This window comes from Seriola aureovittata, chromosome 13 (assembly GCF_021018895.1).
Source record: "Seriola aureovittata isolate HTS-2021-v1 ecotype China chromosome 13, ASM2101889v1, whole genome shotgun sequence".
Classification (NCBI taxonomy): domain Eukaryota; kingdom Metazoa; phylum Chordata; class Actinopteri; order Carangiformes; family Carangidae; genus Seriola; species Seriola aureovittata.
The window spans coordinates 13,561,840-13,703,023 of record NC_079376.1 but is presented as its reverse complement, the minus strand read 5'-3'; the positions used below and the strand labels follow the sequence as shown (position 1 = coordinate 13,703,023).

Below are 141,184 nucleotides of genomic sequence, written 5' to 3'. Positions count from 1 at the left end.
GATGGTCCCCTTCCATTCAGAAGCTGTTGTGATTATTGTCCAGTACTCTTTGCATTTTAAATGATCAAAAGAAACTCAACTGAGGCATCCTGAGACCTATGAAAGAGAAGAAAAACAATACAAAATAGTTCTTTAAAAAATATGGTGTTATTGTCTGATGATACACACACACACACACACACACACACACACACACACACACACACACTTCTACAATAACCTTGCAGAGCATTTTGAGCTGAAGAAAACAATTCACAGACTTTGTCTTGCTATTGTATAATGGGTTTTTTTTTCAGTCAACTCACAAGCTCTTAAAAAAAATAACACCTCCTGTGGAGTCACAGCTTTACATAAAAGGGTGGACTGTGAGGGTTCATAAAAAACCCAGAATAATTAGTGAGAATTTTGATGAAGCATGAAAATCCTGAATGTTTGCTAAGTAACGACTTAATTGTTTCCTCCGCCTTCATGTGGAGAGGATTTTGCACAGACCAAAGGAACAGCAGGAGCAGCACAGAATCGCTCTAAATCAGGAAGTATTCAGTCTCAGCTCTTATGTAAATCTGAAGAAACAGAAGAGCATGCTGATATTTATATTTCTTACAACATGCAGAATATGTAGCACCATATGTGCTGTGTTAGGTTTAGCAAGAAAAAAAAAAAACTGCATCAAATCACCTCAATAAACTGAAACTTCCCAAAGAGTAAAGCCACCGTACCTGTGATTCAGTACATCACTATTGTGTTCAGCCGTTCAGAGCGCAGGAGATGTTGAGAAGAGACGACAGTGGTAATTGGAATGAGTCAGTCTGTGGAAAGCCTTGCAGGTGGTGTAATTTAAACACCTCAGGACCTCTACTGAAATACTCTGGCCCTCAGCACAAAATCATGTCTTACATGACATGAGAAAACCCCAATTTAAGGCCATTTCTTCACCTCTCCAGATACTTTCCTTCTGACGCATGGTAAAATCTTTTGTTGGAGAGGCTTTTGGGAAAAAGGCAACATATTGTACTTGTAGAAAACAGTAAATGGCTATTGACATTCATTTACAGCAGTTGGTCACAGCATCAACTGCTTCATCTGTGAAAGTATAAGTGAAAGCACCTAGTGGTTCCCAACTCTTTTTTGTCCGACGTACCTCCATATGAACTCAAGTATCTTTCGCCATGTTCCACATACGTTCATTTCAGTTGATATTTTTTTTTGTGTTTGTTATACTATGACTTCATTACTTTTAGCTAGTTAACAAATTAAATTGTTTATAAATCAAATTTGTGGTTGAAATTGTTAGCTGAAAGGAAATCATTCATTTTAGCTACATTTTAAAAAATCTAATACTTATAGCTATTTCAACTGTTTAACCAGTAAATTAGTTTACTTTTAGCTAACTATTTAACAGTTTTTGTCCTTTTAGCTATTTCAAGTGTTTATCCATTACTTTTACTTAAGTAAAAGTAAGGTGAAATGATGAACTATTTGAAATGTTTGTCCATTACTTAAAGGTAACTATTTTAACTGTTTAACCTTAACCATTTAAAGTTTAATCCTTACTTTTACTTAACAATTTCAGTTGTTATCCATTACTTTTAGCTACATATTTCAACTATTAATCATTTTAACTAACTATCTCAAGTGTTTCTATTACTTCTCCTTAACAATTTCTAATGTTTATCAGTTACTTTTATTGCAGAAGTAACCCCCGGTGTGCAATCAACCCCTGGTTGGGAATCACAGATCCTATACATGGCTGTCACTGCAGGAAACAAGTCATATTCATAGAAACACATTCCCTGCACAATGATGATTGAGAGCGCACACAGGTACACACTCCCACTACTAAATACTCTGTGAACTGAAGCAGCTGAACTCTTCGACTCAAATCCCACACATGCTCGCTGTTATAGATGCAAATGATTTACCTCCTCATGCCATTAAAAATCTCATAACCTCATGAGTTATGCCAGAGCCCTCATACATATTCATCAGTCCTGATTATTGATGTTAGATGATTTATGTCTCCTTGTGTCTGCTTTCAAGATGCTCACGCTCTTGTCCTTCCTGTCACGGTCTATGCGGCACATCAGATACATGGGATCGTAATCAGTTCAGGTGGGAAGAGTAGAAAAGTCGAGTGAAAGGCTTGAGGCAATGAAAAGAAAAGTGACTTTGATTCACATAGATAAATTATTATTTTTCTTTGTGTTTTCCTCTGTAGATTTAAATGCATATAGGCTGATGAATAATTCCCGAAATAAAGAAAACATTCAGATTGCCCTCACGCACCAGACATGAAACTCTAAGTTTTTCTTGCATGGATATATATATATATATATATATATATATATATATATATATATAATATAATAATTTAAATTAATAATTAAATTGTTTTTTTAATTTTTAAAAAAAAGTGTAAAAAGAAACAACAGACAGTCATCATTACACAGGAGCTTGACCAACCTTATTAAGTTTGTAATGTGGATACAGCTTGCTGCCTCAAGTATCCTGCAAACCTGTAGTCACTTAATATTGACTACATGTGTCAATGTTGTCTTTTAAATATTGTCTCTGCAGTTCTGCATGACCCTTTTCTGTAGAGCATTAACTTCTCTCATACAATATTTGTCACATCAGTATTAAGATAATGTGAAACACCCCTCAGTGCAGCGATCACCGTGATAACTGTGTTTGATTAAACCAGGTCAGACATAAAAACATTGGCAGAGTGAGCCACCGTGTGGGCAACAACCATTACTACAGCTGACGACCCGGCTAGAGTATCTGCCAAGTAAACTTGATGTAAGCCATAAATAAAAAAAAAAAAAAAAATTCAAACATGTTCAAACTCATATATTATTTATTACAATTAAATATTTTTCTTATATTACAGAGGTCCATTTGAAACCATACAAATAATCTGTGCTGTGATTAATATTTCCAAGATACCTCCGAAACGCCATGCAAAGAATATGAACATAAATTCAGATCAGAAGAACCAAAGTCTAGGTTTTTGTACACCTGGGAATGAAGTTAAATTCAGTTTAATACCATCCTCTCTCTCTCTCTCTCTATTTGGTGCAAACATTTCTTTGTGGTGATTCAAGATCAGACCAGCGTCATCTGACAAAAATGAAAGGCATTTGGAAGGTGAGTAAAAACAACAGCAACTGCTCGTCCTTCTCTTCATGGAAAACGCTTGGAATATATACGGGTTAATGGGAATAGGCACAGAGGACCAACTAAGACATAAGTATCACACATCTTGATTAAACATAATTAGTTGGCTGAGTGATTCCTAAGGGCATGATATGAACTGTGTGTGGTTTCTAACACTGATCCAGAACACCCGATTGGATTTGAAAATGAAATCAAACCAAATGTAGTTTACCCAGTTCTGCTTTGTAGTATTGTGCTGTTTGGGCTTTACTACATTCATCATGCATCAATATTCAAAAAAATGTTTCCTTCAGTGGAGAGATCTTTTTACCATTTTCATACGATCATTTTCAGACTGATTACCTTTGGTTTACTGAGAAAGGCAGGTTGATGACAAGGTCTATTCGCTTCATTTTAGTCTAGTGAACTGAATTAACCAAAATGAATATATTTATTCAGGTAGACAGGATGTGGGCAGTTTATAGTGATATTCCACCCAAAACCTTTCGACTATCAAAGACTCACCCCCTGTGCTTGCAAGGTAGCGACAGGTAGCTTGTACTTTCCTCCTTCACGTGGAACAGTGCTTGTGGATACTCAGTACAGTGACAAGTTTCAAAGCAGAGTAAAAAATGTTTCGTCTCAAATACTCCTGCATAATCCATTTCTTCACTGTCCATGGCAAAGTACACCACGTCTGTGTTGTGCTAGCACCATCCACAAAGCTCTGCCAAAAAGTTTCTTTAGCAATATTTTGGCAAAAAAAGTGGTTGTTCGGAACATAATGAGGATGCAGATGGACAGTAGATGAAAGTGGATTTTGCTGAAGAAGTTTCTACGGACTTCTTGGTACTGTTTGTACCAAACCTAGTAGTTCAGTAATTAATCGCAATTGTTACAAATCAAGCTAACCACAGCTTCTGTTATTTGAGAAGGATAAAACCACAAACTTGCAGGAAATGTTTGACATTTTGGGAAAAAATACGTTCTTGTAGAGAGTTAGATGAAAAGAGCAAGACCACTCCCGTGTCTGTATGTCAAATATGAGCTCTAGCTAACCGGTTAGCTTAGTAGCTAAACAAAGACTGGAGGTAGGTGGAAAATGCAGCACTCTTGCTTTCACAGTTTGATTGTTACAGATTAAACAACATATCATTTGTTAATTTGTGAACTTTAGAGGTACTGGTGCTGGTAGGTGGTTTTAGTCGCAGGCTAACTGTTTACCGCTGCTTCCAGTCTTTATGTGATTGAGTGGTATCAATCCTCCCACCTAACACTGCAAGAATGTGAATCAGTGTATTTTTCAAAATGTGAAACGGTTCTTTAACAGCCATCTCGTCTTCAGGTGTTCGATACTAAATCAAATGTGCAGACATTTGTCAAAATAAAAGTGTTGATCACTGGTTAGTTTTATGTTTAAGATCATATGAATGAGATGGACCTGAGATGCATTTCAAGCATCTAGGAATCAAGATCAGCACACTAAGAAGCTTCATAACCCCAGGCTGAGATTGGTACACATTTCTAAATGAAAGGCTGGGAATGTTCTATAAGGCAGCAAGATCAAGGGCACAGGCTAATGGTAAGGTACATTTAAATCATTGTAGCATTCGGCATTTAAAAGGTGAAGAGGCAAAGCTTTATCATCTGAGGACATGTGAAAGGAGAATGACAGGAAGCTGGGAGAGGCCAAGGTACGTTTTGGTCCTGCACGCTAAGCATCTCTGGTCACATGTTATCAGGTGTCCTTCAAACTGTAGCTGATATCCTTCCAAACACCTCCAGGTGCGTCCTCGAATCCGCCTCGAGGACTTCAACATCTCAAAACAACATTTAATAGGCTTGTATCGGGCAAGCGAGCTCAATCAATCACAGATACACTATTGCAAATGACTCACACACTTTTCATCTTAGACAGTGCAGCTAAGGAGAGACAATGTTGACCTTCCTTCTAATCAGGAGTGAAAGCCACTCATCTAAAACTCTATTCTTTAAAATTATCTTTTGAAAATAAATTATATTTTCTCAGTACAGAAATAAATACATATCTTCTCTCAAACATAGGAATGAATCATTATCACAGATCTAAATGCTACACTGAATACATTACTCACCATCTCATCGGTGAAGAAACAAGAATATAGGTGACTAACTGATGCCATCTGCCAGGATCAGACACTCATCCAGACATAAATGCAAATATACAGTTAGCTGACACCAGAGTTGAATCACACCTCTGGCAAACAGCTTTGAGAAAGTAAAATATCCCTCAGCATTGGCATAACAAAAATCCCCTCAACGCTTAGCTCGTTGGACATCTTCACACTGCGAAACCAAACAAACTCAACTGTGCCTTCTTTGTAGTGTGCACGGTCCGTCCTACAGTGCGAAAATCACCACAGAGGTGAATTTCAGAGTTACAGATAAGACATAAAACCTATAATTATCCTAGAAACTAAGAAGAGATGTAGCGGAAAAAACTTCCACATTCCATTGTTTGCTGTGCATGAAAGTGATCAGTGATAATAAAACTGCGTATATTTAATCAAATCTTTTGATCGAGACCTTTCTTCACAGCTGTGTTCAGAGTTTACTACATAGATCTACACGTCGATTACACTTACATGAAAATGGAAATGTTAAATTATAGAATATTTTTTAAATGTTGGAAATATGCTTATTTTCTTTCTCACTGATATTTATGTCTGTATAGTCTGTTAGCTTAGTTTAGCATGAAGACGGGAGGCTAGCTGTTTCCAGCTGCTAAATGTCTGTTGCTTTACCGTACAGACATGAGAGTGGTATCAATCTTCTCCTTTAGCTTTTGGGAAGAAATAGACGAATCAACCGCAAATTACAGAGAAATCTAATGATAAATGTAATTAAGTCTTCAGCAACTGAGAAATCTCTTTGTTTCGGCACAGTATGTCTCAGATTTTCTTTATCCATGGCGTATCATGGAGACTTTTTGTGCCTCATAATCTGCAGGCAGGTAGTAACATTATTCACATGTAACATCAACTTCTCCTCATATCTATCAAATGTCACATTTCTAAGAGCTACAGTAGCATTTTCTACAGCAGAGTATATTCCAGGTTCTTCACACAGCTGCTACAACACCAGAGAGCCATGTATGATAAAGACCATTTACACTGCCATAATAACAACTCATATACAATATGTCAGACCGTTACTCTTGCTAAATAAATGTGTGGCATGTTAAGTATGAACAAGTGATAATAAATCAAAAGAAGCTCATGTCTCCTTCATCCTAAACTTCCAGTTCCTCTCTCACAGAGGCAGCAGGTAGGTTTGTAGCTAATTAAAGTTGTGGAGGATGAAACCAGAGTAACATTAGCTCACGTCCCATAGCACAACGTGTCATGCCCGTCAGATGCTACTGGAGGTTCTTGAGGAGGCGTCCATAGCGGAAGTCATAGACGTGTCGGCTGAAAAACACCAGCTCTGGGTCGATGTCATCGGGCACACAGTGGTGGGTGGGCATGGCGTTGCCAACAATGGGTGGCACCACGAGGGAGGCGGCACTGTCATGTACGCCCTCCCTACGGCGTTTTACCAAGGCACAAAATCTGGTACACAGCACATAACACAGGACATCAAGCTCAATCAGAATCCAGAAACAATCAGAAAAACAATAAAACGTGTTTCCCTGCAGCTTCAAACTGTCGGAGAACTAAGAAAACCTGATTTAAAAGAGCTTTATAAACCATTACTGTAGAATCTCCACAGGACCGTGTAATCTTTCAAAAGCAATGTGTTTTATGCAAAAGAAATGGGATTGAAAGAAAAATGCTAAAGTCACCACAATATGTAAAAATGCTTTCTCTCTTACCGACAATACTGTGCCAATGTTAGGACATAGCATTTGTCTTCAATACAGGCCACACTGTTCACATCCTGGTGACGGGACGCAAAGATCTCATTCTGGGGAAAGAGAGTCGGGTTTTAATTCATGTGTTAGTTCAAAAAAATAAATAAATAAAGTGTTATTTAGCAACATTTGAACCCAATAAAGCTTCACAGTTGGTTCACATAATCCTTGATTGAGCTGGAGCTAAAAAGATAACATCTGTCTGCTGTGTTGTACACAAGCACTCCTGTCTAACGTTCTCTCCCAGATGTAAAGGCAGATTCACAGGAGAAAGGCGTTTCACTTCTTCCTCTGAGACTGAGCCTCGCTACTGTCCTCACACTGCTGCTGCCATGAAGTGTTTGTTGTCTGTTAGTGCAGCTGGGAAATGACGGTCTTTATGTGGTTTATTGTTTCTAGAGATTGAATTAAAGTGCAACTTGTTCCTTTTGGGAGATTACTGACAGGAAGCGAGCGCAACAGAAGCTATTCCTCAACATGCCTGTGTATGTGTGTGTGTGTGTGTGTGTTTATGTGCTAACTTCTCTTTGAAACACTTGTGCAGTTACTGGATCTACCTGAAAATCTGAGAAGTTTTTTTTATCTAAAAAGTCTTCTCTTGAAGCCTGATGTGTTTATTTTGATGCAAACTCACAGAATGGGCAGATGCTCAAGGGTTATGGATAAATTGATTGCAAAGTAAAGCAGATATTTTACTGTAGACACTTATGAATGAAAAAAAGAAGCTCTGCTTAAATTCTTGTATTTGATGATGATTTTCTTGTTGTCAGCAAAACTCAAGAAAAGTCCAAAAGCCCCATGGCAATTTTTCTTATTTAAAAATGCATCAAAACATATATATTTGATTCTGAATAAAGGGAAATTGATTTAGGAAGTTGGGCACTGTATTTTTTTTTTTTCTTTTCAAATATTACTTGTAAAGGAGTAAATGGTGCATTTGTTGGGGACTATTTTCAGCTGCGGATTTATACATATTTAGTGCTGTAGTGAGTTAAAAGCTAAGATGGTGTGTATGAATATTCTAGCCATACTTGCATGCAGTTTAATATAGTAAACTGATTTACAAACACTTTTCCCACTGTATCTGCTGACCACCTGCTGTCATACCAGGGGATTTGCTTCTCACCTCACAATGTATGCTGGGGTTGCGTCCCCCCTGTGTGTGTTCTGGACGGTAATACCAAAACAAGCTCATCATCAGCTCTCCTGAAGAAAAAGAAACACACAATTCACTTTTGAAGCTTAAGGTAGTTATGGCTGCATTACTTCAGCTTCTCTTGTGCTGTGAGTAAACACTCTGTACAGCGGCTGTCCTACCTGACTCCGGCTCTTCCCACAGAGCTGAGATCTTGGCCACATAAGGCAGAGACTTCTTCCGGGGTCCAGATTTCAGCAGAACAGTGTCTCTGACGCGAATCAGGTCCCCGTCCCTCTGGACTCCCTCAAAACACTTCCTCAGCACCAGAGTCTCCTCCCCCTGAGAACACAGGCGGCAGGAAATACTGACTCTTCCAGTAGCTACAAACTGATTAGCTGTGAGAGGCTGTGGAGTAAAATGCTGGAGGATTTAATTTGTATTGAACGACTTCTGTGTCTTGACAGGAATGTGGACAGTCAGGTGTTTGGATGAAATGCAGTGAACAGTGAATCAGCCCTGATGTGACAATGACACATGTATAATAAATCATCCCAAAGTCAAGTTAAATTACACCAGATTTAATTACAGGTGGCAACATCATGGCTGCATCAAAAACCACCAGTATGACTTTTTCTACATACCACAGAGAAAACCTCTTTCTGAAAGGGCAGGCCAACTGGCCGCCAGCCGTTGGTGGTTTTTTGGCGGCCGTTCTTCGGCTGCTTGGCAACCGATCGCTCTCTGACACTGGGAGAGTTGAGCTTCTGTTTCTTGTCCCTGTTGAGAGGGCAGACAGCCGAGCTGATGCTGCCGGTGCTGCGTGCGCCAGACTTTGACCCGCTGGGCGGCTTGGCACTCTGCGGGCACTCCTTCGCCACCTGCAGCGGAGGCTGTGGTTGGCTGGGGTCGGACAGCGGAGTCTGAACATGGGGCACTGATTGGCCGGCTGGAGGCACAGCGGGAATGGGGCAGCCAGTGAGGATTCTGGGGCTGGGAGAGATGGGGATGGAGGAAGAGCTGTGATGGTCATTGAGGGTTGATGGGTAGTCGTCTGAGGAAGGAACAGAAAAGGAAAGATAATGAAGTAGAGTGACAGACTGAAACATGTGCACACAGCCCTTTAAGCAGCAGCCACAGTGATCAACAACCTTTAACAAGGTTACATAATAGAGACATGAACTGCACTCAGCTGTTATTAGTTCTGCTGAAGCAGCACAAAAAACAAACAGAGCATCAATTAAGGTCAATTATAGCCTTTAACAGAGCAGCCACAAACACGTACACGCACACACGCACGCATGCACGCACGCACGCACGCACGCACACACAGACACACACACACACACTATAGTACCCACATAAAACCGACAGTGAAAAACACTAACATCCACCTGTGTGCAAGATAACAAGAACAGGGTGTACACTCTCCCATAATACAGCTGTGGTGATGACACCACAGGGCCTTATGTGTACACCTGGCGCAAAGCGAACCACAACTGTCTTTGCGCGTTTCGCACTGACGCAGTTGTCATTTTCCTGTCCAGTGACGAAACTGTTTAAACAGCAGATGTACTTGCGCCCATCTGAGCGCCAAGGGCGTGTTGATCTTAAAATGAGGTGTGGTCAGCCGCATTTTTGGCGCATTGTTATCTTTAGGCAGCAGAAAGCGATTGCATGACTCACCAACAAAAAAATCTGGTCTGAAATCAATGGCACAGTATTTCACTGTTATTTTATCATCAAGAGAGTAATATGTGCCTACATAAGTACATAAGCGGGTGCAGAATACACTCTGTTGCGCACAAGCAGAGTGTGCTGGAAAGTCAGGTGAAAGATTAAAATACAGCTGTTACATCTGTTAATATAGAGCCCATTAAGGTAAACTAATGGTCAATTTACTCCAGCGTGATCTCTCAGCTCTGTGGATCCAAACCTCAGGAGAAGCCTTCATTTGCTCCACATAGAATACATTAACATCAGACTACATTTGACATCAGGCCGCTTGGTTTGCAGTGAGCCTACTGAAGATGCATACATAGAGGCAGGGGTGAAACCCCACTAAATACATTTACTCAAGAACTATACTTGAGTACAGCTATACTTGATAACTTAACAGTTTTTAAATACAAATTTTCTGCCGCTTTATTATTCTGCATCACTATAGTTAAGAGGGAAACAATTAACATTTTCTCCACCACATCTATTTGACAGCTGAAGTAGTAACCAGCTACTCTGCAGATTAACATTTTATGTTAATCTGCAATTGCCTTTCACAAAGTTGTGAAATACACTGCACCAACAGTATATACTGTAAATGGCTCAAAGAAGCATTAACATTAAACTGCTACTTATGCAGTAGTGATAATGCAGTGACTACTTTTATTGTTTAAATGTGCAACAGCTGACTCTTTGAACAGCTGGGAGTAAAAGAAAAAAAGCTGTAAACTTAACACCAGCTGCAAAGCCAACAGTTGCCTATTTATACATCCAGCAGATACAGAACATTAGCTTTCATTCAGAGAGAGTTAGTGGCCGTCTAATGAATGGTTATGTGGACAGGTCAAATATTCACTCTGCTTATAACATTGTTTACGTCTTCACCACCTCCTGAGAGGCATTTCTGGCTGCTAAATGCAGACACTTATACTGGCTAATTAAACCTGTGCTCAGGTTGAAGTTGGGTGGAGTCTTGCTGGGAATAACACGAGGTCACCAAAGTGCATGTACTAATAAGGCTAAGTTCTGCCACCCCCGACAACAATGAGCAGGAGAGCGAGAGAGATGTTAAAGGCAGCACCTATGCAGGTGGACCTTAAGCCTTTTTCACAGCAGAGATTTTGACTTGTCACAGTCGGAAAAGCACAAGTGTTACTAATAACATTAACAATGTCTCTGTTGTGACATTGTTCTTTGGATAAGCAGCTAAATGGAATTCACACATCATCTGTTACTTACACTCGTGCTTTTCCTACAGTGACATGTCAAAATGTGCTCAGTGAAAAACGCCTATTTGTCAAGATTTCCACTGAGACGAAGGTTGACAGCGCGCTTGTAGACAAGAGTATCAACCCTCACAGCCTGACCTGGTTTTGGCTGCTGGAGACCAAGGAAAGGGGTGTGTGTGTGTGTGTGTGTGTGTGTGTGTGTGTGTCTGTGTGTGTGTGTTCATCTGTGATCGAGTGTGATCAAGGGTCATTTTAACCTCCTAAGACCCGAGCTCTATTCTTTGCTATATAGGCTGATTGGGACCTGAGAAAAATGATGTCCACATATGAGGACATTAGTTTTAAATTTCGATTACCGAGTCGCAGTATAATATCCTCATATGTGGTCACCAGGCCCTTGTTGAGAAAAAGTTAGTATTGTGGTCTAGAGAACCCAAAATGTGAGGTCGACATATGTGGACGCCAGGTCCTAGGAGGTTAAGGTCACATTCAGGTGTTTTTACCAATGCACCCACACATTCAGGCAGACACACATACCCACACCCACACCCACACACACACACACACACACACACACACACACACAACACACACACACACACACACACACACAGTTACACTGCAGAAATCAAAGAAAAAAACCTTTGCTTGTTCAGGGTCACATCTCCGGCTTGAACACAGTAACTTGCTGCTGACACTCGAGCTCATACAATCAGCTCATTAGGTTTCAGCTGCACAGGCCTCGTATTCACTGTCCGGCGGCCGGTATTCAAACTGAGACAAAAGAGGTCTTGCCCTTTTATCTGATATTTTTTTGTTACTTCCCACTCAAGTGACATTCCAAAATGGGAAATTAAAAATGCCTGACATAATAGCTATTCTCAGCACATTGTACTGCTCTGGCAGCCGGATGAAAGGGGACGCTGCATGCAAAATAACCTTATAACCACAGTGTGCTCATGAACATTTAATACTTAAACTTATTAGGAAGCCCTGCTGTGTTACTTAAAGCAGCCCCTGATTTTACACATGAAGTTCACCTTACTCGACCTGTGAAAACAGTTTAATTTCTTTTGTGGCTCTGAGGGGAGCTTTCTAAAGTCTGGAAAATAACCTGGATGTGTCGCAGTATATCTTGACTCAGGCTTGGAAACTACAAATTTATAACAAAAAAACTATATAAACTGCAGGCATGGAGTTTGAAAGTCATGGGCCATTATCAAGGAGGGGAAGTCTAACAAAAGATACCATTGAGTTGCATTACGAGATTCAGAGGATCCAGCATTTTTTAACTTGACCTACTAGGGACTGAACGTCATAATATCTCAGCCTCTGCTGCAGCGCTTTTGATCATTATTTTTTTCTAATCCGTCTCTTGTAAACCTCCCGACTTTGTAAAACACACAACGTTAAACTCGCTGGGGGTGACCCTTTCAATCAGTGATCTCTGGTCTTCACCATCTAACACGGCAGTTTGTACACCATTTGCATTTACCACCCAATCACATCTTTTTTTCAAGACCTGGCAAACAAACGTAACCCGGACCAATATTTACTTTGAGTTTTTCTTTTTTTTCTTTTCTTTTTTTTCAATTGGGCATTTTACTCTTATCTGACAATAAGTAGTGGAGATACATCGAGAAATGACACACTACAGCAGTTTTTGTCAAACTGATATTTCCAAGATCAGAAAAGAATTTTCAAACGGTTAAGTCGACGTCCTTCTCCATATCTACATATCTGAGGTACTGCAGGAAGATGTCAGTGTTGTTGCATTAGTGCCATCAGGACAAATAACTGTGCATTAACTTATCTTGATAATATCTGTCGAAACAATTCTGACACAGTGCTGGAAATACATAAAAAGTAAACCTCGTAATGGCAGTCTGCTGTCTACTCACCTCTTTTGATGCTGTGGTTGCAGTTGGTGCAGTCTGTGGGGCTGAAGGAGCACCCTCCTCTGGCGATGGCTGGAATCACACTGGTATAAGCGGAGTAGCCGTTGATCCTGCAGGGCTCTCCATAGCATGCCTCTACTGAGGTGCAGCAGTACACCGGATGGCTAATCCCTGAGGGCTGCGGACCTGTGCTGGGGAGTAGTTTGGGTCTCTTGCCGCTCCTTGGGCATAAAGAAAGAGGTGATACAGGAGAGGGGGAGGAGTCCGGGTGGCTGAAGTGGACGTAGTAGCCAGGGAAACAGGTGTACGTGTGCGGGCTGATGGTTATGGCTGCTGGGTGGGCTACAGAATGAGGAGACTGAAGGTGGTGGTGATGATGATGGTGATGGTGATGGTGGTGGTGGAACACGTCGGACAGCGAGCCGTCCTCTGGTTCCTTGAAGGTCTTGTCCTCCAGGAAGAGGGCCAGTCTGTGACAGTACTCGACACACCTCTCCTGGGAGCAGCAGTAGCAGGAAGACACCTCGGTCTCCACCTGCTCCTCTTTGATTGTTTTTAAGGAGAATCCCAGTCCAGAGCCACAATGGAGAGCGTGTTTGAGACACTCCTGCCCCCCCGTGGCGCCTTTCCACTCGTGATCCAAAGCCTCTGTCTTACATAAGCTACAGCATCCCTGGATGTTAGGGCCCAGCTGGGGATGGACCGGATCTTCTGTACCCTGTTGTCTGTGCTTTAGTTGCTCCTCATGTTTGGGATGCGTTGTTCTTTTGGTCTGCGTTGTTCCTTCACACAAGGGTTTACCACTAATCTCACCCTGAGTCGTAGCTGCTGCTTCGCTTCCACTCCCTGACTTGGACTCCGACTTCTTTTGCCGTTTGGTTCCATACGGGGCACTGGTGAGTTTCAGCAGCGTTGCAGCAGTGAGTCCCGCCTGACGCCGAGGGGTTGGCGCAAACAAACTGAGCCAGTCGATGTTAAGTGCTTCCACTGACGACCGTTTCTGTTTTTTAGGTTTCGCTTTCAGTGCTACTTTCCCTCCTGAAGAAACCTTTTTTGTTTTATGACCTCTATGTTCAGCTTCATTCAGACTATCTTTAGCTGCATCTTCATTGGAAGACGGCCGTTTCTTCACGAGATTGGAGGCGAGAGAATCGTCTTTGTAAAGCAGCAGGCTGTTGACGGCCTCAGCGTTCAGAGAGGCCATTCTCCGCCGGCGGGGCTCGAGGACAGGTGCCGGCAACATGAGTAAGGCGTCAGATTGGTTGATATTTGGTTCCAGTGCTTGATGATTGGCTGTGGAAGTTTTCTTTAGTCCAGATTTGGTCCTTCTTTGAATGGAGCTGGAGTGCAGCTTCTTTTTGACTTTAACGCTCTTTTGTTTCCCAGCTTTTGGTGCGTCCTTCACTTTACCCATGACTCCTTTCTCCTCCAGACGGGTGAGCAGGACGCAACAGTCCAGTGCGTCTCCATCACCCACCGCCAGCGTTTTCTTTCTACATCGGTGTGACTCTTTCTTATCATTCTTTTTCTTTCCTTTCAGCTCGTTCTTTCTCTCTTTCCCCTTTTTCACTCCACCTCCTCTTTCCTTGATTCCCTTCTCCTTCGGGGGCTTCCCACATTTCACTGGCAGGCTCCGCTGAGATTTCACCATGGTCTCAGCGTCCGGGAGCAGATACACCACCTCGTCTTCATCCAAGGGGTTTCACGATAGTGTGTTTCAGCTCAGAGAGGGACTTCAGTGAAGCATCATCATGGATTATCAGATGGGTCCATACACTCTCTGGGGAGACACAGATCAGACATTGAACAACACAGATTTCACTCTTGTAGAATCTGAGAGTGACTTAATGCAACAGACAGGATCTACTGATGCATTATTTAACAACCGGTTTTACTTAGTTTGCTGTCAATTTCCAGGTCCCCAGAGAATATGGCCACTTAGACAACCCTTCTCCTTAACATGCAAATACACTGCATACACAGGATGGAGGAGAAACTGAGATAAAGAGCACATTATAGTATTTTATGTTTAAGCATGAGGCTTTATGTACTCCAATTCATTTCCCACTTTTTTTACTCTTGTAGTTTAGAAATTTGCTTTGACTTAAGATTACAACTAAAATATATATATAAAAAATTGCCTTTTCATCCTTTGTATCAATAAAGACAATTCCCAGGTCCTTGAACCAATGTTGATTAAATGGCTCACAATCCACCACGAGCCCAACATAACAAGCTGAAATACAGAAGCAAAGAACAAGGCTAGATGAGACATTTATTTAATGCTTGATATGATGGATGCTTTAGGAAGTGATTTGAATCTTTAAATCACAATGCCACATCGATTTAATTTTAGGGCTTCAGTACAGATGATCTCCACAAGTGGAACTCGAGCTTCCCCAAAGAATAGGTTATTAGATTAGACTTGGAAAAAAACTGTGGAGACTGTTGTGCATTCTGTGGCTTCAGAAACTATTCAGACCACTTCACATTTTGCACACTTTACTGTCTTGTAGATTGAATTTTAAATCGATTTTTGCCTATTCAATAATCCATAATGACAAAGCGAAAAGAAATTTCAGAAAATGTATTTTTTTAAAAAAAAATCAAAAACAGAATACTTATTTTTACAAAAGTATTCAGGCCCTTTGCTGTGGCACTCTAAACTGTGGTTATGTGCATGTCAGGGCAAAAAAAAAAACTAAGCCATGAAGTCCAAGAAACTCCCTGTGGACATGTGTGATAAAACTGTGATGAAGCACAGAGCAGGGCAAGAGTTTAAGGAGAGGTACTTGAAAAAAACCTACTCCGAGCGCGCTCGACCTGAGACTGGGACAAGCTTTCAGCCAAGACAATGCTGGAGTGGCTTCAGGGTGAGTCTCTGACGCTCCATGAGTGGCCCCACTAAAGCCCAGACTTAAAGCCCATAGAACATCTGTGGAGAGACCTGAAGATGGTAGTTTACAGACACTTCCTATCCAATCTGACAGAGCTAGAGAGGATCTGCCAGGAAGAATGGGATAAACTGCCCAAATCCAGATGTGCAAAGCACGTAGAGATGCTTTCTGCCAAAAAAAACTTCTTCAAAGTACTGGATTAAGGGTCTAAATACTTTTGTAAATAAGACACTTAGTTTTAGATTTTTAATACATTTTTAAAAAAAAACATTTATTTCAATTTGTTATTATGGATTATTGATTTTAGACTGAAATGGGTAATTCTATCAATTTAAAATTAAATCTACAACACACTAAAGTATTTAAAAAGTGAAGGGGCCTGAGTACTTTTTGAAGCTACTGCGTTTCAGTTGTCTACAAGGTCAAAAGGGGCAGCAAACACTTCATCACTAAATCACTGTGAGGTATGAAATCAAGGAATAATTCTCCAGCATTTGGAGACACAAAGACAACCAGTGTGATCATATGACTCGTAACAGATGCGCATCTCACCAAAACTGGTGGCAGAAAGACACAACCACGTCAACAAGCTGGCACAGCGCGCAGCAGAGCATCTCCAGCAGCTTCATACAGTAAAAGATGCAGGATTAGATTTAAGATCAGAGGCGTCCACCCCTCTGCTCTGTCAGCACAGAGAAACACCTCACTTTGGGAAAACCTTTAAGGTCCCCGATGGTTCGACCGCCAGTGACCTTTATGCAATGACACTCCTGTGTGCAGCATAAAGAGATGGATCATCCCTCTTTGCTGCAGCCATGAAACACAATTATGCTACTTGACCTCCAAGAAATAAGTCAACAACCATTTTTATATTAAGTGACTCTCCAGCCAGGAAATCATTCAGCTTCCACAACCACACGCCTTCTCAAAAAGGTTTCAGTTGCCGTCAATAACTGATACACACTGCACATGATCAATTAGGCGACTGATTTGTTTTTAACAAGCTGCTACGTGTCATGGTGCATTTCTACACACTCAGGTTGGTATCGTTACTCTCTTTTTCTGTCCAGCATGCGATTCAGCTGCTCCATCTCGGATGCCGTATATTTGTCAAATCTTTCTACACCAGCAAAATTTTGTGCTCTGCTCAAAAGTTAGTCTATAAAATGATCCATTTGCTGGCTTCACGCTGTTGTATATAATGTTACGAGTTGAGTGTATATATATAAGGCTCCAACTCTGATCATTTTCAGTATTGATTAAGCTGCAGATTGTTGCCGGCCTTGGTCTAAAATTGTCAGAAAAGAGTGAAAATGCTCCTCACAATTTCTTAGAGCCTAAGATTACACATTTTAATGTCTTATATAAATAAGTGATAAATAACAGTATGATATTGGTAACAGTCATAAAAACTTAATTCTAAATATGTCAAAGAGACAGCGACGAGTGGTTATGAGTCAATAATGCATGCAAGACTGTTTTTGCACTGCATAATAATAATAATGATAATAATAATGACAGATTCACTTGACAGCTTATTTAGGCGGTGCAGTATTTACACGACGTCATGTCATCAAGTTTGCAGCAAATCTGCTATTCTTTCACCATGACAACTCGTTATCATGTGACACCTAATGAAGGGCTGTAAAAACCAAAAGCTGCTGTGGTTTTTGTTGAAGTGCTTTAATAACAAGGAACAGACAAGAGTGACTTCTATTTTATTACATTTTCTCCGTCTGTCAGTAACAATATACCAATCTGCCTATGATCGGCTGCAGTAAAATGACTGTAAAACTTGTAACGGATATTTCTAAAGCCTGAATATAACTTGTAAGCTATGATGTATTGTAGCATTTTATTCCCTCTTAAAACGACTGAGATCATACCCAGAGTCGAATTGAACTAAAAATACAAATGGAGTGGACGCAACTCTCTGGCTGGGCATTTTCAAACCATCTCATGGCTCGGTCTGCCCCTTATTGCCGAATGACTCGGTGAACCGTGAAATGCAATCCATGGGAGAGAAATTTAATTTCCAGATAACAAGAGGACAGAAGGAGCCTCACATTGAGTTTCTGTCTGTGGATATCAAATCAAGTTGCTTCATTTGACTAAGACAAGCGTGCACAATGGAAAGACAGGAGCTCGCTGAGGAGTCTCATCATTTCACCGGGCTAGACCTTCACCACACTGACCACAACAAATAACAGGACAGATTCTTTCAGGTTAAAATGAATCCTGTGGTCTTCTTTTTGCTTGTTTTTTTTCATGCTGTTAATGAAAAAAAACACGGTGCCGATTCAGAAGCACTTTGCACAGCACAGCACACACACATGCAAACAGGTTCTTGAAAAACATCTGTTTCAGGATATTCTGAGGGAATATTATAGACTCTTGTATTTCAGGAACTACCATGGATTATTGGTTAAATGGAGCCATTTTCTCATTATTTTTACATGGTAAAACTCAAAAAGCAGATGTGGCTACAACTTTTTCCCCTAAACTCAAACTCAAAGAGCACCTAGAGCAGAGGTGTGAGAAAGGAAATGATACAAAATGACATCTCCGTAAATTAATTCTGTGAAGCAGAGGGTGAAAGGTTCAAGAGATGAATCCGTGGTGTCGCAATATGATGTTTCTGATAAGATGGAATCAGAAAAGTGTTTTCTTCCCTTCAGACTTTCCTCCAATGACTAATTTTTTCTTGTGAAATACTAAATACCTAAATACTTCCTTTTCAGAATTCTGAAATTAGTCAAATGAAACAATGTGAGAGAGGAAAAAATAAAGAAAATCACTTCATTTTTAAATGCTCCTACTTACATTACACCTGTGATGATTGAGGAGTCACACAAAGACACTGCTTTGGTTTAAGGGGGTCACGAGCCAAAACAGTTGGACAATCTTAGCCTGCAAAGTAACTATAGCCACCAAACGAACGTGGGTAGTGAAGAATAAAAATATAAAACAGAAAATGGAAATACTCAAGTACTGAGTACAGTACCTGAGTAACTTTAGTCAAGACAGTTCAGGGTTAGCATAAGCAACAAAAAAGCAAAAATTAGAGAAATATATAGAATAATCTAATATTATTTTGATTAACTTGGATGTTCTATTTCTATTGTATCACTTTAATTATCTTGTGAGCTTTCATATTCATCCTTGAACCCTTTTTAGGGTCTCGACACCCAGGTTTGAAACAACTGCCTTAAAAGATCAAATGGAAAGACATATTTTTACTCCTGAAACTACAGGGAATTGTTTTTTAAGAGAATAAAAAACTCACTTACTTAAATATAATACAACTCACAGTAAATGGAGCATAACTGCCACATAAAAACCTACTCAGTAATAATTCTGTGCCATGGATTTCTTTCTCTCTCTCTCTCTCCTCTTGAAGGCATATTATCTGACTGTAGTTTCATCTGTATCAAGAGTCGGATAGAGGAGGAGGTGGCTGCGCTGCCTGGCTGTCACACAGACTCATCCAGAAGAAGGACATGGTGTGGAGCTGTCATCATGAGAGAAAAAAGCCCCCAGGCAGCTGGTGTGCTGTGTGTGCAGCTTCAGATAGTGCAATCACCAAGTCCACTTTCCTGGAGCAAATCAGCAGCAGTTCAACAGTCTTACACCACCAACACTAACCATCCTCCACCACCAACACCCCCACCACCACCTCCCTTCACCTCCATGCAGGTTCAGGCACCAGCAGTTAAAAACACACCCACATCCACTCGTGGATTATTTTAAGCAGAGAATGCAATTAAAGGGCAGCGCTATGCATGTCTTGTTAAAAAAGAAAAAAAAAAAAAAGCGAGACAGAGACTCGCCTACTGGAGCTTGTAGTTGGCCATGGTGGTGGACAGTGTTAATCTGACAGCATGCCGTAGCAGGAGTGCAGGCTGTGATATGAGAAGTGGAAAAAAAAGCTCCACAGCGGAGAAACGAGTCTAAAACATCCAACCATCCTCGATCAACCGCGGGTTTTTGGAGCGGGGCTGCTAGTTAATATCAATATCATTACAGGAACTCGCATTAGGCTACAGCCGAGTTGTTAGATGCAGGCTAAACCCAACGATCCTATATCATCTCCAACTGTGACGGGAAATACAGCCGCGATTCATCATTACCTTGTGTGTCCCGTCGGAAATGAAAATCATCTCCCATCAGAATAAAAAAATATATAAATATATCCCCGGTCCGTGCCGTTTCTTTCGGTCAGTTTCTACTCGCTCGGGCTGTCGACCTGGAGAGCGATCCGCGGACCGAGCAGCCCACAGTAGCTGGAGACATGGTGAACAAATCGGTGAGCGGTGACCTACTTCCGAAGTGGCATGCTGGAGATAATATCCATGCGCTGCCTGCATTCACATTCGCCGTTGCACCGGGACATCCCTCCGTACTAACGCCAAATCACGCTCATGTTGCTGTGATATTCCTGCAGGGACTAAACTCTTTCACCGGTGGCGATTTTTTCTCTCTCTCTCCCCCCCCCCCCCCCCCCCCCCCCCCCCCCCCCCCTCCTTATACGAAACGCGCACTGTAGTATGTCTTTAAATATAGGCTACATCTAAAATTAATTTGAGTAATATTTGGGTTTATTTCAGCCCAATGGTTTCCAGAGCCAAGACATCCCCGTGGAAATCACCAAACTTCCCCTAATAAGATCACTTCTTAAAAATAGGGACAGCGTCTAGCAATCATGTGGCAACGACAGTGATGGAAATGTATTTTATTCTTCTTATTTTCCCCTCAAATCAGCATTAAATCATTTTTTTAAAAATCAGGAAATAAGGAGAAATTGAAAAAAATAAGCATCAAACGATGGTGAACAACACACTATAAACGTCACTACAGCACCTACAGAAATGCTACACCAGGATACTAACTTTAAACTCACTATAGTGAATGTCTAACATCTCCAAATTGAAATTGAGAAGTGACATGAAACACTAAAAATCACTATAAACTCACTCTGCATAAAGGTTTGGCCTATCACTATAAATAGCAGCATAATCATCATTATGTGTAAAATAACTGCCAACCCACTAATGAGTATTACATTCATAATAAAAACAATCATGAATCCCTCTTAACGAGGCTAAATAACTCTGTATTTCTTTCTTAAGAAATAAATCTGATGAATATTACACTGATACCTGCTACAATTGTCACCTGAAAGAAAACTAACTGGTCCTTGAGGACAATGATTAAAGGCTACTGCAAGATCACTTAGTCCATTTCGGAAATATTGTAGAAAAAATATATAAGACTATTATAAACCGGCTGTGTATAAAACACGCTTAAGTTCCTATATTATGTGCGGTTAACAGTAACAAACATTATTAAATATAGAGCTGAATTGATAAGTCTACATACAGAAATGCGCTCTAAGAACTTTTTCCCTATTCGGTGACATTTTAAACAAAATAAAAGGTAGATTATTTAATAATGAAAATGATAGTTGTAGCCCTACAGTGACAGTGACAAAAATGTTTACGTATAAGATCATTGTCAAGTCACTATTAAGTAGCCTACTACATCCAAATATAAGGAATATTCCGCTGATTTTCTTTTTCCCTGTCAGATCAATGACAGCATATATCCCTCTTAATTAGTCTCATTTACTGTATCCTCTTGTCTTAATGATACATACAATCTAATAATATGGATGAGTGATCAGTCTCTGCTCGTCATTTATTACCCTGCTTCTTGAGGAAACACAGATAAGATTGGCCTGATATGACACACACACACACACACACACACACACAAAATACACTCGCAGTCAATGGAGACTGCTCAGCAGCTGGACTCGCTCTGTGGGTGCTCCGTTTACAGGAAAAATTCAATATCTGCTCCAAACAGCAGGTCCAGTCTTTTTGACAGCAACCTGATCGGAACGCCACCCCTTTATCAAGTTAGCATGTACCGTTAGTCAGAGTCAAGCTTAATTGGGGTAAATGCTGATTGTCCTCATCAATATCAGCTTTACATTGTGTAATTAAGAGCTGTAAACGAGCTGAGTGTGTTGAGTTAATGAGGCATGAGCACCGATGGAAGCTGAGGGAGTATAGACTGCTGAGAGCTGACCTGCACTGCAATAAACACACTGCAACACACTGCAGAGAGATGCATGAGTCCGACCAGGACGACTAAGTGCTTCCTACAAGCAGGAAGCACTCATTCACTCACTCACTCACTCACTCACTCACTCACTGCTAGTGATGATACAGACAGCAGATATGTACATCATTACTGGATAGTCCAAACACTTCCTTCATCCAGCATTGATACCACTTTAGGGCTGTGAACACAACACTCACATTTTATCACCTTTTTAGTTGATGTGGCAAACTTATTAGCAAACTGCCTCATTATACATCCACCACACACAGCAACATAAACATATGACGTTGTGTTTCTGGCGACCTGCTCAATATTCACTCTTCTGTTAGCTCTGTTTCTCGTCACTACCAACTCGACCAAAAGAATTGAGACTGAACCAAAACATTAAAGCTGACAGCCAGAAAACCAAAACAATGGGCTGAAAGACAGAAGCGAGGCCAACTGCAGAGTCAGGTGATAATTCTCTGTGTGTTCGTCACCATTAGCGACCTTTTCACGTCACACACGGTCATTTCATCCATTGTTATTATAAAAACACACTGATTATAGCTGCTTTTACAGACTTGTTTAAAGGCACATTTCCTTTTGTTTTAAAAGACAGTTATTGATACTTTGATCATGCTCTGCAGCTGAAGTGAAGCAAGCCAAACTGTGCATTTTTCTGTGTTTTGGAATCATTTTTAAAAAGAATTTAATTGTAGCAATTATCAATGAAGACAGGTCGGGCTGTTGGGGCTCAGGAGGTAGAGTGGGTTGTGCACTAATCAGAGGGTGGGTGGTTTGATCTCTAGGACGTGTCCCCCAAATTGCATCAGTGTATGAATGTGTTTGTGAATGTGGCATGTATTGTAAAGTGCTTTGAGTGGTCTCCAAGACTAGAAAAGCACTATATAAGTGCAGTCCATCCATTTCCAGGTGTGAATATCAACTAGAAGGACACTCAGAGAGTGCAGACCTCTGACAATGTCAATCAACATACACCAGACTTCAGAGAAAAAATAAATTCTAATTCGTAGTAAATTATCTGGATCTGCCCCAGAATGTAACGGGTTCTTCCCCGGCTCAAGCCCCACCCCTCCACTGAGTTCAGTGCAACTCTGTTCGGTACTTTTTGCGTAATCATGCTGACAAACGACCAAACCAACAGACACAAGTAAAAATAGAAACTCTTAGGTGGAGGTAATAACCATGAAAAATCAATACTGAGGGGCGCAAAATATTATTCAAAATATAATTATATAAAAAAAAGTAACACTTAAAAAAAACAGAACATCACACACATAACCCACAGGTTCCTTGACAAGTATCAAGTAGTTCAGGGAAATTAAAATTCCACTTCATCATCGTGTGCAGGGAGAAAGTCCCTCACGTGAGTAAGCATACACCTTGCAGTCCTGGGCCAAGACATGTAATATGATTATAAACTCAACAGTATTTTTTCAGAGTTGTGGTCCACTGTATCGTCTCAGTGTGCTCCAGACCATTTTCATCTCAGATATCTCCAAACTGATCTACATTTGGCCTTCTATCCCTATTCGACAAGATCTTGCCCCAGAAACCCTCATCTCGGGAGATATTTACTGAAGATGATGAATTTTTCATTCTGAAGGTGGAGAGATAGCATCGGGGGCGAGTGAAATAACACTGTAATACTTTATTGATCTCCCTCTCCTCTTGCCCCTGCCTGAAAAGTCAGAGCTCGGATTGTACCACAGACCAGCCGCCCTCGAGCTGCCGGAGCATCAGCGCACTGTAAACAAAAAGTTTACAAAAACAGCTACAGTATGTACTTGGACTGAAAGACTTTTTTTCATGAAAAAGAAAACAAGTTTACAAACTCTACCCTTCACATCTAAAAAGAATAGTAATAGCTACAATGTGAAGTCTGCTGTCATTTTAGAAGATGTTACATGTACGTCATAGTGTACCATTTCGAACTGCATTTAACTCACTCAGGGGTTTTTGCTGCTACAGCCTTACTTGGTCCGGTATGACCAGTAGCTTATGGTGGCTAATATAAGCTAACATTAGGAAACATAAGCTAGGTATAAAGGAGTAACTGAGTTCATCGACTTTATTCTTCTTCCATTCATGTGGAACTATTAGGCTTAACATACAGTTTTCCCCTTTTATTTATTTACTATTTATTTGTCCTAGTTAGCGTGTTGATCATTTTTCCAACAACCCACTGAAGCAGTGATCATCAGGATTTTTTATGACAATGTATCAAATGACAATGTGGAAACAATCTGACTGTGAAAACAGCTGATGCTAGTGATGAACCCGCAGAAAATTACCACCTGAATCTGTGGCTCCTCTTGCCTTTTTAGAGCTTCATAGCAAGTTTCAACTCCTTGTTTACCCATCAGGACCATGACTTTACTGTTTTGGTTCACTCTCTCTGCTTTCTTAGCATTGCTTTCAGCCAAATTAGGCAGCGATTTATAGTGAAAAAGCTTTAAAAAATCCATTGTACAGTACCTGCTCAGCACCAAACAGCAGAGAGACGCAGTTAGGGACCGGCTGGTGAACATAGTGGAGCATTCAGCAGCTAAAGAGCCAGATATTTCTCTCAGTAGTTGGCAGAGACCAAAAATGGAGCTAAAAGAGAGGGAATACTGGATTCGCCAGGTGCCCAGAAACAGCTTTGTTCTCCATGGCCTCAGCACCTACAAGGCCAGCCACAGCACTGCCACCACAGTAAAGGAGGCAGTATCCAGCAAAGAGGTTCACACTGGTAACGCTCAGAGCTAGTGTGGTTTCCTTCCTCATTGTCTCTGACATTATCTTCAGTGACGAAAGCGTCCAGAGAGTCATCACTGTCATGACAGGTACATAGGTCTGATGCCACTGTAATGGTGACTGTGTCCATCTATTCCTGACCCTTGTGAGCAATAACCCCTCCTTGGTGTTGTGACTGCGGTTACACACAGCAACAACATGTGAACGCACCAAAAATGTAATAAACATCTAATCCCCTAAAACCAATGTGGTTTATGTAGCCACATAGAGACAAGCAGCGAGTAGCTGGGCAACAAGTATTCACTTTCAATTTCGCAATGATCTATAAATACACGTTTCATTGTAAATATATTTTTAATGTGATTATTCCAACAGTATATGAGTAATCCAGTGAAGACATACAGGAGGCCTGAATACAGTGTTAACCAAAGCTTTTTTTCTTCTTTTTTTTAACAGTGTGTGACAGATTGAAATATTTGTGTCATGCATTGCTGATAGCAACAGTGTGATACATGACTGGTTTGTTTGTCTGACAACAACTTATTCATGCAAAAGAGTGTTTGTGTGAGTTAAAATCATTTAAAATGGAGATTATCAGAATTTGAAGAGTGGAAAAACAGAAGAGTCAAATATAATAGGGCATGAGAGGAAAAGTGGGGGATTTTCCAGGGACAAAGCATGAAAACAATCTGATAAACTAAATATGAGGAAGAGATGAAACAAACAGGGCACACAGTGATGTCTAAGCCTTGAAACAACTGAGACACTTATAGTGAAAAAGTAGCTGAAAGCCAATAAAATGTTTAAAATCAACACACAAGTTAAGAAATTGTCAAGGACACAAAAGCACATGACATTGAAAGCCCTACGTATGCTGGTTTAGTAAGCTGTTATTTCTCAGCTTCAGTGTGTAGCCTACAGATGTAGAGATGATAGTTCAGCACTTCAGAGCAGATACAGGACAGGAAGTGTAATTATCTGCTTCTACTGTTCCTCTTCAAAGAGATGAGGCATGATGCCAGACAGCCTGATTGGAAAAGATGGAGAGGTGGAAAAAAGAGGGTTAAAGAGAGAGAAGATAGTCAGATGGAAAAAAAAGTGATGAAGACTGAACTCAGACAGATCGAAGCAAAGCGCCAGAGAGGAGTTGGAAAGTGAAGAGGGAATCTCACACCTCACATCTCATTGAGCAGCAGAAAAGTCAGACTTAGTAGGAATCAGAGGGACAATTTTTCACATTCACCCTTCTGCTTTTCTTTGCTTGACAGCTCCTCAGAGATACATCCGTTTGACACAGACCGTCTCGAGCGAGCAGGTGAGAACAAGGCGAAAGAAAAATTAAGAGAATGTGTTAGAGACAGCAATGGTGGGGGGCGGAGGGGGAGGGTGGGGGAGGGTGAAAAGACAAGAGAGTGATGGATTGAGATAGTACGGAGAATGGAGACAGAGAGAGATTGTCATCATCATCATGAACAATGACTCTCTGATAGGAGGCCTCTCGCTGGATATTCAGCCCAGCTGAGGAAGGAGTGAGGAGGGGGGGGCCGCCCGCCTGCCCACCTGCCAGGGTCTCAGTCATGCTTTTAGCATCTGCCAAACTGAAGGACGCTTAGTGCCATGTGCTTTTCACTGAAGAAGCCTGACGTTTGTCAGTCACAGTGAGGGCTTCTGTTCTGTTCGGCCGCAGCCAAACAGGGTTTAACGCCCCCCCCCCCCCCCCCCCCCCCCCAACGCACACACACACACACGCACACATACACACCCCTACCCCATGTAAACAATCCCAGTGTGTGTGAGAAGTGAGCGAGACCCCGGCTCTGAAAGCTCCACATCCACTGCAGCTGTGGGCCGCCCGACAGCTGACGCCAGGCTGTGGGTCTCTGCTCTCTTTCTCCTTCCTTCCCCACCAGCCCTGCCTCCTTCTTCTTCTTCTTCTATGTTTCCATGAAACAGACCTGTAATTTTCACAGCTGTGTCTCGGGCATTGTGCCAGGGTGAGTCAGGGAAAGACAGAGAGAGAGAGAGAAAGCAAGAGAGAGAAGGGTGGGTGGGTTGGGTGGGGGGGTGGGTGGACTAATGGCTTTTAGAGGACTACAGGCTACAGCACAGCTTTGCTAATCCTGATCCACTCAAGATTCACTGCTCATTCAGACCAGAGGAATATTCAAACAACTGAACAAGATAAAGATCCAACTGCAAAACTCATTAACATTATAAAACATACTAGTAAAGTTCTGTGAACTGCGTGGTGGTCTGTGAGTATGATTACAGTTTATTATGACTTGGGTCATACTTTTGTGGTTTTGGCCATCATTTCTATTGGTCATTGTAACACTGTATTAAAGTAACCGCTGAAAGCTTAAAAACACACCAACATCGCTTCAACAAAGTCAGACAATCGGACAGGTGGTAATGAGGTCAACAATTTAGCCCGATTAAACCACGTTCAGAGGTAAAACCAAAAGCAAATGCACCCAAAATGACGGTAATAATCCCAAATTGCAGGAAAACTATTTGCATGCCAAACTAAGTAAGCACAGTAGGCCAAAGTCAAGCCAGGAAGTCAGTCTGTAAACTGTGATGCTTGTTTACGACGGACGGTTTGGGAGATAATTTTACCATTTGCCTTCATTTTCTCCTCCAAATAAGACTGACTAACATGGGGGTTTATATCGTCTGACCGCTAGTGTTTCCTGCTCTGTTGAACTTCTTTTTAGCAATGTCACCACATTCCTAGATCTCAGCCAAGGCTGGATTACCCACAGGGCCTAGCAGGCATCTGTCCTGAGGCTCCAGAACTCTTCAGGGTTAAGGGTTAGGGGTTAAAGCTCCAGAGTTTAGCTGGTGATCATTTTAATGAATATTTGCACAGAAATATGAATTATTAAAACATAATACAGTAAGTGACATGATAAGGGCCTTCTAGCTGTGTCCTGCTTCATTCATGATCTTGAAAAGGTCCTCGCTACGGCTAAATCTAGTTGGATGTGTTCAGGTGCAGTACTGGGTGTAGGTAAGTCAGTACACAGAGCCAACACAACCACCAGAGTTAGGCGCATAAAACAGAAGAAAACAGACTAGAAGCATAAAAATATGGTTCAGGCTGCATTTATGAGTGTATTGTGCGAGTAAAAGAAAGGCCTGTGTAGAAGCCAGATTGTTAAAAATATCCATAACAAAAATAACGTATCTGTTCCAACCTTGTGAGGCAGCTGCAAGCAAGAATCTATCTCGCTGGCTTCAAGCTATTCACTTGTGGCCGAACCATAATGGTTTGGACCAATAAGCATCCAGTGTGTCTTATGTACGACGACAGCAAGAAGCAACTTTGTTAACAACAATGTCGGGTTCCTAAAAAGGTTAGCATAGATGCTGCTATAGCATCAGTTATATCAGAACTGGAGGAGCACCTCTTCGGCAAGAGTTCATTTTACTGGTAGTGAAAAAAAAACAAACAAAAAAAAAACATGGGAAAGATAGAGAATCTGATTGGTTGTAAGCCCAGTTAGTAGACACTGATAGACAGATGGTTCATCCAAAAAGTATTTTTTGAAAGCACCTGCCCTTTTCCAAACAGTTTCCAATGAAGCCTTCACAGATGGTTCTGTCTAACAAACCATCTGGCGCATCAGGTTATATCTGTTCCGTCATACGACTGAAAAATGTGGCTGAAACACATCCTGAGAGGAAGTAAGCTGCCTCAAACCCCAGCAGCCCGGCAGAAGTCGGGCAGAAGAGGTCTTGTTGCTGCTCTCTAAGCTTTTGCTCGCAGTGCACAGTCATAACATCAACTCCGCTTTTGTCTCTGAAGCTGGACAGTTAAGGAGGACAACATTCAGCAGGTTTTCAGTAAGAAAATTAACTAATTGCAAAAGTGACAGGCACATACAGGTTCCCAAAGCCGTCCATATCTAGCCCAGATGAAGTCTGATTTACAGCAGAAGCTACTGAAAAATAGAGCAATTATCAACAACTGACTACAATGGTATAAAAAGTTATATAAAAAGGAGATCGCTTGTACTGAATGGCATCCAAACAAATCATGCCCAATGGGCCGTATGAGCTCCCGTTAGATAATATTTAACATCACTCTGTGGAGCACCACAGTGTGATGATGATGACAAGTGTTTTGGAAAAAGGGGATGTGTCAGTGTACTTTTCCTACGCTGCTTCGTGAACAATAAGTCATTCACACCGAGTGGAATGTTGTTTTCACTTTTAGAAAATGTCCCATACTAAAATATACGCATCATTTAGCAAGATTGGAACAATAAACCACATTGAGTGTGTTACATTTGTTAACACCTATTGTCTTCCCGTCCCTGCTGTCCTTTCGTCTGACCACATGTGGCCTGTATCCGAGCAGGAAGTATCCGTCTCCTTTGGGACAGCAGGGAGGACAGTGTGTTTGGGTGACATGAGGCACACACCCCACCCCCCCTCCTTCAAAAATAATGGGATTATGTCCAGGATTGATATCCAGCTTTATGGCTCACGTGTGGCCACTGCACCCTCTATTCAACATGCTGCTATGACAGGCCTGTCAAGGTAGGCTGCGGAGAACTGACTGGACACAAATCTACCACGTCCTCCAAAACTGAAGCTCCATTGTCAGGCTTTTCTGTTCACAAGAGGCTTTACAAACACCATTATGCCGAGGAACTCACCAGGCAACTTGTATTTCATGCATTATAACCCTGCTGTCATGTCAAAGCCTGTGCTTTCCGGCAGGAGACGATCAACTTCTCACAAAGTAGATGTTTTAGTTTTTCATCCAAATGGAACAACAACTAACAGTTATCATCATTAACCATTCATCTGATTATTTCCCTGACTAAAATTAATGATTGTCTAAAATGACACAAAAAAAAAAAAAGAGAAAAACTTCCTTAACAACTTTCCAAATCGCTTGTTTTGTTTGACTAAGTGGTGGAGGATGTATTCAGACCTTTAACTTGAGTAAAAGTACCAACACCACAGTGTGAAAAGACTCTGGCTTCAGTAAAATTACAGACAGTATCAATGAAGTTTACACCAAGTATGAAGTGCTCTTTATGCAGATGGCTCATGTCAGTGTTATATAACTGTGTTTTACATTATTAGTTGAATATGAACAGGTCGACATGCAGCTGATTTAAACTATTTCATATGCTTTCGGGGGTTAAACTTATTGTATATCAATGCAATGTAATTTATATGCTCTATATGGGTTTTAAACTGAATATCAAGAACAACATTTCCCTCTAAAAAGAATTGAAATTAAAGTCTAAAGTAGATTAAAATGGAAATACTCAAGTAAAATACAAGTATCTCCAAACTGTACTTAAGTAAGTGTAATTTTAAGTAAATGTACTTTTGCAAACAAAAAGTCCAACCCGCTCCCCCCGCCACACACAATCCAAAACAAAGACCCTAAGTCACTGTCTAATAGCAAACACACAAACTCAGCAGCGGAGTCGAGCCTCAAACTTGACTGGAACAGAAGCTGCTTGTGTGACATTTTCTGCGATCACGAGCTGGAGTCCCAGCCGAGGCTCTCACTCTCCGTGCAGGCGAAAAGAGACTACTGTGCCACCTGCACAAGTGCAAACAGACAAAACTGACATCTCCAAAAGTGGCCTCTGGAGGTTAACAGACCACCAGCAAAAGGAAGCATCCATCTATCGGTCTGTAGCTGACACATTATTTCAGCCCCAGCATGTCTCATCGCTCGATCTTGTCCTGCTGCTGACACTTTCAGTTTAGCCGGAGAGACGATAGGAGTTGAAGGTGTTTGTGTCTTACCGCTTTGAAGACTGGAAAATAACCCAGCAGAGACGATTCTTTACAGGGGGGGGGGGGGGAAGAAAGATTACTTCCACAGGGCAAGAGCGTGATGCGTCAGGTGTAGGCTTCCCGCAAGTGAAGGAGGAAAACAGAGTGGAAGGCGACTCATGTTGAGTTGATCGGGTGAAGCCGTTTTTTTTTTTTTTTTTTTTTTTTTTCCTACTCCAAACTGCACTGCTCCATGCGCTACGCGTAAAAATCCACACTCGGTACACTTTAAACTACAATCCAGGTTTCTAGGACGAAGTGAGGCGTGCCGAGCATTCCGCGGAGCTCCTGCAAACTACGGCTCACTTCAGCGTGTTTTTACATAACAGCATCATCCGCTTTTTATGTTGACGCATCATGTAGCGAAAACATGGAGTTTCTTAAAGGGCCACGGACGCGCCGTCCACATGTCACCGTCCACCCCCCGGCAGCCCCGCTGTGGCTGACAGATGGCTTTCACCTAGTTAATGTCTTTTAAGCCCCGTTCTTTTGACACTTGTATTAACCCTGGCAGCAGAGAGTGAAAGAGCTGGTCTCTCTGCTGCTCAGGACTGAATGAAGGATCTGTGGCTTGTCAGCTCTGGCTCATAACCAAAACCTGCTCCGACATGTGACTGCATAGTGCCTCCTGGAGCACTGATGGGCAGGAGTTTGTTGTCTATTTAATAAGACTTTAATTTTTCAGTGTTATTTTATGTGGTGGAACCTGAGATTTCTGTCATTATGGGTTTGTTTGGTTCAGTAGTCTATATGCAGAAAGAGTGGTCATCAGATTCCCCAAACTTAACTAAACTATAATGAACTAAGAGAAATTAAAATTAAAATAAATTAAAATAAATTACAGAAATCATGGAATATGAAAAACCAAAGGGAAAATGATCATGGCTTTTCTGTGTGTGAATTAGAGACCACTGCAACCTAAGTACTCATCTGACAGACACATTACATGATTGAAACCCACACTAATCTCAGACAGCTGCTGATATAACACATGTTTGCATACATTAACATTTAATCTGCAGACAGAGACTGAAAAAACATACTGCAAGTTCCACCCTCTCCTCACCTGTTATACAATGCAGACTTCAAAAGGGATATTAATCATCACAGCTCCACTTAATAATAAGACACCCTTTAACAGAGGTTATGAATTGAAAATAAATATTGAACATGTAATTCTTTACTAATGCTTCATAAATCAGTTATAACCCATCAAGAAGAACATCTTTGCTGTTGCCAGGTCGCGGACAATACCTTTGGTTGGTGTTCATCCTTTCCATTTTGTAAAAATGTTGACATAAATGTTGGTAATCCAAATTTGAAAAAAGCCTTATGGGTTTCTCACTTAATAACAAGACATCAGGTCTCTATTTACATATTTTAATTAGTCATTAATAAAGAGGTTTAATCCATCAAGGCTGTAGTTAAATGATGTTAAATCAGCTGTTGCTAAATGCATTAGTGAAAGAAGGTTACACAGCATCCAAGAAACATTTATCAACTTCAGACTTGATTCTTATTGTGAAGCGGGAAACCTTCACTTGACAATAAGGCATTCAGTTTGCACCTCTCCCCTAAAGGGAGGAGTCCTTCCTGCTTAATAAAGAGCCATACAGCCAGAGGTTACACAACAGTTTCCTTCACTGAGATGTGTACTCACGACCCAGAAGTTGGTTTAATTTTACATCATAATCACTTATTGCTGATAGGCACCACTTTAGAAAGTTGTTATCAATGACTTGGAAACCTTTTATTAGTATGCTTAAGTGTAGGGTTAGGGTCATTAGATCCATAATATGTATTTGACATTATATAACTTAAGTTATAAGACACACCAAAAAAGAAATGTGATGGCGTCTGTATAAACTGACTGCTGTGCCACAGGTGCAACATCATCACTAAACTATCTTCCTTCATCTTGTCGTTGTGTTTTTGATGGAAGAACGAGCCAGCTGCCAATTCAAAGGAGGTAATTGGCATAAATAGTTTGATCGACTGTTTCCCAGAGCATCTGAGGTCTTGTGAAATGTGAACAGATAAATTTGAGATTTTGCATTATGTCAAAGAACAGAAGCAGTAAAAAGAGGGACACTCCTCAAGTCTGTTCGATCGTTTTAAACTTGCTTCTTTTGCTTGGATATCGATTGGTTGATTGATTGGACTTCATTTAGGTCTTTAAGTTAAAATGAATAACAAAAGAAAACATTAATGTGCACAAGTGATCACACATACACACAAAATAATGTATCATTGTCAAAAAGAAAGTATAGCAATGACTGAAAAAGATAAGCCCACGCGTCCCATAATACAGATATTCAAACTATCTAACTCATACCATCTGTTTTCTTGTGTCACTACCTGGAGCTTTCAACTTGCATCTCATGGTCTTAGTCTGAAAATTGGTATATGAACACACGGTTGGGTCAACCATGCTGGTTCATAATTCTGGGTTGTTTGGCGTACTATGAATGTGTTGCTCATGCTGTGTGAAAGGGGTTTTAAGGTGTTCATTTGCAGCTGAACAGCTGGTTGGGTTACTTTGACCCAGCTGCTCGTTCAGTCATTCATTATCCTGCTTGGTCGTTGTTGAAATGTCTGGACCCATCTTGCATTCAGAGATTTGCAAGACACATGGTGGGCAGGATTTCATGGTAGGTTAATATTAAGTGAAAGTCCCATTAGATGCTAATTTTGGCCAGAAAAACATTTATGTTTTTATGAAATAAAGAGTGAAAGATACTTTACCTGTCAACGTTGCCTACTAAAACGTTAATAGTAAGGTGACATTAAAAAAACACACAAACTCAGCAGCGGAGTCGAGCCTCAAACTTGACTGGAACAGAAGCTGCTTGTGTGACATTTTCTGCGATCACGAGCTGGAGTCCCAGCCGAGGCTGGAGGTTAACAGACCACCAGCAAAAGGAAGCATCCATCTATCGGTCTGTAGCTGACACATTATTTCAGCCCCAGCATGTCTCATCGCTCGATCTTGTCCTGCTACTGACACTTTCAGTTTAGCTGGAGAGACGATAGGAGTTGAAGGTGTTTGTGACATTAAAAAAACGACAGCAATTTGAAAAAATGTCAGTAAAATCAGGGAAGTGTTTAACTGACCCCTCTAGAACTGCTGGAGTCCATGGAGAGGTTGGTGCTCAGGTTAAACCTTTATATACAGTCTATTTAACCAATGAGGTCTAGTAGAACTGTACTTATTTAACAAAAAAATAATGATGGTAACTGTTACAAAACACAATGTTAACCACAATCCTGTCATACAAAGTATTTGCTGTGCTTAAGATTAAGATGGAAATCTGGCTAAACAAAGCATGAGTGTAAGTAGCGTTAGCTGCGACCCTTCTGACCAATTACATAGATCGCTTAATCTCTTCCTAACATCTGAATATTACATAGGTAGCATAACTACTAAGCTTTGGACGTTATAAGACTAGCATTAAGCTTTACAGTAACATTAGCTGCTAACTGTTATCATTAAACTTATAGTAAACAAAGCTAGCATGAAGCTAAGCATTGCAGTCACTAACATAAATCACACATTATAAGGCTAGCATTAGCTGCTACTTTTGTAAATTTCAAGGGTAGCTTTAGCTAATATTTGGACATTAGGCTTTGTAAATATCATTAAAGGCACATTTACAGTGACCTCTTTTTGTATTGTGTGTATTTGCATAATTATGAGTGCATGAAATTATGATTAGGTATACAACAATATTAATTGTTATATAATATACGATAGATAGATAGATAGATTGATAGATTGATAGATAGATAGATAGATAGATAGATAGATAGATAGATAGATAGATAGATAGATAGATAGATAGATAGATATACATTCCTTCTCAGTCAACTTAAGCAGTTACATCAGTGTGATAAAGATATGAATGTTTAAACCAGACTTATTTCCTGTAAAGGGAAAATCCTCCCTGAAACAGACCCATGTATTATTCAAATGCAGTGGGATAGTTCAGTCATTGTCTGAACTACAGTCTCCCCTCTGGCTTTCCTAGAAACAATGAGCTCTATGTTCAGTGGATATATAGGGACAATAGAAAAGTGTATGTTTTGTTTTGTGTTTTTCTCTGTCTTTTTAATTCTTTCTTTATCATAAGATACTTCCGAAGTAAATCAGGACAAGCACAGTCACCTCTGATTACAGTCAAGAGAGCAGACACAGTGTCTTTTACATCTTTCTGCAGAGAGCTCATGAGTGTCTCCAGATCTGAAATGCCACTCTTTCATCTCCACTGGAGGATTAAGAAATGAAACAACAAACTCAGAATACTGTTAATCCCTCATCTTTCTTTCTTTCTTTTTTTTTTATCACACAGCGGAGCAGCATCAAAGTCCAACCAAACAATCTTCTGCACATCAATCAGACTGAGTCAGAGTGTGTGACAGAGATGAAACAACAGTAGATGGATTGGAGGCAATAAACTGAGGATCCATCATTTTAATAGGTGATGGAGATGTTTCAGCAGCAGGTTAGTGAGTGAGGGATGAGAGTGCGGGGATTATGATGCATATTCATGCAAGGAAGAAGAGTTTTAAAGAAGAGAATGTTTTAAAATGTCTCTAAATTGTATTTTATAATTTTCATAATTTTTTTTTGCTTTGTCTTTTTAACTCAGACCAGAAACAAGGGTATTCATGGAAAAAAAACCTTTGAAAAGAAGCTCTTTCCCTTAAATAAAAATAAACTTCTCAGAAAATTGGAAGAAATTGTATTATAATTATAAAGCACTTTAAAATAAGTATGCACATGGGACATAACTTGTGATCCTTTAGGAAGTACATAAAAACTGTCAAAAATTGCAGTCCAGAAATAAAAAAAGTTTAATTTTTATTTACTGCAAACGGATCAACTACATATTTCATACATTTTCATACTGTACAGCTACATACTGACACTTCAGAGAAGACAAGACAGAAGGTTTCTCCAGTGGGACTGATTTACACAGTATAAAACAGTGGAATATGTTTGCTCTAATAATGAAAAAACAGGGTTTCTAATGCTAATTCAACAGAGTACTCACAGACATCAGCTGTTCCTTCTTAATGATCAAACATTTCAAATTGTGAAAGGGAGTTTACGAAGATTTGATTCGCAGCCAGATTACATTGAAAAACTCCTCACATTTAGAGACTTTTTTTTCCTAATAGCTGTAGTGATCATGAGGTGAAATGGTTAGAGAAAGTTATTTCTGTGTGTTGTCAGGTTTTATAAACAGCAACAATGACCTGCTTGAGTGTCCTGGAGTGACACTGAGCCTCTGGCATCTATTTTCCTTACATAATGCATGATACAGTATTCACAATCCGCTTGTTCTTACAACCCTTGAGATCACAGCAGCAGCAGTTTTGGAGCTCTAGTAGGAGTGTTCAAGACAACACAAAATCAGCTTTCATCTAGTGGATGGGCCTCAAGAAACTGTTAAAATCAAATAATAATGATGATAATAAAAACTTCACTGATGCACAGCCATGTGTAAGATTTTCAAATTCAATTTCATCACATGAGCAGAAAATCTGTGATACTGCCTGTTTATAGGGATCAATAATTAAGTCATTGGTTTATTGGCATTTCAGTGGTTATTAAATAACTAACTGAAACTACAGTAACCTAGTATATTTATATAAAAAAAAATTAAATGACATGAAGGCCACTTCACACACTAAATCAACATTTAATTTGTTTTGTCAGGCAGCTTGTAACATCACTGTCAACACTCTGATTTCATTTGTATTGTGTATGAATTAGTACCAGGTGAGACTGATTCTGAAAACCCACAACAACCTAACAGCAGCAACAACTCATTCAGTATAAGGCCCCGGGAGTGAGTAACTGTGTTCATCCATGGCGAATCGTTCCCTCAGCGTTCGCCCAGTTCAGCTTATTTGTACATGGCGTTGAAAGCTCGTCCAATGATGAGCCGACGAACTTCACTTGTGCCCGCGCCGATTTCATACAGCTTTGCATCACGTAGAAATCGTCCCATAGGGTAGTCGTTGATGTAGCCGTTCCCGCCTGTTGACAAGTGACACATAGGTTAAAGTTAGTGTGCAGTCTCACAGCAGCCATGCCTGTATGAATAAAAGCTTTGTCAACATATCAAATCATTGATCTGCTTGCACAAGGTACAAAATGTTCCCTCAGTTTGCCTCAAAGTGTTTTAGAGATTACATTGTTTTCATTACCTTGTCAGATTCTACTCAAACTGTATGACAACAATATGTATATCCGTATGCATGGCTCGATAACCAGTGTGTATTTTATCCCTGAAGTATAATTTTATTAACAAATCATACATCGATACAAAATAGACTGATTTTGCACTACAATTATCTGTATTATGTGAATCTGTTTGAAAGTTTAAGAAAATTTCTAAATTAGGCAAAAAGCACAGCATTATAAAAAGCAAAAAACATCAAACAGAATCCTTATTGAAGGATCTTATCTTATCTTGACATGTTCATTTGTTTGCATAAATTCTTACATTCTGTTAACAAAACACCATAAAATGAAGGCATTTACTGGGCAAAACAAGATAATATGTCATGTACACTTGGTTCATCAAAGCCTGGGATGATGAGGCGCAAATGGCAACAGGGAATATAACATGAACGTAAAGAGGCAAATTCTTTGTAACTATGCAAAATTAGGGTATTTACAAAAACCTGTGATGTGTAGAAATCAGTGCACATCAGTCAAACATTCGCATTAAAATGAAGCTTATCAAAAGCTAAATCAGGAAGACATTCTTTCTACTTTACACCCTCATTCAATACATCCACTAAGCCACACCTCTTGGCTTCTATCCATCCGTATTATATACATTAAATTCCCACCACTCCATTATTGTAGAGGTTTAAGAGGCAGCTCCCTCCATGTTCACACCATGTAGTCCAGTAAACCTCCTCTCTTGTATCCACATTGCAGCCATTCGCTGCTCATTGTGCCATTTATTAACCAAATTAGCTGCACCTGTAGAGCCCTGCTCCCAGCTCCTGACAACGATGCTAACATCAAACCGCTACCAATTACAATGGCACCACGACTCCGTTCACAATTAAAGTACAGGGTTATCACACTGACCAATTTATAGGTTTATTCCAAAAACTGGGCATACGTCCCAGACTAAATTCAGGCCTCAATTTAAGTCCATAAATTAGACTTTTCTGACAGTAACTGACTGTAAGTTCATTACAACCTGAAATATGTTTCCTTTCCTAATCAATGCTAGTTTAAGGTTCATTTTTCATTTGAACCCCTCAGTTTCTTGGCACTTACCCAAACACTGAATACCATCCAAAGCAACCTGAGTGGCATTCTCAGCACAATACAGGATCACTCCAGCACAATCCTGCAACGAAAACACAAACAACAGTCACTGTGTGCAGGGTTGGGGAAAAATACCTCTGGACAAAGTAAAATAAGATGCTGACTCAGGGAATGACGGCCTTATGCAAAGAGCTTCACAAAAGAATAAATCGTTCATTCTTTCTTAGGTTTCAAGTGAAGTCTGAGGAAATTGTATGATAAATTAAACCGTATTTTATCACAATATGAAAAGTCAAACACATATCTAACCACAATCTGACATAACGTGAAATAAATATCCCACAAGTCCTCAAATCATTAGTTGAGATTACAATCTTCAGTGTTTTTGAACTTTTGACTGAATTTTACAGGTGGAAATCTTCCACATGATATGCAGTATTTTGACATTAAAACCACTAAAGACACATTTTCAAGCCTATGAAATACCTTTCAAGATATAAAGCATTTTAGAAACATTTACAGAGGTTGTAAAAGAAGAACAATCGCTCATCACACAAATGCATCGATATACAGTATATTCCAAATGTATTTTAACATTTTCTTGCCTGAGGTTAAACTTTTAAAGCGCATTTTAAATAATCTTTTTCTGAATATCAGTGTAGATGAGTGATTAGAAATCCTCTCACCATTGCACTGAAGTGTCCTTTGTCACAAGCCCGGGCAACATTATACACATACTGCCGACAAGAGCTCAGTCTGGTGTACATGTCGGCCATCTTGCCTTGCATCAGCTGTTGAACAGATGAGAATGACACATTAGGTCAGTTTCACTCAAGTTTTTCTACACTTTTAAATTCTTTGCTGCCAATTTCAAACTGACTTTGTCTTACGTGAAGGCTAAAGCTCAAACCTGAAAGTGCCCGATCTTCTGTCCGAAAGCTTCTCTCACATGTAGGTAGGGGACAGCAAAGTCCAGAACTGCCTGCATGATGCTGTAAAGTAATTACAGCAAGTCACATAAAGTAAATTACAAGATGCTAAAAACAAAAAAAATTGAATGATGTGACACGGTGTGTTCTCTGATTCAATGTGCTAAGCGGCTTTTTTTTTTTATATGGCAGAGGTGTGAGTTTGATCAGCAATGTTGTTGGTTGTTGTGAACATCTTTGAAATTGCCTTACTGTTTCTGATATCAAAACATTGTATTTCATAAGCCTTTCTGAGGACAAAGCAATCATGTTTTCTATTCTCTTTAAACAATGTCTTAACACTTCCAGTTATAAAGGCTTCAATGAAATGTAAGCACTGCTTTGCTCATGTAGGTAAATATAAACTACACAAATATGCAAACTACATTTTTTTTGCCCGCACTCAAACCCACAAGGTTTAACAAGCAGACAGTGTTTGCATTCAAATTATTTCCTCGGAAAAACCTGAGGCAGAGTTAACGAGGTATAAATATTCCAACACCAAACAGTCACATTAAAAAGTAATTACTTAGTTAAATAAATCCAAGTGAGAACACAGAAATTACCCCCAACATGTTATATTTTGTGTGTTCTGGTATAAACTTACCCAATAGGTCCAGATGCAAGCACCAGCCTCTCCAGATCTAAGCCGCTCATCATCACATAAACGCCTTTGTTCAATGGACCAAGGATGTTTTCCTCTACAACAAATAGGAAAAAAAGTTTGATCATCAATGGACAATAATAAGCAGCAACGTCACTCGAGGATCACACGGCACACGTGCAAAGAAATGAGCCGAAACAAAAACCGGTCTGTGGATTCTGCTGTTTTACAACTCAAGTCAACATATAGCGGAGAGAGCACTTCAACACACACCTGGGACTTTGCAGTCTTCAAAGATCAGCTCGCAGGTGTTTGATCCTCTCATGCCGAGTTTGTCGAGCTTCTGTGCTGTAGAGAATCCCGGCATTCCCTACAAAATACGCACACATACATCCACAAACAGAGACACCTTTTAAATTGCTATTAACATGAAAACCCATAACATCCCCTGAGCTACATGTGAAGCAAGACGCAGAGAAGAATACATCTGTACTTGACTGGATTTACCTTTTCTACAATGAAAGCTGTGATGCCTCTTTGATGGGCCTCAGGATCTGTCTTTGCATAAACAATAAGGACATCGGCATCTGGCCCATTTGTGATCCAGAACTTGTTGCCATTCAGAATATAGTAGTCACCTGTTAAAAAAAAAAAAAAACATACAAAGTGGAAAGTGAGTTAAACAGCAGAGTTATCCTTTACATCATCTTGAGTGCGAAAAAGTTAACAAATTTTCCTCATCGAGAAGGCCTGAGCACAGACCTGTGATTTTGGTTATTTAATTGGTACCTTCTCATAAAGAGTCTTAGGCCATCGCAGCTGCAGACGGCTCAACAATAAATTCTCTCGTCCTGGGATCATAACACACAGCACTACTCTATCATTTACCTTACAATCAACAATGGCTTCAAAATCAGTATTTACAAGACATGAAGTGAGGCGCAGCCACTAAGGATCACACCCTACAGCTGATTCCACGCTGACATGTCGCAATCATTTCCACCTCTCTCTGTGTCAGCTGGTAGGATCAAGGTGATACACTCTTTCATTGTGGAAGCACAAAACACTTGCAGCATATTTTCACCTCAGTGAATGTGTGCACCTTCTACGCATGACCTTAAAGTTTATTTTTTGATGATGTTCAAACATGAAAGGCTCCATACACTGATGTCATCTACAGCCTACCAGTGCTGTTTGTCTGCCTTCTCTGTTCACATCTTATTGCCTCAAATTAATTGACACTTTTCCTGTTCATAGGGAATTTGAAAGTCACATTTGTATATTTGCATTCATTGTGTTCATTGCCTTAAGGCCATGCAGGTGCTTTATGCCATTTTTGTACTTTGCTGGTATTTTGGTTCACACTCAGCCCACTCTCTCCACTGAGCGCAGCGATATGTGGGAATCACTGAGTCTGATTTTCTGGAGAAAATACAAATTGCTGATAACGTCTGATTAGAATCAGCCAAACCTGGAACTTATCTATGCATCACTGTGCCGTCCAAAAACTTGTTAAATGTCTTAAATACCCATCTCTAGAATGAAAATGTATCAAGGGGAGATGAGAGTTACACTGTATACAGCCTAAAAAGTTCTCTTATCAGGCCACTTAGCGTTAATGACGTTATGTGACATGAGGTGAAGGTTACCTTAAATACGTATCAGTCTGTGGCCTCACGGGACTAAATGCTAAACAGATTCTAACTTTTAGCTGGCCAGTCTGAGTCACTTGGCAAACGTAATATTCAGTGAGAAAAAGGCTTAATGCCAGCAGTGTGTTTGTCAAACCCTGACTCAGTAAAATTCTCAGGAAATGCAAAACTGATGATTTTAATCAGCATCATAGAAGCATCACAGCAGCACAGAAACCAGAGCATCGGATGGCGAGCTAATAAATCTCAGTGGACATACCTACACACATGCAGGGATACAGATATGTTCATATACTGTACGATTCAACAAAATGTTTTGTAACTTAAGCCTGCAGCACTAATGTAGAGGAGTGATTCAGTTTTTGGTGTCCTACCTTTCTTCTTGGCTTTGAGTTTCATGGATACGACATCAGAGCCGGCGTTGGGTTCACTCATGGCCAGAGCTCCGATGTGCTCTCCTGTCATTAACTGACAACAGGAAAGACAAAGAGGAGAATGAAAAATTAAAATCAATTTTCTTTTTTCATCATTTGCTTTTTTTTTTTTCCAACAGTGTGAGCAGTTTTGGCTCTGACCTTTGGCATGTACTTCTCCTTCTGCTTTTCATTTGCGTGGCGTACCATCTGGTTGACACATAGGTTAGAGTGGGCGCCGTAACTGAGAGCAATGGCTGCCGTCACTCGTGACATTTCTTCCATCACAATGACATGATCTAGGTAGCCCAATCCTGTGCCCCCATATTCCACTGGAAGAGATGTACAGAGTAAATTAATATTAAAACACCTATAAAAGAAAGAGAGAGCGCGGCTTCCAGTCAATGCTTTGTTCAAAAAAAAAAAAAAAACATGAAAAAGCGTCTTACTGGATAATTAACTCATAAAAAACTGTTTTGCTAATTTTCCAGTTCCCTGCAGGTAACTGTGACTGCATCTACATATGCTGTAGATCGACTGTTGATTGTTTTCCTCATACCTGGAGCAGTGATCCCGAGGAGCCCCATCTCCCCCATATCTTTCCAAAAATCCTGGAGGAGAGACAATCCAAAAGTTACCGATACAGACATCCTGCTCCATCTTTCATGGTAAATTTAACTGTGGCAACAGCACAGCCAGGGTGAGGACAATGTTTGGTAATGTAGTTTGTTTGATGGTATTTCCTGAACTGTGACACGCAGTCATGGGACAGCAGGTACACTTACAACTGAGTGTTTCAACTCACCCGCATCCCTGGGAATTCATTCGTCTTGTCGATCTCATCAGCATAAGGTCCAAGCTTTTCTGCGCAGAATTTACGAACCGTCTGTCTGAGCTGTGCAAAAGACCCAAGAAGAGCAACAGACTTTAGATTAACTTATCTAAGCACTGAAAAAAGAACAGACTCTGACATTAGTTCCTATTTTCCCCTTGCAAGGCAGACTGAGACACAGCTCAGCTATTCATCTGAGAGGAAGTGGAGACAAATTTGTTGTCTGGGTTGCAGGTGAATGAGCTAAGGTATTTCACAATCACACAAAAACCTGTCAAATGACATTAGAGATATGTCCAACTTCATAAATGAGCAGGACTGGAGGACTGACACTTTCAGCCAATCAAATCTTTTATATGAACTCCACCCCCTGCGCTCCTCCCACCCAGTCAGTGTCCACTCTCATGAACTTGGTGCCAGAATATGACTGACCCCTGTCACCTTGTTTTGAATGAATAAACATTGATGTAAAGTTTGTTTAGATGGACCTCTCACAGCCTTGCCAGTAATTCTAGCCGTTGTAGTAGTTATAGAGCAAATTCAAGCTGGTTAAGCTTTTGACGCCCGGCCCTGGGAAAAAATATTAGCCCCACCTTTTTCAACAGATCAATAAGAGGAAACAAAATTAATTTGGACTAACATTAGGAAGCTGTCGAGTACGAAAACTGTGTTTTCTAGGTGGTGAGCTAGGTCGGCTAATGCCAATGTGTTATCTGTTAGCTAACGTTATGTCATCACGCCATGAGCATTGCGCTCTTACATAACCGTCCGTCAAACTTATTAAACCGTCCTGTACTTATCTTTGTTTATGTGACTACTCTTGGACTGTTTCTACCGCAAGGGTATCTGCACAGATAAGTGAACCTTGAGTGGCTTGTTAGCTAGCCGACATGGCTAACCTGGATCTGGTCTTCGGTGAGTCCGTTCACCACATCGTCCACCGGGACGGAAGCCCCGGCGCATCCTCTCCTCGCCACTGCGGGGATGGATAACCGGGAGCCGAGGCGGAGAGCGTTTCTTACGGCAAACATTGTGGTTTTCTTGCAGAGCGAGAGGTGAAAGGGGGGAAATAAGCCAAACGCTTATACGGTGGATGGTTGTCAGATCCCAGGGCTAGCTGCCCGTTTAGCGGAGGCAAAGTAAGAGGTCTCACTCTGCCACTATTTCCCGGTACCACAAACGTCATGGACGCAGTCGTTCCCTTTTCTTGTTCTTTGGCGCTTGGCAGCTAATTTGCGCATTAACGCCACCAACTGGACTGGAGTTTACAACGGTAGATCAGTCAACAAGTGCAGTATACGTTAATGATATGAGGATGCAACACTTTAGCACAAAATAATGAAGGTTATAAAATAAGATGTTTTCAAATGGATTCTCTTCAAAGCAGGGCCTAAAGATTAAATAACAGATCCATGTTGAGGCACATGCACATACGTATGTGTTTAATGTGGAAAACAGAGAATGGGAGCTGAGAGAGGTCACAACACGAATGAATAGATGAGGAGTGATGAGGTTATAAACTCCTCTTTGCACCACATTGACAACTGAAAGCATCTTGGGATGCCTGCTTACGTTCATAATAGGGACATTTTCTGAAAGTCTACCTGCTTTCTCAAATTAGAATAATATAAATTATATATTTTTTTTTACATAATGCTGTGCATATCAATCTACATGTAAACAGTATAAAGACTCAGCTCTGTAACCGTGAACAACATAAAACAGACTTGAATCTTCACTTTGGTCTCTCAGCTTCTGCAGTGATTTGCAGTATCTTCTCAGTGTTACATGGCAGATGTCAAGCACCTTTGTGGCTGATCTGACTTACTTGCCTTTCTTTATGACCTCATCAGCTTTTTTCAAAAATGAATAAATAAATAAAAAACATTGGCAGGAACACCTCTGCCATGCTTTCTTTTCCACAGCCGTCTGTAAAATTAGATAGTGTTCTCAGTTGTATATAAAAAGGATGGTTGTAACATCTTCAAATATTTGTTACAACCCACCCACTCAACCATTGTTTAGTTTACTGTATTAGTGGTTTGAAATTAACAGGGGAAATGCATCACATTTGCCAGGGAACCTACCGTTTAATCCAATAGGCTTATAAATTATGAATTTGGTCTTAGTAAAAATAATTTACTTTCTTACCTCAAAATATCTTTTTTCTCTGTAGAATCTGCATGTGCCTGTTTCCAGCCTTGACAACACAACCACGTGATATCTATTGGGGGGAAAGTGTCCCTGTGTGGTGGAATTGTTGGTGTTACAACTCTCTCCATGTTACAACCGCACTAGTCAAATAGGGAGGCTACTTGAAATAACGCTGTTTTGTGTTTTGAAGGCTGAAGCTTTAAAGCGGTGGTGTGTGTGTTTTGGTGGAAATATTTTAGATTTTCTGGTGATTTAAGCACATTCTGATTCAAATACAGAAGAAGCCTGTACCCATTAAACAACTTAACCTGTCAGCTGCTTTAATTTTTCAGCCAGGAAGCGAGAAAGACAATGCGGAAGATAATAAACCTTGTACAGTCGTGTAAGGGACTGCGCCGGCGCGCGCGCGCGCCTGTAAACCGAGTTGAAGCGCGAGCCGCGCCACCAGCAGAGAGGGGTTCCCCTCACAGAGCAGAGAGGCTGACAGAGAATGTTTGAAAGCTCGGGCAACAACGAGGAAGTGCCACAGAGGACCGAGTGAACAGACTCAACGTGCGTCTGAACTTTCTGAAAGTGAAATGACCGGATTTAGAGGCTGAAGTGGAAGAAGCTTTGCGCTCTTTCTCGTCGTGCGCCCTCGCGACGGATTAAGGTCTCCAATGCCAAAAGAGTGCAGGAGAAAGACCTCCAAGGACTTCGGGCTCCCTGGGATAAACGAGGGATCTCGCTTAGAGCGAAGATCAGCCGGGAAGTCATCCCAGATTTGCGATGAGCTCCTTCAGAAAGCCGCTCAAATCGCCCCGTCGTCTGCAACCGCAGCGCCGACTGTGATGGATGCGCGCCGGGTACCGCAGGTTACCATCACCCCGGAGGGAGGCGGCTGCTCCCGGGAGATGCGACAGGAGGACTGGGATGATGCGGTGGACGGTACCCTGCGCAGGAAACTGTCCAATTCCTCCATCTCCTCCACGGGGTCCTCTGCTGTGGAGTCCGAAGATGACTTACTCAGTGACAACGAGAGCAGAAGCAAAGGCATCATAACTTTGGAGCATCTGGTGGACACTGGAGAGGTGAGTAACCTGCAAAGACATAATGATCTGGTTTGAGAAGGTTGAAGAGTTTTCCAGGGGTTTATAAGCCTATAGTTTCACTGTATTGTATGTATGGTATTTTCCAGCAGAATGTGGTAAATAATTCAAAACACTCTGTTGCTTCTCTGCATAAATTGCCTGCTGTTATGTACGGTGAATGCACGACTACTTTATCTACAGCAAAAATGTGTTTATTTGGAGCATCCGGGGATGAAAACATTTTAAATTGCCACACTTGACCTCCTGTTTATCTTTGCAAATTCGCATCCTTTATAATTACCCAGTTCCAGTGAACAGCTCATGTTATGAAAAGAAGAAACAGTGAAGCACATAAACAGCAGTCAGCAAATTACTTCCTCACAGAAGACCACTGGGATATGTTTGACTGCAGACAAGAGACAATTACAGAGTGATAACAGTGTTTGTTCACTGTTTGTTCAGTTTGACTTTCAAGTTCCATGTGTTAAAAGTGAGCGCTGTAGCAAAGATTTCCTTTGGGAAATTAGTCACTTATATAGGAGTTACCTAAGTTTCTGTTCTGTTCTTGTGTGTGTTGTTTTGAGATCTGTGAAATTTCAGTTGTCAAATGTACCAGTCACAGTCACGCTGTGTTTCCTTTGTTATTTGAGATCATATACAAAGGAAGATTAAACATCCTTGAGAACCCTGCCAGAGAGGAAAATCTTCAGGAAATGTAATTTTCCCCACTGAAATCACATTATCTCACTTTATGTTTAATGGGTTATCAAAGCCTTTCATATCACGTTAATGATGCCAGCCGCTGTATGAACTGAAACCAGCATGAAGAAGCTGCTGAAAGCCAGATAACCTTTGTTGTGTGGGGATCTCTGGACTGGTACTGTCAGAGCTGTGATTCTGTTACATATCATATTGTTTATTATTATTACATATTACCTTTGAGACCACATGTATGGTAGATGCTGGAGATAAGAACTAAGCTACTTGACATGATTTCATCTTTTAAAAAAGGTACAGCCTCTTTCTCTGCATCCTCAGTGGCATTTTTTATATCAATAATCTCTGTGTGTCAGGTTTTTTGCGGCTGGATCTCTCACTCAGAAGTCATACTCATTAATATGAATGATGCATGTGTTACATGTTAAATGTCAGATCATCAAGTCGGTGAATTTTATCTTATGCCACAGTAAACCCTGACCTTTAACACCGTGAGTCCCTCCTTCAGCACATACACTAGTGTTGAGGGATCGGCCTTTAGTTCAATAGATGCTGAGGGTGCAAATTTGTTTGCCGTTAACATTCTTGGCTGATACAGTTTTTTCTACAGTTTAACCATCGGCCGACAAGTCTCAATCCTACTAAACATGCTCGCATGTGCATCAAGATAGTGCTGTATTATACCTTCCAGAAGCATTCATTCTGATATTGTACATTCAGATTTGAACCGATCAGCATATATTTCTGCAGCTATAGATCTTTTACACAATCATGTGAGTAGTCGGGAAGTTGAGTGTGATCATAGTGAGTCACCTCGGTGTTACAGCCTCTAGTCAACAACATAATCTGCTTTTTGTCTGAACTGTCACCACGTTTAACTAAGGTTCAGCCTTTCAACAGGTGTGTGTGTGTGTTTGTGTGTATGTGCGTGTGTGTGTGTGTGTGTGTGTGTGTGTGTGTTTATGCTGCTACCACTTCTCGTCGCCTTATCCATACAAGGTCTGTAGCTGTCACTTTGTTTTAAACAGACTAAATACACATTGCCTGTTAAGCCTGAAAGCGAGAGTGTTGCCTAACATAAACATTGTCCAGTCAAGTGAGTCTCAATATGAAAGCTTCCCCAAACATGAGATCATTCAAACTCTTTTAGTGGCTCTTTTGGAGTTTGAAACTTAAAATACGTTTGTCGTATCACCTCTGAAAATGGTGACTTTTATGCTGCTGGCCCTTCAGCCCAGACACCCACACACAGCCACATAATACAGCACCGGCTAACACGCCTCTGTACTAATGTTTTTTGTGGTCAGTAGCTAATTTCAGCCTTGACTTTTGACATTTAGCGAAAAACCACTTCAGGAAGTAAAAGACTCCTGAGTATCAGTACTTAGCCTTTGCTAGTTCACATTTAAATGCATGTGCTGTATAATATGGATTCATTCAGAGTAGTGAGTGCACGGTAGAGAGTGTCTTAATGGAAATACAACAGTGGAAAAAAGAGACTGAGAACAGGCGGGCTCATCATTGCAGTGAGATTAATTCGAGAGTCTCACAATGGTTTATTTTCCAGTAACAGCTTCACGAGAAAGGCCAATATAATGACTGGTCTGGGTGAGTCACATTGTCTCCCCCGTTGTTCTGCTCAGTCTCTGGAAATCCATTGTTGGAAATTGTGTTTTGTGGGTTTAAAATTTTTTTTTTTTTTTTAAACTGTTTGGATCAGCATGGTGTGGAGTTAGCATGTCATATATTTACAAAACAGGCCTGGTTTTACAAAGCAAAGGTGATGTCTGACAGAGTAGGTGACAAGTGTTGAAGAAACCAACCATAAAGAAAGCGTCAGATCCCAGAATGAGCTTCTTGTTAACTTTATTGCCCCTGCATGGTTTCTGTCTTCTTCTAAAGCAGTGGTAGAAGTGGCGCTACTTGTACTTTAGTATTTCTGTTTTGTTCCACTTTTCACTTCTGTGCTAAATTTTCGACAGTTATAGTAACTTTTGAGACATTTGACAGCTATAGTAACTTTTTTTAGTAGTAATTATTTTTATGTTAAAAAACATGAAATGCTCATAGAATGTAACAAATTGTTAAATAAGTGTTTCACAGCCTTTTCACGTTCAAGTCCCAAAGAAGTCCAATGATCTAATATTTCACAAAAAGAGGAAAGATTCCACAAAAACAACTGTGTTTTTGTTTTCTTCTTTCCTGGTTCATTAATCATCTAAGATTTATTTTGTGACTCTGTGGAAGTCTGTTCTCGAAAAAAAAAACAACCTATCAGCAGGTAAAAGTACAGTAGCTCCACCTAAACCTGTGGAACCTACAACAGTAAAATCCGGTTGTCAAATAGATGTGTCAGTACCAACAAAGATGCCATAATAATATACGTATATCAGACACAGAAGCCGTTCAACCACTGAATGAGTACTTTAAGTGCATTTTACTGATAATTCCTAAATACTTTTACTTAAGTAAGATTTTGAATGCAGGACTTTTGTTTTTAACAGACTATTTTACATTGTTGTACAGGTGCTTTTACTTTGGTAAAGCATCTGAAAACCACAGGTAATAATGCAGCTTTTGACGTCGTTTGCTTTCTTGTACGTCAGTGTACTATAAGCAAACCTGAAAAAAATGTCAAGCTCTAACTTGACAGTTAAACCCGTATTATTCCAAGTATTATCAGTAGAACTACAAACAAACTTTTGTGGTTTCTGTCATCAAGGCCGACAGGGGCAGCGTGGTTTGAATAACAAGAAGTTTCCAAGTCAGACTTTGTGTGGAATATAAATATTGTCCAGAGAGCTGCAGGGTCCTTATGTTTACATCTAAAGGCAGGGTTCAGTTTCCGTTCCCTCTCAGTCTGTGGATAAGACATTACGCAACATGACTCCACTTTATCTCATTCAAAATGCAACCAATCAGTAACACGAACTGTAAATCAGCATATTATCTGCCTGCATTAATTGACCAGCCAGTAGAGTTAAGACTTGCAGCGATAAAGCAAATGTTTGTTTGTGAAAGTCTGACACCTTCAAAATGTGATATCGTCAGTAAACATTGGCGCTAAGTGAAGCGTATCACTTGACATTTAAGGGAGGCTTGGCTGGCTGCTGCGGAGTTCTGCTGTTCGTGAGGACTGTGAACACTCAAGCATGAGCAGAGTGTTTCACTGACATGAGAGACCTGTTTCATTTCCTCAATCAAAACACAGAATAAAAAGGACCTATCCAAGGTCTAAAGAGGGGATCTACAAACATGTTCTAGTTTTCCTTTCCATTGCCTGGGAGATAGTTTCTTTAGTTTTTTTTTTTGTTTGTTTTGATTATGTTGTATAGAAATATACAAATTAGAGAGTTAAAGTGTTGGGATTTGGTCAGTTTTCTTGGAGGGAATAAAACAGGCAGTCTCCCGTAAGTGTGAAGCATTACTGTGTTTCTGTGAAATCTGCAAGCTGTTACTGTGATTTTCTCTCCCCCTCTCTCTCTTTGTGCAGTGTGTGTGTGTGTGTGTGTGTGTGTGTGTGTGTGTGTGTGTGTGTGTGTGTGTGTGTGTGTGAGTGAGATGAGGGACAGAAAGAGAAAGAAGGTGAAACTGAAGGTGGTGGGAGAAGAGCTCTTAAACAAACAGCCATGAAAAAATAAAAAATAAAAATTTCTGCCAAGAAAATATATTTTTCTCTCCTCACACATTTTTTTGTTGTTCAGGATTCAATGCATGCAGTCATACTAAAAAAAAAATTAATAAAAAATAAACTGATAAACTGACAAGTGAGTGGGAGTTGAGAGGGAGGCAACATGGGTTATTTGGTGTTAAAACGTAAGATTTTCTGTTAAATATGACAATTTGACCAAAGATGACAAATGCTGCACGCCACATTTAGTGTGAAACTCAAAAGATATTAATGAAGATCTTTCCTATATAACCAGAAATTGTCTATTGCTGTGTATACGTGCTCCTGATGTTAAAAAGTCGGTTCTGGAGGACTTGTGAATCAAAGTTGTGAGACCATCACCACACCAAGCTTGAGATGCTCAATAGAGATGTTGAGTGCAGATATGAGTTTCCACAGAAATGGCATTCAACTGACCTAGATTGGAGGCTTCATGCAGCGGAAAACTGAAACCCTGGCATCAGATTTACTGGGTAGAATTGCTTACATGATCAGATTTCTATACAGACATTACAGGGTGGACCAAGGTCGGAGACTTGACAGCACTTCTTGTTATCAGATCATTTATGATAACAAGGACACAGACAGACGTACCTCAAAATACGACTCTGACAATGATTCTATTCTGCTCCATTAAATTCACCTCTAATTGTTTTCTCGCACCTTCTCCAGAGCAAGCCGTGGTGGAAGTTAAAGACGATTGTTCAGTGGCCCTTCAGGGCTACCCAGAGGAGAAAACTAAACTGGGTTCAACTCGCTGGGCATAAAGGTATGACCTGCTCAGATCATATCACTCACTGCTCACACCATCATATATGGTTTGTGACACTGTAGATCTCCGATCTCTGATAATCTGATGTCCTGTTTTTCTTGCTGCCTCCACTGTCAGTATTTAGTGTACAGTCTTTGACATGTTTCCTTTTGGTATCGTTGTAATTTTTGTTGAATTGTTCTTGGCACTTTATGAAATAAGAAAAAAGGAAGAGGTCACTGCACTGACAGGGATGAACAGCAGATGCCCAAATATGCCCTACAATTCCCACAGTACTGGTTTTTATCTGATCTCAGGTAACTTCAAAGCGGCAGATGAGGGCACCATTCTGAAGAAGTTCTCAGAAAACGAGATGCAGTGTTTTGAGAAGCTGAGGGACGACGCGCTGCTCCCATTTGTTCCCGGTTACCATGGCGTTGTGGAAAAAGACGGAGAATCTTTCCTCCATATGACTGACCTGCTGGCGAACTTTGACCTTCCCAATGTCATGGACTGCAAGATGGGAGTGAGGTAAGGAAGTAACATATTCATGTGTTTACTTGTAATAGATTTTTTTTTCATTTATATTTATTAGCAATCACATTTTTTTCTTTTTAGCTTATTTCTACGACCCTAAGTGTCAATTTAAATAAGATAATGCAGGATCTCTTTTGTTTATGTGTTTGTTCCTTCTGTTTATGTTAAATGCTCATTCTCTTTTGAAACGGATTAATGAGATTAGTGAAGACTGGTGACAGTACGTGCCGCCTAACGCGCTTTTGCTCTACAAGGGAACACCTGTTGTAACTGCAGGCTATATGCTTGGCTTCCTGCCACAGCGGGCGGGGTGCCTCACTATATCATGTGCACAGGCACAAATACACACACGTATACACAGACGCAGGCGCACACACATACACGCACACATGATTGCACACACGAATGTATATATGCACATGTCCATGCATGCACAGACATGCAGGTATGGACAACCCAACCATCTGAGAGCTTTATTTCCGGTTCGAACAAGCAAATGTGCGCGCACACTGAATCAAGCACAAACATACACACAGATATGCACTAAACCCACACACACACACACACACGCCGACATCCACACATGAATAAATGATTTTATTGTGTACACAGTGTCTGTATTTCTGAGGCTACATACAGTATACACACATACACATTTACAGTCTCAGGGTGTCCCTGGAGACTCCCTTTGTCAAAAACACTCTCAACCACAAAGTTGCTAAACCGCCAACTTGCACAAACACACACTCAGACTTTCACACAGTTGCACACTGGAGTCTCCTCTCAGCTTCCCTCTTCAGCACAGAGGAAGTGTGGCTCACAAACTGAAACTGAAATTCACATCTGTTTGCACATAATTGTCTAGTATGAAAACGACAAATGTGAATGTGCCGCTGTACAGTTCACCAGAAGAACTGAATACTCAGAGAAACTGCGCAGTAAAGTCATTTATGCCTTCGTCATCACTTCTGCTTGAGAGAATACTATTATAAAAGGTGTTGATCTCTCTGGCTTTAAGTGCAGCCAAAGAAAAAATATTCTGTGAGAGTAGTGTTTTGTTGAGAAAAGTCTTAATTGTTGAAAGTTTGTATTTTGTTAACAAAACAAATATATGCAGAAGTCATACTGGCTTCAGAAAAAGAACAGTATGTGTCTGTGAACACTGTGTATGAATCCAATACAAACCCTGAAAGTAAATAACCGTTACCATTTATTTACATGCAGAGAACACTTTAAAAAATGCCAGTGGTGTGTAAACACAAAGGTCCTGCACCTGAAGGATTTTGCTTTCCTGTTTCAGGACGTACTTGGAGGAGGAGCTCGTTCGAGCGCGAGAGCGGCCCAAGCCGAGGGAGGACCTGTACAGGAAAATGGTGGAGGTGGACAGCGAAGGGCCCACCCCCCAGGAGCACACCCAACGAGGCGTCACCAAGCCTCGCTACATGCAGTGGAGGGAGACCATGAGCTCCACCAACACCCTGGGCTTCAGGATAGAAGGGATCAAGGTAGAGGGAGCGATATGCCGTGTGGACGATATGAGCGTGTCATCAACAGGGTGACTGTAGTGTGATGCTAAAGAAAGCTGGCTCATGACAGGATGATCTTTGGGGTGAATTTCCAAACCACCTGGGAGGTCAATAAAAATACATTTACACACGTGTGTTCATTAACAAACCAGTACTTGGGTGAATTGAAGCTACTCTACAAGACATTTTTCTAATAGCAAGGGGTTAAAAGAGACTAGTGTTAAAAGGATTGCTCGTAGCGACGAACCTACTCTGCAGTTCCCCTGACCTCTAAGGAGTGTTTTAGTGTCTTTCAGCTCATTGTTTTGGTTGTACGTAAATTTACTGTTTTGATTCACTCTCATCTGTCACAGTTCATGCTTCGATTCACTCTCTGCTTCCTTTTGTCATGTTACTAACCGCTCAGTTCAGACGCTGCAGTAGATCGGCTTTCCTGCCTTTCAGCCATCGTACCTTTCCCCGCCCACCTACTCACCTGTTCCCTATTCCCCTCATCAGCTCTTATACTGTATTTATACTGGCCCAATTACACTCATTCCCTGCCACATTGCCTTTTGCTTTCCAGGCCGTAGCTTTCCTGCCTTTCTTACCTGTTTATGACTGACATTTTGCCTGTTTTTTTCTGCCTGTCTGTTACTGCCCACTGCCCAGGACCTTCACCTGCTGTTTGCCCTTGCCTGCTTCTGCCCGCTGAGCCTTAATAAACGCAAACTTTTATCGGTATTTGAACCTTGTTATTCAGTCCTCCTAAACGTGAGCCATGACAGTATGATGTGGACATTGTGGACTCAGCTGACTGCGTTCCAGTTCACAAAGAGCTCGCAGCTCAGGCTGATACTATTCATTCACATGAGCAGCAGCTCACCTCACTAGCTAGTGGACTGCAGGAGGTCTCAAACCACGCTGAGCGCATCCACAATGATTAAATTTCTCTCACTATCTGAACTGACCACTGTCTCCAAAAATGGCACAGAGAGAAAAGGCAGCCCAGCAGTTCCAAACCTCATTCATCTCCTTCCCCTGCTGCTCCATGGTGACTGTACTGCCTGCCCTGCTAGCTCTTCTTGACCCGCTAATGACTCCTCTGAAACTATCCAGACTCAACCCGGAGAAGCGATGTCATTAGCACCAAGGTAACCTCTGCCTGTACTGTGGTCAGTCCGGCCACTTCCTTGGGACCGGTCTAGTAAAAGCCAGGGCGTGCCAGTAACTGGAAGGGTTACTTCAACAGATGAGGCAGGCTCAAACATACCCAGCTCATCTTTGTACAGCAGGGGCAATAAATGTGGCTCCCCACTCAGGAATTCCCTCTCAAGAGTGGAGTCACGGAAGCTGGCTCCTCTCTTTGTTGGCCACTTTCCAATCTCCAGTCATCAACTCTGCAGCGGTTCGCCTCTGTCTCCCGAGGTCGATGAGGATCCATCCCACATTCTATGTTTTCCCGTGTCCAGCTTCTTAAGAAAACCTAGCTGCCTACACTGACATCCCCTCCTCCATCCTTGATCCTGTTTTGGTAGTGGACTTCCACCCGCGACCACCCTACCATCGAGAGCCGTCCTGCCACGCCCCTCGTGCCCTGCAATAACTTTTGCTTTCCTGCCCTTTTTTTTTTTCCTGCCTCTGCAAGATTATCTAGTGTGCTTTTCATGCAAAAACCTTCCAGCCTTTCTTGCCTGTTTTTGCCTGCCTGTTTTTGTATTTTGCCTCCTTTTGCCTGGTTTATCTGCCCCGCCTGTTTCCAACCACTGCCCACACCTTTACTTCACCTACTGCCTGCTCTTGCCTGCTCCCGCATGCCAAGCCTTAATTAAAGTTTTGGAGTCTCTGAGTTGTGTTAATGAGTCCTCCTAAACTCAAGCCATCACGCACATCAGTCCTATTCGTCAATAATTTCATTGTGTAACACTTTGTATTCAGGCTCTTTTCTCTCTTTAGAAATGTGACGGTACATGTCGAACTGACTTCAAGAAAACAAGATCGAAGCAGGATGTCATCCAGGTGTTCAACGACTTTGTTGGAGGGAACTTCAACCTTATAGTAAGTGGCGGTCAGTTACTGCACACACACGTATAGTACTGTTTATTCATACATTTAAGGACAAGACATGCTTTACTGTGCATATAGAGTACACAAAGCAGTCTCAACAACCAGCATTACCTCGAAGCCTACACCAACTACAAACATACAGGTTGAGCAAGCTCTCACATCCATTTTCAGTGTTTGGACAAATATAAATCAGTTTTTGAAAAAGGCTGAGGCTCGTCTAACGATAAAGGAAAACAGCCTGAAAGTGTTTGAACTTCAAGAGCAAGCCGGAGTAATTGCATACACACGGAACTAAGCAAATATTCACACTGTAATGCTGTTTGAGTTTTCTGCTCTGGGGGCATCCCAAATGTACATTGTGTCTACACCCATGTTAATATTTTATGATACGCCCTCAACTGTTCTTTTCTTAAAACACAGACATCTTACCTGAGCAGACTGACGGAGATCCGGCAGGCCCTGAAGACGTCAGAGTTCTTCAAGCGACACGAGGTGATGACTGATCTAAAGATGAATGACAGAGAAAAAACAAACATACCGCACCTAAGTAAAGTGTTGCACCTGGAACCTTATCTGAAACTCTGCTTGAGGGATTGAACACCATTGTTCACTTACTTGGTGTTTTGATGATGTGGTGGACAGCTTCCAACATGTTGATAAAAAATGTCTATGAAGACCATATAATTTTCATACGAATCCAGCCATTCGGTGACCCCTTGCGCCTTCCCAAAGTCCCTCACTTGACATACTGCACAGTCCTGTCAAGATAAACTCAAGTAGCAATTACTTTTAGCTAACTATTTAAATCCATTACTGTTAGCTAATTATTTCAGCTGTTTATCCTTTTAGCTGAACTGCTCAGACCTTCTCCACTCATTTGCAAACTAGTTTTTGCAAACTCTCAATCATATCATGTAGTGCAGTGCACTTCTCACTTAACTGGAGCCTACCACCTGCTCAGGTGAGTGTGGGGGTGAGCTAACCCCGCTCATGCCTGTCCAAGCAAACCAAACCCCCACATAACCACTACATGCTAACTTCTGTTACTGCTGACAATTCCCACTCTGATATTATTCATAAGTGCACAAGCCCCTCCAAATGTTACCTACCGCAGAACAGTTCAACCTATCTTCACATATTCCTGCCCAGTCCCTCAGTACTACTAAGAGGACCTAATGACACACACCTGTTTCCCCTTTCGCTAATTAAGCTGCGTCAAACAACTGAAAATATTAAGTGGGTAATATAAGTGAGCTGACCCTTCCAACATATCAAGCCTGCAAACAAAGATCAACCACATCTCACAACCAGTGTATGGAATAACTAAACCGGAAAAATGAATAGAAACATCCAACTAAAATACTGAGTAAATAACAATGATAATAAAGACATAATAATAATGTGGGGGATCAGGGCCTAAGGAAAAAGAAATCTTAATAGCTACTCTACAACCTTAAACACACCTCCTGGGAACTGCAGAATTACCCCCTGTGGTACAAGATCCTGGTTGTATACAAGAATTTGTATTTATGGATTGATGGATAATAACAAGCAGGAGAAAGAAAAGCAAAAGCTAATACGAAACCCTTCTTGTTTTTGTAGGTCATTGGAAGCTCTCTCCTCTTTATCCATGACCACACAGGCAATGCACAGGTCTGGATTATTGACTTTGGCAAGACCACAGCGTTACCGGAGGGCCAGATGTTAAACCACGACATTCCCTGGCAGGAGGGCAACCGGGAGGACGGTTATCTGTGGGGGCTGGAAAACCTCATCCACACATTGGAGTCTGTAAGCAACAACGGGACCAGCGAACAAAGCTGTTGTTCATTTGCCATACAAAATAGCCAGGCTCTAGAAGCAGGTGGCCAGTGACCTTTGACTTATTAATATAAAAGGAAATCAAACTATTTTACCCACAGAGAGGCCCTTAGGGAGGTTTCACATATGTTGATATGCTTTGGGAGCTCTATGAGCAATGTTAAAAAGAGTACATTTACCGTTTCAAGCAACAAGTGACCATATTTGGCACTGAACCGTTTGATACTTACACTGACAGCGAAGACAGGATGGACACTGAAACAGAGAGGAGCAGAGAATTTGTCACTAGTCTGAGTAAAAGAACTGACACTAATTCAACTTCCTTCAAAATGAGCAGAAGTGAAAGTGTGGGCTTTCTGCATTTCAGTTTTAGGGAGGGGATGTTGCATGTGAAGGAAATGCTCATAGAATCCTAATTAAATCAAGGAGAGTCAAGTCACAAACTCAGTCTCACTTCATACCACCAACTGTAACCATCAGCCATGATGTTACAAACCTGAGTGTAATATTAAAGCACAATTTCTTTTCAGTATGAAACTCTGACTGGGTCACAGACCTTATAGTCATATGACTACAACATTATAACACATTCTCAGTATAGTACTGCATAATTATTAGACTGTATTATCAGTGTCACTGTTTTGATAAACCGTCATGTATTGTGTAACAATTTATATTTTTTTCATTGATTATATCACTGTAATCAAACTTGTAAATATTTAAATTTCTTGTGCTGTTGCACAACAACAAAGCACATTTTCATTGGTGTTGGTCTTATTACTGCTCAGATTATGATGTGTGAGAAATGTTGTACAAATGAAATGAATGAAAATTTACAAGGAATTAAAAGGGACCAATACAGTTTTTTTAATGCTCAATAGTAAGACACTAATTTAGCGTACCTTTTATGTTAGTCAGGAGTGCGGTCATGCCCGTCATTGGGACAAAACTCTGTGTAACTGATCAAACTTACAAATGAGATAAATATATGTTGATTTATTTGGGGCACAGTTAGGATAGATGAAAGACAGTATATTGCATAGAATGCCTTTGCACTATTGGTTGAGGCATAACAACACCCTCAGCTACATAAAGAATACAGAAAAAAAACTTTTCAGTAGATGTAAAATAAAATGCACCAGGCCATAAAAAATATACAATGAGCAAGAGCAAGATGAGGGTGTTTTTTTTCTAATAATAAGTAATCGATATTTGTAAGTGGCACAAATCTCTTGCTAAAAAGGATTCTTTAGAAAACTATATGAGCCTTTTAGTAAGTTACCTTTTCTATAGATGTTATTTTCAACTGGACTGTTGAGCAACTTGGATAAACACTCACTAACATCAGCAAGCCTGAGCATAAAAAAATACAGTAAGCTAATAGAACCCTTATATTAATGTAACCTTTCATTCAACATATTAAAAAATAAACTATCAAAATGTTTAAGCTCAAAACAAAGAGTACAACTATTAAATCGATTAAATAAGAATAACCTGAAAATGTAAATACCAAGATTTTCACAATTGAATCTTTGATTAATTGTGTACGACAGATACCTGCAGCAGCATGTTTGGTATTTCAAAGCTGAATACCTCCCCCTGCTGAGTAAACATAGGTACTACCAGCGCTGCATCAGCAGATGCAGTGTAGTGTATCTAATGGCAGTGATCAACTACAAGTACAGATTCATCACAAACAATAAATGAATAAAAATGGGAAATAAATGGCAAAACAGCTACAAATGCAATGGGTTAGTCCAGTGTAAGGAAGTGAGTACAAAAATAGCAAATATTTTCACAGCTGCATGGTCATCATCAAGATCTATACGATTGCAGTCCAGGGAACATGGGGGACATGGGGTTAATAATACAAAATATGCAAAGTCAAATCAAGAGTTATGTGGTTTGGGGGAAAAAAACTTACAGAACATCCACCTGGAGATTTTTTCGAGTTAGATAAGAAGATTTATACCACTCTCATGCCTGCACACCAAATATGAAGGCACAGCCAGCAGTCAGTTAGCTTAGCTTAGCACAAAGACTGAAAACAAGGGGGAAAAGCTAGCCTGAATCTGCCCAGAGGTAAGGAAATTTGCCTACCATCACCTCTAAAGCTCACTAATGAACATGTAGTGTCTTGTTTGTTTTAATCTGTACAAGAATCAAAATAGAAAACCAGCAATTTGAGGTTTTACAGAGAGTGACTCCTATAAGTCACTGTGCCTGGCCATGAAATAGTCCCACCCATAACCCCCAGTGAAACCCCAAACTTGTCATTTTTAATTTTGTTTTTGTATAGACTATAATATATAGTGTTAATTAGTGCTGGTAGGTATTTTGTTACCTTTAGACAGACAGGCTAACTGTTTCCCCTTGTTTCCGGTTTTTATGCTAAGCTAAGCGGCTGTGGGTTGTAGCTTCATATTTACAGTACAGACACAACAGTGGTTTTGATCTTCTCATGAACACGACCCATGAGACTGAATGAACAATGGAAACATACGTCAGCTATCAATGAGTACAAAGCTAATGTTGTTCACAGTGGCATCAGCTAGGAAGGCGTCAAAGTGTTCGACCGGGCATCAGGCAGGGAGAGATAAAGGAGGCTATTTACATCCATTTTGAGTGGATGTTGTGTTGATAGCTTTTTGCCAAACTTGTTTCCAAAGTCAAGAATAAACCTTCAGGCACAAGATATACTGTATTTTCAGGAAACACATTATTGCAGTAGTTTGGGAGCGTGTGTTTTCACATTATTTGGGGTTAAAGCAAATCGGAATCACGTGACAAGCACTACAAGTTGCTGATATATGCATAAAATTATAAATGAAACAAACTCACTAATTCCATACCACCATACCAAAGAAACTTTAATTAGTCTACAAAAAGCTACTTCTGATTTCACACTGACATGAAAACTTCTAATAAAGCACATTCTCAAAGATTCTCTTCCCAGTGGCTCAATATTTTTGGCTTGTTGGGGTCGCACTGCACGCTGAATACTACGAAGTCCAACCAGTTGTTTACAATAATGCAACACATATTACTGCCAAGGCTGTTGTGAAAAAAATACACTTAAAAGACAAAGAAAAAGCTGGTAAAAAAATTGGAGTCCAACTACAGCAGTTATTTATGGCAGCCATCACCAACAGTGTTGACATTGGGAAAGTGCAGGGCTGCATGTCGTCCAGTGTTTCAGCTTCAGTGTTCAGCTACCAGTTTACCAGAAGCCAAGGAAAAGAGTCCAGCACTGGCTCCCTGTATCACAGTGCAGAGGAGTGTTTGTGTGCATGTGAGTGTTCGAGTGTGTTTTTTTTTCCAGCATTCCAGGAGCTCTAACGATTTGATGCGGTGGCTCTCAGACTGTGGTGGAGCCCTCGTGGTCATGCTTTTTGTTTCACAAATCCCGAGCTTGAATCTGTCTGTCTGAGTGTGTCAGACAAGGGGCTCATTGACAGTGACATTTTCAATTTTCAATATAAATCCAAATCCCTGTTACAGTAAGCCGTTTCTTAGATTGGGGTAACGCTGAGGTCTTCAGACAGAGAAAAGCCAGAGTCTCGGTCGCGTGTTGGTTTCTCGGCTTTGGTGTGCCTCCTCACGTCCTCGTGTCCATAGCTGGCGTGGCGCTTCAGCAGCAGCTTGGGCATACAAGATGAGGAGGAATGGAGGCCTAACGCCAAACCCAGGCTTGTCCCTGAGGAGACACTCGGGGCAGAGCTTGTATTTGTGATGGCTTCTGAGCCTTTGGGCATAACCAGGGGCAGGCTCTCTGCCTCGTAGCTTTGCTCATCGTAGGCATAGTTGACATTGCCACAGGGGAAGCTCTGCAGCTTAGCCAAGTCCATGCCAGCTTTTGTGGTCCCACTTGCTGGGGTCTTATGTGAGGACGTACTTGGGGCAGCTGGAGCCTGGCATGAAGGGGATGGAGTTGAGGGAGGAACGAGGTGGGTGCTATTGGCATTGTCGCCCCCAGCCTCGTTGCTCTCTGAGGTTGGGTTGCAGGTCTGTGTGTTGGTGGTGGAGGATGAGGAGCTTGACAGTGGCATGGACTGAGTGTGAGCCAGTGTTTTCTTCCCTCGGAAATTCTCCAAAACCCAGGAGCCGTACGTTGGGTTCCACAGGTTCTTAGTCTTGTTCTTCAGCCTCTGGCTCCCTGAGGAGGAGCTGTTTCTGGAGCAAGGTTGGTGGTGTGGAGGCTCAGGGTGGAGCCAGTGGCTTCCTGCAGCTGTTGACAAACCAGGGGCAGGAACAGGCTCAGCCCAGCACGGCTCCAGCGCCTCGCGGCACGATGTCACTTCATGGTGGACAGGTTGGGTTCTCTGGAGGAGCAGACGAGGTTTGGTGGGCTGTGGGGGAAGAGGAGTAGGACTTAGGCCCAGAGAGGAGAGCCCCAGCTGGGAGGAGGAATCCTGGGAAACAGGGTGGGACACCAGGAGTGGAGTGAGGCTGGTGGAGGTGTGGTCAGAGGGACGGATTACTGTGCCGCCATCGTCCTCTGTGTTAGGGCTATATTCCACTGGTAGAGGTGTGTTGATCACATCTGGGTCCTGATAAAGAGACGGACAGATATCAAAAATCAGTATTTGCATAAGAAGACAGGAAAATTAAGAGGAAATTATCAAGGAAGGAAAGAAGTGTACAAAAAACAAACATATTTGGACAATAATATTCATGCAATATTAATGTGATATAAATTATACCTGAGTGCAGTAGTTAATTCTTTCCAGGATAGTTGAGAAATTGGGCCGGTGCTCAGGACAGTGCTGCCAACACTGGGTCATGATCCGATAGCTGCTCAGTAACACACACAAATTCCAGGTACATTTTTTTAAGCTGAATGTTATAAAAACTATATTGTAAATCTAATACTGATGGACAAATGGTAACACGATAATAAATACCCCCCCCCCCCCCCCCCCCCCCCCCCCCCCCCCACTGCTGGTTCATCACTTCACAAAAGAAGCAGAGAAAACTCTCAGAAAGTTCAATAACTTCCACATCAAAGTGGGTGGACAAAACAGATTCTCTGTGGCAAGAAATAAACCTTGCACTGTGTATACTACATTAAATGTAGCTATGACCAATCAGAAAATGATACAGAAACGAACATTAATGTATTAAGGTGAAGCACAGGCACATGTTTGACTCATGGCCTGAATTTTGGTCTTTGCGATCTTCTGCGAGTTCAACCAAAAGCGCAAGAGGGGAATATTTCACCACACAAGTCTAGCAAAAACAATTTCCTTTTACATCCAGACTCTGATGTATTTCCTGTCAGTACTCACACAGGCCCGGGGCAGCCCTTGGGAGGATCCATTCTGCCTCCGCTGGTGACAAACTCCAGCACCTCCTGGTTGGTTTTACACGGATAGGGCATGTAGCCCAGAGAGAGGATCTCCCACAGCAGCACTCCAAATGACCTGCAGGGGGAGACACAGATCAACAACTGACCGGCCTGGATCATTTGAGGCGATAGAAGAGATGGGGGGGGGGGGGGACAAGTCAAACCTTTCCTGATCTCGTGTTCTTCAGACTGAGGAGGCCTGAATAAGTACTGTATACGACACAAACAACTACCAGAAACAACAGGAGATGTCCTTTGTCCTCAGCTAGAGGCAATTGTTAAATTAGAGTAAATCAGAATTCATCACATTTGTTTCTAACTACAAACCTCCCTGTTGGTCTTTAGTGTGGTTTTCCTCCTAACAAAATTACTGTTTGTTCCCTGCAGTATAATTACATCTGAATCCCACTTCTAAGTGATCAGCAGTTACAGCCTGCTTTATCATGCTGTGAGATCCAAAAATCACTGTTCGCTGACAGGAAACAGAAATCATTCATAGAAAACAAATTAAAGTTATATTGCTTGGACTTGGATGTTTCATTTAAAAGTAAAAAAAAAATAGGATATTGATATAATATAATAAGATATGATATTAACTTAAGTGTAAAGTTTGTGACATTTGTTTGTCTCATATCAGTTCTACTAGTATTTCATATTATGGTAGTGCTCTGTTCGAACCTCCCAGATGGTGAACAATGCATTTTGTGTTTTGCATTTTCCCACTGTTGTTCCCTGAGGTTGAATTCTCGTAAGTGGATGGAAAGCCAAACAATCTAGCGCTTGTTTTTGTCATTTGTTGCAGAAGAAGTTCTTGATGGAAAATGATTCTTCTTCCAAACAGCTTTAAGCAAGACGGAACAATGGCCCTCTGCAGAGCTTAGCTATCCTTTTTTTGTTGTTGTTGTTCACGTGCAGCTAATACTGTGCCTATTCCCCCCTACCATGTTTGACTTTGCCACCCACCGTCTGCGCATTAAAATTCTGTTTCAAGCTAAAAACATTCAGAGTTGTTTCAGACTTTATCTGTAATCAAACCTTTTTTTTTTGGCCCGTGCTAAATATTTGACCTGTTTCATCATTGGAGAAGTGGTTTGGACACTGCTCAGCTGGCTCCGTGTTTCGAATACAGACACTGTTGTTGCTGAAGATGCTCATTTGAAATACTGGTTTTTAGACCTTGAACTCATTGTAGGTCGTTCTGGTTTTGTTTAGGAGTAAAATTACTTGTTTTGTGAAAATCTCTTCAGCTGCAATTTGGGGTCTGCAATACTTTCCACCACCCAACTCTTTAACATCTTTGGAAATAAAAAATTGATTTTCAGCTGTTTACAGTCAATTATTATATTATATTATATTAATATATAATAATAATATACTGTATGTGGTGTGACAACAATTAGCATGAGCACATGATATTCAGCATTTATCAAAGACCCACAAATTTCTGAATAATATGATCTCAAACTGATCCACTTTTAAAATGAAGACAGTTCTTCTTTGTGAATTTATTTTGGAGCCTTCCTGTATATATTATGCGTTTATACCATGTATCAGTCTTGCAGGTGAAGATTCCCTCCATAAAGGCCTCCGGTGGCATCCATTTGACTGGCAGCATGGCACGGCCGCCTTTCCTGTAATAGCTGGCTCTGGGAAAACAAAAAGCAGTGCTATCAGATTTAGGAATGCCCATTTATCATCGCTTTCGAAGGGAAGGTAAATACCACAAGGCCATGAACTCTGTAAGTACGTTTTAGAGACTGGCCCCATGGTGGAAAATTAGATCTCTTTTCAACTGGCCCCACATTTACCACATCATCCCACTGCTGCCTGGACTTTGGGTGAGTCACATCATCGTAAACCATCTGCTGTGCTTTGCTATTTGGACTTCAAAAGGTGCAGCTCCTGTACACAAACCTGTAAATATCTCGTGCCATGCCAAAGTCTCCGATCTTAGCCACTCTGTCCGGTCCAGGGCAGGTGAGCAGGCAGTTTCTAGCAGCAATGTCTCTGAAAAACACAGTAGCTGTTACAAAAAGTAGCTTCATGACGGCACCACACTCTAACACTCGATAAGTATGAGTCAAGTTTGTAATCTCATGGTTTTTCATGAAATTTTGCTGTAAAATAAACGATTTTTTAAAAAAGGAGATTACATGGATTTACATTCACCTAAAGATGTTGTATTTGTGTGTGTTGACCACTGTAGCTCACAGTAAACAATATACACATGCAATGAGAACAGCTCATCTAGTCAATCCAAGTAAATGTAGTGTATTTATCTGTATGTGAATATGGTAACATTACAAACCATTTTTGTCTTATTGATTTTTTTTTTTAATCAGGTTTTCACATTTTATAATATTTGAAATAAAAAAATGATAATATAATCCTGAATTCCACAATAATATTCAACATATGATGATATAATACTCAAGTGTTTTTGTTGCAGTAGAAGAAAAACATCCTCTCAGCCGGTGCAACACACTGTTTGTTTACATGTAGCGCTCTCAATTACACACACAAATGAGTGTAACCCTGGTGCTTTTTATTTTTTGCCTTCTTTAAATTGAGCTCTTAGCAGTAACAACAGGGTGTGAAATCTGAACCTGTGTATGAAGTGGTTCTCCTCCAGGTAGCGGCAGCCACAGGCGATGTCTCTGGCCATCCGCAGCAGCTCCCGCATGGTGAGAGAAGAGGTCTGGCCCTGGATACAGTACAGCTCGTTTTAGTGTACCACGCAGACAGAAACACAAACACACACACACGCGCGCGCGCACAGAAAGGTGCAGTACAGACGTACAGCTCGTGGCCTGTTCTGTCTCAGGAAGCTCTTCATGTCTCCTCCGGTCATCAGCTCTAGCAGGATGAATCGTGGCAAGATGTTCAGGCTGACTCCGATGCAGCGCACAATGTTGTCGTGGCTGAACTTGCTGCGTGGACAAACAGTGAACAACACTTGGGTTAGTGCGACTGCAGTTGTGGGTAGTGGCTGACATGACAACGCAGATGAAAAAGAGAGAAGATATGGTCTCATGTTGGGCAAACATTATGTTTAAGAGTTTTGTTCTGCAATATGTTGACCTTCCAGCGCAGAAATAGACGCTGTTAATGGAATTATTTAATGAGCGTGTGTGTAGATTTGAAACTGCACAGGGACAGAATTGTCACCATCAAGCAAGTTTTGAGAAAAAAAAAAAAAAAATCCTGAATTGATGCATGCTCAGGTTAAAATATTCTCCTTAAATGCTTTAGCAGATTCTAAAATGGACTAATCGACATTTTTCCACTGACAGGTTTCATATATATATCTTGGCTGTCAGTTGAAACTTTTGGAAAAATGAAAAAGCTGATTAACTGAACAGATTACAGATTTGAGGGATAGCAAGGGAAGGATCTACTGCTCCCTTAAAAGCAGACACAGCTCGCCCTCTGTCCTCAAAACACTCATTTTGCTTGAGACTTTGAGAGACTGTCCTAACCACTCTGTCCTTGTGCACTCTCAAATCTTGAATAACAAATTTATTACAAATTGTTTCATGCTGGCTCTATATTTTTGTCATGAATTAACTTCCATACTATATGTGACCTAAGTGATTTGTGTTATCTGGTCGTTATTAGGAAAGCTTCTTTGACCTGGATTAACCCCTGTCTGCCTGGAAACTTTATCTCTAATAAAACAAAAATGGAGACTAATAACTGCTCCTTACCAGTTAGCATCACTCAGGTCATAAATTACAACTAAATTAAGTGCATTATCCAAATATATCCCTGCATATATTTTACCTGATTGGCCTCTCATGTCATTTGTCAAAACTACCAGTTCATTATTTGAGGTGTGTAATCTACCTCCTCTCACTCAGAAGAGCACGTTGAGCTATAAAACAAAGCCAGCACACAGGTCAGGTGTGCTTTAAGCAGGACGCACTGTCTGAATCATTGTGTGAACTAAATTATATGGTGACCGGTGCGGTGTGCTGCTGCAGTGTGGTGCACCTCATAATCAGCGCCTCCATCAGGAAATCCATTTCATCCTGTTCAGAGCAGATTTCTGGAAGAGTCTGTGGAGCAGAAAGTATCAGAGAAGCAGTTTTAGGTGTGTGCGTGCTATTGTTATGAGGAACGCCATCACTAGACCCAATCAGAGGACTATTGAGAAGCAGGCAAGCCCATGTGGAGATTACTCCGCTTTTTCTTTTTCACTCATCAAGTTTTTAACGTGTGCAATCAGACATTCAGCAATCATTTTGTGCAGTCATGATCATTTTGCAGTATTTGAATTCGTCGTTGCATGATGATGATCATTACACGACAAACCACTACATTTTCATATTAAGTAGTAAGAAAAACAAATAATCCTTCTTTAAATAAATGCGCTACAGAAACATGTCTTTTCAAATCGCACACACGTGTGTGACCTTTAGATGCAGCAGCACCCCTGTGGGATGTTGTTGAGTGGATTATATGTACTGAGCATCACTCCAGGTGAGGTGCTATCATCTGGCACTTAGGTGCAACTTCTCCCCATGTACCTCAGAGAGTGAGTTTACCTTTATGGCCACCTGCATGGGACTGTTATCACCGCTCATCCCCAGAACCTGTCCTTCATAGACTTCACCAAAAGCGCCGTGGCCAAGAGCTCTGAAAAGAAAAACAGTGAAAAATACAACAATTGAACACATAAAGGCGCTCTACGTACCGCAGTAGCACAAGGAGACATTGTGTCCCCTTGTGACCTACCTGAGAAGTGTGATGTTCTTGCGCGGTACTTCCTTCAGTTCGCTGAGTGAGGCCGCTTTCCCTGCGAAGCAGTAGTTGGGGTTGTAGTCCGTCATGATGGTGGAGGAGCGGATCTTGCTCAGCTTGTACTCTGGACTCTGCAGACGCCCCCTCACTGCGTGCAGGTCGTTCTTTCTGCGGCACCACACTAGATACAAAGACGAGACAGAGGGACAAAGGTTTAAGGAACTTTTTTCTAAAAATCGTAAACGCTGACTGTCACCAGGACCCCACACTTGCATGTAAGTTGTAGAAGCAACTTCCTGACTATCTGCTGAAGGTAGGAGCGGTAACACAAGGAGGGGTCAAGCTGCATCTCAGTGGTTGAGATGCTCTCTAACTGTTACGGTAGCAGTCAAAAATGATTCACAGACATGAATTTTGTTCTTAAAAAAAAGCACTCCACCGACTTAGCAGTGCACCCCTCAAACACTGTCACACAGACGATATCGTCTTTTTTACTCCATGTTTTCTGCTTACTTGTTTGAGACTGGTGCATACATTGTCCACAATGTAACTTGACAGCTGTCAGTTTGGTTTGGAGATTCAGGTGCATAGAGGTCTTTTAACCTCACTTTTTTCTAATTTCACAATTTTCAAACTTATAGTCCTCAGCCCCAACAAATGTTGACTCGAGTGACAACACTTCACTTCTCACACAGCTCCCTCTGGAGCCACAAAAGGCTTTACACAACTTTTTTTTCCACATATGCAGTAGTGCTCCCGAAGACCTGTGCACAGAGTTTGAGGCGTAAAATCGGAGGAGTTCCCTTTTAAGAGGATAAATCCTTCCGCGTACAAACACATCGTTTTTGTGGGATGTCCTCTCCTTGAGTTACTGCTCCTAGACTGTCTGTGCCAGTGAGTTTGGACTCACCCGCCGTGGAGGCAGCCCACGTCCCCGATGCAGGTTGGTAGTCTGCCAGGGAGGGGGGGCGTTGCGTGCAGGTAAGAGGTGCCGTCGAGCCATCGCCCGGTGCAGATGCTAGGGACTCAGGGGGGTTGGGATGAGGGGAAGGTTGAGACGAGGGGGGAGGAAGTGGAGGAGGAGGGGGTGGAGGAGATGGGGCGCCCGGGGAACAGACTACCTCCCTGCATGGGGGAGAGCTCAGGTGAAGAGACACCGTTAACCTGAAGGGTGTGTGTGTGTGTGTGTGTGTGTGCGCGCGTGTATATGTGTTTTGTGTCTTTCTTTTTAAAGCCCCTGATCAATACAACATCTTCCTTTTTTTTTCTTTTTTTTTTTTTATAAAGCAAAGTAAATGTAAGGTATTGCACACATGTCATCAGTCTTTGTTTTAGTACTTGATTTATTCACTTGCAAAGTCACACAATTACACACAATGCAGTTAGTACGCTAAATACTTCATCCATTTTTCATAAAGAAGACGGTTGCCCCAGTATGTTGTGCCCTGTTTGCTCTTTGTCTGGTAATTACAGGAGTACGATGTCATGCGGTTACACTCCACAGCTTATCTGCAATTAGTATCTGTCTGATTACACAGAGTGAATCTATGTTTAGTTTTGCCAAACCTCAAACTTTGTGCAATATTGTTTCACACACTAACATTTTGTTTTTCCTGTGTTTTCTCTGTTCAGAACTTGGTGTATTTTGTCAGAAAAGACATTTTTCTGATGACTAATATTTGCCAGTCTGTCTGACCTTAACCTTTGCTAACCTGTCCTTTCCACATTAATGCATTTCCCGTTCCCCATTCTTCTAATACATGACTGTCCTTTCAACATCGTTGCCCATTTCACCGAATCTCTCGTCTCCTGAAAGGACAGAGCGCCCCTATAGTTCTGTCTGCATCTGCAGGAAGAACCAATTTATTGCATTTTATCAACATATTCTGATACTTCTACTGTTGAAAATACCGTTTTCCCAATGTGCATTTTGTGTATGCAGTAGCAACCGTATCCAATATGAACATCCTGTCTTATAATACTCTTTCATGTCAAGGGAAATGGAAGTAGTGTAGTTGATTTTTCTGATTTATGCCATTTCAGTGCCCCAAGCTTGTTGAAATATTTCGCTTTAGGCCCGACTGTAAAACTTCTACTGCCTTGCTACTACCTCTCACGGCCAATGGGAAAAACAACTCCTATAATCCATCAGTAAAGCTGATGGATTATAGGAAACCACTTTCCTTACAGGAGGTTTATTTTATATAACGGCTTTTGCCATACCTGGTTTTCTTGTCAGTCTGTATTTGAGCCTAGAGAGATGAGTGAAACTGATATTTCAGCAGGAAGTCGGTGCTGTGCAGATTCCTCCAGAGGCCCTCACACAAAGTTTAGATTCACCAAAACTGACTGTGGGAAAGAAACAGGGAGCGAGTCTTCTATAGCTGAACTTCACTTAATATTCAGCTGGAACCTGCTGTATTCAAACACCTTAAAAGGCACTTGGTGGAGGATTAGTGTGTCGACCGGTATGCAAGGATTCCCTTCCCAGTTATCTGCAGCAGACGCAAAAAGGTGACAAAGGTGCAAAAAGAGCATAATTAGCTGTATAATCCCTCACTGTCCTATATTACTGCACATGTTGTTAAAACTGCAGACAAAAAGTATTTATATAAAGTGTCTGCAGTTCATAAAACAAGGTTTAGTATATAAGTCTTCTAACAGTATATGTTGCATAGCAGCTTTTTAGACCAAGTTAAATGCAACATTTAACTAACATTAGTTATTGTACAACATCAATGTTATAATTCATATTAAATATTATATTGTAGTTGTCTCTTTATCCCTCAGTTGCCTTACTTTCTTGTTCCTAGAGTGTTATTAAAACTGCACAAATCGGTTAATTGTTAATTCCCTAATTATTCCCATTATAAGCACTTTACTCATCGCCAGTAAAGCTTTTTACATCATGTCTGACTGTCCAGTTGTCTCACATTGACCGAAACCTGCAACCAGTGAGTTTTTTTTTTTTTTCCAGGAACAGATGCTCATTGCTCACCCTCTCCTCCGTTCTGTACATCACAGTGCTTCGTGTAAATTGCATTTAGCTGGATCACAGCTGCAGTCTTTCTGCTATATCTAAGACTCTTATCATAGAGAGTCAATGCCCGTGGGTTCAGATTAATTTATGATTGTCACTGCGTTTTTTTTTTTTTCTTTTTTGTTTTTAGCCACTGAATCATCAACGCCTGACATTTACTCATATCTAATCTCACTCACCAGTACACATCTCCAACTGCGACAAACTTCCTTGTTAAATGTCAAAGCTTTCTGCTTGTACTTTTCATAGTCAGTCATGTATTTTTATATTAGTCATACGTTGAGATGAGCTTACAGTACATCTCTACTGTTTCATGCTTCCAGGAGAGCAATCGTTCTACTGTAGGCACTAGATACAAAATATGAACAATATGGTATGGAACCACAATCACCTCCACTATCTAACTTCTCGTCTGCAGTATAATCTTGTTTCACACTCTTTGGGCTTATTTCTACCATATTTACAGCCAGAGAAAGAAGAGCATCACCTCAAACAAGTGCTTGTAGTAAAAGTGAACCCATATGTTTCCCACGGCTCCTTTAATCATCCAGCGCACAGCCAGTGGAGGACACTTAAACCAACACTTATCAAAGGTGCTCCTGTTTCTCTTGTCAGTAACATCTGAGTGCATCTGTATGTCCAGCTGCTGCTCACAGCCGGTGGAAGGTGGAGGGCACAGATTGCACACAGAACTGGAGGAGTCTCTTACTGAGGATGACGCCGGTGCAGATCAGCGCGATGCCGCTCGCAATAGTGGACACCACGACCGCCAGGATCAGCGATGTCGACATCGGGCCCTGCGGAGCCGGGCCTTGAGGAGCTGCTGCGAGAGAGAGAGAGAGAAGAAGAGGGTCCAATGACAGGCTTCAAAAAGTGATTTAGTTTAGATGCTTTATCTGTGGCATTGATTGTATCAAATTAAAATGATTTGATAACACATAACAACTATTATCCTAAAGACATAGCACTGCATGTTTGGGGGTAATTACATACCTACAGTACCAATACATGTAACATTGTCGCTGGCCAGGACTTCGTCTTCCTCGCAGAGACAGAGGATGAGGTGAGTGTCTTCATCGCGTTTGCAGCTCTGCGTCTGGCAGTGGCTGCAGTTCAGCTGCACCTTGATCTCACACTCCCCATGACTCTCCATCGCTGGAGGGAACAATGTACACACATAAACACACGCACGCAGCGAAACACAAACTGTTTGTTTGAGAGGGAGATCATTAGGTTTGCAGGACACTCCAACAAGGCGTGGTGATAGTCCATTATTTTCTGTTTGTCAGCCAATCCCACAAAGAGACCAAAACCAACAATGAATTGATGCGACTAACAAGTGTTGTTTGTGCTGCTGTAGTCTGACATAACTTCCTCTGAGCCGAAGAAATGAACCGCTGTCCAAAAACACATCAGTGAGCCACACGTTTTGCAGTGGCTGGACATGTTTGTTTCTTATGAAGAACATGGACACTGTAGTTTATTTGAATCAGTCTCACATACATCACCCTGCAGCTGAAAGCTGTCCCCTGACAAATGGGAACAATATTTACTCCTGTTTGAGTAATGTTTACTAAAAACCTCAGTGCCTCCCTGTTCATTATTTGAAAATTGAAAGCATATTCATGACTGTTCTGTTCTGACAGCTCTGGTTTTGAAGATTGATGTCTTCAGTAGGTATGAACTGGATAGAGACTGAGAGCTGAAGACAGGCTGGAGAAGTCGCACAGCATTGAGTGATGGACTTACACAGTGTTGGTTTTGGTCGTTTTTTATGAATATTACTGACAAAAAGAAAAATAGAGAATATTACCAGCCTTCTGCTTTAGTATGTGTGATCAGTTATGTGTGTATTTGTGAAAAATACAGTAATAAGTTAGCTCTATAATCCATTACTGGCTCAACATCTTGGGCCAGATTTTACATAAGGCTGTAATGTGATACTTCTTCCCATTATTAGGTTACTCTCCATTCTGGACTAAACAGTGATCCATTGTCTTATTAATACAAATTATGAATAGGAGGCTTGTGCCACGTGTGTCAAATACTAAACATCATTCTTCAGTTAAAAATGAGGAGATGTTTTAACTACATAAAAGAAAAACCTATTTGGCTTTCAAACTCAATCATGATAACATCTCTATTTCTCAGATCTCTCTTTGAATGTGTCTCATGTTGCGAGCGATGACTGGCAGCACACGCAGCAATAACAACAGCGTCTTTCACATGAGAATGGAAGTCTGTCTGTTGGCGCCGAAGGCAACAGGCTCCATGAGGCTGTGAATTAGTCAACTGCCTTCCTGTTCCTCCCGCTGAATAATTAGAATCAGATGGTAGTCTCACCAAAAACAAAAAGGGAGAAAGAAAAAAAACAAACACTTGATATACAGTCTATCCATGTGTGTCTATCTATATGTGTCTTAAATGTTCAGACTGATAGCTCAGCACAAACAGGTACACACACGCGCACACGCACGCACACACACGCACACACACGCACACACACACACACACACTGAGGCCCTGGCTGGATCAATAGCTCGGAGAACTGAATGAACAGAGGCCCACGAGCTCAGGATTTAATCTTCACACCGACAGTGTCTCTGTGCTTTGGGATCAGCCACGTTTAATGCTGTCTGTTAGGGACAGACTCCAAGCAGTGATGCAAATATATGTTACATAACTTTAAAGATGCTCTTGACTTTTCATATTAATTCTGCAACAAATAAAATGCAGAGTGGTGTCTTAGGTTACAGCACATCTGTTCATCGAGCCTGTAGTTTTACAGCCAGGCTGCATGTTTAATAGTTTCACAGTTACAAAACAGGCTTTACTGGTTACTTTTTCACTTTCTGTTTTGATTTTATTCGTTATTATTGTTCAAATTAGTTCTTTTTGTTCATTTTAGTATCATTTCATATTCTATTTTATACTAATTCAATTAATTGATTGTTTTATTTCAAATTCAAGCTGTTGCTAGGAAACGTGTCACCACCTGGTTGCTTTATCCATGTGAATTACACCTGTATTTTATTTTTTCTAGTGTCTTCTATTCTCCTCTACTTTCATCAAAAAACCTCTTCACTCAATGTCCACCTACTAGCTTTTTCCAACTATATTTAAAAAAAATGAAATTGAACCACAGCTCACAGCCTTCATCAGTGGATGGTGTTTCCTTTCTGTTCTATTCAATTCTATTTAATTTTATCGCCATAATTTAACTAGAAATACATTTAAAAGCTTTTACAGAGCTTTCCAGTTTTCAAAAGCAAATGAAGCATCTAATATACTCAACTCTACCTTACATTACTGTGCTCTCATCTGGACTAGTCTTTACATGATCATGACATCATGTGGTGCGTCAGACTGAGTCTCACCAGCAAGAGGCTGCAGGAAAATCTCTCCCATCGGATGAATGAACGAGACTCCGTTCTGACCGTCGGCTGTGATCTCATCCGTCAGCGCTGCGTCACCTCCTGTCACAGAATTCATGTTGTCAACTCTCCTGTCTGCCAGTATTACAGTTCATATTAACACCTTTCTGATCCTGTTATGAAGGTTTATGCTTGTCAGTGTGTTTGCCAAAGATTTCTTTTTGTCAGTTTGTCGCCACTCTCAACAGTTTTCTGTCGACTATGTCACCTTGGTGACAGAAAAGTCGAAAGACGCGAAATTGTGATGAAATTGGAGAGATCTTACATTTAATCAGCTCCGTCCTGCTGACTCTGGCAGGCTGTCAAGTCACTCAAGGATAAAACCGTAGAAATAAAGAAAACGGATATATAGAATTAATATGTACGATTATCATAGCAACAAACTAAAAAAATTATCTAATTGCACTGCATCTGTGACATTACTTGTAACATTGCAAAACTGTAGGCTAAATGAATTTGAGAGTGACTGTTCTTCTTTAATTTAGTGGGGTGTCTCGGTGGAGATGACAAGAAAGGGTGAGACAGATGAAAAGAACAGACATAAAAGTGATTTTCTTAGTGCAGGGGTGGAAAATGGTAAGAAAGTGTGAAATGTTGTCACCTCTGTACCCTCCTCCACCACCTCCAGCTGTGCAGGCCCCACCTCCGCCTCCAAAACCCCCGAAGGTGGACCAGCTGAGCTTGGACTGGGCCAGCGGACATGATGACCCCCCCTCTGCGCCCTCCACCAGAGACTTGCCGGCTCTCAGGTAAGGACTGGGACTGTCTTTCCAGCCTCCACCTCCACCTTCGGGGGAAACAAACACATACACAAAATTAAACCCTATTACATCCGACATTAAAAGCCTGTGGAGGAAGAAACAACACAGGAGGACTGAACACATGGCTGGTTGCTGTGTTCGATCGCTGCAGAAAAGAGATTGGGCGACTGAGAAAGAAGCAAGCCTTATTTCCCACATAACGTTTTTAATAGGTGCTGTTAAAAATAACCAAAAACCGTCCAAATCAATGAAACACTTAGTTCACAGAATGTGTTAAGTTAAAAAAAAATACTAACTTTCTCTCATAAACCTGAAGATGCCAACCCCATATCGGATACCTGGTTATTTGAGCAATTTTTCCCTGATTTGACAAAGGTCCAGACATTATACAGCTATTTTCACAGGCTGAGTCTGACTAGTAAACAGATTTTGATGTGTAAATGTTTTTGTCAGTCTTGGGCAGCAGTGCTTACGGTCTCATCATCATTGCCATTTCTGCCATATGTTCATCTGTATTGGCTCTATTCAGCTCTTAACTGGCGGCCATTGGACTGACTGAGCACGCACAGCAATGAGCAGTAATTTTAAGAGCCGGTTTCAATCACCAACAGATCAGGGCGTCGACACTAAGCTGAAGAGCAGAATCACACATTCATCCAGCAGGAGTCTCTAAGCTTTAGTAAATATCACAAGATCTTGAAATCTTATCATGTTATCCATGATGATGACATATATTACAGTTTATCTGCTGCAGCTGTAGTCTCATGCGACAGCTGGACAATGACATTGACACAGTTCAAGTATACGCACCAGCAAACACACACATCTCTTGAACACACTTCCAAAAGCTGCATATTTTCTCTGACAGCCAGATCTTTATCTAAACAATCCCACAGAAGTTTCAATAAGATGAGCTGATAGATGGTGTCTGTTGAGACTTTACTGGTCAGGGGAGGATTTACTGAGAATGTTCCAGCAGACATTTCATGGGGGGGGGAGAAAAACGTCTCTGCCGTATATGTCCTGCTTCAAAGGTCAAGACCCGCCATGAAAGGAAAAAATACAATCCAGAGAGATCCCATTATCCACAGGCCAAACGCGTGCTGTTGTGTGAGAGCACACATGCATGCCAGCATGTGCTGCTTCGAGTGTGTGTGTGTGTGTGTGTGTGTGTGTGTGTGTGTGTGTGTGTATACAGAAAAAAAAAAGAAAGTTTTTTTAAGCCACCTTTTAGAGAAATGAAAAATGTGCTTTCGATTTCACACAATAATTTGAGTTCACTCAATTTCAAGGAGAAGAGTCTGTCGTCCTACGAGGCCTTTAGCTCCACGGCACTTGATAAAAAAAAAAAGCCCATTCTTTATGAGGACACTTAAGCGCTGTGATCATAAAACATTAAACCTCTCTTGACATATTCCATTACAGAGCCCAGAAAAATGTTATGAAAAGGTAACTAAACCCAGGATTACCATATTTCTACAGGCCATTAAAAATACACTGAGAGCCTGGGGTGCCCTGGTGGCCTTGGGTTTAAAGTACTGATCATGAACCCTAACATCCCTGGTTCAAATTCAGCTGGGACCCATACTGCATGTTTACAATGCCTTTGTCTTCATCTTCTGTCATCTCTTCACTGTTGACGATCTAATAAAGTCATAACCCCCCCCCCCCCGAAAAAAAAAAATCAGTCATTCCATCTACTTTAAATTACTTACAGACGTCAGTGTAAACTGTTTTAACCTGTTTTGATTAAAGAAATAGTCCCTCTGAGGACTGATGACGACATCTTCTAATGATTATCCTGAGTAACAGGAACACTGATTTGAGAGAGAGATGTTTCTGTCGATTTTTTAAATGTAATTTTTCAATGTTGAGAGAGTGACGAATACAACAGTGGAGCGAGTAATCTCAAAGACATATATAAAAAAAAACTCTTATCTCCATGGCTAGATACTACTACAGGTAAATGAGAAAACCTGTTTTTCCTAGCTTCATTGAACCAACCCTTTAAACAAACCAACATCCTGTAATGCTGGTGGGATAACTTTTTATTAACGTACCTGCAGCGCCGGTTCGACCGTTGGTACTGGGACGTGTGGTGCTGTTTTCGTACTGCTCCAGCGATATCTGGTCCAGGCTGGACTCCGGGTCCTCGAGGTAAGCATTTCCTCCTCCACCAGCTGCAATCAGCAAGGGAATCAGCTCGCCGCTCTCCATCTGACAAGACGGCAACACAAAAACTATCATTGGTTTCACATGCATATATTTGGCATCTAAACATGTCACTGCAAATGGAAAATGATTAGAGTTTTGACAAAGCATCAACATAAGCAGTTAAGAAAATTGAATATGACTCAGGAGACCTGCATTTTATTACAGATGGGAGTGATCGAGTGTGTGTTCAATCTCTATTAAACCTGTGGATTAGAGTGTGAGACACCCCTGATTTGTCTCAATGTGTCTGCAGACATTTCAGATGCCTATCAGTGCATGCGCTTAATCTGTCCAAGGCATCACACAAACCCACAGAGAGGACGCACAGTGCTGAAGCAACACAAAGTTTCCTCTGTCACCTTAAAGATGTAGGTAGCTCCCCCTCCTCCACCTCCTCCTCCAGCCCACTCGGCGCCAGCCTCTCCCCTGAGATCATCTTCAATCACTGACCACTCTCCCAGGCAGATCTTCTCAGTGTGGGGATTTCTCTACACGAAAGGTCAGAGGGAGATTCAGGTTTAAGAGAAAGGTGCCATCTTCAAAAAAGTGAATGAATCTGACAGGCAAGATTTTTTTTATTTTTTTTTATTTTATTTTGTTTTATCTAGGTCACTCTCTCTCTCTCTCTCTCTGGGGAAGGATATCCCAGTGGGACATCACACAAGTCAGTAAATCTTCCAAGCCTGACTTCACTCTCACCATACTCACCCCCGGGCATGCATCCTCTCCCTGGTGGCCCACCAAGATGTAAAGTATATCTCCTTTCTCCAGAGGAAATATGGCAGAGATGAAGACCCCGTGGTTGCGTTTGTTGTGGTTTTTGGCTCCTTTCCCTCCCGCAGCTCCGTAGGCCGAGATCCTGAGGGAGATCAATGCACCACAAGGGAATTAAACGCTGGGACTGAAATAAACTGACTCAGGTTTCATACTGTATATCATACTGGACAGATAGACTGCAGTACACTGCTATCGATATCTGACATAACACACCAATCAGGACACACAATCACCTTTGTCATGATTTCCACATACAAACACACACTCTGTGTTGACATTGGCTGGGTGTACCGCTGTGTGTAATTTAGCCTGAGTAATTTAACACCCTGTAAATCCTATGATTAATCCTGCCATTTTTCTCTTGTCTGATTTCATGTCGTGAGTGTGACAGTGAGGTCCCATGACCGACTGTGCAAAGACAATCAAACAGCTTGAAGTCTTGATCTGGCAGGACAACAAGCAGTTACACTGAGCATGGCCAGAACAATTTAGTTCCTGAGCATGCAGTCACACCTCTTAGCCCAGCTCTCTGACTCACACAACGATGTCAACACAAGTGGATGACTGCTCTCTCTTCAGTAACTAAGCTCTTAAAAACTATGTAAAGAAGCGTAAACACCAACTCTTTCTGGTCACATCTGATCTGCGATATCCTGCATTTCAGGAATCACTGATTTTACCGGACAAGTCTGGCTATAAATGGCATTTTAGTTATTTTCAACAAATACTGTGAACAGGCCAAAACCAGCAGCATGTTAGTCCATATGTCTATAATTTGACTTGCAATCACTGTCTGTGCTCTCAGACACTCACGCCATCAGCTCCTACTGAAGATGTAAATCTTTAAAAAATGCGTCACAATCATATACTTTTCACTCAATCATCAATCATTTCCTGAGCACTGTAGTTTTTTAGCAAACGTTGATTGAACAATAGTAAATGGAGCATTCGTCACCTGCAGATCTGACGCATTAGTAAGAATATCAATGGCAGCAAGACGGTGTGTGCAGACTGGCTCAAAATAAACTAGTGTCTAGGTTCTATGTATTAAAGGAACATGTCGCTTTATGCAACGTTGTGACTCATTCATGTGTTTTAAGAGTTTTTAGACAACAATATGACTCGATAGTACAGATTACGTAGTCAGCACTTAGTAGGATCAATTCATTGTTAGTTTTGGTCTTTTGATGTGATTTTGAAGGAAAATAAAGACGTTTTATGAACTGATGGATGAGCATCAAAGTCATCCCCTCTATCACTTACAGATATCTGTTGGTAGCCGGTACCCTCCACATTTGGACTCCTTTCAATGGGCCTTCCTTCCCCACAGTAACACTGACATTTTTGTTTCTGTAGGTACTGTCACACTGGGCCTGTGTCGGGCCGTGAGGACCGCTGGCACCGCACGAGTTAAACCACCATGTCATCAGAGAAACCTCTAGAAAAATGGAGTCAAAGAACAGAAAAAACACTGGCATGAGCTGGTGGGAGATTGCAGAATTATTGAGAGAGTCGATAAATGTAGGTACTGTATATTCACTTTGAAGAACTGAGAAAAACACTAGAAAAAAATACAAAGAGATATGTGACACTAAGGTAAACTGTTGAACATTGAAGAACAGAAGTGCACAAGTTGCACAACGTAGGAGAGTCACTGGAGATTTCATTAATCAACAATCTTCTACCTGGTATGTAAATTCTGCATGCACAATGGATTAAAAATAGCACGGTAGACAAAGAATGCTCCAGAATTTCACAAGGTATCCAAGGTGACAGCTCGAGCTGCACGCTACCTGAGGGGGAGGGCTCTGGAAGGGGGCTTAAGATATCCTCCAAGCCCGTCATGGACAGCAGAGAGTTGAGATCTGAGGAGAGGGGGAGCCCAGGTAGAGAAAAGGTAAGAGGAAAGAGAGAAAAGGAGTCACAGTCACCCATCTGCGTTTCACTGGAAATTATAATCAGACAGAAAGGACACGGATCAAAGGAAAAAAGAACAATTAAAGGACGGGTATTAGGGATGAACATAGAGACTAGTGTGTAAGACTAATTCCTGTGCAGGAAGACATCATGAATATGTTTCTCTCTTACACCTCTTCATCCACTTTGCATCATACAGACACAGTAAAGTTGGTCCATTCATTGGTGATTTCACTGTAGTTTCTGTACATTTCTTTTCTTTTCATGCAAGTCTCTCCAGCATGACGAGATCCCAGCACAGAGTGAGCTCGTGGATGTAATGGGGAGAAACACAAAGTTAAGTTGTGGCCTGCTAAAGTTACTCTGGGATCCTGAGTTGACCCTGATATCAGTCAGAAAATGCTCCGGTCTTTCCCAACTGTAGCTGAGCATCACTGCACCTCCCTTGAAGTCTGAAACCATCTCTCCCTTAAATCAGGCCCGAACAAAAACTGTCTTATCCCTTTAATTGAATTATCCCTTTAATTTTGTATCTACTCTAGTACCACGCAAAATGGAAAAATTCATCCGGGACCATTTAAATCAGAAAGAGTCCCCTCACATGACTGTGAAAATAAAAAACAACAACACTAACAAGTGAATGCAGGCACACACTTCTACTTGATGTTGGTTACCCGCGCATCACAACCAATAATAGCAATAGGGCATCCAACAGAAAACTGTAGACCACTGGAGCTCAGAGCGAAGGACAGCAGTCATCACTTAGTCTCGACAACAGTAAGTCCCAACAGTTGGGAGGACGCCATGTTCTCCTCTGCTCTCCATTTAATCCAGCAGGAGTTTGACTCCATCTGGTTTACAGATAATTTTAAAAGTAAAGGGACGAGAGAAACCAGTTCTACATACACACACTGATAAACAGAGAATTTGAGCTGTCGTCATTGGGCTGTACCATTTTAACAATAAAGTACAAGAACAACTTTGAGCAACTTTGTGGCTTCATTAAAGATCCAAATATAAAGTCCTCTGTTATGTAATCAATATGTTTACTCATAAGAACAAACCGTGAATCTCCAATGGTAAGGATGCAACTTATGTCAAAAACTCTGATGAATTTCTCATGTAAATAGAGAGAGTGGAAGTGTGACCTTCAAGAACTGCAATTTGCCTGAAAGGTGTAATTTTAGTTACTATCATTTGGCTTCAGAGTAACACAGAAAAATGCTAGTAGAGAGGAAAGTCCCATATTTTGGACTGAAGTAACTTTTCCCAAACAGCACCCTCTGAGTATTTCTAGCTTCTCTTGAGTTAATCACTGGAATTACGTTGTCAGCATGTGACCTGAAAGAGAGCGAGGGGCCACATGGGAGCAAAAGTAGGCAACAAGAAACGAGCACCTGTGATTGAAGTGACCGGTATACTCACGGGTATATACTCACGCTACAGTTACATCCCATCCTGAATTTGTTTTCTCATTAATATTATAACATTACCATATTGGACCATAGTTTAAGTGGTGGCATTGCTGTTACAGTCATTTTATACAGCATTTCATGTTAGCAACAGCTCACCTGTACTGAAGCAGGTTGCTCCAACTGCAATTTCATCGAGAGCAATATCAGCATTGGAGCCTTGTCCCCACACAGCTGTCACCTTCACATGGAACCTGGAGCGAAGGACAAACCATTTGTTTATGTGGCGGATTGTTATCGTTGTCTTCATATGAAAGACAACAGGATCCCAATGTGAAAACAGCTCATACTAAAGAACAGGTCAAATCTTTACAAATTCTTCAGATGGAAGCAGGAAGTTTTGCTCTTTCTCATCATCAGTCTAAAGTATGCACTCATCCTCACACGCCTCCCCATCATTGTAAAATTGTAATGACACTTCTGCTGGAGAAAAATCTTTTGTTTTGACATATAAAATAAAGGAAATGGAAATATTACAGAGCCTGGCGTGAAAGAACCTGTTCTTGAATGATAGGAAAAAAGGAAAAAGAAGTGAGCATGCATAGCACTTCCGAGTTACATAATCCTTTTGTTTTTCTACTACCTACCCATGATGGAGGCCAGTCAGCTGCAGGGCAACGTGTTCCCAGTCATCTGCCCGCTGATCTTTTCTCTCCCACACCAGTGGTGCAGCAGTGGTTCCATTATCCTCTATAGCCACCAACAATGAACCATTAAAGTCCCCATGTATATACAGAGAGAAGTGCATCTGCACAGACAGAGAAACAGAAGAAAAATTTAGCAGAGTTTATTTTATTTTATCTTTTTATGATTTGAGCAAAAGAACAATCTCAGAGGGACAAAAACACTTGAATTGAATAATTCAATCAGTGTATCAGTCTAAATAACCGACCTGGCAGGCAGCAGTGGAGACTGGAGGGGGGAAAGAAACGCTCTGAATGGACGCCTCTTGAAGGGAGTTGCTCTCTCTTACTTGTAGAAACAAGAAGTGCCCTGGGGGAGCACAACAAATGTGACACAGCAGAACACTTAACAGGTCATTAAAACAAATGGGCTTTGAAATAATGAACATCAGAGATACAGTATTAGTTTAAAAAGTTTTGCTTATATTTTTTAATGCCATAAGATTGAACTTGTTTTATTGCTCAGTGAGAAAGAGCAGCCTATAAAAAACTACTCAGAAGAATGAAAGTTGGTAGCACTGCGTTAGTTATAAAGGCATTTCTCTCTCAATACAAATATGTTTTGCAGCTGGATTCAAGCGATCCATATGATCTCTGTGTGGTGTGACTTCATATGGTAGTAATCTCAGTAGGCATTCCTATCATTAGCTGGGTCTAGAAAGAACAATAAATGAAAAGCCGGTTTGAAACAAAATTGAGTTTTGACACTTAGCAATGTGAGATCTGTGAACAGACGTGAGGAGAGATATTAAGCGTTTAACTTCCAGCTCTCCAGAACAAAATGATTTATCATAATGGGAAGAGACTCCCCAGAGGGGAAGTAATAAAGTCAGAGAATGAGATGTGAATATACCCATTTCACACACATACACACACACACACACACACACCACACACACACACACACACACACACAACACACACACACACACACACACACAGCCAACCTGGTGTACTCTGCAGAGTGACACCCTGCATGTCTTCTCTCTCCAGGAGCTCATCTCCAGCGACCCTCCTCCAGGCCGAGTGCTTGTTGGACAGGGACCAACCACAGGTATCCTGCTCAAATGAGCAGTGTGAGCCAAACGGAAGAGCACCTGGGGAGGAGACAGATTGTTATCATTTTTCACTAAAAACAGACATCACAGCTGCTAGTCAGTCCATATTTCCCCCTTGACTCCTCTTCTCCCAGAGCATGAATCACATACAGAAGAGTGAGCTTTAATTTGCATTAAAAAGAAAATCCATAGACTCGGGGACCATTTACCTATCTTACAAGTTCTTCCTTAAATAAGTTTGGCCAGTTTGTACGTCGTTGTCATTTTGTCTTTGTTTTTCTTAAACGCAATTTTAAATGTATATATGCGTATATGCTGGTTTTTACCTCTTACTTTTTTGATTAGGTTTTATATGTTTGACACATGTTCAAAACAGACTAAATACAATGGGACAAAAAAAAAAAAAAAAATCCTTTTATCACACAATGTAGATGTAAATAAGATCCATGATGAAAGTGTTTCCAGTCTTTGTCCTTAGCTAGACTAAACATGTCGGCGATCTCTCCACTAAACTAAATTATCTTTTCATCTGATCTGGAGCAAGATGACAATAAAACCCTGCAGGACTCATATGGGATAGATTTAACTGGTGGGCCATTACAAAAATTGCACGACTACCACCATGGCCTCGCTCCTTTTCCCCGGGGCTCCACAGCTCAAGGACTCTAAATAGCCCTGACTACATTGATTTTATTACTGACTGAAGCAAGGCCTTTTGATTCTCAGTGTGGTGAAGTGTTTTTCTTTGCGCTAAATGATTGATGTTTTCAAAGAGAAGGAGGAAGCTTGTTATATTTCAGACTGTGAAATGGGAGTAAATGTGGCCTATTGATTGACTTTTTGAAAACACTTTTTTCTGCAGCAAATCAAATCAAATCTGGGATTTTAAAACATATAATAGATCCACAAGGCGTACCTCATTTTATAATAAATTGTTGTATGTGTCATTTTTTGACATTTTAAAAAGGCAAGATTAAAAAGGCATGATTACAAGATGATAAAAAAAAAAAAAAAACAGCAACACAGCAAAAACAGCAGTGACAAAAAATTAAAATAATTTGCTGATAGAGTAAAAAAAACAAAAAAAAAAACACTAGCTGATGGAAACATTGTGAAGCAAATTATCCAAGGACAGAAGCTGCATTCAGGCTTCACACTTTAAGTGTCCATATAATAGTTACTCTCTGCACTTTAAATATGTTGTATAGAGGCTCTTAGTGTGGAATAATCTGATACCTCCAGTCAAAGGATTAACAATTTATCATGGATTTAAACTTTCATACAGCTAATGCAAATAGATGCTGCTTGCCAATAGCCCCACTCTCTGCTTTAGGACTGCTGTACTGTATTAATTCTCCACCCACAATCACAAAAAGCACCCACACTTACACACATATTGTTTTCATACTCAGAATCAGTCCAAATGAAGTAGATCAAAACAAATGAAAAATGATTCATCGTCAATCAAACCTCTAAAGCCAGCTGCAAAAGTGCATTTTCACAGATTACTCATTGAAATTCCAGACTGCAATCTCACTCAAAGCAACATCATATTCTGCATCCTGTGTTTGTATGAAAACTCACCACAGATGAAGCCCTCATCCTCTCCAAACGGACAGTCAGTGTGGAAGTTACACACTTGGCTCGGGTCGATGCAGACTTCTGAGTTTACACAGTGGAAAGATTCTCCGCAAACTGCGTCCTCGTGTTCTGCATCACAGCAACCACACAACACTAATACAGCTGTACAATACTGGAATCACACATTGTCCACACCAGTGGTTCCCAACACTTTTTCCTCGTGACCCCTTAACAAAAAGCAATATTTTCTTATGACCTCTCTTCACAGGTTCAGTGGGAGTAGTTCAATCCATAATTGATTTTTCCTTCTCAGATTGTTTAATCTGAAATATTCTTAAATGGAGGTAAAACTTCAGAGGTTTTAAAAACGAAATTTTAAGAAAAGTTTGACAAACATAAACATAGTTTCGTTTTATAGGAAAAAGAAATCTGATGTTTATAGGTCTCAGATCTTTATTTTTTGAACTGTTGGTCACACAAAACAAGAATCATATGATATACATTTATCAGTTTGTTGATGTTTTAGAGACCAGACGATGAATCTAAAATAAGCAGGTCAGACGACTATGTGCAACTCAGTACATTAACTAATCAATTTCTTAGAGTGTCATTTTCCTGATCTAATCTTTTTTACACCATCTGAAATGTTAACAGGCATTTGCTAAAAAAAAAAGATGCATAAAATTAGAATGAAAGAAGCATCACACTGTGAACCTGTTGACATACTCAGCACAAACACAACTAAATCTCAATAAGCACCTTTACATTTAGTGCAGCAATCTAAAGCATGAAACTTTCTCCAGTGTTTCTATAAACCATGAAGTTTATTTTCATACACGGAGGCTTTTCAGATGGGACCTCTGGGACGGGGCAGAGCCACCTGGGGTAATGAGTGTGATCCAGACCAAACTAGCATGCTAGCTTCTGATTAGGACGTTTGCTTATGTGCTAGCTTGTCATGTTAGATAGAACACACAGCAGAAGTTGTCAGTGTTATTAACAAGCTATAGCTACCTTAACACCTGGAAATGGTGGAGTCTGCAGTCTCCTGGCAAGTATGGTGTTCTAAGCAAAATGATGCTACGTCACCATAGCCGTAACTGGAAAAATTCAAAGCTGAGGTCAATGACCTCTCAAGGTCACCAGAGGTCAGATACAAATCGCCTCCACGTCTGAAATAAAACCTTGGGGTATGTAGACTATTTCATGCTTTAGTCATAAAATGCACAATTGTTTTGCCTGTCTACCGAGGGAATCGTAATAATTAGTGTTTTTCTTTTCAACATCTGTGGAACCTTTAAACCAGATATTTCTAAACATGTGTCTCTGTGAACCAACAGCCAGCCGATCAGTTTGGTCAAAGCTGTTTATCGAAGGAGAACAAATGCTATAAGTGGCTTTGGTTTGAAGAGAAACCTGTCTATCACACCTCTGCAGGACATGGTGGACTCACCTGATTCACAGTTTATGAGCTCCAGAGAGTCCAGAGCCACAGTGACTCCATCTTGCCCCAAACAGGAAGTGTAGAGGAGGGTCACCTCAAAGGGCTCGTCCACCTGGCCGATCACACTCTCCAGAACCTGCCACTCAGCCCTGCATCAACCAGTCATAAAGAAGTTTAAGTATTTTAAAGTAATCTGTAGGGATTCACAGCTTACTTGATTATTATTATTATTATTATTATTATTATTATATGTATGGATAAATATTAATTTACTGCATTAATAAAATAATAAGACAAAGAATTTCCTCTACTGCCTTCAATATGGTTCGTGTTTTTGTAGAAGCCTGCGTGGTCAGACATACTAGCAGCACCACTTTGTTGTCTCTAAGCAACAAACAGTCATCTGCTGTCAATAACTGAGCTAAAATGGTTAATAACATTAGCTAATGTCATTAGCAAATTGAAAAAGAAAAAGTTTACAATTCATGTCAGTTGCAGTTGTGCAAACCTGATGATGTTTATCATGATTTCATTGATATCATTTATGTTTTATTTAACAGGTCTAAGAAAGGAAAGCGAACCTCTGCTTTTATCTGTTTGGAAAGCTGAGAAAAGCAACAGTTCTCTGGGGGAGTTTCCTTCAAATCCGGTGGAATAAATTAAACAAAGGCAGCTCTCAGGGCCAAAATGTTTACAGCATTTGAAGTGGAAAACCTGCAGGTTTATGCTTTTAGAAAATAAACAAATTGGCATCGTCAATGAATCTTCTCATGGGGTCTTTAAATTTATCACAAATAAAATAAGATAAACAATAAAATACATTTGAACATGCATTAAAAGCATAATAAAAGTTATTGTCATACTAAGCTGTAACATATAATCATTATATAGACCTCTGCTGTCCTTTACAAGACTTTCACTCGTCAGACCTGTAATTTACTTGAACTTGAAGTTGATATTAAAACAAACAATGTGGCAGGTTGGGATCATGGTTATCATCAGGACTTTTTTAGCTGTAATCAAACATTTTGTTTACACAATCCTAATTTTTTGGCAGAATATTGCCTTACAAACATGTGGACTTTGTTTTCTTCCTCTTAAAAAAAAAAAAAAAAAAAAAAAAAGGCTTTTTGGCTTGTTTTGAAACCTGCATTCTTAACATCATTTTGTGGCCTTCATCCTTTGCTCTTGTTCTGGCACATCACTACCACCACTGTCTATATGCAGTCAGCAGCACTCCCATAGCTGTGGCATGCACAATATGTGCATCATATATGTTGACCGCAACAAACAAAAGCTGATCAAAACATTTCTCCACTGTGGCCAAAAGCTCCACAGGCAGAGTCTTAACCCAGCATATTAAATCAGTCTCCTTCTTATGTTATTTTTTGGTTTCTCCAAGCCCCAACTGACGCATTTGATTTTTCACGGCTCAACTTGACAAACCTGGGCCACATACAGCAACTCTGTTCCTGCAATAATATGACTGCAGCCTCCACCTCAGAGTACAGTCGCCCTAAAGATGAGCCTTTTTTGACATTCTTTTTAAAGTCAATCTCGGATTGCCACTTTGAAGATGTGATGGCAGGTTCACTAAACCTTACTTCACACGTTACAAATCCACCTCTCAGAGTCCATCTGAAGACACCCGTGCTGCAATGGCCTCAAAGATACAGAACATCTAATAGAGTGAGTGAATAGTGTTCCACGACTGGAATCATGCAGTAAAATGAGAATAACACATACAATCTAGGGGGCATTTCCAGGGCCATTAAGCATCTGTTTTGCGGGAAAAATGTTCGGTTAGCACCGTTGCTGACTTCTGAGAACAATCAGTACAGGTGAAACAACATACACACAGATGGGAACTGTGCTTTAAATGGAGAGTGCATCCGGAAGTTACTGGTTCTAATGTACAGGTTAGTATGGGGTGAACAGCAAGCTGAATAAATGAAACCACTGTCTGTGTGTCTCATAATGGAATTGCTCAGTCCATTACTGCACAGACATTAACAAAGCCGATGTACAAACTTATTGCATATGCCCATCCATCCCTCTTCTGTCCTAACCAATTATATATAAATTCATTTCCAGAGTCTGCATCTAGAGACGAGAATGCTTTTAGCTGCTCTAAAGATGGCTGTACTTCTGCATTAGATCAATAGGAAATACCTGTCCCCATTTCCCAAACAATACACAGGGGACCACTGTCCCCACACAGTCACAAATCTACAGTTCTGTCCCACGTGACAGGTAAGAAAATGTTTCTTTATTCAACTTTAGTACCCCACAAGTAAAATGTATTAGTTTCTGTGCCCTTGCTCTCCCTGAAGACATGTGTCACCTTTCATTGAAGGAAATCTCAGCCCCCTTTTATTCTTTTTACAGCCTGAACCTCAACTTGACAAGCACTTCAATCAGAAAAGATGCAGGGTTTTGCTTTTTGACACTAATTAAATGGACATGCTGTGCTGCATAAGTCATGAGGACTCAGACAAATAAATATTCCTCACATACAGCACTGCAGAAGCATGCAGAGCTTGTTCTTAGTGTGTTTGCTGACCTGCGGCCGGCTCGCCTCTTGTGGTTGAGGACCACAGAGTGAACAGCTGAATCTGAGAGAACTGGTTTGATCAGGAGTGTGAGGTTCCCCAACGCTGGACTGGACTCATACAGAGCCACCTGCAAGATGCAGTGCCTGTCGCTTCCTGCTAAGAGCGGGCTGGTTAAGTGGTACTCGCATCTCCCAGAGGCCTCTGCAGCAGGGGAGGAGCTTAGGAGAAGGAAGTGCCCTAAGGTAAGAAAAAATACAAATAAATAGAAATTTCATGCTTGACAAGTTTGATAGCAGCATCATAATACTGTCACTCCAAATTAAGCATTTGATAAATGTTTTAACTTTAGGACCAATTTCAGACTTTGCATTAGGATACATCAAACACGATTCATAATAAATGTCAAGGCAGAAGCACACATTCAAATATGTTTCAGAGAAGAAGAAAGCATGTGCAGGATCCTGAAGCTTCCACTTAGTTTCTCCTCAGTGAGTCACTGCACTCTTACCATCAGAGCTTCCCTCTGAATGGTCGGTCGCAGGCATCATCCCAGCCTGCGCGCTCTCTGGTTGCTGTGGCGACCCCACTGACCAGTCACTTTGGTCGCTATGATTTGATAAAGTCCAGAGGCACAGTGACTCAAAATCACAGAAGGTAACTGTGAGATAGAAAGACAAGAGTGTAGCCTTTGAGGTGTGGGGATTGCGTTGAACAAAAAAAGTCTGAAAAAAAATGGCAGTGTTTAATAGAGTAGAAAAGTGCTATTGTTTCTATTCAAAAGTTTACATGATAAACTGAAGAGGAAAAACACAGCCAAAACAAGGTATACCATATACATTTTTATGAAATTTGCCTGCTGCTAAATATTTTGATGTATGAAAACATAATCATCAAACAAAATCAATACGGAATTTTCAAAAACCAGTTTTTTGACCAACTAGTCAAAGAAACTTTGCAGAGCACAAACAGCATCTGTGATTCCCCTTAAATGAGCTCAAATTGGTGTTTATGACGGCCAGAGTGGGGATGGCTAAAGATGAAGCTTTTAGTTTCCCCCTTTTTTTTTTTTTTTTTCCTTTGGGATCACGAGAAATACATTCAACGATCTCAACACAACAAGCCGTTTTCTTCAGCAAAAAAAAAAAAAAAAAATCCTGAAAATAAGTACACAAGGCCATTCACAAAGGCTGCAAAGCCTTCTAAATTCACAATTGTTATGACCCAAAAATGTAAAATTTTCCAGACGCAGATCTTCACAGAAATAGAGATAGTGATATACAGTAATGGGATTCATGTACCATATGCTTTCCATTTAAGTATGTGCAGTAATTAATGGGGAAAAAAACTAAATAAATGTTAAAAATATATCTTTAAATATCCTGTGACAATGTTAAGTAATGGTTTTAAAAGTCTTATACTAATCGCTTCCTTGGTTAATGGGCTGAATTTCCACTAAATTTAATTGAAATCCAAATTGTTTTTAACAGGCAAACAGACAGACTCTTTGTAAATTTTGAGCGATTGTGTGTCCGTCTGTGTTGGGGGTTGATGCACAGGATGGGAAAGGAGGAGGCGAGCGAGACGTCATGTGATGATGAGGGGAAGCTGCCACTACAGCTAATATGGCAAACAGCCATAGGAATCCCTCTGGGGATAAAGGACAGAAATAGGCGCATTATTAATTTGTTTTTTCTTTGAAACCCACTTTCATTTCTTTCTGTTATAAATCAAGCCAATATAAGCTTCCTTTGATCGCAAATGACCTAAAAATGTGGCGGGTTGGCTTTTTTTATTGCCAAACTATTTTCCTGGTGTCAGCATGCTGCCTGTGTGCTGCTCTGTTCTCCGGATTTCACAATCTAACAGAGCAACGCTGTTACACCTCGAGCCAAACTTGCACCTGAAATTCATAACAAGTAGGTTTCTGTTCCTTAAAAAGGTCAATTTCCTCGTGGCAGATAATTGGCAATGAAGTCGAAGTTGACCTTTAAAATGATTTTAAGTTTCTGGAGCTGTACGTGCACTATACACACTGTTAAAGTTTCCTCTTTAAATTGTGCTTTCCAGTCATAGTCATTCAGAGCTGTACTTAAATAGATGCAGATAATCATTGCAGCTAATGATAATGATGACACAGACGATCACAGGAATACTTATTTGGTGTTTGGGTGAGTCAGCGCTTCAGGAAGTATATGCAGCTCTTACTTTGGCTGTCATCTTCTGAGTCCAGGTGACGAGGAAACATCTGATCTGAGTTCTCTTCCTGAAACCTGTCCAGAAGGGCGTGACAGGCACTGCTAACTGAGGAGAGACAAACAGACAGACAGAGAGAGTGTTTAGTGCTTACTTTGCTTACGGGGGCAAGTCATACATACATAGAGCACTTCAAGCAATGTACAATACTGCTGTTTGAGTTGAAACTTGGACCAGACTCATTTTGAGAATGTGACATGGCTGTGATTCGTTGAAGAAATAAACAAGTGCCCCGGGTGGTGCTCCAGCCAGAGCATCTTGGTTCCAATGTGTATTGGAGGAATACATGGATGTTTAAACCCTGCCACAGCCAACAACGCAGTCTGCAGGTGATTGAGAACTTGGCAGTGCAAATTGAGACATTTTGATTGTGAGTGTGGACGAGACCGTCAGTCTGTAAAAAAAAAGCTCATAGCTCATCTGTGCAAGCAGCTTAGTATCATGTTCATCATTCATCGTTCATTTCCCGTGTGAAACCAACAGCCAAAGTGGTTTCATTTATAGATTACTGTTCTACAACCTTCACCACGTTTCTTTTTATTGTAACCACGATGACGAAGGTCCTCTAACCTTAAGGAAGTATTTATGTTAGCCCAAACCTCAAGTACCGAAACCAAAGCATGGCTATTCCAAAAGCTTCACCACATGTCTCTTATTGTTACCATGACAACAAAGGTCTTGTACGGTTGCTGCTGGTGGGGTAGGAACAAGCAACCTATAAGGTCGTTTAGATTGTACGACTGTTGACCTGTACAGAGTGTACTCTGTCCCAACCCTAATGGGAGCTGGGATGGCAGCCACTGTGGAAGATTTTAAATGCCTAAATTAGAACGACTCAAACCATTAACACTTTTCATCTCCTTCATTTTTGTTTTGAGGAAAAATTAAAGCCTGAATAAACTAAAGTGGGGTTCTTGCCAACTTCACCTACTAACATGGTGCATACAAATAAAAGCAAGGGAAATACCTCAAATATAAACCAACATGTTTATTTAAGCCTTGAATACATCGAATTTGAATTATTAGGATTAATTGTCTGTTGTGTAAGATACTCAGCAAAGCACATTTGTGCGACCACCCTCTCGGTGCATTAGCCGTAGGTGAGGCAACATGGAAGCAATTTACCATTTCTGTATGGTGCACCATTTGATGTCACTCCTCATAAAAGCCTTTATCTTACTTTGTGCCTTATTATATCTTTTTTGTCATCCCATGACAATAATAATAATAAATAATAATGAGATTAGTAAAAGAAAAAAAAAAGGTGTTAGATTAGATACTTAATCTATGATTTCCAGATAAAAAAAGTTGATATTCTTTATAGCACTATTGGTGAATTTGTCTGTGGATGTGAATGTGCTTCTCAAGCCTAAAATTTGTTTCTTAAGTACAGGCTGCTCTAAATGCTCTAATTGGTCTGAGTTGTCCACAGCCTGAGAGGAAGAAGAAGATCTGCAGACACCAGTCAGGGCTTAATCATGACTAAGAGTCTACTGCCATGCTTGTGGCTCAGAGAGGCTGCAGTTAGGCACGGTGGTGACATCAGCATGTCAACGTGCTCACAATAACAATGCTAACACCACTGATGTTTACCATCTTCACCATCTAAGTTTAGTTTGTTAACATTTGTTAATTAGCACTAAACTCAAAGTGCAACTGAGGCTGATAGGCATGTGATTAGTTTAGGAAGTACAGTGGGATTTTGGAAAATGGTCTCAGACTTCACTATATGTAGTCATGAACCAAACTAAGCAAAATGTTGAACTAGAGGTGGGATCACCACAGTTACTATGATAAAGATGAGATGTCTGGACTAAATTTGATGGAAATCCTACCAATTGTTTTCTATACATTTCACAGGAAACCATATGGTGGAAAAATCAGGGGGTACTTAAAGTCATCAGGATTTATTCCCTGGGGAACATAAACCCCTGCGCAAACTTTGGAGGAAATCCATCCAATAGTTGTTGAGACATTTTAGCAAGGACCATAGAGGTGGATTTACAGATGGACATTAAAAAAGAGCAACCTCCTCTTATCAAATCAAATTGACCTTGCATAATTATAGTTTTCATCTAAAAAGACACTAGAACTGAACATTAATCACTGATGAGGGCAGTTAAGACTGAAGGTGCAGTTCTCTTTCAATGACACATGCACATCACAAGTCCCCATGACAAAAAACCAAACCTACGCTCTTGGTTTTCCGTCTTGATTTCTAAGGTTCGGAGACAGACGTGTAACCTGTTCTATGTACACCCTCCCTGAGCCTACTGCATGCTGGGACTGGCCTCAGTCCCCATAATCCTGAAAGTGACAAGTGATACTGAAAATAGATAGATGGATGTGAAAACCACAGAGCTGATCCAGAAATAGGGACACTATCAAACACCACACAAACAGCCAACAGTCTTATCTTGAAGACTCAGGACATGGAGGATGGAGGATGACTGAGACTTTACACGTGACATGGTATTCAACATACTAACTAGCGTGAGCACTAGACAGTGAAAGAGACGATCATAACTCAGTGGGTCATCGCAACTTAACCCCTGTGATGTCCACTGAACAGTGACACCGCTGTTCTCTGGTGCCTGTAAGGCAAGGTCAAACAGGTCAAGCAGGACAAATCGAATGACTAAAAGGACAGTTTATTAAAAGCAGTTAGTGATGATAATGATGGGAGGGCGAGGGGGTCATGTAGCTGAATGGCAGCCTTGCTATTCATCAGTAATTATGGAATAAAAGCAGCTATGGATGGATTCCTGTACGCGGAAACTGGAAAAATTACACAGCCCAAAAAAGAAGGGGATTCATCTGAAAGAAAAAAAAAATATTAACAGACTATTATTAACACAAAAAAAAGCTAACATTTTTTCTTTTAGGGGGGATTCCCCATTGAATTCAAACTTCCTTTCATTGCCTTGTTCCCTTTTCCCCCTTGTCCAGTTTGGATTTTAAAACAATGAGGGGTCAAAAAAAGTCAGAAAAACACGAAGACATTCTCTTTTATGAAAAAGAGGGAATGATAAAAGAGTGAATGATCTGAATCATCTGCCCCATCATTAGCCAGAAAAGCAGTCCGTTGCTTTGATGACAATCCAGGACGCTGGCAGTGGACCACAGGCTTTGAACACAGTGGAACTTTTGAATGCTGTCTGCGCTGTATAGAAAGCAATGGCTGTCTTCCAGACTGTATCAAGGTATGCAGCGTTTTAAAAAGGCCGAGAGCTGCTGCTGGTTGTAGTTTTGTTTAAGTTCAAGGCCGTGGCTTTGTAATAAAAGCTGCATGTCCTAAGCTGCTCAGGAAAGTCATCTCAGCGAATGTTCTCTAACAGAAAAGGCAGAAAAATAGCCTGGCCCATTTGCCACGGATAGACCTGACACATCTCCTCTCCTTCTCCCACCGTCTCATCTTTCACTTTCCCCCTGGAGTTCACACCACAGTGAAATGTTGTGACAACAAAGAAATCTGGGCCTGTTTACAAAGCTGTCTGGAAAATTGTGTGAATATTGGCTGCTTGTCAGGTAAAATAACCCTGCAGCTTCAGAAGGTCTCAGATCAGTATTCTGATGACAAGGCCATGCATTTTTTATTTATTTTTTAATCAGATAGGCCATCTGCTATCTGCTATTTCTGCATCACTTCAGCACAAAATCATGTGTTTTTCCAGTGCTCATGAAAGTAGCACTTATGATGAAAAAGGATCAAAATCGAGTCAGCGATCTCTTTTTTTATTCCAAGCATTCATTATCCTTGTCAAAACCTGATGCCTACATTGCCCACAATGCAACTCGTCCACCGACAGTTTCATCAGAGATTCAAATGTGTTGTGCTAGTTGCAGCTAATGTCGCTCCGAGCTGCTAGCACATATTTCACATAATGTAGTGCTCCCCAAAAACCAGTGAACAGACTTCGATGTGTAAAATCGGGAGAGTTTCCCTTTAAAGTGATTACAACCTACATGTTTGTGCCAAATGTCATGAGAATCAAGACATTTGACTCAACAATACAAATGTCAAACTCAACGTGGCACTAGCAAGAAGACCAACATAGTCTTCAGGATGTTAGTCAGGTATTTCAGTCTGGACCACAGTGATGGAAAGATCAAAAGACCGACATCTATGAAACCACGCTGCTAGAAACAAGTCTGAGACGATGGCAGGCTACAATTGACACCCAATGAAGTTAAATCCCTTTTCCTTTACAGCTGACTTCTGGAAAACATTTCAACATGATGAGGAATGCTGCTGGCTGTTGCAACTAGTTAAATTGTAAAAACGCAAAAAAGAAATAAAACTTTTCTAAGTGCAACATGGTCTTAAAGTCTTAAAAGCCAGGAATCCATCTCCAAGTTCTGTCATGATCTGCTGAGAGTGAGAGTGAAGCCTCACCACTCTCTTTCCAACTGCTTAACAGAGCCCTGATGCCCTCAAAACCCTCATTCCTTTCCAGTTCTTATCCTTTATTCCCACCGGGAAGACGCATGAAGACAGCCGAAGTGATATAAAGAGAGCCAAGATCTAAAATATCCAATGACAACTTTGCACCATCGAGATGAAGACAGATGGAGGATTAAAGGAAGATTCATTGACATGGAAAAACAATACAGATGGAAATGAAGCACACGCAGAACACACATTATACACAACATACACAAGCGTATACACAAACACACATAAGCGCTTCTGACAGGAAGTTCAAAGGGAAGCCTTCTTCAAAGATTCAACTCACATATGGTGGGTTCAGCAAAAAGTGGAACATTTAAGCAGTGCTTTGTTTGGCCTTGCCATACCACTACCTGCCATTCAACAGTCCTAGTTTTGACATCATCATTGTGGTGTAGTGAGTAGTAAGTCAGAGAGAGACAGCATGTGTTCAGCATATCAATTGGACCCTAAAAGATACACATTTTTTAAAGTAAATATAAGCTCGCCAGTAATTACAAACATTGTATTTTTTTGTTTTTGTCTTCTTTGATAACATTATAAAATAAAAAAACACCATGTCATCTTTAATTTTCTGGTGATTTTCACTATATATATATATATATATATTATATATATATATATATATATATATATATATATATATATATATATATACATATATAAAATTTAAAAAGGTCACACATATGTATTTACAAACACATTTGCACATGCTTTTCTTAAATGTGAAAATGTATAATGTGCGACTGTGAATAATCTGTGTGTGTCTATTTTTTTTAATGCTGGTGAATGTATGTGTGTCTGGTCTGTCTATGTATAAACTGTACATGTTTATTTTTGTACACAGGTGTCTTCCAATCTCAATGAGACTGAGGATTTAATAATAATTATGATCATATATATTTTATTTAGGGATTAGTTGTATAATTGATTGGACTGTTACTTTAAAATATAATTGTACTTTTTAAAGAGTTTTTGTACTTAATTATGATTACATATCAAATTATCTAAAAGAGTTGATGTGTTGTCTTGTAGCTTTTCTCTTCTACAGTTTACACATGTCAAGAACATTTCACAGAAACCTTGTGAGTGGACATTTGTTACAGTAGTGCCGATTTTTTCTGAACCCACTCCAATAAAAGTACCATGGCTTACATTGTAAATCTTTTACACTTCCTTGTTTAACATAGCTATTGAGAGTGTTTGAGCCTTTGTAATTGCTTGCAAGTGTGCAGTTATGAGCACATTCAAGTGTGCCTCAGAGCTCTCCAATACTTTAATGAGAGGGTCTGAGAAACGGAAAATGAGCGGAACACACTAAGATAAAACGAAAGTCTCACCCACAAAACATTCACTCTCCGCTGAGAACTTTAGCACTGACTTCTCTGTAGCGTGTACAGCGTGATCAAAGCGCCATCTCAGGCATAAAAGATGGGTGTTAATGGTGTGTCTGTCACTAAACCAAATCCTAAGCAAAGCTTTCAGAGACATATGGTCAATCAGATGTCTGAAAATTAGCTTGGGAAGCTTTTAACTCAACAGCAACTGGTTACAAAGGATGAGGGCAGTGTTTTCTTTGGAAACAGATGGTACAACAGTGACACTGAGGTGATGTAAAACTATAGTAAGATCACATCCTACACTGGATCCAATTCAGCTGCTAAACACAAAAGAAGGTTATGATAGTAAGCTGGTGATAAACAGAGTAGCTCCATGAAAGAAAATATGTAGTATTCGCCAGTATTCCCATCCATCGCTGCCTTATACCGGAGCTATTGAGGTAAGAGCAGTACATACACGGGTAGATATTGAACTTACAGATGCAGTGGATCATTCACAAATTGTTTTCAGTGGAGCACATTGTAAAGAGAGACTGACAGCGAAAAAGCAGCAGGCTCCTGGAGAGATAAACACAGAGGTTCAGTGACCCTTCCATGTTTGCCCACAGCCAGGGGACATGCATTAGCTAAACAGGCCACCACAAACACAAGCTTAACACACGGCGCATGGTTATCGTCATGGTGGGTTGATCCTCCAGGCTGGAATACTTATAACACCTTCGACAATATGTCTGTGCATTATAACCAATTTGTAATGAGTCAGATGCAGTTGGGATTCTTGGTGTTTCAGGCTGCTATTTGTCTGGCGGTATGTCAGAAAATCATCAGAAAGATCAGAGAGGCCAAAGGAAAATATCATTAAGTGGACTGAGGGAACTGAGAACAAACACAGCTTTGTTTATATTAAATGAGGAAGAAGTAGAGTCAGGATGAACAGTATAGGGGAAGGTAAAAGTTAGAGGAACAGTTGGACATTTTGGCAAAAAATACTTATTTGCATACGAAGCAGAGCCCATCGAGATGTAGCTGTGAAAATGAATACCATTATCTGCTCAGCTAGAGGCGGGAGACAGTTAGCTTAGCTCAGCATGATGACTGGAAATAGGGAGAAGCAGGGAGCTGACCTGTCAAATAGGTCACCAAATCACCCTGCACATGCCTAAAGTTCACAAATTAACAATGTAAGTCTCATCCCCTGGAAGTCACTACTCTGAATTAGTTTGTCTCCTGAAAAGCTGCATCGTGTTTTTATTGCTGTTTGGATTGACCAAGAAAGATACAAGATCTAATATAGATACAAGATATAATTGGTGAGCTTTGTCGGTGCTGGAAGGCAGATTTTGCATCAAGTCCTTCAAAAGAAACAACAAAATACTTCTCTTCTGACCGACACAGAGATGGACAACGTCATATGTCTGCAACTGTCCTGTCCCTTACAAATCATTGTTGAAAAGTTTTATGAGACAACTCCATGGTTAATGTTTGGTACAAAATAAGTTGGTTAGGTTCAGGGAGAGATCACAAAGTGCCTTGAAATTACTAGGCCTACTTCATTATGGATGGGGATCATTTGTTGTCGTGGTTACAATAATAAGCACATGGTTAAGGTAATAGGGAAGAATCATTGGCACAGGTTAAAAGAAAACCACGTTGACCTTCAACAGGAAATGGGAAACAGACAGTAGTATCCCGTGCTAGAGTCAGACGTTTCTTTTACCCGTCCCTCCACCCACCTCCTGCTCGCATAGTGGACTTGGTGATTATAAAATAACATCATCCTGCTTCCCTTATTCATTCAGTCATAATTACTACAGCCGCAACAGGGCTTTATCCTTTGAACATTATCATAAGTCGTTTGGGGGCACTCTCTGAAACGAGTTTGTTGTTTTTATTGTGGCAACAGTCTCAGATGTTGTTACCTTTACACAGGCTGATGCTAGCCATTTCCCTGTCTTAATGGTAGGCTAAGCTAATCAGCTTCATACACAAGAGTCCTCTCATCTGACTCTCTGAAGAAAAGCCAATAAATGTATTCTGCCATTCAGATTCAAACCAGTGTTGTACACGATGCTTGCGGTTTTGCAGTGTAATAAAGCAGTGCCCATTGCTTAACTTTCAGAATATCATTTCCAAGACACCTTTGGCAAAGAGAAGAAAATGAAATAAAAATGAACCCTCATTACTCTCTAAAAAGATGCTTCTCACAGTGACAGTCTGGATAATTAAACTTAAGAAATTAGACTGTTAGACACAAGCCTCACTTTACCTTTCACTGGAAAAGCAATTTAAATTGTATGTCTTCTTCCATGTTCTTGCAACAGGAATCTAAGATTGTTTCTCAAGTAAATGATTAATAGCATTGTGTATGAAAATGTTGGAAAATTGAGAAAATTAAGTTGAAGATGATGTCTATGTTTATTTTTATCTGAACAACAATCTAGAAGTTGTCGGCTTCTCGGTGTAGCTGTAAGGAGCAGCAGTAGCTTCTCTGCCATCAGCAGCAGATCTGCTAGCATCCTCTCCAATGTCGCCACATTTGTTTAAGAAACGCTGATATTTTGGCCCTACTTTCAGATGTTTGGGGTCGACACCTGTCCATCTTTGCTTTTAAAAGTATTTATAATACTTGTTGGAAAGGTTTTATTGCAGTAAACATAAGGAGTTGTCAACCTGTCTCTCCTCTCCTCCGCACAAATGCAGTGAAACAGATGACAGCGAAACACAGTAGAGAGTCTCCCATTGAGCTGAAATAAGTGAAACTGCACATAAATTAGGTAAATAACAAATCTTTTTTTTTTTTTCGTTCTATGGTTTCTAGGGGGATCCCCCAGTATTATAGGAGAAACACTGAACAGCTGTTTTTGAGTATTAATTCAACATGTGCTTTGTTACAAATCACATTAACCAATAAGCTACTGGGAGTGAAACCATACAATAATCCATGAGCATTTCTTGCTATGTGGTCAATTACAGCTCTTTAATGTGTTCTGACCATATATACATATGTCTTTTATGTTGCAATAATAATATAACCTAAATTCAATTTTCTCTCTGGGATCAATGAAGTTCACAATGCTCTAATTCAATTCTTGTCCATGCATACTGCAACTTATTTGGTTTAAGTGGGTTAGTTCTTATTGGATTATTGCCAGATGTTACAAAAAGACAAAGAAAAAAGATGAAAACAAACAGGCTTAAAGGGCCAGAAACACTTTAACACGTTTTCCATTTTCCACTTTTGTTTTGTTTGTTTGTCAAATAAGCATTCAAAAAACCCCAAATCACAGATTTGCCTCAGAGGATTTCACAGTCTCTACAACATCCTCCATCCTTAAAATAGGGTTTCTCAAATGTGGGGCCACCTGATGAGCAGGTAGGGTCCTGGAAATATGGCAACCCCCCCCAAAAAAAATGAAATACAGGTATGTCATTATTTCCATATAGTCAGCTTTGCTCTCCATCATGCACTTGAAAATAAAAATAAATAATTCTCAATTCTACATCAATCTTGAATCATGAATTTCCCCTAGGGGGTAAATAAAGTATCTATCCATCTATCTATCTATCTATCTATCTATCTATCTGATTGCTGGGGTTCCGGCCAAAAGAAAGTGACAGGCAAGAAAAAGGCTGAGAAACTGTGCTTTAAACCCCTGATTTGGATCTGAAATAAAACTACCCCAAAAAACCCTTCACCGGGAAAAGTACAGAACTTTGCTGAACTTGCTAGGATTTTAAAATCCTGGTAAAGTCAGACACACAATGTGCAACTCAAAGCATATTAATCTTGTTCCCAGAAGCGAACAGCTTGTTTATTTTGGTGTTTGATTATCAGTCAGAAATTACTCTTATGAGGGAGTGTCAACAGTAAAAGCATTAGAGTAATCGTTTCAGTTCAGGGTTTGTTTTTTCAAATGCAGTGAGTACCCATTTAAAGTAACACTACGCCTCCAACCTAAACTTTAAACACATTGTTATTGCATTTCATGTTCCATCTCTCATCTGCCCGTGAAACACCGCAAGACACATTTGTGCTCTTGTCTGTGCTCAGAGGCCCATCCAAAAAAAGCAAACACTGCTATCACCTCCAAAAACCCCATCTACTATGTTCCAGATGCACACATATTTGGAGACCATTTGTACATACCAGCATGTCTCTGAACCACAAATCTACTTTCTACTCTAATTTTATGTCAATCATCTGCAAGGTCATTAGAGAGTAGAGGTATTAGACATGTAGAGGCAAACTCAAAACTCTCTCAAGACCCTCAAATTAGCCTTAATGTGCTCAGAGGTTTAATATGGGCAGATAAAAGAATAAACATTAAGGCAACTTGGGAACAATTTCTGACAGCCTTCATTACTACTGGAAATTGAAGCAAATCCTCAGCCTGTGCTCAGTATTATGATCACAATTGACTCAAATGTATCGATGCAAAAACTTCAAAAAGCAATCATTGCGAAAGATATAATGACAGACTCAGTGAGCCAAAACGTCACTATACTGTTGCAGCTCAATGACAGTGAAGAAAGAAAAACGGAAAAACTTAAATGTCAATAACCAATCATCTTTCCAAAACATACAATATTTCACTAGAGGTCCATTGTGAGGTAAATGTTTTAGGCCTTTGAACAACACAACATACGCTGTCATTTCCTGTGAGCAGTCACAGAAATACAGAATTAACAGACAAATTGTAAATACACAAGTGCTGTGTCATAAATCTATGCCCTAAGTTACAGAATAAAAATATGACCTGACAAAAAGATTTCATCAGGAACCATTACAGAGACCTCATTTCTGACTGTCAAGTTTTATTTTTCCTTCGGCTCATTTCCCACAGGGCTGCTCAGCACTTATACATTTAAATCCCACATACTCAGTCAGGCTGGTTAAAGAATGTGTGTGTGTGTGTGTGTGTGTGTGTGTGTGTGTGTATATATATATATATATATATATATATATATATATATATATATATATATATATGAAACCCAAAGTATATAACAATGTTCAAGTGAAGACATATGGCAACACTTTGAGCACTTCACACTCTACACTGGATCCAATTCAGCTGCTAAACACAAAAAAAGCTTATAAAAGTAAGCTCGGTGATAAACAGATCCATGAGCTCCATGAAGAAACACAACAGACAATCAAGTTGCACTATGCATGGCTTGTTAGTAAAATACTTCCTACTTTGTTCTAAAATAACACTCCCTTGTTCTTCAGGTGGGAATCATCAAAAACAGCCACAGCAGAAAAAACTTGTATAAAACCTTAAATTTTACATTTATGCAATGAAACAATGTGAAATGGACACTACACCCGTCCATGAAGTCACACTCCATCCATTAAGCTATATCAAGCAGAGAAATGAGCAGTTCTTTAGTTTCTTTTTGCAGGAGCACAAAATATACATTTTGGTCTATTCCCCCTTCAGCTATCTGTCTTGGTAAACTGAGGACAAGAGGTTCATTCCCCTCTAGAGAAAAGGCTCCATTATTTCAGATGTTTGATAAGAAGTAGATTACAACCGTGCATCACCATGTCACAATATGTCCATCTCTGCTGAGATGCTGAGATGTCTCTGCATCCAGACACACTTCTGAAGACCCATTCATGTGCAGTGAATCAGGCTTTTGGTATTTCCAAAAGAATTAAGTCCAATAACTCAATTTATGATTTAATTGGTTGCAGCTTGGCTCCAGTTAGCTGGTATATGGTACCGGTATGCAGTTTCTTCTCAGTCGTTCCTTTTTCAACAAAAACACACTGACTTTCAGACACTTCATGTCTGTTTCCCCCCCTTTATCTGACAGCCAGATATGGATATGATAAGCATTTTTATTCAAGGTGACTTGGGACAGGTTAACTGACATGGGAACAGAACATGTGATTTGACTAAATGCAGTGATGGTGATGGTGAAAAGCTTTCACCGCATTAACATGATGTGTTTTTGCCAGACATGTTTCATCTCTGTGAGGTATATATGCTTGTCATGAAACTGTATACGTTTGTAAATGTCAAGCACAGGCAGAAAGAAACCTTTAACGCCACATTTACATTTACTCATTTGGAAGATGCTTTTATCAAAAATGACCTACAGGTGAGGGATAACATAAACATACCTAAGCACTAAGTACTAAATCTGTTCAATAGGAAAAAGTGCAACGAGATCAGCTAAAGAAGTGCACAGTAAATGAGGTCCGAAGAGATGAGTCATCAAGAGTTTCTTGAAGATAGAGAGGGACACTGCTGCTCCGATAGCATTTGGTAGCTTGTTCCACCATCAGGGAACTCTGTGAATTTAGTTTACAGTATAGGGTTAAAAATACTGCAAAAGCACATGAATAACACTTACTTGACACAGCAAGTCGATACATTGATAAAAATAGCATATGTATTACTCAAAGCATTTATAATGATTAGTGCAGTGAGCGAGCGCACAGCTGCACTGCAGGCATTAATTCCATGAACTGACAGAGTCTGTACTGTGGTTGCCCTGACATCTGTCTAGATAACATCCTGAGGAGGTGGAGTTTGAAGGGACTGAAACAGCCCGTCTCATCTCCAACTCCCACTCAGTCTGAATGAGATGGTGAGCTGACCTTCCTCATCTGAGATCAAACAGCAGTGTCTATGAAAAGTGTGCACATACTTCATTCATAAACTGTGTCTTTCAGTTCATGATTGAGCCATAAATTAAGCCAGAACATCACTGTGACCAACTAGAGCCAGAGCCGCCTCCTGTATGACTCACTGCTTTGCTTTATTGGACTTAAATGACTATCTGCAGCCCCGTGATTTAGGACCGATTCTTCCTGAGTGTGCTAGAGCAAAGTTCCCGAAATATGGGGAAATTTAAAACACAAGGTCAAATATATTAAATTGTTTCCTGGTCACAAAATGTTGATTGTCTGTTTGAGCGAAAAAATTGCTATATTAGCACCAGAATAGCCAAACAGTCACTCTGTTTGTGATTTCTTCAGTGCCTCCTTCCTCAGGACTCAGTGGCATCTAGCAGTAGGGTTGCAGATCGAACTTACCCCCCACCCCCCTTTTTTTTCCCCAAGCGTGTAGGAGAACCTGCGGTGGCCATAAGGTGACGTAAAAATGTGAAAGGCAGTCTCTAGAGTGAGCGGTTTGGTTTGTCCATTCTGGGCTACTGCAGAAACATGGTGGTGCAACATGGCAGGAGAGAACCCACTCCCTCTGTAGATACAAAGAGCTCTAATGAAAACACAACGATTCTTCATTTCAGGATATAAAACACTAATGAAAACATAATCATGAATTTTATATTCCATTTTTATCCAACAGATCCCCCTAAATCCTGCACACTGGTCCTTTAATAGACAGACACAGAGAGTAACATCAGTCTGTCTGTACCACAGACTCAAAAATATGTTCCGATGTATTGTTCTTCTTCTTAACTCTGAATTCAACAATGCTAGGTCCCCCCAAGTTATTCCTCACCACATGGAAGTTTAGGGCCCATGAAATGTGAAGCATTTATGTCTAAAAACAAACTTCCTTCATCTTTGTGTCACATAAAGAAAGAAGGAAAAAAAAGTGGGGAGGACAGTTGCACAGATGTTGGAAAATGAACATGATAGAAACAATAAAAACAGCATGACCTTAATTTTCTGCTTTCTTTACTATATCTTTTATGTCTTAAAGAAATTGTCATAAATTCGATATTTTCGGTTAAATAGTAAATAACATTCCCATTGGGGATTGGGAATTATTACTATTACGCAGTCCTCAGTCATATCAGAGTCTCTAAGACAAATGTAAATTGTCCAAATGTCCTAAAAAGGAGTTACAGACGTAACTGATGGGTTGATGTGTGAGAGGGTGTAGGTGTATGGGGAATTCAGTCTCATATTGAGGAGATTGAAGTGTGTATTCAAGAGAAGGGAGAGTCTGGGCTGGGAGAGAAGTTAATGTCCAACAGAGGGGAAAATATGAGACAGCTCCGTCTGTGCTCTCGGAGTGGGGAGAGCAGAGTGGGGTTAATTTTTCTTAGCAGAGGGGTAATGAGGAAAAAGAAGAAAATTATTTCTTGGCTGGCATTGGGGGATTCTAAGGAAAGCAGCCTCCAGCAATAGAAGCCAAGAGAGTGTCACCAAATTCAGTAAGATGATCCAACAATATGATTGGTAATGAGCAGTTAATCAAACATCACAGGAGCTGAAAGGTAAAAAAAAAAAAAAAGTAGAACAATCAAACCTGCTCTTGGTGTTTGCTGGCAACAGGCGTCCTAGAGTCTGACGGAGCTCAGGGATTCTTCACTCCACTATAAGCTCACTATGACTTAATATAAATGAGAATCAGCATTGATTCCAAGTCATCCCACTATTCCCTGCAATGTGTCTGTCCTCTCTCTCTCTCTCTCTAGCTCTCTCTCTCTCACACACACACACATACACGCATATATACACGTACATACACACACATACACTACCTCGCAGGTGTCAGCAATTATAAACCTCTCCACAGCTGTGCTGCACTCACTGCCTCACAGGTGTCAACAATTACCACCTTCTCCTCGGTTGTGCGGTAAAGGAGCAGTCTGCTGTTTTTTTTTATTTTGGCCAACTACTCATTATTTAGCATCTCCGGTATAAACGGTGTAGTACTGATTCATGTCAGCCAAAGTCTGATGTCATTGTCAAGCTTCCAGCTGCTGGTTTAAAATCAGAGAGTAATAATGATGAAATATTATCATCTTCCTGTTAAAGAAAGGTCAGGTTTAGTCGAGGTATTTCATGTCCACAGGTTATTCACTGAGTTTCAATCGCTTTGACCCGTCTGCTGAACCCTGTGAAGTTTGTGTCGCAACAACAGGAGGATGGGACAGCGGTGCACTTCTTTAATGTTGCCTGTCTCCGTCACTGTTGTCTCACTGAGATTCTGTGCAACACCTTTAAGTAACTCCCTCAGCTAAGGAGAAATGAAACCTTAACTTTCATTATTTAAGTAGAAAACCTATAGAGTTTTTGTGCGACCTTCCCCAGGAAAATACTGCCAGTGTTCAGTAATAATCACCACCTGTGGACGTGAAGACATTTGCTCACATGATGACTGCCTGTTTATAAAAAACAAGCACATAATTCTCCACTATTATCTCACTGACTTCAAACCCAGAGACACACATTTGCATTTGTCGTTGAATAAATCACAAAAAAAATAGACCCAACATGTGCTCAGTTCTCAAGAAGCACAGTACAATATGCAGTTCCACTTCATCTAATGAAACCCAGCTTTGAAGAAATGACACATTGGCACAATCTGTGCTTTAACATATTTAAGATAATTGTCTCCCAAAAGATGTTTTTGCAATCCATTGCGGTCTTACTGATAGTATCCGACTGGGAGTCACGCTGCTTAATCATTTATGGTCACTTTTTGGAGTTCTACCTATTTAATCAGTGAACTATGATCTACCAAAGTCTAGAGCTTATTATCTGTATTGTTGCGGTCCCCCAGGTGCCAAAAATTAATTTGAAAACTCAACAGCAATGTCTTTTTCCAGGGTAAACATCCGCAGGGTTTTGGTCTGTGTTCTTAGCTCTGGTGCTTTATGAGCAGACTGGCGTTAGTTTACACAAAACTCTACCAACAATCTGTTTTTTGTCTGTTGTTTTTGTGCCAATTAAGAAAATCAATCAACGGACCATCTGTACATTCACTTTCAACATCACAATGGTGTCATTTCATTGTTATATGTGCCAAACTTTAAACTTTCCACACAGCAGTATAAATGAAACTAGCTGAAACAATTGGTCAATAAATCAATATCAATGGATCCACCTAAAATTAATAGCCAACTATTTTGATCGAATAATCAATTAGAAAATTTTTCAAGAAAAAAACCCAAAACTGTTACCACTTCTCAAATGTCTCAAATCTCAAATTTGCTGTTTTTTCTTTTTTAATTTTATGACGTGATAGTAAATTGAATCTCTCTGAAGACGTCATTCTTCTCTCTTTGAAACTGTGATGTATAATTTTCTTTTTCCTGACATTTCAAAGGCTAAAATAATAAGCAGATGAATCAATAATTTACATTATCAATGTTAGTTATAGCCCTAAATTAAAACATTATTCGTTTTCTGTTTTTTATTGACTTGAAGTCTAACATCTCACTCTCGTTTTGAAATTCTTGCCATCAGTCAGTTTTATGTCTTTTTTTTATGTTGCTCCCTACTGTGTCTCTCTTGCCTATTTTTTTTTTTTTTTAAGTATATTTTTTGGGCTTTTTATGCCTTTATTTGATAGTATAGTGGAGAGAGACAGGAAACAGGGAGGCAGAGAGGGGGAAAGACATGCAGCGAAAGGCCGTCCGATGCGGGATTCGAACCGGGGCCAACTGCAGCGAGGACTGTAGCCTCGACACATGGGGCGCCTGATACGACCACTACGCTGCACGACACCCCCTCTTGCCTATTTTTGATGAAAAGAATTCAAAAAAATAAAACCTTTAACAACATATGACTGGTTTTTGCCTCAACCCACAGACGCCCTTGAACATAAGAGTTGCACAGCTGGCTGCTCATCTGTCTGTTATCCAGCCAGCAGAGTGATGCCTCTGAGGCTGAGCTTTGATCTGCCGCCTCTCTCTCTCTCTCTCTCTTTTAGTCGGCTGTGGATAAATCATTACACTGTAAGTACACCTGAGCAACAGACATTAGACTCTCATCCTGCAACACTACTACAAGGAAACAGGAGGAAACACTCTGTTGTCTCCTACAGACTGTTGCTGGTTCAGGAGGCGGAAAGCAATAAACACAAAGAGAGACGCAGTGCCAAAACATGAGGTCTGTCCTGAAAACCTACCAGAGAAATTCTGGAAGGAGACAGACCCAAGGAAATTAGACATTTTGCAGGGAAAAGTAAAAAAAAAAAATACTGATAGAAAAGTGATGAAGTTTGCACCTCTGAGAAAAGGCTGAACGGAGCAATCATGTTCGCACAATCCACCAAGCAAGACATCTGACTCCTGAGATCTTCCAGTGAAAACGCAGTTAATTCCCAGCGAGACTGGGACCAATAAATTTACACAGTAACCCGGCTCCTCTCAGGTCAGAGCAGGGTCAACCTTTAACGTTCATTTGAACTCCACAAAAAGATCAAGTTAGCATTTATACTTACTCTCAGGGTAAATTTCATACCTAATCTGACTTGAATGACATTAAACAAAACGTAAATGCTGGACGTGAGTGTGAGTTTGTGTTTCAGTTGTATTGTCACTTTATGTAAAGCACATTGTGTTGCCCTCTGAATGAAATGTGCTATAGAAATAAAACTTGACTTGACTTGACTTGCCGTGTGTGTGATTTATAGTGTGTGCTGCCTTGAGTAATGAGATTCAAATTCTGCTGATTGAAGCTGATTCAGACTCTGCTGATAAAGTGCAGCTCAGACCTGTCTTTTTTTAACAGTGATAGAAACACATGGAGACCGAGAGGTGCTAAGTGAAAGCAGATGTTTACTTTAAGAGCGATCATTAAAGCTGTACACACAAACACACATGCAGAGATGCACACACAGATACACAGAGTTACTGATGTTTTAGAGACACTGGTGTTAAATCAACGATCAAAACAACATGAGACGCTACAGTTATTACCTGAACCGCTGTGATATTTACTCCTGAAGCGCACATTTTCACAGACATAGCTCCACAGTCAAGAAATCCCAAATCACTTTAGCCTTCATTTCAGTCAGTCAGTAAAAACGAAAATCAAATAAAAACTGGGGCCTAAACTGAAATGTGAGAATGTTATTCGTCTGGTTTTTGCTCTTGGAGGCCGGAAACAGGGCAGCGAACGGAAAAGGTAAATAGCACACACACAGAACAACAGGGTGGGATTGCATGTTTTAAATTATTTCACGATAACAAAAGCGTTCTCTTCGATGCGCGTTTCTCGGGAAATTAGCAGAGGTAATTGGTAGAAATGATGGCGTGACTCGTTGTGAAATGAAGCACTCTCTCTTAAAGACTAATGGCAACGTTGCATTTTTGGCCGCACTCTCCTCTGTACCGTTTTAGAAGATGCAACTTGGCATTTGGCACAGCTGTTAGAGGGGAGGGGAGAAGGGAACAGTTAAGCGTCTGAAACAGCGATGTTAATCCCTCTAGTGTTTCTACTGTAAACCATCCAGCCGCACAAGGTATATATTGGCAAGAAATACAGCTGGCTTCTTACAGTGACTGCATTGAATTTTTGTAATCTTTATACTCTGCAAAGAGTGCTTACAAAGAACAAGCACTGACAACTGTAGGGACAGAGTGAGTCAAAAACATCCTCCATTTTTGTTTTAAGAACCTTTCTGCGAGGCTGTAATGAACGACAGAAGGAGAAATGTGTTGTACATGTTTGGCTGGGCTGGCCACGGGACTTCACCACGTCCGCATTGTCTCTGACTGACTGAGTGAGTGATATAGTTGAGTTGGGTGATGGCGATGCACCACTGGTGCTGAACTTACCCCTGTGGCCCTTGTTCTTTCAAAATGATATGGCACAAATCATTTCGATTATATGACATCAGGGCAGAGCAACAAAATTTTTCAACTTCTGACTGGAGCCTTTATTTACCTCAGGTAAATAACAGGCTTGTATTAGAGATAGGGCTTTATTTTCAACTTCTTCTGTTTGAGATGTAATTGCTATTAAACGAGTATTTTAGTACGATGCCTTCTTTTGATCTGCTCCAATTTGCCCTGTTAAAGTTACGAGTTAAGAAAGCGATTCTGTTGTTTATATGCTTGACCGCGTTGGTGAGGGTTGATAACATATGTGAACCCAATCCAGTAACACAGCTCACTCTCAGTGAGTGAATGACAGACACACAGAGAGGGCCGGTAAAAACTTTATGGCCCATCAGTGTGGCGATGGCCAGTCAGGCTAATAAGTCTTTCGGCACGCCTGGCTGAGTGGCGCTATCCATGGTACTGAAGGGGGGATTTAATTCTGGCATGTTAAATTAGCATAATCTTTTGTTATGTTGTATACGATCACATCCCACATGTGTCCACAGGAAAGGACAAGACACATGATCAAACTGGAAAAGCGGTCCTTATCCGCTGCTACCGGCCCAACGGGGAGGGGGTTTCACAAATCTCACCCTGCCTACACCCATCCACAGTCCATCCATATACTTCTTAAAATATTCAGTTATCTTGCTAGTATCTCGCACTGCAGCAAAGACAGACATTTTATTGGCATTGAGTAATGATATAAATGGACGGCAAACTTAATTTGAAAATCCTGCCTAAAGACACATTTCAAACGTGTTTCTTGTTTCAACAGTTTGAAACAGTAAATCACTCTCATTTATACCTTTCAGTTCCTAAGTTACTGTGCTCTATGCTTCATGTAAATTTTGTAAATTCTTTATCTAACTATGATTTCTTGTGAAAGATGAAGGTAGCAGGGAGCACTTTATAATACAGCCTGTAATTTACACTGTCATTTGTTGTATGAATTGGGTACCAATAAAATACTACTGAAAAATTCTGGTTCCGACTGGAACTTATAAATGTAATTAAGGTGCAAAAAAGTCTATGGGGAACATGGTAGAAACAATATGGCATTTAACAGGAAAGAAATATAGAAAACACTGGGTACCTACTGGTACTGGGAAACAAAACTTAAGTTTAGGAATAATGGTGTGATCACTGATATAATGTAGAATGTTTAAAGCAAGTATGGTATTACATATTTTACAAGACATAGATAGATATGCTACCAAAACTGCAGAGATACGGTCATGCAACTCAAGAACAACTTAATAACTTAAGAAAAACCAGGTGGATCTGACCTTCTGATTACAAACATGTCCACTGCCAGAGTGAGCAGCACAATAAGGACAAATGTCACATGTGTCCTAGAAATTAAATTTATACTAATTTGTTTAGCCAAATACATGTTGCGGGAAATGTAATTTCTTCCTGGATAATGTTTATTGGCTGTTTATATTTCTGCAGAAGGAGGTTCTGGTCAGTTGTGGGGAGATGGTTGGGTGGTTGGTCATGCAAAGTTTAGGTGTAGGCCTCAAAAGCACTTTGATTAAGAATAGGAAAAGATTGTGGGTTTAGATAAATGTTCCTAAAAAATAAACACATCATGTCTTGACTTTTTCATAATTACCCTAAACAGTCTTTCCTTTTTTTAATCCTTGCTAATCTAAATCAACTGCTTTGACATAAACATAAAACTGTTTAATCTAGCTGCAACCAGTAGAGAGGCTAAATGGCCGAAGTGGATATTGTAGGGAAACTACTTTATTGAAATTTTCCTCACACTGTTGTTGAAAAATGTAACTGAATCATTTAGTTTACTGTAAAACATGATACTTGTTGTTGTACATTAGTGGTATATAAACATAATTTTGGGGGGACAGGGCTGCTGCTATGGGAGAACTACCCCTCACCATCTTCTCAACAAAAACTGCTGCTCGCTGGATATGACTCAGGTACAGAGAGGGGGGGGTTTGGAGTTTTGGCATAGCTCACTCTGGGATTTCTCCTTTCAATGGGACTGACTGCAGTAAAAGCTACTTACACTGGTCGAGCCACTGTGGCTACAAAAGCCAAAGAGGAGACGGGCCAAGAGACCCACCACTCTTGTGTCTGACTTTTGTATAAGAAAATTAAAGTTGAGCGAGCTATCAATAACTGATCATCACTGGCTCAACACAAAGAGTACACACAAATCCAGTAGATACAAGGCATGTGGTGCTACATTAGAGGGCAGAAGCCTGTGTGAGGCAACACAATATATGAGAAACGATTCCTGGAAAAAAAGAGGCAGTGGTAAACAATAACTTCAGGATAAGCAGGTGACCCACATCTGGCTTTAACATATAAAAGGTGAACTAATGTGCTGCATGGGAACATTTAAAGGCAGACAATATTACAGCGATGCTAATAAGCCAGCTCTGATGGATCCAAGTGAGCTCATCATAATTTCTATGCCCACATGACATGTCTGTGCTGGTCCTAAACACTCACTCCATTCATATGGCATTAAGCCTGGTTAGATCTGGGAAACAAGGAGCACAAATAAACATGTGTTTTTCTGGTTAACAAAGAAATCTGGAATCAATACCAAAACGTAAAAAAATAAATCAATAAAAAGACTGATTGGTGATTTTAACTTGAGCGGAAAGCAGAGCAGAGCCTGTGAATAATTCAACCATTTCACTGTGCTGATAACTCTTCACACTTGGTTTTACCCTTTTCAGTACTGGTTAAACCATGAAGACGTTCACTGAATCACATCTACACATAACCTTAATTTGTGAAGAGAATTGTCCTGTGTTTAGTTCAAACAATCACTGACAGCACAGCTACAACACTCTGCAAACCCACTGAGTGTAATGAGACCCGTTGCAGAGCCCATTTCTTGCCAAGTCTTGTTCCCTTTCTGCAGTGTAAATGAATGTAAATCAAATTCTCCCAAGTGTGCCTCAAGAGAGCATGACACCTCAAATGATGTCGTTTTTCAAAGTGGAAAGTGAAAAACACCTCTGGATGAGTGCGTGAGAGAGGGAGAGAGGGGGGGGGAGAGAGAGAGTCACTGCATGTGGACCGCGTTTCAAAGAAGTGAAAATAAACTGCAACAGGCTCCGTCTAAATACAGGAGCAAATACTCAACATGTGATCCCTGCGAGTGACACGGTCACGGTGACACACGGAGCAGCAGCAGCTCATTAATTTCACACATTGTTGGCGAATTGGTTCATTCAACCGTTTAGAGCAAAAATAAAGTAATAAAACGCTGAAGAGCGAAAAGTTTCACTGTGCTGAAACGTTTCGATTTGCTTTAGAAAATACTAATGAAGGTAAAAGTGGATTATTCTACTTACTTATCAAAAGGAGGATGGAGAGATAAGTATGTTGGTTTCTTATATAATCCATGGCTCCCTTTTTTCCGGCAGCTCCACAGAGAGTCCGCGTAGGATTTTTTGGGTTCTTTTTTTGTTTTATATGGCACCTTTAGGTCCACATGAATACGTTGAAGAGACCGTGACAAACAGGCTCGTGAAGCTCAGAGTTGACGGACACACATACAATCACGCTCCCCCGGACAGTGTAGTTGTTTCTCCAAGTTGCGCACTGTTACTCATTCCGGTGATGCTGATGCTGCTGCAGCTCCCAGTGACGACAGCCTCCTGCCCCCCACCCCACCCCACCCCACCCCATCCCACCCCACCCCTTCCGCTCCCCCTCTCATCTCCACTCTCTACCCTCTCTCTCTCTCTCTCTCTCTCTCTCTGTCTCTCCCTCTCTCTCTCTCCCTCTCTCTCTGTCTCTCTCTCTCCCTCTCTCTCTCTCTCCCCCTCCCTCCTCACTGTGTGTTAGTCACCAGTCATTAGGGTTCTTGGTCCTAGAGACATTCATTTTTTTCAGGCTTCACTCAGCCTGCTGTCAGGAGGAGTTTCTTTAGCTACTTTATGTCTGTGCTCTGCGCTGCAGCTGGTGACACCAAAAAAAAATGAAGTTCAAGTGACTTAAAAAAAAAAGAAAAGAAAAAAGAAAAAAAGTGAAATATGTGGTTTGGCTGTGGTTTTACGGTGCCTTTTATTATTATTTCTAAACATGTGGATACAGACAGCAGATCTTGGAGCATTATCCCTTTCAAATAACCAACATATGAAAGCAAAGACCACTGTGTAATTGTTGTAATTTATCAGTAAAAAGCCTTTAATTAGGTCAAATTACAGAAGCATTTTCAGTAAATGGCAGGTTGAGCATGGAAACAGGTGCGTGAATGTGGCAGACAGGGGAAAAGGGAGAGGACATCTAATGGGTGAAAGGAGCATGGCAGGTGTGGGCACGGAGGAACATGGCCAGGGAGCCCTGAGCAGAGGCCTGAGGTGAGGGCTGAGGGGAACTGAGGGAGCAGACAGTGACACACACCAGCTTCCACTCATCAGGCACTTGACCTCTCTCCACCTGCACTTCATTCAATAATCAACCTTGGATTTAATATATACACCAGTTCCCTTCCCTTGTTCTCTGGCACATCATCTGCTTATGTTCCTGTTTTTGTTCCCGTGTGGTTCAGAGTACCTGCTACCTTTGTTGCCTGTTGTGTGTTGCCTGGTAACTTGTTCAGGTTGTCTGTCTGTGGGTATTTTAATTTGTAAAACTGCATCAGTAATGTTTTGTTTATAAATTTATAAATGCAGAGTAACATAAAATGGATATAGCTCCAAAGTATAGTATATCAGTAACTTAGTTACTCTACACCACTGTTCTGGAATATGAAAATGTTTAGTTTATACATATAGGACCAAAAAAGGACCATAAATTAAAATTAAAAAAAAAAAGTGTAATTATATATATATATATATATATATGTCTATATATATATATATATATATACTGTTGCTCCTAAAGTTGTAATAAAATATTTTTTTCCTTTTTCCATGAAATGATTATGACAATGTGATTTATTTCATTTCACCTGGGTAATTGGGATACATAATGTAATCATTGCACCTGGTCAAAAGTGATTACTGATGCATTTAAATAGGAATAAAGAGAGGATTTTGTCTGAAAACAAAATTATTCCAACTTTATGGGCGACAGTATATATATAAAAATAAAGTAATCACCTAAGCAAAACCATGCAAACTGTGCTTTGCTTTTTTTGTAACGCACATTCAAGGTTAAATTGCTGCTGTTCTTTACTTCAGCCATGTTTTTTCCATTGACAGCACTGTATGCTCTGCCATGTGTTTCTAATCAACAGCTTAAACACACAAACAACCATCACCTCTGTTTTTTTAGCTTTTCATGAGAAAAGATCAAAGTAGACTATTCCAGTCCTGCACCTATGATAACTGTGGTTTAACTGAACGCAGAAGTAAAGATGTAATGTATACGAATCACTGGTGGTTTTTACAGTGTATCATTAGAGTCTATTATGTACATATACTTACAGGATGTACATTTTACCATGCCATCTTAATTATTTTTTAACCAAATGCAGGATTTCAGATAATGTCACACTAACTTTTTTTCTGTATTTTCCATCCACAGTAAAAACAAACATTCAATACTGAAGCTGGATGTGATGAGGTTTCTGAAAAAAGTCAAACTCACAGCTAAACCTGTCTCATAATACACACAAAAATATATATATATATATATATATATATATATAAAAGACTTGTATTGTGTTAAAGCAGAAAGGTGGAATGACGAAAAGCTCACAAACATTGAACTATCAGATCGGTTTTTGCTTTATTTTCCTTTATATTATTAAAAGAATTGTTTTGGCTCATCTCCGCATTCGCCGGAGGAAGAAAAACTGACCCAAAGTTTGCAAAAGCAATATAATAATTTTTCCACAGCTTTATATTCATTACAGTTAATCCCAATCTATCTTTCTCATGTGTTTTTGTTGAATACTTGTCTCTGCTTTATATGGACCTGCCTTCTGTGTTCTTCAGACAGACACTGGTGCTTCAATCTCACACGGCCTCCTTCATCAGCCCTCTGAAACAGTTTACCTTCATGTTCATCTGTAAACCTGTCACTCAATGGCTGCTTGATGTTTTTCACTCTTCAGCGCACTTCACACCGCAGATTTGTGGAGCGACAGCACGGCTGAGGGTGGCTGTGGAGTGGGAGGAAAATAGCCTCAGGATAGGGGAAGACAGAGAGATTGGATTAGAATAATAACTTCCACTTTGAGGGGTGTAAAATGTCACTGTTGTCACGGCGGCGCCAAAGGATATGGGATGATTGATTTTAAAGGGTCATCCTTTCAAAGATCTCAAGAGCCAGTCTTGGAGCACAGGGGATCTGATATTTCATGAACAGTGGTCGATACTGTTAGCTCATACACAAACGTGCCGCTGAATTACTACTGAGAATTTGTTACAAATGCATCCAAGTGAAATGATAAGCACAGGAAATGCACAGAAAGTAAAGCACTCATAATAACATCATGAGGCCCATTAAAAGGCTTTTAAAGACATTTTTGTTAAAGGATAAAAATTATATGAAGCCAGATGGCTTCCAGGTGACTCAGTCCACTAATGTTTATATTAGGAACCACAGACATCCTTAAAGCTGGCAAATTTTTGTCGTTGCATGTGTTTCTTCTTTCCTAATCAGCAAAAAACAGCTGAAAAGATATTTTAATAATTAAGTATTTCCCTCAGAATCAGTCTGGAACCAGAGTATAACAGTTCAACAGCATACACCGATCTTTCTTCTCATCAGCCTTTGAAAGAGAAAAGTCAGCCACTTCCGATGTCCAACTTAACCTGGGTTCACATTCCTGTACAGGATAATGTGGCCACGACCTTTTGAGACAGTTATGTTTGAATTTGCGAAAAGCATCATGATGCTAATAAACAACACATTTTGGCAACCTTTGGCCTCTAATCTTGCAGCATCATACACCTTACATCAGATATACCTTCCTATTTCTCTCACAAGAAGACACCTCTGCTGATTAACCATTTATAGCAAATGATTTGGTGGAAAAGACTCGGTTCTTTAAGAATCTGAGCAGCAACAACAATTCTGCTGAGAGGACTAACCCCCCTTAATAAATAGATAGGTGAACAATAAACAAATGACCTTGTTGTACACCTGCATAACGATGACTGGACATCACTAGTCAGGTGATAACCTTACAGAGAGTAAATGAGCCAATGATTGTGAAGCATGAAACCGATGATACCAAGCTTGACTAAGGTGCTCCGACAGAACTAACACTATGATTCATTTAAACTGAAAAAAAGGAAAAATACTGCAAAGATACAAGCCAGAATACATTTTGGTTGTAAACCATAAGTGTACTCGTAAATCTTGGCTTCCTGCTGCTGCGTTAAATAACACTTCCCTGATGTTTCCAACAACAATCTATTTAATCCTCTCAACATATGTGACTTTGCAAAGGAGAGACTCTGTTACACTGAGGCTGAGGTGAACAAGTTCAACCCAGAAGTTTCAGCTGCTACACAATAATAAGAAGTACTTTCTCTGCGAGGAGTCCTCCCAATTAAAAAACAAAATATGTTGCTGGTCCATCCTATAGAAATAACAATATAAGCCTTTTCTCATCTGACGCCACTTTCAACAGAGCGACAAAACTTAAAAATAAAAATAAAACCGTTCTCTGATCTGACACTGCTGTGGTTAAGTTTGACTTGGTTTAGGCATCATAACATCTTGGTTAAGGTCAAATAATGATTGTGGTGTTGCTGGTTTCACAAAGATATTTTAAACTGGTCTGTAGTTTTAGGCCAGTCTTAACTTGGCTCATAGAGTTGTCTCATGCAAGTAAGACCGTTTCAACTACCATTTTCAGCCAAAAGAAATTAGACACATTAATCCTAGGCTAACTCAGGCCTAAGACTAATGTTACCATGGTAACAATCAATGACACCTGCACTGAGCAGTAGCACTCAAAAACTAAAAACAGGATTGTTGTTTGCTAACACTGTAATGGAGAGCGCAATGAGAAGGGAAAGAGTTTTTAGAGACTGCAGCGATTTCTTTTCCCAAATCAGGTTTTTTCTATTTTTTTATTGTTACACTCTTTGTTGAATTTTCAAAGTAAAATGTCCTTGTGACTGTTGAATTCTTCCAAAAGACAAACATTTTCTGCTGGGGTAAATGGAGCTCAGTGGTCGGTTGGCCATTTTTTTTATTTTGAAAAAAGTCTTGATTTACCCAGAATTCATTGTACCACAGTCCAGTTTAGGTTAAACTGCTTTGTGCAACGGATAAATTTAGACCGCTATCTTAAGTCTGACTATTATTATCTAAGCAATAGTCAAAGTCTGTTTTTTTGAAACCTGCCACATGATTTATGTACATTTGTGTGTTATCCCCCTTTGGCAATGAATAGCAATAAATTAACAGGCTCAACCAGTTTAAAGTTTCCAGTTAGTTCAGTTCAGTTAGTTAATTCCCAAAAGTGTCCTGAATGCAAAATTTCCTCATTCACTCCGGGGGATCATTCTGCCATCATTAAATTGTAAAAACAAAAAGAATTGTTTCCACTGGTTGATTTGATCACTGTGATTTCAACAGAGCTCAATCAGTGCAAACCACTGACTGTGATTGTCTGATTTCTATTCTCCAATGAAGTCTCTACCAAACCCCTCGAACTGCCCCTCTCAAACATTTGCTGTTGTAAAGGAGAACTCCCCATGTTCGCATTATAAGACAGCCGTGATTGCATTTCAGCCTCCCATGTCTCCACATTCTTTTGTCTTTGAATCTACATCCAACGTAAACATCACTGGACATGTTCTCATGCTGCTACAGCTACACTATGTGGTTTACCTACAGAAGTGTATCCTAACAAGGCTGTGAAAACTGGCCAAAGCTAATACTCAAGCTCCCACCTGTGCACATCAGTGTGCTGTTGTCATCACATCTGCAGAATCACATATGAACTCCAAGTCAAATTCGAGAAACTGGTGTCAGATTTAGTCTATAAATTGGTTTCTGCAGCAGGCCAGGAAGACGTCACATCAGTCAGCTTCATCTGTAAAAGGACACTAGAGCCTAAACACATGCAGCGAATCAGTTGAGCTCAAGATTGAACTTGTGGTTTTATTTTCTCCACTTATGCCAGAGAATGATAATTTGACATCTATGTTTGGGAATGGGAAAGGCCTGCTGTCAGTGAAGCTGCAACCCTGCTGCGTAAATCATGTGCAAGTTGCAGTTACACAAGTAAAAAAACACAACAACATTTTCAGTCAGTGAAAAAGCGAAAAAGAAAAACCAGAATAGATTTATCCTGTCGTTTTCTTTTATCGTTTGATATTTGCTATGAGTAACACAGTGGCTCAAAAGAACTCAAAAAAAAGAAAGAAAAGAGAAGCTAAAAACAAAATATTTCATCATCTACAGAAAAAGGTTGTGGAGTTCATCAGCTTTCAGGAGTTGAGTGGTTGAAATCAGAGAGCACATTTACATCTGTCTCAGAGGAGCAACCTGTCAGTGAGTAAAAAGAGATTCATTACTGTGGGGCTGAAACAAAATGTTATTTTCATTATCTATCAATCTGCCAGTTACTCTTTCAATCTAGATTTCAAAATGCCAACAAATAGTGAAAAATATCCCAAACCCCAAAGTGAAATCTGCAGAATGCTTGTTTTGACCACTCAACAGTCCGAACCCCTGAACATATTCAGTTTTCTGTCACAACAAATCTTCATGTCAGGATTTGGAACCAGCAAATGTTTGCTTGAAAATGATTGAAATATATAGTTGCAGGTTTTAAATCAATTAAATATATAACTGTCACAGTTCTACATTATTGGGTATGTCTAATTAGCATACTATACTAATGCAAAATCAGCAAATAAAATGCACATAAGTTATGCAATATAGAAAAAATATAATTTGTAGATAAACGGATATTGTGCTGCCCATTCTGACAAACTTCATTTGTTCATGTTGTAACATTGGTACATTTATATTAGGTAATAAAGCTTTCAGTATTAAAGCAATAGCCTATAGTTGGCATATTAGTTTAATATGATATTTTTATTAGAAGGACAAATCAATTCATAGCATTTGTATGCTGTTTTTTATTAAGTTTAGGATAACAAATAGACATGTATAGCAATGCACTTAATACAGAGGCCTGTGTAGGTAAATCACACAAAGTGGCAAAGAAAAACCAACAAACTAACAGGGACAAACAACAGTCTTTTTTTTATATACAATTCAAGAGCTCAAAACAAACAAACATATTGTGTTGGTTTAGCTGCTGGTAACCGATGACAGATTTATAGCCACTATCTGGAAGCACTCAGCCTCTCATATATCAGACCATCAGCCCCTGTGGTGGAAAGAACACACAAAACACTTGAACATACAGGAATATAATAAGCAGAAATAATATGAAACCAATACAAAAACTTCATAAACTTACTCATTTTGATCAGTTTATCCTTGAATGTTTGTGCCAAATTTGAAGACATTCCCTCAAGGCACCCCTGACATATGGCATTCATGAAAATGGGACGGACAGACAACTTGAAAACATAATGTCTGTGGTTACAGCTGTCGCCAACGCAGAGACTTAAAAATGATATTCCTCCATAATCTATAGTATTAGTAGTAATTCCTAGCATGGATAAAAAGTGATTTGATAATTACATAACGTGACATAACACTCACATAGCACACTTATATTATATTATTATCTCATGTTCATATATTCATATATCATATATCATATGTAAGGAACAAAAGTGTAAAGTTATTATTATAATTGTGTTATTATTATTATTAAAGGACATTATGCAAAGATGTTTTAATACTCTAATGCAATATACTTTCACACTGGCCTTCGTCATTCAAGCCTCTGAGCATTACAGAGTCAAGACATCACACTTTGATTGTGTTGTTGTTAAAATTTATCTTATTTCTGTGGTAACCTGGGGAACAAAGAAATCAGATCACAGTACTTCCAGCACTGAGGTTTCTGTTTCACCACTTCAAAACCATTTAACATTTTTCTCCAAGATCAGTAGACCAGACTGTAACGCGGCTGCACTGTGTGTCTGGCAAGGTGTGTAATACACACACATGTAATGTGGACATCTGAATGCAGGCCACTGCTACATTGCTCTCTCTACTTTACTTCAAGTGGTTGAGCTTGCAGGAGCAAACTGTATCAAGTGTGAAAAGCAACAGGCGTAAAGCCTCTACATTCATCACAATTAATCTAAGTCCACCAAATGCAGTTTTGCAGTTTCTGCAAACAGTTTTCAGCTTGGGCTCTTAAAGTTAAAATTACTTTTCTAGTTTGGGTCTTTCTGAATTCCTCTCCTTATAGCAGTTATAATCTAATCAGTTTAATGTGAACACTGTTGCTCATTGTGACGAATCCACAAAGAATTATCACCCACTCACTGCAGTTCCTCTCAGGTCAATGGAGTGTTTTATCTTTTAGCTCAGTGTTTTGATCTTATGACCCATGACTTTTTATGGCACCAAATGGCAAACATGGCAAAGTTAGCTAGCTGGTGAGCAGCATTTAGCAGCTAAAGAGCCAGATATTTCCCTCAGGGGTTAGAGGAGACCAAAAAAAAAACAGTCTAAAGATATTAAACATATATCCGTCAGGTGCAAACAAACATGACTCCAAATGAATGATTATGTTGTTCCATAACTGCTGGATGTGTAAATAAGCAACTATTTGCTTTGCCAAATTAATGTAAATGTTCATTACATATCAGCACGTTTCTGCTGATCCTCAAGTGGCTTAAAAATCTGTTATTTCAGGCTTAAAATTTTTCTGGAGCTTTACTTCAATATCCTGGAGTGTTTCTTTGGGCCTTATGGGGCATCTTGAACTTTTTATATATGAGGGCTTTGTATTGTCTCTTTCCAACATCCATCAGTTGACATTTTGTTCTCTGTGAGGCCCATCTGGGGCTTTCTACTCAGGTCCCTGAGATTACTTATTTTATGCCTGCTCTGTGGGCATTTCATGGTGTTCCTCCATCATTTCTAACTACTGTAAGAGTGACCGAATTGAGGTCATCTGGCATTAAGGTACCTAGTTGTTATCTCTCTCTCAACACCTCTCTTCCCCTGACTTTTGTTTGACCACGTGTTCCGTCTCTCAGGATGATCTCAAATCTAATCATGTAATTCAATTAGAAGAACCTCATTACCTTGAATCGCCTGCAGAAGTAAGGATTTGTCTCTGGTCTCATTACATGACATTTCTTCTTCTGTGACGCAGTTTGGTTTGTTGGCAGGAGGATGGGTGATGGAGGAGGAGATAGAGAGAAAAGTATAAAAACGAGGGTTCTTCATTTCGAGAGATCAAGGTCAGAAATCTTTCATCTTATTAGAAAAGTATGATCCATCTGACAGCTGCCAGACATATCATAACTTTTTCTTTAAAGGTTCCCTTTGAAATAATCTCTGAAGCTTTTTGAAGCTTTTAATGAGCAGTCTCTGATGTGACTGTGTGAGAAAGGTATTGATCCTATTCTGTTTTAACACTGTTATTTTGTTAAACCTAAAGGACCATCAGGCACAAAGCGAAAGGCAAGTGTCTTTGCTAGTTTCAGACTGACGCAGTTGCCACTTCTCGTTGATGTTGTTTAAATAGCAAATACACTTGCGGCCATTTGAGTGTACAAGGGCATGTTGGTCTTAAAATGAAATGTCGTCAGGTGCATTGTTGACACATTGCAAGATTGACCAACAAAAGCCCGGTCTCAAGTCAATGGTTCAGTATTTCACTATTATTTCAAGGGAACATTGCCAAGATGGTTTCGCACAAGCAGAGTGCTGACAATGCACTTCAGATGTTTGAAAAGTCAGGTGGAACAATACAATACAGCCCTGAGAAGGTCAGAGCAATCATTGGCAGATTTTTTGTTGAACACCACTGACATGCATCATGGATGTCTCTTGGACATAAATGAGGCTCTGCAAAGAAGCACTCACTACCTGGTAAATCCACCACAGTGTTTCCCATTCATCACCTACACCAAATTAATCCCATCACAGTTTCATAATGAACTTTTATGTACACTTTGCATAATATAAAATTTGTGTAATGTTCTGATTTGTGCCGTTGCTTCTTAGTAGAGCTGTGTGCAGCGCATTGATCCACTCAGCTCTTCCTTTCCCATCGCCGTACGCAGAGCTGCTGGCTGCAAGGACTGGGTTCACTGCCAGTAACCATCTGTAATCAACTCGGCACAAATGTGAACTTATTCTATGTGAAACATTGTGCTGTCATAATAGCAATGTGCCATGGTCGAGCGCACCAGGCTTTTAAAGGGAATGCAAGATGGCAGTCTCATTGGTTTACTCCCACAATTAACTAAGAGGCTAAGCACAACCCTTTTTAACCAAGCGCCTGGCGCAGCGATATTTCTGTTATTTCTGTGATTTGGACATTCCCTAAATACAATCACACCATGCACTTCAGACTGTTAAAAAAAAAGCCCAAAGTACGGAACTTTTGTCTCCCCCCTGTGGCAGTGAAAATAATTACACAAACACTGAGCGAACCCAGCTTGGACCTAAGGGAGCAACCAACGAGGCACTCTCCAACGAGGAAGCCCCACACTGATCGTGATCAACCCTTCCTCGCCAAGTTTCTTTATTATCTGGACCAGCAGAAACTTTTCTTGGACACTTCCTTGGTTTATCTGCCATACACACCAGATTTAAAACTACAGTGAAATACAGAGATTCCCCTCTGCTGATTGGGTTAATCAGTGTCAGCAAGGGCTTTAATGTTATATGTAAAAGTCCCACACTCATGCTTTAAATTGGACAGCATTATAGTGTTAAGTGTTGCTTTTACTTGTGTAAAAGTGAAAAAACCCCTCATAATGTAAAAAACACTTGTGTCAGTGTGTTAATTTGAAGCAAATGTTGCATTACATTGGCCTAACATGTGGTTTCCAACTTTTCTGTGAGTCACATCTTATTGGCCTGAAGGACAATGATGTGACATGTTTTTCTTGTTATTCCATATATAAGAAAAATTTGGATGAACTTTCTGGAAACACGGCTTGATTTTCTGGAAGGATTTTGACCATTTGTGCATTTGAAAGAATCTACCACTTGCCAAAAATGGAACTGATTGAAACACGTTGTTTAGTTAACAGATTTTTTTTTATAAACCTCACCATGAAACATCATTGTGACTTCTTATTGTTTGGCATATGTAATTTTATTTTACATGCCCTCGGCTGCAGAGAGGTCAAAGTCCTGGGTCAATTGCAGCTTTTGTGGGGCTGTTGGGGGTTTGATGTGTTGCTGAAAGACCCTTCAGACACGACGGAAACCCACAGATTCAATGACTTGAACCACTTGATCCTTTGGCTGTAGGGCTGCAGCCAGCTAAGTGTGCACAACAGTACATCTGATTAATTTTACATGGCTTGAAAGGAAATTTCAGTGCCAGACTTCCTACATTAACTCTGATTTGAGCTGTTCAGAAATGTTTTCCACTTGTGCAGCTGGTTGTGCAGATTGCTTAAACATCTATTAGTGGAGGCCAGGGACAAGTGTAACAGTTTTTACATTTTCACTTCATAACTTAATATGGGAAACAAACTGTATATAATTCTGCTGGCCAGGTCTTAAAGAAGGCACATCTTCGTTTTGGCTTAAAGTTTGACATATTTGTGCAGGCGTAGTCTCTGGTCTGGAGGTAGCGGTAGAAATATGAAGTTGGGAATGAATACTTTTCCTTCAGCTGTACAAAGGTGGCGAAAGAGTTGTCGATGTAAAGGTCTGAAGAAAAAGGTGAGAAGATTGCGGTCGGTATATACGACCAAAGAACCGCCACCACTGCCTATGTACACTGCAAAATGCTGCAAATCAACGCCCAAATCAATGCAAGTGCATCTTTCTCCACGATGAGGGCCGACACTGTTGATTGAGAGTCGCTCAGAAGTGGAACAAACTGCTGGAATAGGAAACAAAGGAGCCAGTTTGATCAAATCAGAGGACAACACCACATGTTACAAATGTGTCAACAACAATTTCATCCCCATTTCCCTAAACAGTAAAAACTGCCAGTATCTGTTGCCAAGTAAAAAGGAAGAACAGACTCAAGGATGTAGGACTCTAAAGCACTGATGTCTCTCAGAATTGTGACAGACACGTCCAGGTCCTGTCCAGGAAGTAACATGTTACCCTCAGTTACAGTTACATCACAGGTGTTTAACCTGGATGATGCTCTTCTGAACTCAATATGAGCTAAAACTGCAACTCAGGACGATCTGAGCTTCAGTGAGGGACTGCTGCAACAGCTGGTGTTACTTTAGTATACAGCTTGACAGCAACTATAGCATCTCCTTCATTCTTCAATGCACAACTCAGCGAAAGTGATCCGAGGCAGGGCCTTTAATACAGGCAAGGTCGGTACACGGGTGATAAATCAGAATAGGTAGAAAAATCCAATGGGTTAAGGCTAAACTCTTGGTCAAAAAACTAAACTGGCAATAAACACACTTGGTAATACGGAGAGATTGCTGGAACGTTTGACACTGAGAGCAAAGACGAACTGGCACAGGACACAGGGAGCACGCAGACTAAATACTCTAGGAGGAGAAGACGATGAGACACAGGTGCAACACATTAGGGGGCGGGGTCGACAATCACAGGAGCGATAGCAGGAAGTGGAAATCTGGAATGAGAGGAGATGTTAGACATGCACCAAAATACAACAGGAAGTGAAAACCAAAGAAACAGAAAACATAACCTAATTAAGGACGGAACATGACACTGGTGAACAGAAGAAGTAAGCGCAACCGGCTTAGGACCCCTGCTACTTAAGTATGACTTGTTTTTTGCTTTAAGAAATGGGCGTTCATGATTCCAATGACCCTTCCCAAAGCGAAAGTTACAGGATCAACTTTGATCACCTGCCAGCCATGAGAGGAGTTCAGTACTGAGCTGTCCACACCACCACCACAGATATTCTCTGCACCCTAAGTCATTCCTTCCCCCCGAGTTTAGCTTATGGGTTAAGGTATATTCATCTGATAACACAGCAGCCTCAGCTACCTCCTTTTTTTTTGTTCATTATGGTCAGTGGCAACATGTTGAGGGAGAATATGTTTGAACTTTCCTAAAAGAACAAATTTCCTCATCCAAAGTCTTTACCTCAAAAGCTGCAATACACAGATTAAACTTACTGGTCAACTCACAAAGAAGTTCAACATAAGTCTGCCCTTCTGACTTCCTTATTTTCATGAACACTTGACGATACACCACAGGCACCAGTTCATAAGCTCTCAGTGCTGCAGATTTAACCTTTGAATAGTCCTCACTGTCTGCTATGCTTAGTGTAGAAAATGCTTCTTGAGCCTTACCGGTAAGAAAACACTTTAAGAGCAAAGTCTGCTCTATATCAGACCACTGCGCCTTCCAAAGCGCCTTGGTCGTCCACAAAGACCTCCCACGGGCTTGGGCAATATAAAAGGGAATGTTTTTAAGCAAATCTTGTGCTCAGGTAACCTTTAAGAGGCATGAAGTCACTCTTATGTTAACGCTAATGTTGGCTATGTAGCAATAACAAAACGTACAAATAGCTCCTTTACTCCCTGTTTGCATATTTATATATCTTTTAGATGTGTCCTCATACTGCTTTTTACCTGTTTTGATCTTTATCCAAAAAAGTTATAAAAATGCAGGGGGTGAAACTACCAGGATGACCTTTAAAACTGCAGCAAATTCTTGATTTATTGATGCATGTGTTTCCTATTCACTTGCCACATTTATTCGCTTTTTAAATTTACAATATGCTAAGCCTCTCTGAATCCACCACTTTATGACTTAAGTAGGTAACAGACAGACAGAACTTAGTCCTCTGCAGCGGATGACATGACAGTTTATGAGACAAAATGTACCTTTATATCATCCTCCATTAACTCTACAAGAAGTGGACAAATGAGATCTCTCTCTTCTTCTTGCTCCCTGTCTCATCGGCCCAAACTGTCGGACATGTCAACAGAACAGTTAAGATCAAGCAGATCACATTCCTTGTCTGTGCAGGTTTGCACAGGATCCCCATCTAAGGCAATAAATAACACATTTCCCACTTGATTTTGTGCACTTTAGCTCAAGGCCAGCTGATTTAAACTCACTGTGTGTGTGTGTGTGTGTGTGTGTGTGTGTGTGTGTGTGTGTGTGTGTGTGTGTGTGTGTGTGTGTGTGTGTGTGTGTGTGTGAGAGAGAGAGAGAGATTAAGACAAATATTGTAAAAAAAAAAAAGAAGAAAAGAAAAAAAAAGGAATTTAGAGTAAAAATTGTGGCTGTGGTTTTGCTGCTGGAAATGTTGGCATGAAAGATAAAATCTCTGACTGGATTTAATTTTACTTTCCTGTGGCAAAACACCAATTCCTGAGGCAGATTTTAAAAATTGTTGGAAGCCCCTTTGAAGACCTTGTTGCAGAGCAAACCATGGGGTGACGCTCTGCACAAATGGATAGCTTCATACTTAACAGACAGATGTAAGCTATCAATCTTGTCATTGTACTCACAGCAAGAAAGCAAATTAAGGTATAACTATTCTTAGCTTTTTTTTTCTTTTTTTTTTTACAAGGTTGGGATGATCCAGACGGATAGAAAATGGTTTCAGGGTGCTTTTCATTGTTTATTCATGGTCAAGTCCAGGACCACAATCACGTGTCTGTTAATGTTGGCTGCTGTCTCTGGCGCACAACTAATTACACTGCCCACAACCTTTTGAGGTAGGCGAACAACGGTTTTGAGCTCAGCATGGAATATTTTCTTGCGTCTGGATTTCCATAGAAGGAAGCCTCAATGTTAGATCACTCACAAACACACTAATGGTTTTCTTTTCTGGATGGTGATCAGTTAAAAGTCATATCTACTCTCTGTGTATTTGCAGAGACAGTATAAAGACATATTCCTGTTGGCCGTCCTGCCTCATACCTCCATTTCTATTAAAACAGTACAGGAGGAGGTCTTGGCACAGACGCAAGCTGCGTAACATATGCCTTTTTACTCAGCTTAAAGGAGAGCAATATAAGGTATCAAAGTGCACATGTGTGTTTCTATTACCTGTACTTAGACTACAAGTCTCGGCAGACTAAATTGTCTTTCTCAGCATGACATGCTCTGAAGAAAGCCACATGATAACAAACAATAAAAAACATACAGACACTGACACTTTTGCTCACAGGAAAAAGCATGTCCTCTCTTCCCATTAGATACTGCATGTGTTCCATTTTACTTATTTAAGACAGTGGCCCGTAAACACAGACAGATAATATCGTTTCAAGATCTAGACACAAAGTGTAAAGCATGATAAAATGGCATAGTGTAAATGTCATGTCAGCCTGAAATCCAAAACAAAAAGGAGTTTTGGACATACTGTACAATTTCCTTAAAGCAGTCATTTGAATGACTCTTTAAATCATACAGTAATATACTGTATGTGTGTTAGTGACAATTTGAAACTTTGCAAATGTCATAGTAATTGACACACCTCTTTTGCAACTCTCAGACTATAAAACAAATTATAGGCCATAAAGCAGCTTCAACAGTGCAATCACATCTTTCTGCTAAATCTCTCCCACATCCGTCAGACTTTAAAAACAAAATCCACATTTTTGCATTCTTCCTTTGCAGAGAAAGGGGCCAAACCCTAACAGTCAAAGTAGATTTGTTAACAAAGATAACAAGACTAGGTCAAGGCCTACGGCTGGACAGCATCGCAGGCTTTTTTCATTCAGCCGAGTATCAGCTGGTTTCAGCCCTTTATCTGTTTGCTTCTCTCCTACTCCCCGTGCTCACCACTGATTTTACAACAGCAACTTCGTCTGACAAAATCTCCACACACATAAGTTCAAAACATGGCTGTGCTGTGATTTCGGATATATCCTCTCGTAAAATGATCACTCAAAGAGAAAGTTAAAAGCTCATTCATGTAATCTGCCGTATGGTCAGGATAGAGAGGCGTGCCTTGCCGAGGTAAAGCTTGACCTCATGCTCATGGGGCAATACTGGTGACCCTCCTCTACGGAAAATAGCTAAGGTTCGTCCAAATTGTCACAAGAGCAATGACCAATGGGGAACCTCCAATATTCGGTGTAAGCTCCTCACTCAGTCACACAGCATTCAGCTGACCGGTGGTGTAACTAAAGTTTGTAATATCTCCTGTTTAATTTCAGTTTTTATGTTACTACTGAAACATTTAGTCAATGAATTGTCAACTGACAGTCGACATTACCCAGGTCTGGCCTCTCTCAGCAGCAAAACGGCAGGTGTTACTAATAACACTCACAACACTCCCAAGAAGCCATGACAGTGTGACAGTGAGCCAACAGGCACGTTACCAGGCAGCAGCTAAATGGAATTCAGCCATCATACATTTTATCATTTACAGTTGTGACATGTCAAAACAAATTTCATGAACAAAAAGACTTATGTGATGGGCAGATTTCACAATTTTCGACAATGGATCAATAAAACAAGAAAATAATCAACAGATTAACTAATAATGAAAATAATTGCTAGCAGCCCTATTTTACATTATTCAAGTGAGGATAATTCAGTCCATTTATGTGTCTTACACCATCTGATGAAACTCCAGGCCTAAACTCTATTTAATTTGAAACAACCTTAGGGTCATTCATAGTATAACAGAACAGATTGAAAAACAATATTTTGGCCTTTGCATTTTGAAAAAATGTTAGACCTGTGATGAAAAGGCTCCCCCAGTGTCTGGTTCTATTTTTCACTTCCTGTAACCATCTAAGTGTCAAATTAATTTTAGCGCATATAATATGTCAACTGCACTTGTCATCTAAAAACTCAAAATGGACTTTACCAAAGAGCCACACAAATATTTAATTACAGATGATGACATGCAGTAAAAGTTAAGTCACCCAAGTACAGCCAGTTTTTATGTTTCTGCACAGTAAAGGCAGCCCTCCTCTGAGCTACATGAGCCACATGACTGCAGCAACAACCCCAAGTGGAGGGTTTGAATGAGCATCTTAAAAGACTGCGGAGGCCTCACACTCTTCAGGTGTCATAAAAGACAGAAAATAACCTTTCCATCCCTGACACTCCAAAGCAGTATTTGACTCCCCACATTTGTGATCGTTTTAAACAGTTACAGAGGTAATTTATGCCTTAATTTTTAGAGATTTGGTTCACCCCTATCTGTTAAAAGTGGAATTATGGTGCATAGCTTTATGAATAAAACCAGATGAGCAGAGTACACACTCTCCGTTCTGCTGTGAAAAATGTTTGTTTTGGTTGCATTTCCATGATCCAATCTAGCATCTCTCCCACCACAAACCACAAGGGACTGGCTGGTGTTATCTTAGTTTTAGATCATTTTCTTCATCATGCCAGTGAAATAAAACAAAATGAGATGGAGTTATTTACTGCTGTGTACAACTGAACTGATTTGTTACGAAAGTTAAGAAGTAGTTAGATATGCTAAATTTGTGTTTCATAATTTGAGTGTTTTAAACTGTTTGGGCGGCTGTGGCTCAGGAGGTAGAGCAGGTCGATAGTTTGATCCCCAGCTCCTCCTGTCCACATGTCAAAATGTCCTTGGGCAAGATATGAACCCCAAATTGCCCCTAATGTATCACTGGTGTGTGACTGTGAGTGTGATAGAACAGCACTAAATGTGTGATCGAGTGAATCTGAGTGGTAATAATCAACCATTTCATAAATGCAGAGTCAAAGGAGATCCAAAGACAATCTTTACCCTGATTGTGTAAAGCTTTTGTAAATTTATGAAAGGTTTTTGTAGCATGTTTGGTTTGGCATTTCCTGCTGTTAGCTGCTGTTCTAACAGGTTATATGCAAACTAGTTGTCTAGACAAATGCTGACTTTTCAAATACCTTTAGTGGTTTTACTTTGACATTTAGATACCATCAAAGCACAGAAGTTAATGCTTACTGAGAAGTGTGTAAGTAACTTGATGGGAAGGTTTTATGTCTGGACATGTAGTGTGCTCTTGAAGGTGCGGCAGCCAAGAGTTTTTCAATGTTTTTAGCTTGAAAAATTTAGCTCAGACTAAGTGCAGTGACAAAACATCATTAGATCTAATGCATTTTCTATTTCAGGTTCTGGGGCATTTTAATACAACAAATGACGAGGTTAATAAACACTTGTTGATGATTCTGCTTATAGCTTGGGTATCTTTTCTTAGTTCCTGCTTTTACGTCTCTGCAGACTTGAATCTCCTGTTTACCAGATTCACAAACTGACAATGTCCCTCATGGTCAATAATAAACCCACTGCTGCTCACAGTCAGCCTATGACGTAAGTGCCATAATTAAAAACAGGTCAAATAAGCTTGCTGACCTGTTAGAACCAATGCAATTTGCAACAAACAATTCCATTAAAACATCAATGGGGAGCCATGATGGCACTTCACTGCTTCATTAAGGCTGCTCTAACCACCGCAGCGTGGCTTTGGCTGTGCATTAACAGCCTGATGAATGTCATTTACTGTGCTAGATGCATGGCTGTAGGCCTATGGATGATAAACAATTGACACATCGCCTCGGTTTCAGCTGTACTTTGTGTTTAGTGCCTAACAGCAATTGTTAGCATGCTAACACTGTAAATTAGATGGTGATCATGGTAAACATTATACCTGCTTAATGTCTAGCGCTGTCATTGTGAGCATGTTAGCATTCTTAGCTCAAAGTAGTCCCTAAGTATAGCCTCACAGAGCTGCTAGCATCACTGTAGACTCCAAGTGTTGTTTCCTGATGAATTTTGTAATAACAAAAATATTTCTGTAGAAATTATTCAAATACTACAACACAAAAAGGGAAAAATGAAAAATGTAATTTTGTGATTTTAAGAATCAGATGAATGCATCCTTTTCTAGAGATTTCAGAGCACTACAATGCTTGAAAACAAGCAGTGAACTAAAATCTAATTTAAAATGATTAGAGACAAGCTGCTGTGTTTAGTATCAATGTAATAGTGTGATACAAAACAGACTCCAGATGACAACACTTTCAACAGAAAACACGAACACTATTAATATCGCAACCACCACGTAATAAATACACAACAAAAAACTCTAGAGGGCTGCAATATGAGCCTAATGTTTCCTCACGCAGGACACTGATGATTAATTATCAGCCCTAAAACTGTAGTCAAACTGCTCTCAGTGTTTTATCGACTGGAAGGAAACAGCTGAAAGGAAAAACATGTTAACAATTAGGCCACTGTTGTTCAAACTAACACGTGGTTCATGGACATGTTAAGAGTACATCAGAGGTCAGACCATTTAGGGTTTGGCTGTAATTCGGAAATGAAATGTTGGTTTACTGAAACATTCATATATATACATATACTGTATGTGTATACTATATATATATATATATATATATATTTATATATACACACGCACACATACATATATATATATATATGTATACACATATATACATATATACATATATACATATATACACATAGTATATAGATAGATAGATACTTTATCTATCCCCTAGGGGAAATTCATGTAGCGCTCTCTCTGTAAAAAATATGTCTGTTATTTTAGACAGCACAATTAAAGCATCCTACTTTAAGTAACAAGGGAGCCTAAAAACTGCAGTGTGACTACTTCAGAGATGCTGACTCTGTTTTCTTTACATTAAAGGAAGCGATGAGGTAACAAGAATAATAGTGATGGCGCGGAACACAGTGCTGACAGAGTGACCAGTCCGTCCTTCACCTCACCAACCTCTCACTCAGGATTAGGCTTTTGAACAGAGCAGAAGCAGTAAAAAAAATCTGATTTAAGTGATCAACTATACTGTTGATGCTGCTGCTGCTGATTCTCCTGAGTCAACACAAACTCTACTCAGTCTGTAAGTATGTGAGTGTGTGTGTGTGTGTGTGTGTGTGTGTGTGTGTGTGTGTGTGTGTGTGTGTGTGTGTGTGTCTGTGTCTGTGTCTGTGTGTCTGTGTGTCTGTGTGTGTGTGTCTGTGTGCATACCACAGAGACCTGCAGGGTAAGTACTAATTCGTGCTTCAAATTTGTGTTTGACACAGCATGTGGTCAGATCCTGTGTGAATATATTTCATGCAAACACAGAGCACTGTGGTTGCTCCCATGGACCTTTTCCCTCTATTCATACTGGATCAATTATACCCCCCAAAACTAAATTTGTTACAGTTCTGTGACCTATAAACTATGTCATACAAGACAGATGCATGTTAATCATTTGGTTTTTTTTGAGGGGCCAGCTGAAGTTTTCTTGTGATGTGGTCTTTTTATGCCGTTACCACAGAGCAGATGCTGGAAATGCGAGGCCTAACTTGTCTCAATATTGTTTTTCACATTTTGCTCACATTTTCAATCTGTCGTCACATTTTTTAGTATAACCAGTTTAAGTCAAAGCTGAGATGACCTGAGGATATAAGAAACTCTGCCCTCTCCTTTCATTTTCTATTTATGTGCTTGTGGTTCAATCAGCTAATGAGTAAGCTTTCTTACTTTAAACAGTTTTCACTGCTCTCGCCTCCAAAGCAAATGTTTCTCCTGTACTGTTGTTTTTCTGGCTGCCCACTTTCTTATTTTCCATCCTGTTAATTAGACAGTAAGAATTGAAGCCCCATGGTTTTCTTTGCTCCCCACATGTCTTTAATCCCCGACATGTGGAATGAATGAATTTGCAATCAATATTCATTCATAAACAGTTGCTGGCAACAGGTATTAAAAACTACAAACAGAACTGTGTGTTATACAACAAAGAAATAATCAGTGATTAGAAAATCCTGACTTTAAACTCTGAAATCTCAGATTAAAGTCAGAATTCTAAAACAATTTTTTTTTCTCACATGTGGCCCTTATACTCTTCCAAGAGCAAAGTGTAGAAATACAGTCTGTGGAAATGTTGGATTTAGACACAGGTTTTGATCCAAGCAAAGATTTATCACATCAGGTAGGCAGTATTAAACAAAAACACATATGATGCAGCGGGAGAACAAGTAAAAAGTAACAATTTTACTGTTCCACTCTGGTTTGCTTGGTGAAAACCATGTGAACAAGTAAGAGTAATGTTGGAAGTGCCAAGGTCACAATTTGAAATTGGAATCAATCTGTCCTCTGAACACAGAGAGGAGACTGAGCCCTGCATCTAACATCCTATAAGACAGGAAAAAAAACGACCCCCAAAGTGTCAAAGGAATGGAGTGTTACTGGGATTAGTAGATGTCATTTTTGAAACTGTAATTGCAAGTAATGTCTTACAACCTGGCGCTGTCCATTTCCCCCTGGATGGGAAATAACAGCAATGGACTAGGAACACACTTGGTAATACAGTACATACCTACACATTAACACACACACACACACACATGCTACACACTCCAATCACTCATCCCATCAAACCTCAGGTTACACCCACAAATCCAGTCTTCATGGCGATATTGAAAAAGTGGGACACCTTCCTAACTCCAGAGGAAATGGGAAAATTCCACAACAAATTGACTGTGACCTGAAGCCAAGAGAGGCAACTCAAAGCTCAGGGGAGTCTCTCCATATGTGCTGTACACACGCCGCAGATTTAAAGAATAACTTTACCAGGCTTTTCACAACCTGAGCCATTTCATACAGATGTCTAATTCTTCTGGACTCCACATTTACAATATTTGCATATCCACGCAGTGGAGAGAAATGTATATATTGTGCCTACAGCAGCTGGGTAATCTGACAGGACGAGCTATGTAAACATGCAGCATGGAGCATGCCTCGCTGTGTCAGCTTCATGAGGTGTGTGTGTGTGTGTGTGTGTGTGGTGGTGGTAGGGGTGGGGGGGTTGAAATGAAAACCTGCACTCAGAGGGCATTTTAAAGAGAATATCTTTGGCTTTACGTTCTACATGAGCCTGACAGTGATGCTGCAGCTGGTGTTATTAATGACTGTGCAGCTCTCTACTGTGAATTTCATTGTCTAGTGTGTTCTGGGGATGATGGATGAGCACGGTGTTGAGTGAGCACAGAGTAGTTCTTCTTTAGGTCCATCATGCCACTCAAGGCACAGAGTTTGGAGATCACTTTTTCAGATAGTAATTAATTTATGTTCTCTTTCTCTCTGGCAAAATCATCAATGAAAACGATACACATACATTCCTGTTGAGAACAACTCAAGCCAAACATTTTTGGGCAAGCATAATTTTGAATAATGTCACCCATTAATACGTCACCCTGTCAGTATCTTCTCTTGTCCTAAAATGACCTTGTATTTCAATCTGCTTTAAATCAAGTCAAATTTAATTTTTCAAATCTATATCAAATCTCTATGGGATTTGAAAGCCCACAACAAGGAGCCGAAGCTCTTTAAAAAGATAAGGTAAACTTGGGACATTAGGGAAAAATGGCCATAACAAATAGAAATTGAAGGACATACAGTAAAAGAAAAAAAAAAAACTGTTGTAAAATTCTTCAAATTATTCCATTGTAATCAATTGTTGTTTACTTTGTATATTAACATCTGTGCCTCAGCAGTCAACTGCAAAGCACATTTACATGCTGTGTCAAACCTTAGATATATTTGACTGCGTGCAGATATACTTAAAATATACTAGATTGGTTCTAAATGAGTCTAAGACTAAATCTATACTATTTACAAGTTGAAGAATGTGTGGTCGTTATACCTACAGTATTCATTCCCTGGATGGGACAGGTCAAAGATTACAAATATCTGGGCCTGGATAAGAAGGTTTCATTTAAAGGAACTAACAGCTGTTTACTTACCAGTCTTGCCAAGAGCTTGAGCCATGTAATTATAATACACCCTCTGAGCAGGGCTACTTCTTCAGGGAACACTGGATGCTAGAAATAGAAGCAAAACAAAAGCCTTGCTTTCCACCACTGGAGACAGCTCTTGGTAATTAAGGAATGAAAAAATGATGCTGAACTAATTGATGCTAATTCATTTATTCTAGACTGGTCAGTTAACAGCTGTTAATGCTAACTTATAAATAGCACCTTTAAAACACATGCTTGAGCTCACAAAGAAGGTGAGAATTAAACTGGGTTCACTGCACAGAATACAGTCATGCATCTTCTCTCAAAACCACTGATAAATACTGAAGTCGTACTTTTGGTGCAATAAACTTTTAGTTTACCAAATAAATGGAACAAATTCCAAGACATGTTGAAATTAGACAGGTTTGTGTCAGTAGGTTATTATAAGCGTATGCTAGATGATATAGCTGTTATACAGTGTTCCTGCTTCAGTAGATTCACAGATATGGTTGTTATTTACTGTTTTTATACAATATTTTCTACACTTTACTGTTTTTATTGCTGTATACCATTCTTACCAGACACACTTCTAGTTATTTGTGTTATTGGACTTTTTCATCATCTTATTTCTATTAGCAATGTGGTTATCATCATATATTATATCCTTCTGTGAATGTGATTTCAGGGCATTGCTGTGAAAGAGCTTAATGCTCAGTCTTCCCTGAATAAACAATGGTTGATGATGAACAGTCCTGACCTCAGGTATTAGAACAATTACATATTTTTTTGTTTTGTTTCTTCAGGCTCTGTGCTTCATCACACTTAATTTGAAATGAAACAATGACAATGGATACTACTTTTAAGTACCAAGTCTCAGCTTTAAGTTTACATCAGTATAAAAACAACTATGTGCAAGATACCCTTTTAACACACAGTGCCCAAATTGCAGGGGTTCAAAAGTAATTAGAAAAGAGTAAAACCTTTGAGGGATAAAACTCAGAGGGAGATCTACAGGTGTAAAAATGGTAATTTCAAAGAAACAGAAAGTTGTGATGTTTGAGGTATGACAGAGCAGTGGCAGATCTCCCTGATGAACTTACCACATCTCTAGTCTGTTTACATTTTTCTTTCATGTTACCAGCTTTCTATTCACCACCAGCACGCTCTTTTTCCATCCACAAACACAGTTCAGAAACAAACATACCATCAAACATTCAGCTGCAAATTACACTTGGATCTGTCCTGAGAATTGTTTATTCTGATGTAAAGAGCATTTCTCTGAGAAAACCTGTGAAGCTTATGGACTCTGCAGGGGGAAAATGATGTGGTCCTTACAGCGCCAGTAACGTCATGGCCGTCTCCACATATGGAATGTCAACACAACTGCATACCGCACGCATACACACACACACACACACGCACACCCACACACACACAAACACACACACACACACACATCACCAGAATGAATGTGGCTTGACCTGCCAGCTGGATGAGAGTGAGTAAAGTAGAGAAAGCCAAAGCAGCAGGGACAGAAGACCGCCTACTGCTATATCCCCCAAACAATCTCCATGCCTGGTACTGCACATCAATCTGAGCCTTAATGGCTTGAGCTCTTCCAAACTGAAACTAAATTAAATTCTTATAACGAATCACATCAAACCATGTGAGAGTTAAATGACTACATCAGGGGGAAAGGAGGTGAAATTCCAGATTTCCCTGCTATCGCAACAGCATTAGCTGTCTGCAGCCTGCGGTAGTGCACATGTGTAATCTGCTGCTGTTCATGGAAACAAGGACAAAATACATGTTTGTATGTGTTTGTTGCCATAACAAAAAAAGAAAAAAAAAGCATGATGAAGAAAATTATTCAGATAAATACTGCTGAAGATATTATTAAAAAACATATCAGTATGGGGTTGGAAACAAACAATGAATGCCAGACAAAACTATAAAAAAAAAAAAAGTATTACTAAACCTACTTTAAAATATAATTAGAATATAATTAAAATATTTTACAATTAGAAGTTAAATGTATTTTCAGTATTCCAAAGAAACAAATGAAACAAACCTAAACCCTAAAGTGGATGAGCTGAGGATGGTGAATCAGGTGGAAAGCTACATTATGGGAGTCCTACCATATACTCACCACTACTGCAGTCACAGCAACAGGAACACACTCACACAGGAAACAGGTGCCCCACTTGTACATCCCAGTGCCTTTAACCACAGCCCAGGGTGAACCAGCTTCTCCAGTAGACGAGCACTCAGCTCCACGTTAAAGTGACAGAACCAGAATTACCACCTCACGGTTGTATACCTCCACCAGCAAGCCAATTTGCAGGAAGTATGGTCACAAAAGTATTTTTGCAGAACATTATGTCACAGTGAAATTGACCTTTGACCATTTGGATTTGAAATTTTATCAGTTAATTTAATTTAATTATGTCACAATTCAACTCACATGTCCTTACAGATATGTGAGTTGAATTGTGTCATAATTAGTGTATGACTTTGTGAATTATGGCCAGAAATGTTTTGTGAGCACACATTGACCTTTGACATTTGATCACCAAAATCTAATCAGTTCACCCTTGAGTCCAAGTGAACATTTGTAAAAAAAAAAACAAAAACAAAAAAAACACGATATCTCAGTCACGCCTTGAGGGAAGTTCTTCAAATTTTGTACAAACATTCGCCTTCCCTCAAGGACGAACTGATTAAATTTTGGTGGTTAAAGGTCAAGGGTCAAAGGTCAAGGTCACAATGACCTCACAAAACACAATTTTGGCATTGTGAACACAGTATCTCTGGAACTCCCCAAGGGAATCCCTTCAAATTTGGCAGAAACGTTCACTTGGAGTCAAGGACAAACTGAGTAGTGACCACACACAAACACACACACACACACACACACACATAACCCCAGGGAGTGGCTCGGTCATTGCCTGGGTCGACTAAATCCTACTTTATGGTCATCCTGCACATCCCGCAAACACGATCAATAACTGTCTGTGTTTGAAAGTGCATGTGTGTGTGTGTGTGTGTGTGTGTGTAAGTGCATCACATCACACCGAAGTGGTTTAATAATGATTAATTAAGCTCTTGTTCCAAGTAATTACTTCAGTATTGACAGTTTTAATGGGTTTATAAGCACATCCATACACCGATTACATCACCCCTCACACAGAGAGAGAGAAGAGAGAGAGAGAAGAGAGAGAGCGAGAGCGAGAAAGAGAGAGAGAGAGAGAGAGAGAGAGAGAGAAGCAGGAAGGTGTAACAGAAAGCACTGAGATAGCAGAGTGAGTGATGTGAACTGAGATGTCATTTAATTACACTTCTGGCTAAAATAATCTTGTCAGTCACCCACAGTCTGACTGCCCTGCCAACTCATTTAGCTCACCTGTCTGCATCACACACTCTTCTCTTCCAGCTCTCTACACAATGCTGTGTATTATCTTGCTGGAATGCTTGACAAAAGAAAAAGTAAAATTAAAGCAGGAGGACAGAGAAGGAAGTCACAGAGATGGAAAAAAATAAAGACAGAACGAAAGAGGAGAGAAAGGGACAGAAAAGCACAGAGTGAAAATAGATTGGAGGGATTATTCATTTCCCACAGTGTGATTTTCATGACATCACCTGTGCTATATCAAATCTCTCACCAGTAAGTGACCCTTTGCACTTCTGCCAGGGCAGGTTGGGTTTGTTACAAAAAAGAGAACAAAATCCTTCTTCTCATGGGAGATACAGTGTCATCACAACCTTGTATTGTGACAAAACTTTGAGGATGACACATTTTGTCTACTGTGTGTGGAGAGTAGGGATCGACCGATTATCGGCCGGGCCGATTATCGCCGCCGATATTCAGCATTTTGACGCATATCGGCATCGGCCTTTTTTAAAATTCGACAGCCGATAAGAGATCAATTTAAAACTGGGTTATTTTGGCTATGATGCAGCCGCGCCTCTCTGTCTGCTGTCACTACTCTGTCGCCAGCATTGTCCCACCCACAGCACCATCTGATTGGTTACAAGCAGAGCCACGGTAACAGCCAATCAGCAGTGTAAGCGGTGCATGAACAGTCCTTACACACACGGTGGAGAAGGTCCGGAGAGCAAATACTTGTTTTGAAGGTAAGTTAAGGCAGCAGAGTTTCCCGAAATTGTAATGAAAATCCCAGTCCTCTACAACTGACAACTACTAGTAAGATTACTGTGAGCCCATTAACGTTATATAAACATAAGCGGCAGCTCTGCTGCTCGCAGTCCCTCCAGACGTGCCTGTTAATCACTTGAAACAAGGTTGCTGATAATATCGATATGTCCGGTTTTATTGCAGGGAAGCCCGTCGAGGTGAACGCTGGTTAGCTTTTAGCGTAACGTTAACCCATCGGTCCGCGGCTCTAGATGCTCAGCAGACTGTAGCAATGGGGAGACTGTCTGTTATGGTAGAGAAAAGTGTGTGTTTGTGTGGAAGTCACATGAGAAACTCTACAACTCACGACTACTAACGTTACTGTGAGGCCCAATACGTTGGCGGCAGCTGTCTGTTCCTACGATAAACACTGATTATTAAAGTGAAGATGCTTTAGGCTATTTAGTGTTTAATCCCTTGAAACAAGGTTACTGATAACATTGATACTGAAATAGTTATAAAAGTAAGAAGTGTGTGTGAGAAAGAGAGACACAGAGAGAGAGAGAGATTGCAGGGAAGCACGTTGAGGGGATGGCTAGTGAATAGTGTGTGTGTGTGTGTGTTTGTGTAAGCCACATGAGAAGCTGCAGAAACTGACAGCAAGTACCGTCTGTCTGAGAGAAAACTGTAGGGCAATAATGGCTGTTTAACTACCAAGTACTTTACCTTTTTCTGTGTTGATTGAGAGATCCCAAGCAGCAGAAAATGACATATTGTTAGATGAAGTGTGTCCTGAAGCTGTCTTTGATAGTTTCTTGTAGAGAGGAGCAGGATATTGCTGTTCAAGACTTAAGACATAATGTAACTGCATCATAAAGCCTACATGAACTGCATTCTTCAAACTGCAAACTTCAGGGAACTATTTATTTATTTATTTAAATTTTCAGTTAACTTTATAAGAGATACTGCTGACCCTGGGAACTCCTTGCACTTTTTGTTTTTGTTTGAACTTAAAACAAAGATAAGTGAAAGATTAACATTTCAGTTATATTGAAATTTTGGAAAACTTTATTTACTGTAGAAAACTTTAGTGAGCTATTTATTTGTTTAAGTTTTCATTTAACTTTATAAGACATGCTGCTGAGCCTGGGAGTTCCCTGCATTTTTTGTTAGAATTTTAAAACAAAGATATCTATTGTCTAAGAAAAAAAAAACTTTAACATGTTGCAAATCTGAAAAGCTGTTAAATAAACATATGATTAAAGGCATTTGAACAAAGTTAAGTGGAATTTTTCCATTATTCAAAATTTTCACGCCAATATTTTCCCTTTTATTGCAAATAAATATCGGCTCCAAATATCGGTTATCGGCCTCCTTGACTACTAATAATCGGTATCGGTATCGGCCCTGAAAAAACCATATCGGTCGATCTCTAGTGGAGAGTTCTAGTTTGGGTTTAGCCCAGCCTTGTACTTTATCCCATGAGGTGAAAGACATGTTTCACTTTATGTATTCAGTCACAATAACAGGTTTACATGTAGAGACAGATATAGAACAGAAGCAGTTCATGATCTGAAAACTCAGGCATCTTTATATTTAGAGTTTACACTTGTGACCAGGTGATTTGTTACATTCCAGGGGATTTGGAGATGTAACAAATGTAAAATGTGTTCTGGGAGCAAAAGGAAGATTAGGAGGGAAAACAAAAGTATGAGGGAAATGAATGACTTTTATTGTTAAACTAAGGCACAAACTAAATCACTGCAAAGTGCAACTAAAAACGCTGGTTTTAAATAACTACAAAACAATAAAGAACGATGTAGCACGGGGGTGCTTTTCAATAGAAAAAAATTGCATTACAGAATGTGTGGGCATTTTGGACCTTAACCAAATATAAGGAACTAAAAGTCAGTAGTCAACCTTATGAACATGCAATACAAAATTATTCTTTTATGGTGGGTAGGCAGAAGGTAGAGGACAGTTGGCATTTATAAAGAGGAGGAGGAGCAAGAAGAGGTGAGTCATGTTGTAGGGTTCAATGAACTGCACAGGTTAAAAAAATGTAGGGAAGCAGTCAGCAGGTGCTGGTCACTGAATCTCTGTCTCTCCCTCAGGTCTGCAGGGTCATGTGTTTGTCTGTCATTATGTATGTTTGCACTGTCTGTATGTGGATTTACCAAGGAAAAGAGAAAACTCCTAAGCTAAGAGTACAACTCCGCTGCTATGGCTGATGTCATTTCTCTTCTAATGGACAAGCTTGCTTGCAAAAACTACAGTGATTGGTTAATGAAAGACCGGTCTGTGCTAGTGAAAAAGCATGCACAACATCCTGCAGTAATTCTAATTAAAAAAAAAAAAAAAAAACACTCTCCACTACTACTGACTTCTCCCAGACTTAGGTGCTGCTTTTAGCCCTAAGCGGATTTGTGAATTACTGTTAAGTCAAAAAATAAAATAAAATTTAGGACTGACACTCATTACTTTTAGGAGTTTCTGATAAATTGGCAAATTCAGAGCTACTTTTAGCCTTAAGATGCTTTGTGAATTTGGGCCCTGATCTTTATTTAGCTATTCATTGCAGCATTTATTTATTTATTTCAATACTTACTTGATAGCCATAATTATTTAATTAGCTGGTATATTTGATTATATCAAGTTGTTTGAACATCAAGACACAAACTGGAGCCTTGAAAGAGTTTCACACAGTCAGTGACAGTGATATACATACATAGCCAATAGCTATATCTCTCTCTCTGTGTACCCGGATAATGCTGCCACAGCGAAAGGGCTCAGCGAGTGACGTCTGTCTCACTCTAGCAGCACCTCTCCTCTTCTTCAGACCTCATCTATTCTATATTGTGATTGAGGATGCTTAACAAGACACAGTACCTCACAGTCCTCACACACAAATCGCATACAGAGAAGAAGAGAACTGACAAAGTTCCACATGACTACATTTACAGTCAGCCATGATGAATGTTAAAACCCCACGCAGTGACTGTGACTATGATCGGCAGAAGGAGAAATGCT

The 141,184-nt window shown here is 40.3% G+C and overlaps 4 protein-coding genes across 7 annotated transcripts; 1 reads left to right on the top strand and 3 right to left on the bottom strand.

Moving 5' to 3' along the window:
* Window positions 1–2,842: 2,842 nt before the first annotated feature.
* bahd1 (bromo adjacent homology domain containing 1) lies at window positions 2,843–30,981 on the bottom strand. Of its 3 annotated transcripts, none has more exons than XM_056393528.1 (7): window positions 30,585–30,981; window positions 13,036–14,812; window positions 8,831–9,240; window positions 8,369–8,528; window positions 8,178–8,257; window positions 7,013–7,104; window positions 2,843–6,749 (listed from the first exon to the last, which is right to left on the bottom strand). In XM_056393528.1, the coding sequence occupies exons 2-7, from the start codon at window positions 14,681–14,683 to the stop codon at window positions 6,557–6,559; spliced, it is 2,583 nt and encodes an 860-aa protein (XP_056249503.1). In that variant the 5' UTR covers window positions 14,684–14,812; window positions 30,585–30,981; the 3' UTR covers window positions 2,843–6,556. The 3 variants fall into 3 exon arrangements, with proteins under 3 accessions (XP_056249503.1, XP_056249505.1, XP_056249504.1); XM_056393530.1 differs by lacking the exon at window positions 30,585–30,981 and adding an exon at window positions 20,252–20,370; XM_056393529.1 differs by lacking the exon at window positions 30,585–30,981 and adding an exon at window positions 20,060–20,238.
* Window positions 30,982–35,462: 4,481 nt separating this feature from the next.
* ivd (isovaleryl-CoA dehydrogenase) lies at window positions 35,463–43,575 on the bottom strand. The gene is made up of 12 exons (XM_056392773.1): window positions 43,283–43,575; window positions 42,357–42,446; window positions 42,111–42,162; window positions 41,714–41,883; window positions 41,513–41,606; window positions 39,994–40,124; window positions 39,760–39,856; window positions 39,490–39,583; window positions 38,825–38,906; window positions 38,601–38,705; window positions 37,924–37,996; window positions 35,463–36,660 (listed from the first exon to the last, which is right to left on the bottom strand). The coding sequence occupies exons 1-12, from the start codon at window positions 43,412–43,414 to the stop codon at window positions 36,527–36,529; spliced, it is 1,254 nt and encodes a 417-aa protein (XP_056248748.1). The 5' UTR covers window positions 43,415–43,575; the 3' UTR covers window positions 35,463–36,526.
* Window positions 43,576–44,881: 1,306 nt separating this feature from the next.
* itpka (inositol-trisphosphate 3-kinase A) lies at window positions 44,882–57,429 on the top strand. Its single transcript, XM_056392772.1, has 7 exons — window positions 44,882–45,607; window positions 50,667–50,763; window positions 51,063–51,276; window positions 52,583–52,787; window positions 54,744–54,845; window positions 55,275–55,346; window positions 56,457–57,429. The coding sequence occupies exons 1-7, from the start codon at window positions 45,197–45,199 to the stop codon at window positions 56,727–56,729; spliced, it is 1,374 nt and encodes a 457-aa protein (XP_056248747.1). The 5' UTR covers window positions 44,882–45,196; the 3' UTR covers window positions 56,730–57,429.
* Window positions 57,430–57,655: 226 nt separating this feature from the next.
* ltk (leukocyte receptor tyrosine kinase) lies at window positions 57,656–111,906 on the bottom strand. 2 transcript variants are annotated; one of them, XM_056392770.1, is made up of 29 exons: window positions 111,629–111,906; window positions 89,907–90,002; window positions 88,210–88,359; window positions 87,710–87,938; window positions 85,156–85,295; window positions 83,706–83,831; window positions 82,011–82,160; window positions 81,273–81,373; window positions 80,968–81,128; window positions 80,480–80,574; window positions 78,785–78,856; window positions 78,255–78,429; window positions 76,923–77,073; window positions 76,574–76,702; window positions 76,061–76,217; window positions 73,841–74,026; window positions 73,183–73,281; window positions 70,799–70,960; window positions 70,515–70,628; window positions 66,760–66,946; window positions 66,570–66,660; window positions 66,016–66,080; window positions 64,823–64,952; window positions 64,629–64,726; window positions 63,937–64,029; window positions 63,567–63,668; window positions 61,964–62,098; window positions 61,379–61,469; window positions 57,656–61,225 (listed from the first exon to the last, which is right to left on the bottom strand). In XM_056392770.1, exons 1-29 carry the CDS (start codon window positions 111,678–111,680, stop codon window positions 60,188–60,190), a joined length of 4,575 nt encoding a protein of 1,524 aa, XP_056248745.1. In that variant the 5' UTR covers window positions 111,681–111,906; the 3' UTR covers window positions 57,656–60,187. The 2 variants fall into 2 exon arrangements, with proteins under 2 accessions (XP_056248745.1, XP_056248746.1); XM_056392771.1 differs by having other exon boundaries at window positions 70,515–70,625.
* Window positions 111,907–141,184: the final 29,278 nt, after the last annotated feature.

What these genes read in the sequence shown, in the direction of transcription:
- ivd (XM_056392773.1), bottom strand. Translation starts at nt 43,414, where the DNA reads ATGTTTGCCGTAAGAAACGCTCTCCGCCTCGGCTCCCGGTTATCCATC. An exon ending in CTTGCATCTGGACCTATTGG is followed by an intron (nt 38,907 to 39,489) that starts GTAAGTTTATAC and finishes ATTACTTTACAG; the next exon opens with CATCATGCAGGCAGTTCTGG. An exon ending in AGAAGATCGGGCACTTTCAG is followed by an intron (nt 38,706 to 38,824) that starts GTTTGAGCTTTA and finishes TCTGTTCAACAG; the next exon opens with CTGATGCAAGGCAAGATGGC.
- ltk (XM_056392770.1), bottom strand. Translation starts at nt 111,680, where the DNA reads ATGGATTATATAAGAAACCAACATACTTATCTCTCCATCCTCCTTTTG. An exon ending in GGATGAGGGCTTCATCTGTG is followed by an intron (nt 82,161 to 83,705) that starts GTGAGTTTTCAT and finishes TCTCCTCCCCAG; the next exon opens with GTGCTCTTCCGTTTGGCTCA. An exon ending in ATGGCACGAGATATTTACAG is followed by an intron (nt 63,669 to 63,936) that starts GTTTGTGTACAG and finishes TTGTTTTCCCAG; the next exon opens with AGCCAGCTATTACAGGAAAG.
- itpka (XM_056392772.1), top strand. Translation starts at nt 45,197, where the DNA reads ATGCCAAAAGAGTGCAGGAGAAAGACCTCCAAGGACTTCGGGCTCCCT. An exon ending in TCAACTCGCTGGGCATAAAG is followed by an intron (nt 50,764 to 51,062) that starts GTATGACCTGCT and finishes ATCTGATCTCAG; the next exon opens with GTAACTTCAAAGCGGCAGAT. An exon ending in GACTGCAAGATGGGAGTGAG is followed by an intron (nt 51,277 to 52,582) that starts GTAAGGAAGTAA and finishes TTCCTGTTTCAG; the next exon opens with GACGTACTTGGAGGAGGAGC.
- bahd1 (XM_056393528.1), bottom strand. Translation starts at nt 14,683, where the DNA reads ATGGTGAAATCTCAGCGGAGCCTGCCAGTGAAATGTGGGAAGCCCCCG. An exon ending in CAACCACAGCATCAAAAGAG is followed by an intron (nt 9,241 to 13,035) that starts GTGAGTAGACAG and finishes TTCCTTCCTCAG; the next exon opens with ACGACTACCCATCAACCCTC. An exon ending in ACATTGGCACAGTATTGTCG is followed by an intron (nt 6,750 to 7,012) that starts GTAAGAGAGAAA and finishes GCTGTGTACCAG; the next exon opens with ATTTTGTGCCTTGGTAAAAC.